This window comes from Amia ocellicauda, chromosome 13 (genome assembly GCF_036373705.1).
Source record: "Amia ocellicauda isolate fAmiCal2 chromosome 13, fAmiCal2.hap1, whole genome shotgun sequence".
NCBI lineage: Eukaryota > Metazoa > Chordata > Actinopteri > Amiiformes > Amiidae > Amia > Amia ocellicauda.
In genome coordinates, this window is record NC_089862.1 from 31,752,761 (window position 1) to 31,871,596 (window position 118,836).

At 38.0% G+C, this 118,836-nt stretch overlaps 6 protein-coding genes across 8 annotated transcripts; 4 read left to right on the forward strand and 2 right to left on the reverse strand.

The window, feature by feature from the left end:
- Positions 1–4,208: 4,208 nt before the first annotated feature.
- On the reverse strand, positions 4,209–24,943 carry commd8 (COMM domain containing 8). Its single transcript, XM_066720616.1, has 5 exons — positions 24,809–24,943; positions 17,089–17,244; positions 15,506–15,658; positions 9,719–9,874; positions 4,209–4,511 (listed from the first exon to the last, which is right to left on the reverse strand). The coding sequence occupies exons 1-5, from the start codon at positions 24,926–24,928 to the stop codon at positions 4,491–4,493; spliced, it is 606 nt and encodes a 201-aa protein (XP_066576713.1). The 5' UTR covers positions 24,929–24,943; the 3' UTR covers positions 4,209–4,490.
- Positions 24,944–26,150: 1,207 nt separating this feature from the next.
- atp10d (ATPase phospholipid transporting 10D) lies at positions 26,151–53,041 on the forward strand. Of its 2 annotated transcripts, none has more exons than XM_066720617.1 (23): positions 26,151–26,359; positions 35,282–35,615; positions 36,149–36,343; positions 38,871–39,075; positions 39,677–39,762; positions 40,984–41,090; positions 41,745–41,876; positions 42,090–42,202; positions 42,434–42,686; positions 43,022–43,245; positions 43,469–43,654; positions 44,037–44,661; positions 45,472–45,578; positions 45,781–45,907; positions 46,762–46,946; positions 47,175–47,436; positions 49,092–49,168; positions 49,362–49,487; positions 49,966–50,166; positions 50,331–50,411; positions 51,072–51,176; positions 51,297–51,484; positions 51,722–53,041. In XM_066720617.1, exons 2-23 carry the CDS (start codon positions 35,338–35,340, stop codon positions 51,930–51,932), a joined length of 4,074 nt encoding a protein of 1,357 aa, XP_066576714.1. In that variant the 5' UTR covers positions 26,151–26,359; positions 35,282–35,337; the 3' UTR covers positions 51,933–53,041. The 2 variants fall into 2 exon arrangements, with proteins under 2 accessions (XP_066576714.1, XP_066576715.1); XM_066720618.1 differs by lacking the exon at positions 26,151–26,359 and adding an exon at positions 27,124–27,268.
- Positions 53,042–57,624: 4,583 nt separating this feature from the next.
- dapp1 (dual adaptor of phosphotyrosine and 3-phosphoinositides) lies at positions 57,625–73,596 on the forward strand. Its single transcript, XM_066720619.1, has 9 exons — positions 57,625–57,830; positions 65,612–65,734; positions 66,474–66,607; positions 67,453–67,583; positions 67,990–68,037; positions 68,318–68,380; positions 69,621–69,706; positions 71,441–71,528; positions 71,938–73,596. Exons 1-9 carry the CDS (start codon positions 57,754–57,756, stop codon positions 71,959–71,961), a joined length of 774 nt encoding a protein of 257 aa, XP_066576716.1. The 5' UTR covers positions 57,625–57,753; the 3' UTR covers positions 71,962–73,596.
- Positions 73,597–73,852: 256 nt separating this feature from the next.
- Positions 73,853–77,831, reverse strand: lamtor3 (late endosomal/lysosomal adaptor, MAPK and MTOR activator 3). 2 transcript variants are annotated; one of them, XM_066720621.1, is made up of 7 exons: positions 77,730–77,831; positions 77,357–77,388; positions 76,958–76,992; positions 75,735–75,793; positions 74,944–75,108; positions 74,694–74,757; positions 73,853–74,405 (listed from the first exon to the last, which is right to left on the reverse strand). In XM_066720621.1, exons 2-7 carry the CDS (start codon positions 77,363–77,365, stop codon positions 74,387–74,389), a joined length of 351 nt encoding a protein of 116 aa, XP_066576718.1. In that variant the 5' UTR covers positions 77,366–77,388; positions 77,730–77,831; the 3' UTR covers positions 73,853–74,386. The 2 variants fall into 2 exon arrangements, with proteins under 2 accessions (XP_066576718.1, XP_066576717.1); XM_066720620.1 differs by having other exon boundaries at positions 74,944–75,077; positions 77,730–77,829.
- A 516-nt stretch (positions 77,832–78,347) lies between these two features.
- gar1 (GAR1 homolog, ribonucleoprotein) lies at positions 78,348–82,908 on the forward strand. The gene is made up of 7 exons (XM_066720623.1): positions 78,348–78,513; positions 79,619–79,859; positions 80,154–80,308; positions 80,552–80,611; positions 80,980–81,103; positions 81,409–81,510; positions 82,176–82,908. The coding sequence occupies exons 2-7, from the start codon at positions 79,634–79,636 to the stop codon at positions 82,184–82,186; spliced, it is 678 nt and encodes a 225-aa protein (XP_066576720.1). The 5' UTR covers positions 78,348–78,513; positions 79,619–79,633; the 3' UTR covers positions 82,187–82,908.
- A 93-nt stretch (positions 82,909–83,001) lies between these two features.
- rrh (retinal pigment epithelium-derived rhodopsin homolog) lies at positions 83,002–93,681 on the forward strand. Its single transcript, XM_066720622.1, has 7 exons — positions 83,002–85,383; positions 86,117–86,307; positions 86,954–87,053; positions 87,264–87,417; positions 90,444–90,612; positions 90,884–91,062; positions 91,192–93,681. The coding sequence occupies exons 1-7, from the start codon at positions 85,245–85,247 to the stop codon at positions 91,295–91,297; spliced, it is 1,038 nt and encodes a 345-aa protein (XP_066576719.1). The 5' UTR covers positions 83,002–85,244; the 3' UTR covers positions 91,298–93,681.
- Positions 93,682–118,836: the final 25,155 nt, after the last annotated feature.

Sequence of the window (118,836 nt, forward strand, 5' to 3'; positions counted from 1 at the left end):
TCACCCATCTGTATGTCTAAGGTGCTACATAATATAATCAATATTGGTTGAAAAGAAATAGCGATCAGAGGACGCGTATCTATTTGAAGTTGTTATTTTTAGATTAGGGTGATTTGAGGTCCAGGTATATTTAAACCATTGCTGGGACATTTATTAAAATTGGAAATAGATTTTATTTATCTGTTTGTAAACACTTTTATAAACAAATCATGACAGAATTCAACATTACACAAAGTAATGTCAATGTTATAAATATTAGGAATGGTAGGTGTGGCAGGTGAACCTTTTTTTTGCTTTGCTTCTGATTAATGAAAAAATACTGCATGGAATGAGAACTGACCTTTATGAGTGGAAAAAAATTAATAAACACACATTTCGTACAATTCAGACATTGCTATCGAACAGGTGCACTCAGCGGGACAGATGTGTCAGTCTTAGATCTTCACGGTGTTTAAAAGTTTAGGCAGTGAAAGTAGTTTAAGTGGACTTGAATCACTGAGAAAAGGTCAGATCAAAGTAAATGTATATTAACAAAAAGAATAAATGATCACAGCTTTTGAGCCACTTAAAAGGTAGCAGTCTAGGTAGGTATATATTTTAAAAAGCAATTATCATCGCAAAGCACAGAGCTAGGATTCCAATTATTTTTCTGCTGAGCACCAATACATAAATTGCTCTTCCCTTTGCCAATAAACCATGGTAGAACTTGTGGGCTTTCTGTGCCTTACTATTGATTTCCCATGACTCTAATTTCTGAAATACAGTAGTTCCATGTTACACATCATGACCACATTAATCAGAATAAATAGTGAAGGCTTATATATTGGAAATCAGTGCACACCTCAAGCATAGGAAACATAGAGAGCTTTCTGATATGTGAAGCTTCTGGTTTTAAACTTCACATTTATATAATTGTTTCTATTTATCGTTATATTTCTGTTTTTCTTTGAGCTAAACTACAGAAACGAATGACCATGATACTGTTTAATGCCCTGCTTAGACCATGATGTACTATGCACATCCATTGCTGTTCTTCTAAATACTTTACACCCAACCCAGCGAGGAACTGAAGTGAATATCAATGATTTTGCAATATAACACATGTCCAGATACTCTGTTAAGTAGCCATGATTGGGAACAGTTTTGAAACCAATTTTCTGCCTAGGCCGAACCGGGAATCAACGTGAAGGAGTAATAAGTGCCGGTCGGAAAGCTGATTGTATTTGGCACCACAATATGACCAGCACTGCGTGTGATATTTCACTGTTAAATCAGAGCTGGCAAGCAGAATATCAAGACAGCTGGCTGTGTCAAGCAAAATGTCAGTAAGGTCTAAATAAGATAAAGGAGTCAAAGCAGATCTCTTCCATTTATTGGGATAAGAAAACACACGCTACTTTAAACACAAAACAAAGGGAATTCAGGACTCGCTGTTTTGTGGCACTGGGGAGCAATTCAATATGAGTTATAGGAGATATACTTTGAACTCCACCATTAATATAATCAGATTGCTTTGTTCAAGACTTCCGACGGTCCTATACATTATGATGTATAGTACTGTGCCAAAGTTTTCGGCAGGTGTGAAAAAATGCTGTAAAGTAAGAATGCTTTCAAAAATAGACATGTTAATAGATTATATTTATAAATTAACTAAATGCAAAGTGAAAGAACAGAAGAAAAATCTACATCAAATCATATTTGGTGTGACCACCCTTTGCCTTCAAAACAGCATCAATTCTTCTTGTACAAAGTCAGGGATTTTGTAGGCATATAGTCGGGTGTATGATTAAACAATTATACCAAACAGGTGCTAATGATCATCAATTCAATATGTAGGTTGAAACACAATCATGAACTGAAACAGACACAGCTGTGTAGGAGGAATAAAACTGGGTGAGGAACAGCCAAACTCAGCTAACAAGGTGAGGTTGCTGAAGACAGTTTACTGTCAAAAGTCATACACCATGGTAAGACTGAGCACAGCAACAAGATACAAGGTAGTTCTACTGCATCAGCAAGGTCTCTCCCAGGCAGACAGGGGTTTCCAGATGTGCTGCCCAAGCTCTTTTGAAGAAACACAAAGAAACGGACAACATTGAGGACCATAGATGCAGTGGTCGGCCAAGGAAATCCCTTCGCAATCTGAAGATGTCCCGCAGTGCCATCAGCTTGGAATTGGCAGAAAACAGTGGGACCCTGGTACACCCATCTACTGTCCGGAGAAGTCTGGTCAGAAGTGGCCTTCATGGAAGACTTGCGGGCAAAAAGCCATATCTCTGACATGGAAACAAGGCCAAGCGACTCAACTATGCACAAAAACACAGGAACTGGGGTGCAGAAAAATGGCAGCAGGTGCTCTGGACTGATGAGGCAAAATTTGAAAAAGTCAATTTGTGCATGACAACGACCCCAAACACAGCAAAAGTCGTTAAGAACTATCTTCAGCGTAAAGAAGAAGAAGAAGTCCTGGAAGTGATGGTATGGCCCCCACAGAGCCCTGATCTCAGCACCATCGAGTCCATCTGGGATTACATGAAGAGAGAGAAAGAGAGAAAGATGTTTGGGCCAACCTACCTGCCGGGTTCCTTCAAAAACTGTGTGCAAGTGAACTTAGAAGAATTGATGCGGTTTTGAAGGCAGAGTGGAAGAGTGGTCACACCAAATATGGATTTGATGTAGATTTTTCTTCTGTTCACTCACTTTGCATTTAGTTAATTGATAAATATAATCTATTAACATGTCTATTTTTGAAAACATTTACAGCATTTTTTCACACCTGCCTAAAACTTTTGGACAGTACTGTACCTACAGATGTATGTATGGACTCATTTTTGAGGGGATAATGAGGAAGCAGCAAGTAATACATGAAAGATGCTGACAACCATGTGTCACACTCATATTTGAGATCAATCTCTCAATAAATAAATAAAACCTAGTACTCTTGGTAAAATTGTTTCATGTGAGATGGTTCCAGATGAGACTATTACAGTCATATTGTACTTTAAAGCAAAATGCTTCATTTCCAGAGGATTGATATACTCTTGGAAATCTCAGAAAAAGTAATCGGATCAATTAATATTGAATATTAACTAACAAAAACATCATAAAATAATCAGTCTGTTAGTATTTTGACACCAGATCCACAGGGTTAACCACTGCAGTTCCGACACATTGCAATGACAACTAAACACAAATCAACATAAATTAATATAAACCATACACAACGTGGAACTGTTTTTTATTGTTTTTAATTATACATTTTGATAACTAATACTCGAATCCTACATAAAACATGCTTAACATTAATTTAAAGGAAATAACTATTTGTCAAAAAACGTCTTTGCTTTTCAGAGAATACTGCATTTAACGATTTAAAATAAACTAACATATCCAGAATAATGTTTAATCTAATTTAAGATTTCAATTAATGACAGTAACCGGATATTTCAGTATGATTAGAGTAATAACAAAAAATCTAAACCGTTCAAGAACCTCAACCTTCTTTTAACTTTAACCCCATATGTGCTTTGTCATAATTCGAGAAATCATGGATGATATTCACTGGCCAATAGTTCTGCTTTATGAAGCTCTTATTTGGTCTTCGTGCAGTATTTGTCTTGACGTACACGTTGTATACACGCAAGAACGGAGGTGGAGAATAAACACACCTCGCGCCTGATCTCTGCTCACTGAAGTTCCTGCTACAGTCCTTTGGCTCCAGCGATACCCACTACAGTGAGATGTATCGAATGTACTATTCACTCCGATGTCTCACACCTCTGCAGTCAGTCACTGCACCCCAGAGATACAGAAGCAGGGTAAGAGAATAGAGAAGCAGAAAAACTATTCAGTCCGAGAGGCCCTCGTATTGTTTTCAGATCTGAACCCAAGTCATCTGTACTCACTTACTTTTCTTAGCACTAGTGACATTTGATTCTCCTTTATTGGTGTAACTCACTAATCTATGGATGTGAACTTGATTATTTTTTATTTGATGATTACCTGACTGTTCTTTGTGTGTTACTTAATTTTTTTTTTTATATTATCAATTCTGTTAAATATATATATTCATGAGAGAAATAATAATAATAATAATAATTTATATTTCAAAATATACTATCATAAGAAATGTTTATAACCAAGTTTTATTCTTAAAAATGAAATACAATTCATCTATATATGCAAGTAAGTAAAGGAATACCAAAGGCTGAGTAAAATGTTAAGTTTATTTATAAAAAAAAAAAAAAAGTATGATTAAATTTAGCACATGCCCAGAGTATCCAGTCCAAAGTGTTGTTTTTGTCTATAGATGGCTCTTCACCAGCCCACTGGGTCTGTGGGTCTCAGTTGACCGTCTCTAGCTCATTCAGAGCCCAATGGTGTCATCACTCTCCGCTTGGGCTGGGCTGTCAGCGTGGGTCTTTATTCTGCTTACAGTCTCTATTTGAAATGTCATAGAGATAGATGCGGTTGATTACCTTGATCTCCACTCATTTCAGCTGTAGGACAACCTGTCAGGATTCAAAGAGAAATCAGTTTAAGGAAGGGGGAAAAAAGTAGTACAAAAATAAAGCCAATGAGACAAGGGTGGGTGCTATACACACGCCGGTGGACGCAGATCTAGCGGCTGTATATGTGTAACAAACGTCCTGAGCAAAATCGCTGTCCATGCATCAGTCCCCTTCCAGTTTAATTTAGCAAGAATCGAAAACCTAAAGTTGAGCAAACTACAAAGAGTGAGAAGGCTGCATTTTACAAGATAATACTCCAGTCGTGTCAGATTTATGAGAGTGGTTGAGAAATCGGTGAAATAAAATTACTCTTGGCAGTACATAGACACAAAATGATAGAAGTGGTGTTAAATATTGTGATTAATGCCAATCTGAACATCCAGACATCATCTTTTACTTATTTAAGATTCACATATTTTTCCATTTGTACAAATTAATATTTCTAATGTTTCTGTAACACCAAATACATACAAATTAACAACATCCACATAAGCCCCAGGTAGCCTAGGTGAAAACTGTATTTTTAGTAAATTAAACTGGCATTTTAGAGCAAGGGTGTGATAAATCCAGTTCTATGGCTCTGTGTGCTTTAAAAATACCGACACGATCTTCTGTACTGCAGCCCTCTGCAGCCACTTTTTTCACCTCTGCATTAATATTAACGTGAAAAGTCTTTTATACCTTCTCTGCATTTGGCACTATTCTCACTGCGTTCACATAAAAAAATGATGCAGTTACTTAGTATGAAAGATACTGAATATAATTTTGACAACAGTGGAAATCCAGGCCTAGAAACAGTCAATGCTAGAAACGTGTTAGCTGATGGGAAGTCCTGGAAGCAATCTGTTTGTTTCGATCATAAAACCTCTTTGCAGGAGTGTATCCTTGGTCTCTTTCAAGGGATGCCAAGTGTACTCCATAGCTCCATATATTCACCACCAGAAAGAGCGGGAGACTGGGCTGAATGGCACGTCGGAGGGAAAGAAAGAGGTTGAGAGAAATGTGTGGAAAGGAAGAGCTCCCGGGTGGATTGGAGAAGAATTAAATATAGATAAGAAGGCAGCCTTGAAATCCCTATCTGGATACATTTATCGGTTTTTGAACCGTGATAAATGAGCTGCCAAACCTAAATCTTTTTTTCCCCTTTCTGTTCATTATCATCACAATCATCATCATCATAAAAATAAGGAATACATGTATTTATTTATTTATACGATACTTCATTCCGTGAGGCAAATTAAGCAAACACATTTGAAGCCGGGGAACATTTAATCCATGTGAAGTTGGTCTTGTAATGATTGCATTGTTTAACTTGCTACATTACCACGGTAAAATACGGTTGGGTTAATGTTTTGTACTTAAATGTAATTACATTTGGAGATGCTAGCAAGCAAGTGCAGAAGATACAGAAAGCAAGGACACTGAGAATCGAATACTGGGGACAACAGTCTGACTGAGGCATTAACATAGAGCGCCTCTTAATCACTTGACATTTGGGAAGCTATTGCGGTACTCTCTCAATCACTGCCTCGGTTTGTGATGCTTCCAATCAGCGTTCAGGAGGTCTGGAGAGGTCAAGGAGAAGATCCCTGCTGGATATGATGCTTGGCACACCTCAAAATGAATAGTCGATTTTAACTCTGATTCTTGAAGTGTTGCGTGACCTTGTCCACTACTCTAGGGGAGAATATCATGCTGCTAATGCTGCCTAGCATCCCACCCCACCCATCAATAATCAAGTGGGAGATGTTAAACCAGCACAATCCAGTGAATACAAGGAAAATGAAATATCTGTTGCACATTTTGCCTGACAGCGAACTGTAATCCATCTTTGCAGCAACACTGCATTATCCATCAACTGCAAAAGCAACATCTGAAAGACTGGGGTGTTTCTGCCATCACAAACAACGATTTGCGAAGTGGCTCTCACTCTACGTGGTTTAGGACATTCCCCCCACAGCTCTCAGAGACTCTGCTATTGACTCCCTGCCACAGGGGAAGGATCCATTCAGAGTCCACACCTACATGGGTCTTGTAGCCAGCCATGTCTTTGTCATAAAAAAAACAAGATGAGGAGACCAATGATGTGACAAAGGCTCAAACACTTGTGTTTACAACTACAAAACACACCAGACGCATCCTACTTCGAATCAGCCACTTCCTTTCTGGAAGAGCTGATCAACATGGCGAGCGAAGTGGCTGATGGACTCAAAGAAGTTACAGCCACAGTGTTATTTTTATAGACATAGGCTTTAAATAGAATAGTGCGTTTATTCTGTGTGCATTTTTACACCCAGCACTTAACAACACCCTCTCCAGTACACCTGTAGGAAAAGCCTTCCAATCTTCCAGGAGTGCAAAATATAGCATAAAAGTTGTATGTTGATGTATATTCTACAGTAACGCACAGCTCAACATACAAAGGCACAGTGGATTATTTAGTTTACAATTCTTTCCTCTGCTTACCATCATAGACACCTAAGCAAGTTCACAAAAAAAGCTGTCCATGTTTAGTAGAGACTCCTTCAAGCAAAGCAACTGATTTTCAAACAACACAGTGATTTAGGGATTATACTACATACACTGATCAGCCATAACATTATGACCACTGACAGGTGAAGTGAATAACACTGATAATCTCGTTATCATGGCACCTGTCAGTGGGTGGGATACATTAGGCAGCAAATTCATTTTGTCCTCAAAGTTGAAGTGTTAGAAGCAGGAAAAATGGGCAAGCGTAAGGATCTGAATGACTTTGACAAGGGCCAAATGGTGATGGCTAGACGACTGGGTCAGAGCATCTCCAAAACTGCAGCTCTTGTGGGGTGTTCCCGGTCTGCAGTGGTCAGTATCTATCAAAAGTGGTCCAAGGAAGGAAAAGCGGTGAACTGGCGACAGGGTCATGGGCGGCCAAGGCTCACTGATGCACATGGGGAGCGAAGGCTGGCTCTCAAATCGAGCATCTGTGGGATGTGCTGGACAAACAAGTCTGATCCATGGAGGCCCCACCTCACAACTTACAGGACTTAAAGGATCTGCTGCTAACGTCTTGGTGCCAGATACCACAGCACACCTTCAGAGGTCTAGTGGAGTCCATGCCTCGACGGGTCAGGGCTGTTTTGGCGGCAAAAGGGGGACCTACACAATATTAGGCAGGTGTTCATAATGTTATGGCTGATCGGTATATATATATATATATATATATATATATATATATATATATTCAGTATTATTGAAGTTGAATTTATTCTGACATCCACCTACATAACACATACTCAACTCATAAGTGGAGTTACTTAACATAGCACTTCATGTTATCAACAGGGCTTATTTAAACAATATAAATAGTTTTGTTCACAAATCTATATACATGTATGTATATTTGGATATTGGTTTTTAAGGGTGATGATGGATCTTTGTTAAGTTCTCAATTTATTTTCATGAACTGAATCATTTCCTTAATTTAAGACATGCCTTATTAGGTATTTCAAAGGCAGTAGGAAAATGGAAAATGATTGATTAATTAAATCCAAAGTATACATTTATACCAGCACTTTAAAAAGAAGACTCAAAACAGAAAATAATACAGAAGAAAGTAAAAGGCTGCCCAAAAGTCATCCTTACTTCGTGTGCTGATGTTTGATGTACTTGAAGAGTAATTAGTGGTCAAGCGTGCAAATACGAATCGACCTGATCTGAATTATGGTTTGATTCTACGTTATCTGAACTATGGTTTGTAACCAGGAAATCAAGATAAATCAAGATAAACCTGGCATTTTTGTTCAGCATGTGATGTTTAGCATAAACGAGCACGACATGAGCAACTGGAGTAGAAAATTACTACATCAAGTAGTCTCACACCTTACAATTGAGTCGTGGAAATGAGCTGTAGCATACAGACATGAGAACATTTCGAACACTGACAATGTGAAAGATCTAATAAGTTGTAAAAGTCAAAAACATCTGAAACCAAACAAACAAGCCACGTTAACAATAATTGGGATATTCTCTCCATGAAGAATAAGGAGAGGAATAACATGGCTGCATGCCTTGATAGTAGTTTTGGTTAAAACACAGATTTAGCAAAATTTTCAGTCCTGTCAATTTCTAAACTTCAAACAGTAGTTAACCTCAGAAAGTTAGAAACAATTCTGAGATCGCCTAAAATCGTTTTTCTTTTTTTAGACACAGAATAATTGTTGGAGGTAACCTATTACTGTGGAATCAAGTGCTTAAATGCATTATTAACTGGCAGATTATTATATCTTTTATCTTCTGAATATCTCCTTTCAAATGATCTCCTTAACCTTGCAAGTAAATTAAATTAGCTTTACTTAAATCAGCTTCCAAAGAAGACAAATTCCAAAAGACATACATACCTCCAAATTGATTTACTACATTTATAATTTAAAATCCGGTAAAAGAAAACAGATAAAATAATTTAAAGTAAAAAAAAAAAAAAAAGGGTTACATCAAGCCGCTGACCGTGACAATTTGACGCAGTAGTGCGGAAGAGATGTTGAAAACTCGACCAAAAGAGCAGACACTCAAAGACAGCAGACAAGCAACAGATGCTGCCACACTTATGGCTCAGCGCTCTTTTAACATTCATGGCAGCGACTACCCAGCTTCCTGCGGTGACCTTTCCTGCAGTGATGCTGGAGCTGCTGTTCACTACCCTGCAATGCAATTGTTTTCCCCTGTGAAGTTCTTACATTTATTTCTCAGCTTTTTCTCCCCCCACTGTTTCTCCTCTTAGAGCGAAGGCCTTTTTGTCTATCCATCCTCACTTGTTAATCTGTTTAAACTTGTTAATCTTAACGATGCTAAAGGACTGCTTTCCTCAGCGTTCGTAGAAATTACCCATATTACATATTGGTGTCAGAATGGAAAAACTAAGCATTAACTTCTCAGCACTATATCATCATCTGTGGAGCTGTAGGACAAAGAAAATCTGAATAGACCAAAGACCTTGAAACTGTACAAACACAAGGAATTAATTATATAGGATAGTCCTGTTTTATGTGATTACTTACCCTAATGGGACAGTAAAACTAAGTTACCAAGTTAGACTTATACGGATCAATATGTTGCTGTTTTTTTGGTCATACATTTTTTTATTTTAAACGAAAAATTTGAATTTATTGTAATGAAAAATAAGCTTTCAGTAACCTGTAGTGTCTTGAATTGTGTTTAAGAAAAGATACCTTGTTTGCTGCCTCCAGCGAGTTTATTAAGGTCTGCAGCTCCTCACGATTCATCTCTATGGACACAGGCTTAAGTGCTCCATTTTCTTTGACATCCAAATCGAGGTTTAACAGCGGCGTCTGAAGCGACGAGATCTTATCGCTTGACAGGGCCAACTAGACGAGAAAAACAAAACAGGAAAAAAAAAAGACACAATCTGAACAATTACCAAGATGGTTTTCACCCGTCCTCAGTGCCATCAAGAGTACAAACTGAACCACATCCAGGACTTTTAATTAGGTTCTTAAATCAACATATATATATATTCTTTACCTCTTCTTTGCTGTTTTCATACCATTTGATATTGTAAAGCATCTGCTTCGAAATCAAGGATGTGAAATCAAACTGATAATTTAAATGCAGTGACACAAATGTTTAGCTGAATTATGATAAAAAAAGGTTTATTTGCATTTGCTATGTTTATGTTCTGACAGCATTATACCAAGCTAAATAAGCCAAAGCTTTCATTTATTCTGTATTATTATTATTATCATCATCATCATAAATTAGTTTTATATAACATTCTGAACTCTAGAAATTCATAACAAGTACATAAAAACAACCATTTGCCCTGCTTTGCATTTAAGGTCCTGTTTTTTTGTAATATAAAACACTCAGCTGGAAGTGAAAAATATAATGTAAAAATGGCTACAAAAAGGGAGATGAAAAAGAGCTCTTGCGGCGCTATTAAGTTTAATATTCTTGTCAGCAGAAAATGCAATCATCAAAATATATCTCTTCATAAGATTGTGTTATACCGCCGTCTATGGCAGATTATTTTATCTTGCCTTCCAGTAGCACCGAGATACTGCAATAGTGCAGAAATCCATTAGCCACAAGAAACTAATTTCCTCCTGTACCAAAAAGCTACATGTTCCTTTCCTGACAGTAATATGAAATGAATTATAAAGAAACACTTAGTGCACATGGGCATAATTGATGGATCTACACACGTCTTCTCCTTAATTTTGTTACTTAAAGGTCCCAAGCCTGGTTTTCACAGGTCAAGGTTCGGTTTGGTCAGAGAAAGAAAAGAAACATGAATTGCAATTGAACCACTGCCATCTCATTTCCAACATCATACACTGTGGGTTCCTTTCAAATAGTAACCCGATAAAGAGGACGTAAACAAACCTAATTTCAATGACTCTGTGGTTAGCTGCATTAAGGCGAATCAGCGGTTGATATTCCTTATCATGTTTATTTAACGGATTTTAAAAGAGCTCCACTACATGCACATTTATTCCCAGCTGACTCAGTTACACAGGTTAAGACATTATTTTATCACACCTATAGCTATACCACAAATCTTGTTTCTCCGAAATATTCTACAATTCGTGATGACCAAAGTTCAATGGAGAATGATTATTGAAAACATGTACAATATATTTTAGAATTAAACAGCCGAGCGAACAGAAAATATTTTTCCAGCTCTGTGAAACAAATTCTATAAGGCAAGGATTTACACACACACACACACACACACACACACACACACACACACACACACACACACACACACACACACACTCTATGGCAAGCCAAATTATCATTGAGATATCTTTAAATGATTTAGATATCTGCAAATCATTTAGAGATATCTAAATAAGGCGCTTTTTAAAGATCTCAAAATGATTTGCAGATCTCGAAATGATTTGAAGATATCTTTAAATGATTTAGAGATATCTGCAAATCATTTAGAGATATCTTCAAATGACTTCCTGTATTTTGGGTGACATTATCACTTCCTGTTTCCTCATTCAGATACATTGAAATTAATTAACAAGTTAACGGGAACTGATAATCTTGGGTTACATACAGGAAGTGATTTGAACATCTCAATGATTTAGAGATATCTCCAAATAAACAGGAAGTCATTTGCAGATCTCTAAAGGATTTCAAGATATCTGCAAATCATTTAGAGAGCTCTATTAAATTAGATATATTTAAATATCTTGAAATATTTGAACTTATCTTTAAATTAATTAAAGATATTTCTAAATGATCATTTGGCACACACACACTTTCAGTCATTTCTATACCTAAATCAATAAATGCATCTCCAAGCCATCTGAAACCTCCTGGCTTATCCTTCAAATTCAATATGCTGGTAATGCTTGGAGGTGTTGCTCTGAATGTCATTAGGGTAATACTGTTCATCCATTTCTGAAGCTCCTTTTGGACAGCATAAAGTTTCCCCTAACATAGAAAAAAAAAGGAATCTTAGCACCTCTGCTGATGCAGAAAGACAATTATTTTCTTTTGGATCTTGTCCAGGTGTATGGAAACTGGTTTCGTGAAAAAAGTACATTTCAGGTTGCACTGCAAAGCAAAATATCCCCAAAAGACTGAACTCAGTCAACATGTCTGGCTACAATCCCTGCTGCTATTTTTCCTATTAATCCAGGATCTGACTGTAATTGTATTTTTCATTAATTCAGCTCTGTCAGAATGCTCAATAAATATTCATAAAGTAGTCCTCTCTCTCAAGAAAAAATAAAGAAAGGTGGCAATTGTAATGATGGGGGGGTATGCATTCACAAAACACATACATAACAGTATTGTGACAACAGTAAACACAATACACAAATGTTTGCAATCTATTACGGATGCAGGCCCACTTTTATCCTTCCGGTCTGCTCCTGTCCTTCCGCCACTCCTCTTGCAGTGCTGAGGACAGTTCAGCGAGAGATGCTGGCGTAGTCGTCTCTTCCAGCTCAGTCCAGAGATGTTCTACAGCTCGATGGGACTGAGGTCAGACCTCTGAGCAGCCCACGGAATCATTTAAATGCTTTTTTTCTTGACCATCTGTTTTCGTCCAGCACGCTCACATTGTGCGATATCGTCTACTTTATAGTCGCGCTGGACACCGCAGCACTGAAGTTTAATTTGATACATTGATAAGATTAGATTCTTAAAGTATAAGTATGAGAAATTGTTATACTTGTTGAGAATTAAAAAAAATAATCTGTTAAATCACTCACTTGCACATCATATTTTATCAATGTAAAATTTCCTCGATTACTTTAGTGTTTGACAGTATTCACAGTTCCACTATACAGTGTCCCGTATCTAATTAATACATATCAATGATTTGTAGTAAGAGAAAAAAAAAAAATCATTCAATGAGGAACGCTCATGAATCTATAGCGGTCATCGTCTTACATAATCCTGTTGGAAACCACACACTACGAACCCACTGAATAGCTGTTGAAATTCAGCTCAGGTTTCTCTTAAAGCGAATCTGTACTCTGGGTCGTGCTGATGGACCAGGGCCTATAGACTCCATCGTGAGCGATAGCTGTGGGCTCTGCCCCAAGCCATGCTATTCCTAAAGAAGCATCATTTAAGAAATGCAGAAAGAATATACCTTTCCCTCTGGAAGGAAAAGACATTGACAACGCTGTCACACTGATGTGCAGCCTCAATGTGACACCCTAAATGTCAATGTGGCAAATGAGTCGTGAGCTGAAACTAAATGTCTCTGTGCCAATCAGCATCAGGTTAGTCTATTTCCTTTTTTGACCCTAAAGCACATTAATTGAACACCATTTTAATCTCCTTTGAACAGGCTAAGCATCATACTTCAGTTTTTTATCTCACCTATCTTCATATCTAATTTCCCCCCAACAAAGCTATTTGGACCCTTCAGGTATGAAACAGAACTCGTGAGAGTATCCCGAAACATAAAAATGAATTAGAACAAAAATTGCAAAGCTTCGCTTGAGTGTATTACTGTATGTCCATTATATCGTGAGCTGTACAGCAATTTTCTACAGAAATGCTACTGCATTCACATGCCTCCGATTGGTGCCATTTTCAAGGCACAAAAGACAAAGAAAGGAAAATCTTTACCAAAGATATAAAGAGTGTCGTTTTCAAACCTACTTTTCACTTACTGCTTGGCAGAATCGATAGAAGATAATGTACTTGCATTGCCATTAGGTCTGAAAGGCTATCCATTCAGAAATCGTCAAGTTCAGCTATGAATGTAGGTCTAAGCTTCAGGCACCCACTTCATGCTTTGACAAATATATACATATTGGCACTTAATAACAGCATACATGACTACATGTTAGCCCCTCATTATTGCTAACATTTGCCTAATTTGTAATCATCACAAACCCAACTATGACCAAGAAAAATCACACTTTTTACTTAGTATCAATAATTTAGGTTATTTAATTCTGTTGAACATAATTGGAATTGTTTAAGAGTTTAATTGTGTGCGATGTTTCAGGAATATGCAGCGTAAACTGGGCAGCTGTGGTAAACTGTGTTTGATGATGTTCTGGCCCTCTGTGGTCCCCTTGAACTTTTGAGAGACGTTAAATGGAAGTAAAATACAACAGAAAACTACGCTAAAAACAGCTCAAACACTGCAGTGAACAGCTTTTCCTATTGGAGACATCGGCCCGCTACACTAGATGGTTAAAAACATTGTAAAGGTAAGCAGAGTGGATCCAATAGCCAGAAGGAATAGCGTGTGCTTCTCCACAGTATATAATGTCCAACGCATCCTGTGATTAATAAGATGGTCACTTTGAATAAACCACCTCCAAATATGACAGTATCACTCAGGCAAAGATAATTAAACGGCACCGGTGTCAGGAGGTGACATAATATGGCACAGAATACATTTCCATTGGGTCTTTAAGATCACAAATAGCTTTTTGATATCCCTCAGCCATACAGTGGCTAATAAACATCTAAAACCCATCCAGTTTAACCCTTTGTTCATCGAGAACTGGCATTACACAAAAATTAAAATAACGTTTCTTTAGTTGGAGATTTCAAATGAAAGGCACAAGCCAGGGTTTTTATAAGGATAAGAGATGCACCTCGTCTTACAGACAACCAACCATCAGCAATTAGCAAAGACGCCGCAATTAAAATTGTCCAAATAAACAGCATCTGACACTAGTGAATGCTCCACATTGCCTGAATCCTTAATTAGAGCTATACTTGTAATTCTGTGACAGCACAATGCACACCAGTGGCTCCCTAAAGAGTGAGGTTGTCAGGGCAAGATCATAAATATAATCAGGACCGACCCTGAACTATAAATAAGGTCTCCCATGCATAATAATGTTTGCAGCTGGTGTAAAATCCTTTTAGATTCTTGAACACTAAAGATAATGGGAAATAAATGCAAAAGCAAAACTGCAGCATTGACTTAAAAGGCAATTTTATTACTGACTCACCTACAGGTAGACAATCTACATAATGCTAAGTTTGGAAGTACAACACTGCATACCAAACAGCACTGAAGGAGCAGCACCATAATATCCACTTAACATCCGTTACCAGTGAATGCTCCGACATTCTTTTTCCCCTAAACATTAATCTATGAGGAGTATAATTTCCTGACAAGTGCATCTACGGCCAAGACATCTTCAGGGTCATCTTCAGACATCGTTTTTATCCCCAGCACTTGATACGAAGACCTTTACTTCGGTCGAGAAATCGATACTTCAATTCAGAAAGGTGAATACAACCTTATAAACAGGGTTATCTTTTTATCCATCTGTCTATTTATTTATTTATTTATTTTTAAAGTCATCCCCCAGCATTGTCTGCTTTCCACTTATTACCTTTCGGTGCAGAAAAACACAAAGGCTTTGACCAATCTCCTGCAGTTCCGTACGGCCGGGTTTCTCATCGTCAATAAAGTTTACCTTAAACGCCCGACACGTAAACACTCTCCATTTCAAACACTGATGAATGAATCAAAGTGCGATTCCTACCTTTAACTGCCAGTCAAAATTCTGCAGCTGCGTCGATGAAACTGCGTTTGTCTTCTCAATCAGTGCTTGTCGGATTTCCTCCCTCCTGCCCTTCAGACACTTCAGTAGCCCTTCTTGATAGCTGGGGTCAAGTTCGCTTATGGATTGCTGCACCTAAACAAATAATTTGGTTTTCATCTACTGTGGCAAAACTGCATATACAAATAAACTATACATTTAAGACATTAGTAACACAATGTACACATCTCAGTATATAAAGTTACTTGATTGTATTTTGAAAACCACTGACAAAGACCATAGTCATATTTATTTTATGCTAAGAAACTAACACTAATTTTGTGTTATATAAGATAAGTTTAAAATGTACAATTTTCCTTATCATAGGATTTTTTCTTACAGTGCTGAACTGCTGTAGTAATTACATCTCCTCCACTTGACTTTTACCATGATTAAAAATGTATACTGTCTATTTTTAATTCCATGGTGCTCGTTTCAGGATCTTATCTCTTAATATAACGTGGTGCATGAGCGCATACCAGGCTCAATAAGTAAAGTGCTACACACTGGAAACTATAAAAACAATAAATCTTCATTGTGTTTAGAAATATCGATCAATCAATGTTTCAGCCGTGATTTTATACATATTGATGCCTTAATGTGGTTTACTGGATTGAGATAAAAGCTCATATTTGATCCGGTCAGCCTGCAGCAACAGCAATCGATTCCAGTTAATATTTTGGAATAGTGAGCTACTGTTTCTCTGATCTCCAAATACTGAAGAAGTCTCAGATATGATTATGGAAAATCCTTGTGTGTTTTCATGAGAGAAGCCACATATTTGCCAAAGCGAAGACTGTGGACGAGGGGAGGGGAGGAATCATTTCAAAGATAGTCCGATCATGAAGAAATCATGACAATGTGACTAACTATAGACAAAAACAAACATGAGACATAAGAGACTGTTCAAAATAACTGCACTAATCTGGGAGCAGGTGTTATATATTGTTTTTAATTATCATTATTTGCCAGCAAAAACAATATGAATACTTCCTGAAATCAGAAAATCAAAGTACAAGGCATCATTTCATTTGATCTTAGCTTTGTATACATCTTTACTGTCACAATGCAGTGGCTGTGGCTGCACTTGGAGAGCCACCGGAGTTGTTTCTTTCAGGTTTAGTGATCACACAGCGATTGCTTCACCTCCGAGCCAGGAACAGAGCCCCTGCTGGAAATGATTTAGTCTGCTAGTGCAGTGGTTAATGTGAGCACGCACCTGCCTTTATGGCCGCAATAAAGTTGCGCTGCCAGACTTCTAATCACTGCATTTTAAAACCTTTCCCTCAGTATTTCCCACACCTCCAGGACCTCACCTCTGATTTGCCATTATGTGCAATAGCTCCTTTTATCACCTTACCTTTAAAACTATTTTAACACGGGGCACAGGGAGTTTCAACGATCAAAATAAATTATCAAAGCATACTGTGCATGGGTTGCTTTTTTCTGAAATTCAAAGTATTATTTTAAGTTGAAAGGGCTTTTTTTCCCCTCTCTCTCTGTCAGAAAACTACTTTCATTCTCACCTCTTCATCAGACATCTTCTTTCCTACAGCCGCTCTGAATACAGATGAAAGCACCTCGATTAACTCAAGCCACTCTGCCAGGTCCCAGACGCCGCTGTAGTCATGAAACCGCAGAGGATCTCGCCCACAGACGCGATCGATTACTCGGTGGAGAAACTGCCGGGGGGAGAAAAACAAAAAAGTATTCACTTAGTCACATTCCAGCTGTGTCAATCCTGAAAGTTGCACTATTTTCACCCATCAGTTATTAGTCAAGGTTGTATTAATTCATACAAGTTGAATCTCCATCACAAACTGCAGTTTTGTCTTTTTGGGACACTGTAAAGTTGATCACATTCAATAAATAACCAATTTCTTCAACTTTACTAGCAATTAATTGAATTTGTTTCCAACTATTGAGAAGGAGATCAGAGCGTTTAGTATAGCGATACAGAGAGGCAGGCAGGTATTAAATCTGAAATCACACTGGGGGTTGTGTGAGCGAAGAATCTTCCCCAAACCGGAAAGAACTGAATGTCTAACAACAGTGACACAAGGTATAAGAGACATTTTATTGCAAAGGCTGATAGCAGTCGTCTCCCACCAGAGCCCCAGCACAAGGCAAACTCATTTACAGCTCTGGCAACAAGTGCTCAGTGTGAAGAGCCGAGTAAACAAGCTTTCTGTTATTACAGTCTCATTATTAGCTTTCTGAACTGTTCATTAGTTAAGCATGCTGTTCTGAGGTTTAAACAGCAGCTTCAAATGATCATTCATCAACCGATATGTGAAAATCGTCCTGGTTGAAAATCTCGATCCTCAGATTGTCAAGGCCGAACAGTCACAGTTATTTTGTCAAACCACTCTAAGATTAGGTTGTATATAATCAGTGAGGGTGTACATTAGGATTACAAAGAAAAGTACTATGACTTCAAGTTGTCCGCACATCTTTATTCAATGCTGCATCATGACTGTCCGAGTAGTAACGAACAAGTCAACCGATCCAGAAACCGACTGTATTTTTTGGTTTGCCTTGGGAATGTGATGAACTACTATAATATATATAAGATTTTCTAAAACATTTCTCATTTAAGAAGAGGTGTCAAAAATTCCTTTTACATCGAATTGTACGATCCGTTTACAAATGCGTATCAAAGAGAAACCGCTTTCCGAAACACTGAGGAGTTGCTTTTGAAACTATATTGTAAGATGCATTGCACTGCTGGCAATCACTGAACTTCAGTTCGTGTGTAGATGTGAAATATTTCACCTCGTATTCTGTACAGACTGTATTATTGCATTTCATGTTTGCTCATTCCACTGAAATATATATTCTTTATAGGGGAAAGCACATTTTTCTGTGTGAGGACATTTTTAAGACCTGCAAATCTGCAAAACTATTATGCCCAAATAGCCCTTATGATTAAACATTTATACCTTTCAATACTACCATTTTGAATACAGTAAATCATTTCCTGGGAATGCTAATATTATCAATATTTCTTGTTGGTTTTTTGGACGGCAATAACAATTTTTATTCAAGTGCCGGGAACACTCCTTTTTATATTCTGCAGATTTGACATTTTCAAAGGTCCCTTGCTCCCCCTTGTGTTTCAAACACAGTGCTATAGCTCCTGTTGCAACCCATACAAATATGTCATTAGAGTTCACTACCACAAAAGACCAAACAATCACTCTCTCTCTAACGGAATTAGATCTATCACAATGATCCCTTTTTAAATCAAATCACAGCATATCTAAAACAAATTCTTGATTTTTGTTTGGTTTAGTATGGTGCCATTTTTGCTTGAGGACAAAAATAACCAAAAGGCTTAACATTTTATCAATATAACCTATGCATTTCCATGGTACTGTTCTAAATAAAATTTATTTCAGTGCTAGATCCATGCATGACAACATCCATGATTGGGGTCTCTCAACCTGAATGTTGATCATGCTAAGAAGGAGATTGCTCCGTGTGATTGGCCTGTTCAATATGGATATCACGACTATTTCTGCCTGCCAATCCACAACAGCATGATCATGTTTGTGCCTGGGACATTTCTAAGAACGGCAGCACACAATTTCTCCTTAAAAGAGAATGCTGCATAACAATAAACTGAGATGTACAGAAGAGTTGTAGAATAATACAATGTATATTTTATTTAGAGTGTCTCTGAAACTTCTCTGGGAAGTGAAACAATATCATATATTTAGAATATATTCTGTATTTTTTCCAAGTGCAGAGGAGTTGACCCCGAACCATGCCTAAACACACAGGATTCACTTGACTTACACAGTGACTCAAAACTTACTGGATAGATAGTGCTTCAAGGAATGTGTAACTACCAAGACATCCCACTTACATTTAAGTTATTTATAGATGGGCAACTTAAAAAATGCATGACCATATGCCACAGATTTGTTCTGCAATACTGACCAAATGAAAATAATTCCTACTGCGTGACCTGCAAAACTTCTTTACAGTAGGTGGAGATGCACAGATCGATATGTTTTATTAGTTTAAGAATACACTATCTGACTTGTAGTGACATCCATGATCAATCAGTTTTCCCAGTATTCCATTTAATCTGTAAAACGGTTTCTTACAGGAATTAAAGAGGCCGAGGTAATTGAGTTTCAGAAAGCAATAACTGGACAGAAAGGGGATTTCTGGAAGTCTTCCAAGACACTACTTATCAAAATCACACAAGCAATATTGGATGTATTGTGATTCAGTTACTGAAGATGGGAGCACTTGCAGAACATGGAGGTATTGTGTGATTAAAAGCAGATCTGTCACTTAACCACACGATGGCGCTCCTGCAATGCAGCCTTTGTGTTCTGAGTAGCAAAGCCGGGCAATTGTGTAGAAACTTTTTTAATTATAATGTAACAATAGTCACACACTCTCACTCACACACACACACACACACACACACACACACACACACCACTTTAATATATGATCAATGTATACTAGCAGTGCTCACTTATTGCTCTGAAACTAATTTTCTTTGGACACTGTCAAGAACAAACACAGAAGTAAAACAGTTTGGTAGGATATGTAGACCATACAACAGTAAAGTGCATTTGACACGCTCTGTTCTCTTCTGGTTAGAACATCGGGGAAGGTTGACATGAGGGCAGCAAGTAAGCAAGGCATCAGATAGGAAGAACTAATTAAATGACTAACTCACCCTACAACATGACACTTGAGAGAAGGTTTTTAAATGGAGGCATTTCAATTATTGAAAAGAATAATTAAGGTTCACCGAGCAGTGCTTTCAACCCCAGTTCATCATCCTGCTGCATGAGATGTATGAAAAATGTAATATAGATGCAATACATGGAAACCCATTTCCCCTCGGAGGGGTTTGCTGGCAGTAAGTCGTCAAGTGGTGTTTAACACTGCGTTCTATCAGGAACATATCAACCTCATTCTGTCTGGAAATACAATTAATTAATGGTGGTCCGATCTCAAAACATATATTAGGCCAGTTGGATGTATGATTCTGAATATAATTGTTCGATAAAGGGATGAAAAATGTCCACAGCCTGAGTGGAGTCAATTACTCCACTTCCATCTCATATCCATTGGTTAATTGTATTTTAATTTAATACAGTTAAAATGTTTTAATGTTTTCATGTCCCCCCTGAAAGCTTACTGCACCACAGGTACGTAATGACCTGGAAGAAAATGGGTATTTTTTTGTTTTGTTTTTAAATTGGCAAACATATATTTGGAGTCGGACCCTCTGAAATTAATGGGTCAAAAGAAGACGATGACTGGAAATAACTTTAGAACTTTGTTCCATGCACACTGTAAACAAATCAAACAAAACCGATTTAATTTTATACTTGATAGATTAGAATCACTTGTAGATTAAACTGATTTTCATCTTGGCATGTATTAGAATCATTTAATTGAAACTTGAAATACTAACATTGATATACATGCATATACACTCACCTAAAGGATTATTAGGAACACCATACTAATACTGTGTTTGACCCCCTTTCGCCTTCAGAACTGCCTTAATTCTACGTGGCATTGATTCAACAAGGTCCTGAAAGCATTCTTTAGAAATGTTGGCCAATATTGATAGGATAGCATCTTGCAGTTGATGGAGATTTGTGGGATGCACATCCAGGGCACAAAGCTCCCGTTCCACCACATCCCAAAGATGCTCTATTGGGTTGAGATCTGGTGACTGTGGGGGCCAGTTTAGTACAGTGAACTCATTGTCATGTTCAAGAAACCAATTTGAAATGATTCGACCTTTGTGACATGGTGCATTATCCTGCTGGAAGTAGCCATCAGAGGATGGGTACATGGTGGTCATAAAGGGATGGACATGGTCACAAACAATGCTCAGGTAGGCCGTGGCATTGAAACGATGCCCAATTGGCACTAAGGGGCCTAAAGTGTGCCAAGAAAACATCCCCCACACCATTACACCACCACCACCAGCCTGCACAGTGGTAACAAGGCATGATGGATCCATGTTCTCATTCTGTTTACGCCAAATTCTGACTCTACCATCTGAATGTCTCAACAGAAATCGAGACTCATCAGACCAGGCAACGTTTTTCCAGTCTTCAACTGTCCGATTTTGGTGAGCTTGTGCAAATTGTAGCCACTTTTTCCTATTTGTAGTGGAGATGAGTGGTACCCGGTGGGGTCTTCTGCTGTTGTAGCCCATCCGCCTCAAGGTTGTACGTGTTGTGGCTTCACAAATGCTTTGCTGCATACCTCGGTTGTAACGAGTGGTTATTTCAGTCAAAGTTGCTCTTCTATCAGCTTGAATCAGTCGGCCCATTCTCCTCTGACCTCTAGCATCAACAAGGCATTTTCGCCCACAGGACTGCCGCATACTGGATGTTTTTCCCTTTTCACACCATTCTTTGTAAACCCTAGAAATGGTTGTGCGTGAAAATCCCAGTAACTGAGCAGATTGTGAAATACTCAGACCGGCCCGTCTGGCACCAACAACCATGCCACGCTCAAAATTGCTTAAATCACCTTTCTTTCCCATTCAGACATTCAGTTTGGAGTTCAGGAGATTGTCTTGACCAGGACCACACCCCTAAATGCATTGAAGCAACTGCCATGTGATTGGTTGGTTAGATAATTGCATTAATGAGAAATTGAACAGGTGTTCCTAATAATCCTTTAGGTGAGTGTATTATTAAGTTGAATTCTGCCTATCCTGCTCTGCTAAAACGAGGGTTTTTCAAGCAAACACCTACATTGCAAATATATAACCCCACCTGAGGCTGTGGCAATGAATGGTGCACCAGTCCTTGAGTAAATGCTTGTGTATGGCAAACGCTTTATAACCTGCTCCTATTGATATTATGCAATGTTTCAAATCAAAGCAGACTGTAATATTATTTGAAACTATGCAAGCTTCAGAAAACAATGCTAAGGTAGGCTATACTGAGTGAGTCTGGAGAAAAGCAGATTGTTTGTATTGATCCTTTTAGATCAATTGTGAGAAGCAGTATAACTTTGAATTGTGAGCGTTAAAAGGAGTGCCTGAATTAAACTTTTACCCTATTCTGTACTGAACTTGTTACATTTTACACTGTTGATTATGGCACTGGGCTGTCATGGTCCCAATACTTACAGCAATCAAGGTAAATGTATTCCTGTCCCCATTTGCTGCACGGTGAGCACTACCATACAACAGTACCAAAAACACACACAATGATCGCAAGTACCTTGATTTTAATAGTTAAATAATGGTCATGCACAGCACATCTGTAAATATTCTCCCCAAACCGGCCTCATACTTTCCTTGACTCCATCTCCTGCTTTGCAAAGCAGAACTTGACACATGCACACACACTGACGGACAAACACAGTGACAGTGACAAACGCGCACACACAGACCAGTGGAATCATGGGGAAATAAATGAGTATAGTATGCCAAAGACGAGGCTGCTACATTTAATCTCCCATGATAGTAAAGTACAGCGTAAGCACTCTGGTTGGATATGGGATCTCCTACAAAGTCTTAGAGCAGACACCGGGAGAGGTTCATGCACATTTGCAAAAAATAACTAATGACACAAACACAGACACAGACATTACTGGAAAAATTGTGTCCTTGGGTTTGTCTGTAATAATATGATCAGAATTGTAGTTTTATCTGCAGTTTCAGTCCACTATGACACTGTTTTGCCCTGCAGGCATTTTTGCCCTCCTTTACGGCAATGTCTTCCCCCTATAGGCCTAACACTTGTCCTGTACCCCACTTTGTCTTGCATTTCCTTATTGAGCTTGTATTTGCCTACTAAAGTGGTTATGCTGAAATAATTATTATTATGTCTTTGCCCTCTTTTCCCCCCTCCTCTAAGATGTTATTATCATATTGGGTTGTGCACAGAGCTTTAAAATCTGGTTCTATTGACATTCTGCAATTGAAAATGTAAGTAGATTGTAAGATTATATAAAGCTCTGTGAGCTCCTAGTATTGCTCGTCTTGCTATCTGTTAGTGTGTGCACTACAGTACTGGGCTGAGGTAGTCTGACTTCATGCAGGAATTACGTTTAATCTATCACTCCTGGTTTTGTGCATCAAAACCCCAGACAGTCAGAGCAGTTGGGAGGGATGGGGGTAATATATACTGGTGAGGTAATACTTCTTCTGACATACATATATGTGCATTTATACAATCATGGATATCTTACATTAGCTGGTCTTCCACTACTGCTTCAAACCTATTTACTGTCACAAATTATAACTGTGCATAATACACATTAACTAAACTGTAATACAACTGATAAGACTAACCTACAAACTTTAACTGATGCAAACGTGCTAACTACCACACATTACAATATATACTCAATAACAATTTATGCAAAAAGTAAAAGATACTACAGCAACTTTAAATTCTAGTCATTGTGTTATTGTTGCCAAATTGATTTGTTTTGCAGAAGTTAAATGTTTAATGAAACAAACTTTGTATTCTATTAGACGACCCGTAGACACTGGATGAATTTGCAAGATCTGGCTAGTATTTAGCAGCATGTTACAGGAATTACGGGTTAAAGATGCATAATTACTCTTAGGGAATATTCCCATTGCATGATCATTTCGGCTGCATAAAGTAAACGTCTACTTGTATCAGATCACAGACTTTTTGATTGAAAGCAATGATTACATACTTTGTGTCCTTTGACCCTCCCACCACCTGCCTAATGTGTACATGTAGATGGTCAACAGTCTTTAAAATGCAGGTGGTGGATTTATATTATATTGTCCATGATGACTGCATTAAGAAAAAGCAGTTAGAAGGAAAGCCTTTATAGTTTTATTTAACAAGTTAATAGTTGTAAAAACATGTCGCGTCTACTAAATGTACAGTTATATTATTATTATGAATATTATTTTTATTATTATTATTATTAATAATAATAATGATGACAGCTCTTGATAATAATAATAATAATAATAATAATAATAATAATAATAATAATAAGAGCTGTCATCACTCGTTTGTGGTATTTAGCAGTACTGTGCACATTTAACAGCTGAAGTGTTGAACGCCACTTCTGCTTAATAATAAATCCACTGCATTTAACATAAAAGTATTACTAAATATGCCTAAATACTGCAACAATACTGAATTCTCACATAGCGTTATTTTGGCTTTTTTTCATTTCTACTAATATCTAAGAAAAAGAGGAAGAAGAAGAAACGACACTCAGTGTGCCTTTGTTACTTACTTTGAGGCATTCCGTCCCAGGCAATTTTTCAAGCAATTTTATCATAATTCTTGTAACTTCTGCGGTCCTTCCTGTGCAATAAGCGACGTGCGAGGCAGTCAGCTGACATCCTCGGGTCATGTGACGACGCGCACATATGACGTCATGTGTGCTGCAAGAGAGGCGTGCTGCAGCGACAGCTCTGTCCAGTAATTCAAGCAGCCGCGTAGATGAAGCTGTCCGAGCCCATTTTAATAATACAGATAACGCAGTTTGTTTTGACAATAATTGGTTTTCATTGCTCTGAATATGTTACAGTTTATTTGTATGATTAGTTGTCGTTGTCCCTTAATTTCACCTGACGGTTAGGATGAAATGCACATTTTCTGAAATCTGCCCCCACTCCTGCATTGCTTTTGAAAAAGGGGGATTCCATACATTCATTGTAACTGGAAGCTTTGTGTTCCCTTCTTGGTTCCTCAAATGACATGTGAAGGCTCACTAAGATACACTATTTCCCCTTTAACTTTAACTGTTGCACATGTTTGGGTTTATACGAATTGTATGTTACAATTTAGCCCTTCAACATTAGTTCACAAAAAGTGTGTGTGAAATGTAACATGATACAACTTGTTTATAAATTATTAAATTTTTAGTTTCAAAAGTACTAATTAATCACAGCAATAAAATATGAGGACTGTACAACAACAATGTCTTGGTGAAGTGATGTTTCCAATTCATTGAAGTGTGTCTCACTTCATGAGGAGCTTAAATTGATTGTTCTATTATGTACAAAGATATATAATAATAATAATAATAATAATAATAATAATAATAACAATGCACTTAAAGTATATGTGTGTGGATCTGGTCTACCTTTCTGGGGTACTTTAATAGTAGAATATAATGATGACCTTTATTACTGTGATTAGATTAAGTTTCTGAAAGCAGAAACTGTTCTCCTGGGTTGTGTGCGCTTTGTCTTTTGTTCCTCAGAGGCCGTGGCATGGCGCCAGCCGCGTCTATCCCTCAGTCTCATCCTACAGGATAATTCAGCATTTTGCTAGGGGGGCCTTTTCTTTGATATTTGTACCAAACCCAAATAAAACTGCCGATCTCTACATCACTTTCGAGATGAACCCTTCAGCGCCGCTGCAGCCCGGCCCGCACATGTGCAGACCCGGCACTCATCCCCGCAGCGCTGCGCAGCGGAGGGAAGGTCACGGTCTTGCAGCGCAGATGTGCGCAGGCCTGCACAATCGCGCCGATCCCATTGGTGGAGCCGCGCAGGACTGCGGAAATGTGCGCAGTGCGTTTGGTGAGAGCCCCTCAGCGGCGGAGATCGCAGCTCAGCGTTTGATTCAGACGCCTGGGTGCGCACAGTGTCCGAGATCACGGTTTGGCAGGGGTGTTGTGGGAGTATGAGTGAGCTCGGATGAGGTGCCCTCGGTCTGCGTCAATGAAGCGCTTTATTTGGCAGCACCGTGTGTGGAGATCAGCGGTTCCGAAACAAGCAGAGACTCCGCTGAGCCGGCCGCTGGTAACGTCCCCGCAGGCGCTTATGGACCCCAGGTAAATTCTGAGCTCTGCATCACCTTTACAAATACCTCTGTCATTGTCACTGTTTTTCTTTTACTCTACTTAACCCGAAAAGGGATGAATAAATAACGGAAACGCGGGTGTTTCCGGTTTGATCGAGATATTAAACGACACACAAGTAATGTCTGCCTGTGTCTGCTCAGAAGTGACTTGTTCGCTAGAAAATAAACTCCTGCTGCTGAAGGAGGTTTTCGCACATGTGACGAGTCAGACTGAACTGCTCCTGGATTTACAAAGATGCAATTGTGCTGCAGCAGCGCTGAGACGTGGCAACATTGTTACTGATAACTCTCTGCTGTCGGATCAATGAATGTTTCTGCCAATAGCAACACTTTCACCTATGTAGTATTAGGAAACTCCTAAATAAGTGTTGATATTTTGTTTGCTTATTTAATGCACAACACTGCTTAATTGTGGAACTTGCAAGTGCAAAACCTTGAAAAACTATGCAACTTGAAAACTTGTTCTTTAATCTTTATAAATAGCCCATGAGAAAGCTTTTGATATAACTTGAAAGTTTATTTCTTCAGTCAAACTTTGTGTAAAGCTTTAAGTAGAAAAGGAAGGGACATTGTGTATTATATGGTTCGTTATCTTGGTTTTTATTTATACTAAGACATGTAATACTTATAATGTTATAATCAGAGTCGACTTAGATTCAGTGAGTAATAATAGTATTTATCACAGGACCAGGAAGATCAACACTTGTGTTCTTAACACTGCAAACATTCTTGAGATTGTGGACATAGTGAAATGCCATGCAGTTAACGGACTCAAGGCGACTTGCAAAGGGATTGGAGTTACACAGACATGCTTTTTTTGAAGGATTTGATTTGGTCCTCAGCCTGCTGGAGAAGTAAAACGATGTATGCTACAGTAGACGTGAGTTGGACCAGATCAAGCATTGTATCAGGATCGTGAGACATTATTACTAGAAAGAGATGTCTACAGGTTCAAGGATTGGCTATGCTTGGGAATGTGAGGCATCAAAGAACTAGGATCCATCTTAATCAAATGTATGTAAAGAAGTCAACGTGTGTTCGTAATGTCCAAAGTTATTCACATCTCCAAAATGAGTGGCACCCTTGATAAAGTTGAGCAAAGACTGTATACAATAAATAACACAGGTAATGGGCTATATTATAATGTTCCAACATGTGGAATATATTGTGCTTCATTAATGATTCAAGGGAATCAACCACAATTACACATTTCTCAAATTATACATTTATTTCCCGTTTAAATTAAGTGTCACAATTATTGGCACACTTGTTTTCAGTTCTTTTATGCACTCTCCCCTTGCAAGGATAATGACACTGAACTTTTTCTATATATATTTGTTTTTATAAGATTGGAGAACACATTAGATGGGATCTTAGACCATTCCTCTATACCAGGGGTTTTCAAACGGGTCCTGGAGTACCCCCTACCCTGCTGGTTTTTGTTCCAACCTAGGTCTTAATTACTTAATTGAATGGTATATTGCTTTGTTAGGTCAATTAAGGATTCAATAAAGCAATTAGGACCTTAGTTGGAACAAAAACCAGCAGGGCAGGGGGTACTCCAGCACCGGTTTGAAAACCACTGCTCTATACAATATCTTAATTGAGGATCATTGAGATCCTTCGGTCTGCACTTACGGACTCTTCAATTCTCTCTTCAATGGATTCAAGTCCAGGGGCTGAGTTGGCCATTGCAACATGTCGATTTATTTGGTCAATTAACCATTTATTTGTACATGTTGATGTGTGCTTGGAGTCACTGTCTTGCTGGAAGATTCACTCCATTACTGTTACACTTTATAACTCATCATTGTTCTGCCTCAATGAATAATCAGTATTAGGTTCTGTTTAGGAAGGCCAGCATGTCTAAGGTTTATAAGTAAAAATCAAGAATGTGCTTTAATATTAGTAACCTTAGAAAGAGCTCAGTGAAAGGCAATTTAGGACAAAATGCAAACAGTGAATGAGAGCTACCATTTTAATATGGACTTGTTTTTGGCCAGTGAAAGTACAGTGATCCCTTGTTCAACGCGATACCCACCTGATGTTCCAGATAAAGAGGATGTGAGCAGGATGATAAACGTCACCTCTGCAGCTGTTCTGAAGCTTTGCCATTTAGTGCTGCGCTCAGGTCACTGTACTGCGGAGGGTTGGTCAGGGTTCGATTCTCTTAGTGGCCATTCTATGAGCAAGTGCTGTGAGAATAAAGTGTCGTTCTTAGATTCCTCATAGCTTAGTAAACAGGAAATTACATTATGGCATTTTTTCCCCTATTATAGTCATCGATTTTGTAAGAATTGTGGGCTAATTTTGATGTTGTTTCAGTATGTAGTATTGTTATGCTAGGAAGTGTGTTTGCATACATAGCTCTGAAGTCACATGCATTGAGGCTGCACCTCACCCCCCTTTCAAAAAGATCTTGCATTTTTAACAAACTATGCTAAGCCCCCCCATCCCTCTAAACAAACTACACACACTTCATCCCTCAACAAATATGCACACCCCCCACCCCCGCTCAGGCTGACCGGTTTCTGTCTATTTTTCCAGGTGACGAACCTCACGCATTGTCCTTTTGAAAACGTGAGAGCTATGTGAGTGTGACAAATCACTTCAGTCATTTTGCATAGAATCTGTGGAAAGTCTGAACATTCATTGGCTCAGTGGTCATATTCTGTGCAGAATTACGAAAGTCTGGGCCCCGTGAATGCACCCCAGGTAAACACCCCAACAGAGTGATGCATGGCAGTTGGCAGTTTTCTGTAGGAAGTCTGCTTACAGGCATGTAACTGGAGTTATCGATAAAAAGGGGTGAGATTAAAGAGTTGAAAAGTCTACAACTGTCGTGGATAACTGTAGGATTTAATTCAAGGCTGTTTTTGAATCGTTGTAGGACACGAAGAAGTATTCCATCTCAATCAAATGAGAGAGTAAGTGATCAGGTTTTATTTATGTGGTTACCGAATTGAGTACGTTCTGTATCTATTGTGATTTATTAATAGCTCTATTGGGTTTTATTTATGTCATTTGTAAGTGAATATGTACTGTATCGGTTTATAATTTTTTTATATTGCCGTTTGTTTTTAGCACAGCTTAAGTAGTGATTTCGAACAGAAAACTTGTTGATCACAATCCTTTGTTGGTGACCTTGGTGGTCGTTGATCGTTGGTGGTGAATTGTGGCTGGTGATTAAAGCACGCGATGAAAAGTGCATGACAAATGAATGGGATACCTTAGGCTCCATTTAAGGATTGTTTTAAAATCAATTAGTGAACATTGCAGCTCTGATGTGATAATCATTAAAGTCAGACAAAGTCAATGTGTTGGTATTTGTGGCAGGGAACCACACTCAAAGCAGGCGTTTGTAACCTTTAAAAACAACAACAACATTGAAACGGATCATTAACGTATAGTTATTTTAAGTATTCATTTGAATCTAAAAAGTGTACTTCAAATGCTGCTGTTGAGTGCAGGTATGTCGTGGACAATATCTATGTCAACATTACAATGCTAGGCCTTGTCACTGACCGCCGTCGAAACTGTCTGCGATAGGCATCAGTTAAATCGTCAACTCGCTCCATTACACTTTCCACATTGGTGTCCACAAATCATAATCATAAAGGACACATATTTTCAGGGATATGAGATTTGTGTGTGTGTTTTTGTATATTTACTCCAGAAAATACAGTAATCCCTTGTACAGTAAGGACCTACTTTACTGGTTCCCCCACATGCTGGTAGGTTTTCGATAGAAACGACCCACTATATTTGAAAATTCTCCAACCCCACCTTTAAAAAAGAAAAAAGAAAATAAAAAGAGGTATGAGGTTGTTTTGCGTATTTTTGTTTACCTCTACCCCCTATTTATAAAACAAAAAACTCTTTAAAGCAAGTGGGTGTATTGGTTTTGAGTTTTTCCATGGTTACATTGTCATCTGAGTATGAAGCCAGCTTTAACTGTGCAGGTTGAATCTCCTCAGCAAATTAACTCTCAGCAGATTTCCTTTCCTTCTGACAAGGTGTAGTATTTCTCAGGCGGCCCCTAATGAACTCCGAGCAGCAGGCATTTTATGGGTAGAAGAATGAGATGTGCAACAACACAATGACTTTACTGTGTAGCTACTCTAAACTACTTTGCAGCTCAGAAAGGTCTGCACTTCAGTTTGAATGTAGTACAAATGTTGGCAGTGCTGTACAAGAGGGCGTTGATTATGGTATTGAAAGTGATTATTTAATGATCTTCTGTACAGCCTGGCAAAATAATTAATAAAGGTGCACCATGACCCTGAGTCTAAACTACAACTTTTGAGCTTATGATCATTACCTGCTCTTGGTTTTGTAGTCCTTGAATATCTTTTTAATACCTTGAATACTTTTTTAAGTAATTAGTACAATTATAACTCTATCTCTAGGTTTAATGTTTTCATATTTAATACATGTTTCCTTCATCATGGCTTACATGATTAAGTATAATATGTATCCCACTATCCTTTCTTTCTGTGTGTGTACAAGTTGCAGTTTGTATTTTAGGTTTGTGGTGTTCTCATTTATATTGAATAACCAGTTGTTGTTTTTTTTATTATTTTAAAGCTGATTTAGTTTCAGGAATTAACTAAGATTTGTTTTTTTCCTTAACCAATGATAAATATATTAATAAACTTAAAACACTTTTGTCCTTGGCCACATTTAGCACTTTAGCAGGAGCATAAGCATAGTTTAATGCATAACAGCCAGAGTGCTGAGCAGTTCAGGACATTAGGTTGCTGAATTACGGGTACAGCCTGAACAGTCTTCAGTAATCGCCAGAAGCTGGTCAGGGACTTTTCTGGTCGGTGGTCGTTTCACCACTTTCTATCCTCAGGGGTGAGGATAGATAAGGAGTGAGATCTGGAGGAAGGGGAGTAGAGAGGATGTGTCTGGAAGAGAGGAGATCTGAGAGTCTGTAGCTGGGTACAGTCTGGGCAGGACAGTGGGAGGTAAGAGTCAATCTCTTGAACTATGAGCAGGAGTCAGTGGAGGGAGCAGGGTAGTGAGGCAGCGAGAACACCTGATGAGTTCTGGATGAACTGGAGTGGACAGGGAGCAGATAGAAGCAGGAGAAGTGAGAGTGTATGAGAGGGTCAGAAGAGGGGAAAGACAGATAAATCAGGGCATCATCTGCATATAGGTGGTAAGAGAACCCATGGGATGCGATGGAGGGGCCCAGAGGGTGGGTGTAGAGAGAGAACAGGAGGGGGCCCAGTACCGATCCGGGCAGTACACCTGTTGAGAGAGGTTGTGTGGATGAAGATCTGCGCCATGTCACCTGGTAGGCGCGACCGGTGAGGCAGGAGGAGGACCGGGGGTGAGAGCAGTGCCAGAGATTCCAAGAATGGAAAGGGAGGAGAGGTGAATGGAGGGATTGACAGTGTCAGAGGCTGCAGGGAGATCAAGGAGGATTAGGGCAGAAGACACAAGTTAAGAGATGGTGACAGATAGGAGAGTGATTTCAGGGGAGTGAGCATTCTTTAGAGAAGAAGGGAGAAGTGGTTATTTTACTTTTTTTTATAATTATAGTGATATGCTTGTGTAAGCCTGCATTTCATGCTAAATCTATAAAAAAAATTGTTTTCACTATGATTAGAAAACTTGGCACCAACAACCAAAGACAATGTGTTGTGTGTTGTCATAGTATTCTGCTAGTTAAAAAATGTGAAAACCTGTGTGTTCTAAAACTCTCTTTTCAACACTTGAACCAGTGTTTGGTCTGCAGTGATATTACCCCAGATAATGCCGAGTGACTGGTGCAGCTCACATCTCTTCTGAGGTTGCTGTGTGGTGCAAGTGTTGCAGGATGTGGTCATCCTTTCACATAACTATCACTTGAATTATAAACATTATGCATACATTGTGTAAGCAAGACCTAGCATGAACCTTTCAAAGGTTGTATGGAAAAGATGCACTTATGGTAAAATTAACTAAGTACAAACTTAAAAATTGTCCTTTTGCTTTTTATCTCCACGGCCCTAAGTGGGGGAAGGTTTGGTTGATTTTGCTGAAAGCTTAGCTGGTCTGAGTCCTTTTGTATATAGGTCTGGCTGAAGAATTGTGGAATGAAAATATGACCGTGACACAACAGGTTTTAGAAATGATGTATTGGTTCCACTACTCTGGCTATAACCTCTTTTAAATGTTATCAAATTATCTTAAAAGGAAAGTGTGACAGAAGAATGAAAGCAGCATGAATTGGCTCTCAAAAGTGATTTAAAAATGAACAGATGAAAGGAAGTTGGTGATATAAATCTGTCAGGATTGAGTTTGTAAAGGTTGGTTTAAATTCCTGTCTCTTTTATGTAGTGTTGCTTTTTCTCAATGAACGCACAATATGTGTCATATCAATGAAATGTTTTGCTGACCTACCAAAGTCGGTTTACTAGCTGTTCTGTATTTTGTAGGTTGTAGTAATTATTATTTATGACAGCCTCTAACTAAACCTCTGTCAGACCAGGGATGTCAACAGTTGTATATTAATCTACTGAGTCTGAAAAGGGAAAAAATATCCATAATTTTGGAATGATTCTATAACGATTGGATTGAGACAAAAAATATTAAAAAATTGATTTGGTTTGGGAATTTATTTTATTAGTATCATTATATGTTTATATATTGAAACTTTCATTATTGTATTACTTAGTATGTGTCTAGTGGTGCACATTTGTTGTTTAGGTTGTTAGATGTTCTCTTCAGATAAAATAAAGATAGTGGTTGAGTCACGAGAGGAAATGTTTAAATAAGTCGCCTTCTTTCTAATTAACTAGGACTAATGCATTAAATCCAGCTGTTTATTGTTAACAAATTGGATGAATTTAAATTATTGACAGCGAGGGAAAAAAGTATTTGATCCCCTGCTGATTTTGTACGTTTGCCCACTGACAAAGAAATGATCAGTCTATCATTTTAATGGTAGGTGTATTTTAACAGTGAGAGACAGAATAACAGCAAAAAAATCCAGAAAAACGCATTTCAAAAAAGTTATAAATTGATTTGCATGTTAATGAGGGAAATAAGTATTTGATCCCCTATCAATCAGCAAGATTTCTGGCTCCCAGGTGTCTTTTATACAGGTAACGAGCTGAGATTAGAAGCACTCTCTTAAAGGGAGAGCTCCTAATCTCAGCTCATTACCTGTATAAAAGACACCAGTCCACAGAAGCAATCAATCAATCAGATTCCAAACTCTCCACCATGGCCAAGACCAAAGAGCTGTCCAAGGATGTCAGGGACAAGATTGTAGACCTACACAAGGCTGGAATGGGCTACAAGACCATCGCCAAGCAGCTTGGTGAGAAGGTGACAACAGTTGGTGCGATTATTCGCAAATGGAAGAAACACAAAATAACTGTCAGTCTCCCTCGGTCTGGGGCTCCATGCAAGATCTCACCTCGTAGAGTTTCAATGATCATGAGAACGGTGAGGAATCAGCCCAGAACTACACGGGAGGATCTTGTTCATGATCTCAAGGCAGCTGGGACCATAGTCACCAAGAAAACCAATTTATACTTTCTTGAAATGCATTTTTCTGGATTTTTGTTGTTAAAATTAAAATTATAGACTGATCATTTCTTTGTCAGTGGGCAAAAGTACAAAATCAGCAGGGGATCAAATACTTTTTTCCCCCACTGTAAGATCGCAATAGTATTTTTAATTTGTCGCTTTCTATCTGCAGTGTCTAAAGGTGAGCTTTCAACAGCTTTGATAAAGTTGTAAATTATGCTAAAATGCCCACTTTAATTTATTCTGGAGACTAATGTGACTTGATATTGACTGCAGTCCTGTAGGTGTTTTTCCAACATAAATTGTTTCCCTTTCAAATTGTTCCCATTTTCAGTTTCCCTTCCCCTTTAATCTGTTCCAGTTGCACGTTGAATTTCAGTAAAGACTTGTAAAACACATTAATTGTAATCGATTCAAAGTGAATGGCCATTGGAGCTGGGAATAGATTTTAGTAAAAGAAACTGGAATTACCAGCCTTGGTCCTTTAGTACATTTTTGTTTCATTCGCAAGGTCCACTGTCCAGTCCAGTGCTCTTGGTGGGTGTGGGTGTGCAAGCAATTGAAATATAAAACAAATATTGACAGAACTTTGCACTCAATCAATTCCTTTTTTTGTGGCTGTAAGATTTACTGATGTTTCTATCATCCCGTTTTATTCCATTTTCAGATCTAGCATATGCTCTCTAAATGTACTGGTAGTAATGTGTAGATGAATAGTGATGGCATAATCCTTGTAATATGTGTTACATTGGATGTTGGTGATGGTTAATTAAATTATGTGGATACTATTTAAACAGTCTGACTATTGGAAGAAAACTGATACCAATGGGCGTTAACTGGATATAATGTTAAGTTTGTCCTTAACTACCTCGCTCTGGGCCCTTTAAGAAAATAGTAAAACATTTAAATTGTAAATAGTAACATAAAGTATGGATGGTGTTGTGTCGTGACTGGCACCATTCCAGAAGCAGAGAAACAGTGCACCCTGCTTCGACACACAATGAACTGCATTTTACGAAATCCTGTGTTCCTAGTAGCACATAAGACCCAGATTTGTAACCCATAGGATTGTTTCTTTACTTTTCTTTTCTGAAATACGGTTTAACTGTTAATCCCAATAATGTCTCACTGCATTCCTGACTGCTGAATGCCTAAAAGTCACACTGTATGATTTGATGCGGAGTTAGGCAACCATGAGGTTTGACGCTCAACCTCACTCATGTGTGGGTGTTTAAGGTGACAACAATGGAAACCTTTACATTTCTTAAACAAATGTTAGCCTTTCCTTCTGTAGCCCCTACATATTTGATTTTGAACAGTCAAACTTTGTGGAATAAAAGTGCTTTTCCCACTCCTCTTGCAGCTGACGCCGTGTGATTGCGTTCCTGAGAGCAGCCTGCTGGACGGGTGAGTGGCGCCATGGAGGAGCACATACAACGGGTCCGGACCCGCTGGCAGCGCCTGGTTTCCGGTGAGTCGAGCCACCATTTAGATGGTCCTCCGGCTCCCTCCAAGACCCCTTCATTCAGCTGTTCCCCGAAGAGTGCAAGAAAGCACAGGACGGTCATCCCCCACCTGAACCGCTTCAAGGAAGAGTACGAAAGTGTTGCAAAGTTGTACATGGACAACAGCATACGCACAACTAAGTACACTCTGCTCAGCTTCATCCCTATGAACCTGTTTGAGCAGTTTCACCGGTGAGTTTGTTTTCTTTTTCCTCCCCCTTAATGTTTTCATTCATTTAGGTCTACGATGACACGATTGAAATTTCAGTGGCAATTCCCCAGATATTGTACATGATGACGGGGGAACAAGACATTGAACGTGTGGGGCTGATAATAAAAGTACAATGTATGAGACAGGAGGTCTGATTGAGGGGAATGCTATAAAGACCGCTATTAACAACATGTAGGTGAATAAGTAGACTTTTAAGGTGAAAGGTTTCTGTTTTGAACATTAGATAGTCAATTAAGATGTATTTGCCTTTTATTTTCACAATGACGTGGATTGCCTGAATATGAAAAAAATAAAATATTCAACAAAAGGCCGTGGAATGTGTAGTGCAAGTGTTACTGCTAATGACAATTTGTTCATGAATAATTAGTCATGATTTCTGCATGTGGAGAAATCCCACAATTCCACATCCTAGTTTGATTTCTGATGCAAGTGTTATTTTTGCATCTTAAAATATCAGTCCCCTTATGTAAGTATTGTACTGATTTCTTTCCAGAGCTGCCAATCTCTACTTTCTCTTCATTGTTGTCCTGAACTGGGTGCCTGTGGTCGAAGCCTTTCAAAAGGAAATTACAATGATTCCCTTACTTGTTGTCCTGATTGTAATTGCCTTTAAAGACGCCCTGGAAGACTACAGGAGATACACATTCGATAAGAGGATAAACAACAACATAACCAAAGTGTATAGCAGGTAAATGGTTTAATTGTCATTTGCAGTTGAACATTATTCACCAGCTTTTCTTGAACATTTTAGGACAGAAATCTGAAGTGCATATAGTATTCTTAAGGTTAAAAACTGCAAAATTAATGTAAAGTAAGTAAAGTAATCTGAGCATAGAATCTGGTGTCATCTCCCCCAAATGGCAATACTGCTTTCCAATCCTGTCCTAGGAAGTAAAGGTCTAGTGTGTGTTTGTCAGACTGCAAAAGTGGAGTGAATATCTTTACATGCCCCGCTGTAATTAAGATTAAACCCAATGAACATTTACAGTAATCCTGATTTAAAATCGAAAATTAATATGTTAACAGATTATATCACTTATAAATGTAAAATATATGCCTTTGTCTGCCTTGGACTCTGTTTTTCATTGAAACAAATTATATGAAGAAGCAAAAAATGAAACGAAAACAAAAAAAGGTTACATAGGTTAACAGTTAATGATTAGAGAAACGTTATCTTTGAAAATTGCCTACAGTTGCCTATCGTTACAATCTCTGCGTGAGGGCGTTGCCTAATGATGCACAAGTTGTGTCTGTAAACCATTGCAGGGCCGAATCTTGAGCAGGCTGTACGTAATGTCATGTTTTCACTGCCATAGAGACGTCCTAAAAGCGGATAGTGTCAATGCAGTAACAGTGACTTCAATTTGTCTTCTATATTTCATATCAGGAAAGTGTGACACTATAGATATAATGTATAGATAAGATAAACTGAGGTATAGGACATCTGCCATTCACACAGGTGAGTTTCCCAACTCCTATTATAGCAGTTAGCCTATACAACACATTGTTAAATGAAGAGGAACTAGGTATCTTGTGTAGAAGTCAGAGAATCATGATGAGAAACCACGCCCAGTGCTTCAGGAACTTAAGAAATTGAATATTAGGATTCGTTGAAGCTGATCGATTGTTTTATGGCGATGCGTAAAATAGGACAAATGTGCCTCTTGGATTTTTGATGACAAAAGCATCCAGTGAAATCTGTTGTGAAGATGTCAGTGGCAGAATCTGAAACCCACGCAGAAGAAAGAAAAGTGCCAAAGTGAAAAATGTGTGAGAAGAAAATAATTGTGGTTGTGGGACTTACGCTGGGAATAAAATCTGCACCAGCAAATACACCGTTTGGTCATTTATTCCCAAGAATCAGTTTGAACAGCTGCACAAATCACTATTTCATATTCATTTCGGCTTTGAATTGTGTGCCTGTAGTGAATGCCTTCCAGCCTGAAAAAGGAGTAATTCCCGTATTGGTTATTCTTGTGAACACTGCTATGAAGGACCTTTGGGAAGATTACAGGAAATGCAAGTGAGATAAGATGATCAATAACCTTGTCTGTGCGGTGTGTAGCAGGTAAATTGCAAAATGTAAAGTAAACTGTTGCCTGGTAATACAAATTAACTATGGTGGCCCTTGAGGGACTATAAATCCACTTGCTTTGAAAAGGAACATTAAACAATTTGCGCTTTGTTTTCTGGAATGCCCCATGATAACTCACTATTGGACTGTCAAAGGCTTTTAGTTGGAGATGAAGCCCAGTGTTTAATATTATTATTGTGCATACATTTACATCAGGACTTGCAAGAAGGATATTTTGTGTATTTCAATGTAGTACTGCACTGTCAAGTAGTAAATATCGCTGCTCTAGAGGCAGTTCAGAGGAGAGCAACCAGACTTATTCCAGGTCTGAACGGAATGTCCTACTGAGAGACTGAGGACCTGAACCTTTTCACCCTGGAACAGAGGAGACTATGTGGGGACTTGATCCAAGTCTTCAAAATCATGAAAGGCATCGACCATATCAAACCAGAGGAGCTTTTCCAGATCAGCAGGGACACAGGCAACCAGGGACACAAATGGAAATTGGGCTTCAAGGCATTCGAGACAGAAAACAGGAGACACTTCACACAGAGAGGCGTTACAATCTGAACAAACTCCCCAGCGATGTGGCTGAAGAGACAATTTGGGAACATTCAACAACAGACTGGATAGGGTCCTAGGGGGGAATGGCCTCCTCTCGATTGGACACTTTCTTATGTTCTTATGCAGTTTGTAGGCCTTCAACTAAGCTCCAAGGCTGGGCATTTCCTTTGCGTTTGCGTATGTCACTTCCACAGTTGTGTTCGCTGCTTGGAGCGGTAAACCAGTATACGTTTAATGTCACATTGCACAAAGTGGCGGAGCAATGTTGCAAACTCCGGTCTGTTTGTTAGCGAACTAGGTAAATCTCTCCTTTCTAGTGGTCTTGGTCCGTTTAGTTGATACACATCCTGGTTACGTCTTCATCATAGGTTCCACATAAAGTGCCAAACAAACTGAACCGCATGAATCAAACCGTATGTGACATTGTAAAGCCTATATTAATAACAATTTACTTAATACAATTCTGAATTATTCAAAATGTCCTTGCTCTGTTTTATCCTTCTGTTTGCTAATTGCACAGGCTTGTTCAGCTGTTATTGGTGATTATAAACTATTGAAATATATTCTGTTGTTCCAGGAAACATCAGAAATACACTGACCAAAGCTGGAAGGATGTCCGTGTTGGAGACTTCATTCGTCTCTCGTGTAATGAGATCATTCCTGCAGATATGGTACTTCTGTACTCTTCTGACAATGACAGGATCTGTCACATAGAGACCAGCAACTTGGATGGGGAAACGAACCTAAAGCAGCGGCAGGTTGTTCGAGGGATCTCGGAGCAGGTATGCATTGCAGCACACTGCAACAGAATGGAGAGTTCATCAGCAATTAGGGCTATATGAAATCCGTTTTCTTATTTAGAATTTTCGGATTTATTTTTTACTGATTCCGTATTTTTCCGTTTGTTGTTTTTAAATTGGGGGCTGTGAGTGGGTTGGTGGTAACTTGTTTTTCAAGTTCGTACTTTGTTTTTGACTTTCAAGCACCCATTTTTATTAATATAGCTGAGGGGAACCCTGAATCATTAAGATATGACATTATGATGGACCTCATTTCCCCACCGAACAGGATTATAAATCCCCCTTTCAAAGCCCAAAACCCTCGTATTTTTAAAGACTAACTATATATCAATAAACTTCATAATAATACTATTCGAATAGGATACCGGAGCTGCAGTAGCGAGAGTGAAGTTGCATGAGAAGCAGGCGGCGCTTTTCTGTTTTTATTTGTGTTTACAGGTGGTGTATGGTGGCTGAAAGGTGCTAAAAAAATGTTTTTTCATGGGTTCCAATGATGTGCGTTTCTCGAAGCATCTTATTATAGATACTGTTTCACCTTGTTTTAATATATATATATGGTGTGGTATTGTTTTGTCTATTCCAGGGCTTTGAAGTTAATCCCGAGCTATATGATAGACGCATTGAGTGTGAAAGTCCAAATAATGACCTGAATCGCTTTCGAGGAGTCATGTAAGTCATCAGAAGGTTTATTAGAAATCTAATTCATCTGTGAAGCAACAGGTGTTTTTTCTAAAACTCAAAATGCGGCTTGTCTCTTCCCCGTCTCAGTAAAAACTCAGCAATGGTTGTATTGCAGTGAAATGTTCTTGCCTATACATTTTTTGGATTAGTTTATATATTCGTTTTTTTACAGAATTTGGTTTAAGTAACAGATTTGTCATATTACTCTTTCCATCAGTGTTTGATTTGTGAATTGCTATGTAATGAATCATGATGTAATTCCTTTGTTTTGTGTGTGTTTAACTACCATACAGAATAGCTCAGTTGTGAGTTGTCTATAGAAAGGAGCCATTCTTTAGACCTAATGAGAGAGAGAGAAACAAACTGCAGATCAGTGAAGATACACAGGATGTATGGCAAACCAAATTATCATTTAGAGATATCTTTAATTAATTTAAAGATACCTTCAAATATTTTGAGACATCTCTAAATAATTCCAGATATCTTCCAATATTTCAAGATATCTCTAAATCATTTCAAGATATCTGCAAATCATTTCAAAGATATCTAATTTAAAAGTACATTTAGAGAGATCTCAATGATTTGCAGATATCTTTCAATGATTTAGAGAATCTTTAAATGATTTTTAGATCTTGGAAATTTAGAGAGATCTGCAAATCATTTAGAGAGATCTGCAAATGACTTCCTGTTTATTTAGAGAGATCTGTAAATCATTTCAGGGTATCTTCAAATCACTTCCTGTATGTAGCCCAAGATCAGCCAAAATACAGGAAGTCATTTGAAGATATCCTGAAATGATTTGCAGATATCTCTAAATGATAATTTGGCTTGCCATAAGGACAGGGTGCCAGCCAGTTCGGAAAGCAGATGTCATGGGAGGACCCTAGAGGATTACAAAAGTACTGCAAGAGAACATTATGATTTATTGGCACAAAGGTCTATTTTTGTTGTGTTTATTAAAATTTTATTTTGAATACAATGGCAGCATTCATGCTATTGGCTAACTTTTTTTGTAAGGCAGTGTACACAAGACCTGCCTATAAAGATGATCTATTGTGCCTATTAGAGACTCCCTGTGTTAGGTTTTTGTTGTACAGCAAAATAATATGCAGGGCAAAAAAAAAAAAAAAAATCAATAAGGCTTAAGATATAATTTGTCTCAAATCACATTTGTAGGTCATCAATAAACAAAATACTTTTTTATTTTAGGGAGTATGCCAGTAAAGATCGTGTGAGTTTGAGTAAGGAGAATCTTCTTCTAAGAAGTTGTGTAATTCGAAATACAGAGGCTGTCATTGGTATCGTTGTTTATGCAGGTAAGCATACATTTGCCCCTCTAAAGTACTGTGAAGCCAAGAGCATCAAGCTGGGACGATCTATAGCAGTCGCTTTATAGCAATTCAGATTTATAACACATTCATATTTATCTACTATCACATGATTATTAATGTAAATCACTCTCCCGTGAAAGTACATGGGTATTTAATGGGGAATTTAAAACCTAACCGATTTCTTAAATTGTCAAATATGTTTAAATAATCTTTAAAAATAAATACATTGCATTGCTCTGTGGTTAATGGCTGTTGCCATCAGAGCTTATGTTAGCACTGGAGGGGACAGACACCCTGTGCCGGAGATTAAACCCTGATCTCCCATTCCCTCGCCAGACATGTTACCCTTCAACAATATGCCTGGATTAGCAAGGCAGGAATCCGTGGCTATGTGTTCCTTAGACCTGCCCCAAGGCTGTGTGTGTTATAATCAACTCAGTGCTGCTCTGCGTGGTGCTCACCCCGCAACATTAAAACCTGAAATGGCTAGAAATGAAAAGATTTTTCTATTTTGACCCATGGACTTGAGTTATATGAATTCTTCCACAATATAAATTGTTAGTGACACTTATTGTTCCCAATGCAAAGTTGATCTCCAGTAGATTTGTCATTTCTGTATTTGTGTTTTTATTTGTTAAGGGCATGAGACCAAAGCTATGAAAAACAACAGTGGACCTCGGTACAAACGCAGCAAATTGGAGAGGAGGCTGAATATCGATGTCTTCTGGAGTGTCGTTCTGCTGTTCCTCATGTGCCTGACTACAGCTATAGGTACCCTAAAGCTGCAGCCATTGAATCGTCCAGTTAATTCATTTAACTAGCCGTGTTTTAGAAGATGGATAATACTGATAGGATTAAATGTAAAAAGAAAAGTAAAGATGAATAAAGATACATTGTACATTAGGAAAGATTAGTTCGCATTGTAGCATTAGTGGTTAGTTTTTTTTTTTTTTGTGTTCAAGTTTTTTTGTTTCTTTCCTTAAGGTCATGGGATCTGGCTGAATGGTTTTAAGGATCCCCCGTTTATGATTCCAGATGGGATAACCCCTGTTCTGGGTGGATTCTACATGTTTTGGACGATGATAATTGTCTTACAGGTAATTTTTTTTTTTTTTATAATAAAAACGGGTGTAGCTACAACCGCAAAAGTTGAACATTGCATCATTGGTAATGGTGTAAAACTCAAATGTATTGGTAGTTTAAGTAAGTGGTGGTCAAACAAATACCATATAAATGGGAATTGTACCCAATCAATTTCTATCGTTTTGGTATTTTAGAGACTTTTCTTTTGCATCACCTGTGACCTTCACTTTTTTTTTTTTTTTCAGGTGCTGATTCCAGTTTCTCTCTACGTGTCCATTGAGATTGTCAAGCTTGGGCAGGTCTATTTCCTTCAGAATGACGTTGATTTCTACAATGAAAAGCTAGACTCAAACATCCAATGTCGCGCGCTGAACATAACGGAGGATCTGGGCCAGATCCAGTACATTTTCTCGGACAAAACGGGAACTCTGACCGAGAATAAAATGGTGTTCCGTCGGTGCAGCATTGCTGGTGTGGAATATCCCCACGAGGACAATGGTAGGCTGGAAAAGATCTTTAGTTCCCCTTTTTTTAAGCAGTGTGTCCTGGTAGACTGACTGAATCCTTGAGATGCTATATGAAATGATAGGAACATGTGTAATTCATGAGCCATGGTTTGAGGCAGAAACATTGATGCAGAATCTATCTAAAAAAGAAGATATAATGTGTGATATTGGGCATTCTTGTGTTTTAAGTTATTTTCACTTACCTCCATTTAGATTTTTTTGATCCACACATAGATTGACCAACGAAGGGTAACTTTTTAATCTACCACAGTCATGTTCAAAAATGTGCAATTGATTATTTAAAAAAAAAAAAAATGTCCTCTACAGCGAGAAGACTGGAGTTATATAAGGACCTGGACTCTGAAGATGAGGAAAACCACACTATGACTGTAAAATCCAAGTCCAGCTCGAAGACCCAGAGTTGCAAGTCTTTAAGCTGCAACCGGAGCTCTGCGTCTCTCCAGACTCTCAATTCGAGCAGCTCGGACGTCTCTGAGGACGAGCAGGAGGAGGTGCACAGTCCTCGCCACGTCGCCTTCAGCAGTCGGATGGTAAGCCTTTTCTTCCGCTCTCAACCCCCTTTCCAGTTAATGCACAGCTCGTCTTTAAGGAAATGATAGGTAACCCATTTGCCATAGACGCTGAGTACATTAAGGGTGTCCTCATCTCTCAAAGACATTACACTTTCCTTCAGATGTTTGTACCGCAGCGTGTGTAAGAAAAGATCCGTCAAAGTCACGTGTGAATCAATTATACAATGTTCTTCCTCACCAGGAGCGTGATGTGGTGCCTGACCCTAAGCTCCTGCAGAAGTTCAACCAGATCTCTTCTCCCTCGGTCATGCTGGAGGGAGCTCCTGGAGATGGATCCCTGGAAATGACCTACATTGTGGACTTCTTTCTCGCTCTTGCCATTTGTAACACTGTTGTGGTGTCATCATCTAATCAACCTAGATATTTGGTAGGTACCAATTGTCAGCAATCTGTGTTTCACAACAGCATTAGAACATAAGAGAGTTTACAATCCAGAGGAGCCCATTCGCCCCATCGTGCTTGTTTGGTGTCCATTAATAACTAAGTGATCCAAGGATCTTATCCAGTATATTTTTGAATGTTCCCAAGAGTTTTCAGCTTCAGCCACATCGCTGGGGAGTTTGTTCCAGATTGTGACATCTGTGTGAAGAAGTGTCTCCTGTTTTCAGTCTTGAATGCCTTTAAGCCCAATTTCCATGTTGAAGCAGTTTTTCTTTTTTCCACCATTATAGTTCCTTTAATGCCAAGAAGGTACTTGACTGGCTGCAGAAACTGTCAATTGAATAGTCAATCTGTCGTCTTTTTCCAAGGCCCAGATGCCTGATGTTCCCCGAACCCCCCTGAAGTCCCTGGAGGAGATCAAGCAGCTGTTTCAGAGGTTCTCTGTTCCTCGCTTTAGCTCTTTTTCCCCCTCTAGTGCCAAAGGGTCTCTCTCAGATAGTCCTGCCGGTTTCACCGGCAGGCTCCGGTACTTCAATAAAATGAAGCCTTCGTCACCAAGTGCTGTCACCGAAGATGAGCAGGAGGCTGTGGAACTGAATCGGAAAGACTCGCCCAACCACAGCCAGACACCGAGTGACTTTGCAGACCAGCCACGGGTTGAGAGAGCTGCTGGCAGCCTTCTCTCCGAGCCTCTGTCTGGGCAGCTCAGTGTCGATGAACTGAATTACGAGGCGGAGAGCCCCGATGAAGCAGCCTTGGTTCACGCTGCACGAGCCTTCAGGTGCACTTTACGGTCAAGGACTTCTGACCAGCTCACTGTGGAGCTGCCTGCTGTTGGAAACTTGGACTTTCAGCTCCTGCACATCCTGCCTTTCGATTCGGTCAGGAAAAGGATGTCCGTAGTGATCCGACACCCGCTCACCAATGAAGTCGTCGTCTTTACAAAAGGGGCTGATTCAGTTATCATGGATCTACTTGCCAGCTCCTCTAAAGGTGAATTATCCTTTGTTTTAGGGACATTTTAATGGAGTAAACAGTCATTCTGTATTGTATATAATGGGTGGTCTTCCTGTTAGGAGTCCCCAAGTAGCTGGAAGCAGTTTATTTCACATAAGTTTAACACAAAACAAGGAAATGATTATTGTGATTTTCTTTAAACTGGCGTTCTCTCAGTTTTAAGATGTCATGTTCCTGAGACAGTCTGAGGGCAGTGTGCATCATCATAAAATCTGGCCTCGTGTTACTATAACTACACACTTCTGCAGAATTTCATACCAAGAACTAAACCGCAAGACATGAAGTTGCAAGTGTGAAGAGAATAGAAAATTGAAAGCTGTGTATTGATAGTAGAGAACATTAACAATGACCATTTGTAGAGTTTCCTTTTTTCTCCAATGTTACCTTCATGGAATAAATGCTCATAGTCTGAAATGTGTTGTCTTAAAAAAGCTCCCCAAATCTAGGCAGTCTAGAATATATATTTTTAAGTATGCTCAACATAACATGCACCAGTAATGGTCTACTGTAGATGTTGTTCACTTGCATTTGTCCCTCTAGAATGAGATCTAGTCCTATAATTCTTTCTTAGAGCTTTTTTTCCCCTCTAATTCTCCTGTTTCTGATCTGAGAGCTTCAGGTCGCTTTTACTTTAACTTTGTTGTGCTGTGATTCCATTTCCTGTGAGTAATTACCGTGGAAAAGCCACTTCATTACAGTTGGTCCTCTTGACCGGTTTGTGGCTCTTGGGAATGTAATGTCCTTACACGCTCTAATTTTTCCTGCATTGGTTTAATTTACTTTCAGATAACATTCAGTTCGAAAAGATGCTGAGTGAAATGAAAGAACGAACACAGAAACATTTAGATGCCTACGCGAGAGAAGGCCTTCGCACTTTATGTATTGCTAAAAAGGTACTTTGCGTATCCATTTGTTTTATCTTTATTTTCTTTCAGTTCTATATGTTGTTTTAGGAATCTCATACTACTGTGCAAGACAAAGAGATCAAAGTCATGTAAAATTGATCAAAATGATTGTGATTTTGTGATTAATAAAATTGTGAATTTACTTACTGAATAAATACAAAATAAAATGTATATATTTGATATTCAACAGGTTTTTAGTGAAGCGGAATATGAAGACTGGTTGAAGAATCATCTTCTGGCAGAGACGAGTATAGAAAACAGGGATAAGCTTTTGATGGACTCTGCACTGGAACTGGAAACTAACTTAACGCTGCTTGGTAAGTGTTGATTTGTTTTACTGTTGTTGTTATTACTACCAGTAATATTTAATAATAACAATACTAATAATAATGAACATTGCTTACTTTGCATTGATTGTAAACTCGGTGCAGATGTGTGCTTTCATCTTCGCTGAGAGATCAGCCAGTCAGGTTTGCTGTGTTGAATACATCTCGGACTATTACTTCTGTGTATTTGTTAATCTTAGCGATTTTCTTTTGTCAGTTCTGTAATTTGGGTTGAAAAGGGGATTCTGGCATAATAAACTGAAAGCCGAAATAAACTAGAATCGTATTAATCTGTACCTTCACGCAATAAACTTCTGCCCCCTCCCCCCCCCAAATCGCTGTCATAACTGTCTACAATACTGAACAATGTGCCAAATTAAAATTTACAATACAAAAATAAAATTGCTTAATTAAGTTTGATTGTGACACAAAATAACAATTGATATTTCCTGTTTAGTCTTCTAAAAATCGAAAAATACAATTTTACAAATTTAGCCACAATTAATCACCCATGTGTATGAGTAATGTATGCTTACTGAAACAAAATATTTTCTGAAAATAGTATGTGCAACATGATTGTTTTTGTGATCGGCTGTTTTGGTTTTTTGATATTCTAGTAGATGTCCAACATTTATATTTAGTCCTTTTTTATTTAATATAACATAAAAGGAGGTCTAAGATGCAATTAATTATACTACAGCTCTGAAAAAAATTAACATTTGATTTCTGAACTTGGAGTGGTCTCTTAATTTTTTCCAGAGCTGTATGTGAATTTGTTGAGAATATACTGCTTTAATCTGCCTTTTTTACCATTTTTTTTTTTTCTTGAAATGCTCTCTGTCAAGGTGCCACTGGGATCGTGGATCGACTACAGGAGGATGTCCCAGAGACCATTGAAGCTTTACAGAAAGCAGGGATAAACATCTGGGTCCTAACTGGGGATAAACAAGAGACTGCTGTCAATATCGCCTGTTCTTGCAGACTGCTGAGGCCTGACGATCACGTTTTAACTGCAAATTGTGACAGTAAGGTTAGTAGATATCCCTTCACTACTTTTTGATTTCATAATGGAAACAATTCTGCTTTGGAAGACAATCTATTGAGTTAGTAGTGCTCATGCAAACGAAGTGTAAATGGTAAAGAAAACAAATCCTGGAAATATTGCTGGTTCTAAAAAATGTCTTTATGATTAATCAATACTTCTATAGATAACGGTCAAACATCTATTTATCTGTTGTTTTTCCCCTGCCTGTGCCAGGAGGCATGTGAACCCTTGATGTCTGGTCTCCTTAAAACAGTCCTTGACCGAAAGGAAGAGGGAGGAAAAGCAGCCGTCAGTTTCACTCTGGTGATTGACGGCAGGACTCTGGAGTTTGCTCTGCACGAGGGCTTGGAGGAGTTGTTTCTGGATCTCACCAAGCACTGCCGGGCTGTGGTCTGCTGCCGGTCCACCCCGCTGCAGAAAAGCCAAGTGGTCAAACTTATCCGTGACAAACTTAAAGTCATGACGTTGGCCGTAGGTAGGTTTTGTGAACCAAACTCTGGGCTGTGATATAGATTGCAAATCACAGCAGAGCGGTGAAATGGATTTAGAGCGATCTCAGCTTTCAGGCAGAAGTTGTAGAACGCAATGAGTAAGAGGGAGACTAGAAGTTCCAGATTTAGCTAGCAGGCCAGTGAGCAATCTGCATTCATTAACAATGGGGTTACAGTGCCTTGCAAAAGTATTCACCCCCCTTGGCATTTTTCCTATGTTGTTGCACTACAACCTGTAATTTAAATGGATTTTTATTTGGTTTTCATGTAATGGACATACACAAAATAGTCCAAATTGGTGAAGTGAAATGAAAAAAATAATCTGTTTTAAAGAATTCTAAAAAATAAAAAAGGGAAAAGTGGTGTGTGCATATGTATTCACCCCCTTTGTTATGAAGCCCCTAAATAAGATCTGGTGCAACCAATTACCTTCAGAAGTCACATAATTAGTTAAAATCCACCTGTGTGCAATTTAAGTGTCACATGAACTGTCACATGATCTCAGTATATATACACCTGCTCTGAAAGGCCCCAGAGTCTGCAACGCCACCGAGCAGAAGAAGACCATGAAGACCAAGGAGTGCCCCAAACAGGTCAGGGACAAAGTTGTGGAGAAGTATAGATAAGGGTTGGTTTATAAAAAAATATCAGAAACGGAGCACCATTATCCTTTATTAAAAAATGGAAAGAATTTGGCACCACAACAAACCTGCCAAGAGAGGGCCGCCCACCAAACCTCATGGACCAGGCAAGGAGGGCATTAATCAGAGAGGCACCAAAGAGACCAAAGATAACCCTGAAGGATCTGCAAAGCTCCACAGCGGAGATTGGAGTATCTGTCCATAGGACCTCTTTAAGCCATTAAACGCCACAGAGCTGGGCTTTATGGAAGAGTGGCCAGAAAAAAGCCATTGCTTAAAGAAAAAAATTAAGCAAACGTTTGCTATCGCCAAATGGCATGTGGTAGACTCCCCAAACATATGGAAGAAGGTACTCTGGCCAGATGAGACTAAAATTTAGCTTTTTGGCCATCAAGGAAAATCCTATCTGGCACAAACCCAACACCTCTCATCACCCCAAGAAGCATGGTGGTGGCAGCATCATGCTGTGGGGATGTTTTTCATCCACAGGGACTGGGAAACTGGTCAGAATTGAAGGAATGATGGATTGTGCTAAATACAGGGAAATTCTTTAGGGAAACCTGTTTCAGTCTTCTAGAGGTTCATGACGGAGGTTCATCTTCCAGCAGGACAATGACCCTAAGCATACTGCTAAAGCGACACTCAAGTGATTTAAGGGGAAACATTTAAATGTCTTGGAATGGCCTAGTCAAAGCCCAGACTTCAATCCAATTGAGAATCTGTGGAATGACTTAAAGATTGCTGTACACCAGCGGAACCCATCCAACTTGAAGGAGCTGGAGCAGTTTTGCAGTGGTAGGCATCAAATCAAATGATACAAACCAAAAAATCTATTTTAATTCCAGGTTGTAAGGCAACAAAATAGGACAAATGCCAAGGGGGTGAATACTTCGCAAGGCACTGTAGTTCTATGTATTCACTTATAACATCATCAAATGTAAATAGATAATAAGAAAAACAAAGCAGTAAAGACGTTCTATTAAATGTTGCCCTGTCAGGTGATGGTGCTAACGATGTCAGCATGATCCAAGTTGCAGATGTTGGAATAGGAATTTCTGGTCAGGAAGGCATGCAGGTACTTCTTCAAATTGATCACATTGTGTCTTTCAATCTGTGTAGATGCACTTAATATGTTTAAAAATAATGTTGGATATATTGACATAGTCTGCATACTGTTAACAGACATGGTTTATTTTGTAGAAGGGTGAACTTTGTGACCATTTGTAAAGCATAATGAATTCACCTTACCTGTTTCTTCCCCCCCACAGGCTGTGATGTCAAGCGACTTTGCCATTTCCAGATTTAAACACTTAAGCAAGCTGTTGCTAGTCCATGGACACTGGTGTTACACTCGATTAGCAAACATGATTCTATATTTCTTCTATAAAAACGTTGTAAGTACCAAAAACTAGGTAGTATTTGCTATTCTTAGTCAGCAGCTCAGTCTGTAACCTTGGAAGCATTTTGTTTTGTGATGGGTCAAGTTTCATTATTGGAATGAAACCAAAAAGAACATTCTGGACATACTTTCTAATTTGGTAATTATATACATTGTGTATGATATTTGATTTGTTATTGTATTTGCTATTACAGTAGTTTATTAATAACTAAGGAAGAAAGGTTACAGATTAAAGTGCTCTTTGACTTTTTTTATTGTTTGATTGCTATTCTCAATTATTGAACCATGAATTTGATCAAGTTGCTGCTTAAAGTGTCTAAAACACAGTTAGGCTGATTATTTTCAAACATCCAAAGCTATTGACCTGAACAAGTTTGTCCTCATGATACAAACGAATGATTTCTTATGTTTGCATGTGAATATGATTACTCTTCAGTGTTGTAATGGTGGTTCGTGTTTTTCTCGGTGCCTAGGCCTATGTGAACCTCCTGTTCTGGTATCAGTTCTACTGTGGCTTCTCGGGCAGCACAATGACTGATTACTGGATCCTGATTTTCTTCAACCTGCTCTTCACTTCGGCCCCTCCGATCATCTATGGCGTCCTAGACAAGGATGTCTCTGCAGAGACTCTCCAACAGATACCCGGGCTCTACAAAAGTGGCCAAAACTCAGAGGTAGTCAGTCGCTGGAATGAGGACTCTTCTCCAGTGACCGCCAATCCTGTTTTTATTTACACCTTCTCTTGTCATGTTAGGAGATCTCTCTTCTGTGTTGATTCTTGGTTGTGGTTTTTGTCCGTGTGCTGTATGTGGTAAATGTTCCATTGTTTCTTTCACAGGCTTACCTGCCCTCTACATTTTGGTTTACCATGTTCGACGCATTGTATCAGAGCCTCGTCTGCTTCTTTGTTCCATACTTTGTGAGTACAGCACTTTATTATTTCAAGTAAATACAGAACAGGGTTTGTGGCGGTTCAGTACTACTTTCTTCAAATCTCTGGTCTATTAAGGACACCTTTATACAATGTAATCAGCTCTGACGTTAGTTGCACAATCATCGGGTGATGGTGTACTGAACATAAATCACATATTTGTGTTGTTTTTGTACACCTATATAAATTGGTATGTTGTAAATGTTGTAATATATACTTCTCTTTTTAAATGCATCTGTCAGAGGGCTATTAAGCTTTCGGCAGTTTTGCATTTTTTAAATTCCTTAACGAGGAAGTCATTTGAGATTTAAAATGATTTTCATTCCTCAAGAGGGATAGCATGACTAACACTAAAAAAAAACAATGTTTTTGTAATGACTGAATTCCAAAGTGTTCAAATCCTATCGTGTCCTATAGTAAAATCATACAATATTTCATAGTTAAGTAAATGCTGAAGATTGAGCAAGAATTTCAAGCATTTTGTGGTTCTGCTTGTAGGATGGTAAACTAGGCCTAATCATGTCAATATGAGTGCCATCTCGCAGGTTGGATTCTATTGCCGTGTTGAACGTTGAAACTATACAGATCATTCCTGGTGTTATTGTTGTTCTGTAATGTAGTTTGAAGCCGACACCCCTCTTCTTGCAGGCATACGCTGATTCCGACATCAGCGTCTTCTCTTTCGGGACACCAATTAACACATCTGCCCTGTTTATTATTCTGCTGCACCTCGTTATAGAGAGCAAAACATTGGTAAGTAAATAATACAAATTAGGACAGGCACTCTGAAACCACACGGTTGCCCGTTTCTTCAATTCCTTGATCTCTGTATGCCTTGCTTTTACATTACCAATTTTTGTTTTGTTTTTGTAGACCTGGATACACATTATTGTGTTGGTTGGGAGTACGTTGTTTTACTTCGCGTTTACACTAATCTTCAGTGCCACTTGTGTTACCTGCAACTCGCCAGCCAGCCCCCTGTGGATCATGACGAAACACATGTCAGATCCCATCTTCTACCTCGTCTGTGTCCTGACTACAGTCCTGGCTCTGCTCCCCAGGTAAATGTGGGGGTTTTAATCATAAAGCTCCTTCTTTCTAATTAGTACACTTTCATTACCTTCCCTACGTGGGTAACCAATTGGAAAAAATAATGTATAATAGTTCATATTTTTAGCGCTGGTACATTAACTGACCAAAAATGAAATGATATATTTTTGCACAAACAAATAGTGATAAAAGTGGCAAAAGTACAAGAAAACATGCAGGGTAATAACAACGTTTTTATTTTTGCCCAGGTTCCTGTATCGCAGTATTCAGAACACTGTTTTCCCAGCAGCGACCATAAAGGCGGCCAAACTTGATAAGCTCAGCCCAGAGGAACGCAGCCGCAAAATGGAGTCCAGAGAAACGCAAAGAGTCAAAGACTTGCTCCTCCCTGTGAACGCCCTGAACGCGAATGCGACAGAAGGAAGACCGACCGTCAAAGAGAGTAGTGTGCTGACGTGACGAGGGAAGGCAATTCAACTCTGACCACGATGCACTGGGTGGGATGAAAATGTGAGTCTGAAATTCAACAGCCTCAAATGTGGAAATGCACCAAAGAGTAAGTAGGTTGGAGGAATTCATCCTAGAACACTATCTATGCACAAAATAGCAACTCGAGCATCATCTGAAACGTCTCGAGTCGTGCTGTCTGTAAAATCAGCACCATTAATCACAGAGCCACTGAAACAAAACGTTGATCCACCTGCTAATGGAAAACTGCAAATCTGTACTCCACGGCGCTCTATTTTTTGTGAGATGCTCCTTTCCACAAAATACAGTACAGTTTTGTCGTTTGCTCTTAGTGGGGGGCCACACTGTGTCAAATTTTTCCATGAAGAATCCCACGCCCCCTTATTTAAACCGCTCTGCATATTTGTCTGCTTCAGGCACTGCAAGTACAATCTAACAGGTTCTGGTGTGTTTGTATTGGCCCTGTTGTGTTTAGTATTTTTATTGCTGAGATGCCCAGAATGACAGGGCTCTGTATGCTTCTTATGAAAGGGGATTCAACAGGTCAGTAATGTTTGTTTGTTGTTATGTTTTGCTTTACTGTACTTTTTTTTTTTTTTTTTTTTTTTTTTACACATTATTAAATTAAAATAACTGCATTGCAGTTAAGGAATGTGTTTACAAGCAATCTGCAAGATTAACTGTTTGAAAAGGTGTTTAAATGGTTAATTGATACAACTAATGCATACCATTTGTACAACTTTTATAGCTTTAAAGATGGGGGATTGTGTCCATTAATGTCCATGCAAGAGTACAAAAGTGCACTGCTATGATTCCTTAGCCTTAATTTAAAGGTTATATTCTTAAAATTTATTAAGAAGCAATTGCTCTGTAAATTACATTTTTGAACAGGAAATACAGGCAATATTTTAAAAAAAATTTTTTTACACTTAAATATTAATAATGTGAAGGACATTGTTTTTAAAAAGTGTGTTGTTATTAGCGCCTGTAGAGAATCTCAAACAATCTCACTATTGTATCACTGCTAATCATTGTATGAATCAAATCTCAGAGGGGTGTATTGGCAAATGTTGAATAAATTTCCAAATGAAAAGTAGAAATGGCTTTTGTGCTGCAATATTCTGAAGATTTAAACCATGATTAATGCTGCAGTACATCTATGGGACATCTACATCATCAAAGTTTTTTATTTCTACTGAAGAAGATGTTTAATTTTTTTAATGTGTTGAAAATGTATTTGTACAAGTCTTGTTATAACTCCTGAATACAGAAAGAACCTCAAATATTATTATTATTATTATTTATTTATTTATTTATTTCTTAGCAGACGTGCATGTCCAGGGTGACTTACAAAATATAACTGCAATACAAAGTGCAGTAATACAGTGCAATTCAAGGCATAATACATTTTACAGATTCCAATGTACACAAGTGTATACGAGATATCTGAGGTGAATATATATATATTTTTTTTAAGATCCTTTGATTAAAGTTGGCATCTCGCTGCTTGTCCGTGTAGCATGGGAGATTCCCGGCAATTACATTTCATTTGCCAGCAGACTGGGTAAATGCAACAGTGAAGAACTGGAATGTGTATCATCTTGCATTCAATCTCTAAAGTACAAAGTGTTCTCGCTTATCTGTAGAATACCATACTAGAGCTAGTTCAGATTCATGGCGCCAGATGTTTGCATTCGAAGGAAATTGCAGGATGGCAGACCCAGGCAAAGGTTCAGTCAGTGACTTTACCTGAAGGAGGTTTCGAAAATGACCCTTTTACATGCAGACTTTCTTAAGCCGATAGCATGGAGCCTTTACGAACATGTTGTTAGTTCTGTTGTGAATGTAAATTATACATACAAACAAACCAGGACTGAACTAACTGGTTCTGTTAGTTTCATCATTAATTGACTCCCAGTATACCACAGTCTAGTTTAATAAATTATGTATCAGGTTCGTATTTTTCTGTATCCCCAGGTATAGCTTCTGCACTGGCCATTTTATTGGAATCGGAAGTACTTGCTCTTCTGGCTTTTCAAGTTTGTTACTTGGAAAAAGGATGTACAGTACAGCCACATACACATAATGGTGCACAGTAGAGGAAGATGTGTTAGTTTCAATAGATTACAAATTGCATACATGCAGATTAGGGAAATCAATAATAAAGTTTCATTTTGAAATGGCTAAAATTCAATTAAGAGCAAAACAAAATGTCTGTGTGCATTGACAGCAAGTTCATCCTGTCTGCTTGGTGAACTGCAAGCGCCTGAACATTGATGGAGAAGCTTGTGTATGCATTCAAATATCTGTGCAAATTATAGTCACTTTATTCTAATGCTTTTTCATGCAAATGAATCGCTCTGTGTATTTTAAACTATTACCAGCTGAAGTAGAATATAATGTGCCCTGCAAACTATAATGGCTGAATTGATAGTGCAAACCACAAAGTACTCAATTGAACAGTCAATCCAGAAACCTCCAATATATGCTCTAGATATACGGACTGTAGGCAGAATTGCAGACGCAGACGAGGGGAAAGGGACAGACTGACTGTGGCTTGCCAGCACAGCCAGGGTGTCGGACAGAGGTACCCACAGAGGAGATTGGGAACACAAGACAAGTCCACACATTGGATACATGTTTTTGCAGGGAGCTGGGTCAGTCCAGAGCTGCGTACTGTCCAGCTCTAGTCCAGAGGGAAACTCACAATTCCCTTTTGGTTGTGAACTGCCAGCTTCAGCCGTATGGTGCTGCCATCTGCTGGCATCACAGTGTGTGTGTATATATATATATATATATATATATATATATATATATATATATATATATATATATATATATATATATACACATATATACACACGCACACGCACACAGGCAGGAACAACATGCAGACCTGAAACTGAGAACAGTTCGGGCAACCTTTTTACGGAACTGTTGTAATCCTAAATTTGAATGAATTGCAACATTTGTGTTTGGTTTACAGGTTACAAAATAGAGGAAACCCCTTCATTTCCAAGCCATGAAAGCAAGTATTTTCAATACAACAATATTTGTTCCCCTTGATCTTTATCTAGGGTTTGGATAGCTTATTAAAGTATACATACATTAATTGTAGCATATCCCATAATGAGGAAAACAAATCCATTGTAATTTTGCTTATTTAGATTGATTTATTCATATTTATTGCTCTTTTAGTTATGAGATCTTGATATCTTGTCAAATAATAGTAATGCCCATCTCTGCATGAGGGGAACTTCAATGGAAACTGAAATGTGTTGCTGCTGAGTTATGTGCTCACCAGGGTGTATTTAAATATTAAATTGAACTACTTGTCTTCCAGCTGATTTGTGTTAATGCTCAGTGTTGCTTTGTGTTCATGAGAATCATTTGGAATTATTCATAAATACTGAAGTCTCGAGAGCAGTCCTCTTCTCAATATTCGCAACCATGTTCTCAACTTTCATTCATGTAAATCCGATGTCCAACTAAAAATGCATAATAACACTTTAACATGGTGTATCACAATTCTGGACCAGCAGCACCGTAATTCAGCAAGAATCCTGGCTGAACTTTCATTACTTTTAATTTTATTACCTTTAGCAGCACTAACTTCTTTCCTGTACCTGTTGATCAATCCCGCACATCGGCTTGGAGGTGTTTTGGCCCATTCCTCTTTACGGAACTGCTTTGAGTCATTCAGTCAGATATTTTTGGGCTGTCTGGCATGAACTACTCACTTCAAGTCATGCCACAGCATGTCAGTTGGGTTAAGGTCAGTTGCGGTGAATACTTTGACTCGGCCGTTCCAAAAAGTTCAATGAATACACAAAGAAGTCAAAAGTTGTGTCTGCCATATACAATACATCAGCACAGGTGGAGATATTGTGGAATAAATAAAAAAGAAGGAAATGGGGTGGAGTCTATTTGGAAAGGAAAGGAAAGGAAATCTACCCACTTGCCTGAAGATATCACAATATTCTACCAGTGCTCACTCATGGCTGTGAAACCTGATCACTAAATGCTTAGAAATTAGAAAAAGAATGAATGGATCCAAGAACAAAAATGTGACAAAAATGAATGAGTGAAAATGTTAGAATGGCAATGGGCCGGACACACCGCAAGAAGAACAGATCAAAGATGGACAAAGGAAGCTATTGAATGGGTCCTAAGAGATGAAAAAAAACCTTGAAAAGACAACCATATAATTCCCCAACTGCAACTGCTTCAGTTCCAATGTAATAGGACTCCAATAAGACACACCATTCATTCGCTGTGGACTTGAAGCAGACCACAAAATATCAGGATGAATTCATAACTATTCTAAAAAACTTTTACTGAAGAAATAATAGTATAGGTCACCAGTACCTCTAGCCAGATATTCACTTTAAAGGATAATCTTACCAAATATTCCAGTTCATTCTAAATGTTCTTGCCTTGCTGATTGCATTTCAAACCTTTAAACCATAACATTGCCTTTCTGTTATCTTAAGCATGGGAAAGGAGCATAGCATATCGCCCAGGTTCAAATGCAACCCGTGTGTTTGTCCCAGGACAGCTGGATCACCAAACTGTATACCTTTGAACTTAAACATAATCAAGTTAAACCAGTCCAGATATTTTGCTGTGGTCTATGGGACAACTTCAAAGTGTCATAACAAACATACAATGAGGGAAAAAAGTATTTGATCTGAAGTTTACCAATGAACATCTGAATGATTCAGAGGAGAACTGGGTGAAAGTGTTGTGGTCAGATGAGACCAAAATCGAGCTCTTTGGCATCATCTCAACTCGCTGTGTTTGGAGGAGGAGGAATGACCCCAAGAACACCATCCCCACCATCAAACATGGAGGTGGAAACATTATGCTTTGGGGGTGTTTTTCTGCTAAGGGGACAGGACAACTGCACCGCATCAAAGGGACGATGGACGGGGCCATGTACCGTCAAATCTTGGGTGAGAACCTCCTTCCCTCAGCCAGGGCATTGAAAATGGGTCGTGGATGGGTATTCCACCATGACATTGACCCAAAACACACAGCCAAGGCAACAAAGGAGTTAAAAGAAGAAGCACATTAAGGTCCTGGAGTGGCCTAGCCAGTCTCCAGACCTTAATCCCATAGAAAATCTGTGGAGGGAGCTGAAGGTTCGAGTTGCCAAACGTCAGCCTCGAAACCTTAATGACTTGGAGAGGATCTGCAAAGAGGAGTGGGACAAAATCCCTCCTGAGATGTGTGCAAACCTGGTGTCCAACTACAAGAAACGTCTGACCTCTGTGATTGCCAACAAGGGTTTTGCCACCAAGTACTAAGTCGAAGGGGTCAAATACTTATTTCCCTCATTAACATGCAAATCAATGTATAACTTTTTTGAAATGCATTTTTCTGGATTTTTTTGTTGTTATTCTGTCTCTCACTGTTAAAATACACCTACCATTAAAATTATAGACTGATCATTTCTTTGTCAGTGGGCAAACGTACAAAATCAGCAGGGGATCAAATACTTTTTTCCCCCACTGTAGGTATTGACTAAATAGAATAAATAAACGTATACAGAATAGGATCCTGAGCCGCCATAGCAAACTGCAATTCCCATAACAGATAGTGTGAAAGTTTTTTTTTCTACCCTTGCTTAAGCGTGTTGTTCTTGTAGGCGTGACTTCCTCCACTTCCTCATTTCACCTGATCTTCCCCAGGCTGTGGAGAGACAGTCTGCGGTGATCTGTGTGCCGAGCAAAGCCCGAGCAGTGCGGGGGGCAGATCATTTCTCCCGGCTGTGCGGTACAGGAGGGGCAGGTGCCTTTCAGCCCTCAGCATGAATCAATCCAACACCTCTTTGCGCAGTGATTATTCCTTTGAGGGAGACCCAGCAGACGAGCTGCACTCACTGTGGTAAGAGCTGATCCTCTGCTGTTTTCAGATCAGTGATCACTGACTGTAGGATTGTGTCTGAGATCCATGCCTCGTCTGCACACTGTAAAATAATATAAATTGCCTAATCATTCTATGTATGTCGTTTATTTGTATTTGTGAATTAAAATGATCCCCGTCAGTTATCTGTGGGGTTGTAACAATTGTTTCCTAAACAATATCTTATTCAGTATATTTGCAAGATACATGAATATTCAAATCCCCAAGCTGTTGAGTTATATGTTATATGGAATAATATTTGTATTACTTTACTCAGTGGAGAATTGTTAATATGTTGTTGTAACTTTTAATTTCAGTCTGATTATCCAAAACACTACTGAGTGAAATAAACAGTCCCTGTATGACTTATTTAAGAATGGAAAACAGACAACAAAACATATATTCTGTCAATTGGATGTGTTACTCAATTGAGTAAGAAGGTTTTCTGATATTTTAGAAATGATGTGGATAGATTGATATACCTAATTAAACCCACAGAGTGGCACAATGTGACTTTGGCTAAAACAAAATGTATACACCCATGTAAATGTGGCAATATGTAACTTGTGATTGACAGGTGGGATAAAGGTTTGTTCTTTTAATTTTATTATACTTTAGTATCCGGTCAGGACAGACAGGACAAAGTATGTGAGTTTAATTGCAGATTCTGTAGTTTACACTAATATTTGTTTTCTAACTGTTCTGTTTGATCTATTAATAGCCTTGACATTTGTGCAGTTATTCAGATCCTGGTGACTTGTTAATGTCCACAGAATTATTTTACTATTAATAATATGATATAGCAATGATTCTCAAAGTGATCGGGGGACACACCTGCGGATCCCAATAAACTGTCCTAGTCCAGGTGACCCCCAAAACCTTTAGAAATATCAAACAAACAGGAGTGTCACACCACCATTCACCTGAAGATTAGTTTTTTAATCCTGTTGCTGGAATTGCCTCCTGCTAACAGTTTCAGTTTGGGGAAGCCTATTGACCTTGGTAGCTTGGAAAGGAGTCCCACAGAGAAACAATTTTGAGGACAGCCTGAGTTTCGGGAAATGCTTTTCTGTGTGAGCACTTTTCCATCTTGGAGGACAGCCAGAGATACACCAGGAGGTTCTTGCACAAAAAGAAAGCACAGCGCTACACACGAGACAGTTCTCTGATCCTTTAACACCATCACTAAATTGTAAAGATTTCACCTCCGACTGGTATCTTTGTAGTTGTGCTGCCTAATGGATATGGCAAAAATTATTTGGCCTGACAATGCAGAAAAAGAGGCTTGTGTTAATGTTAGAAAAAGAAATCTCCACTTGCTGTTCTCTCTGTGTCCTTTCAACAGCCCAAAATGTCCTTAAGTTTCACTTCCATTTTTTTGTCAGAGTTGTGCAGCGTCTGACAGCGGAAAGGCAGGTTTGGCAGTGCTCAGATGTTCGGTCTTCTAATCAAGCTGAAATATGTTAATTGACACACGTCTGTCAGCTATGTTTACTCTGTGGTGAATGTGAGTAGGGATATTAAAAGTGTCAGCCTGTTTTGGCACACAAGATTAGAATGCTTATTATTGAGTCTTCTCAGAATGTCTTTACCAAAGCATTTAAAAAGTTAAAATGCTACTCTTTCTCACCAGTTTGTTGAGAACATACAAGACAGAAATGTTTAATATAATGCCAGCTCTGTAGCCTTTTAATCAGAGGAATGTTTTGTGCATAAACTGAAGAGATATTTGGTAAAACCTATTCAACATAATCCTGACCTAAGTAGGGAAGCACACCTGTCCAATTCAAGTGTTTACTGATACTGCTTTTCAAAGCACTCTTATACAGACAGTTTAGTTGTGGAGACAGTGTAGAACATTTCTAGGATAATATTTTACATAGAGACCAAAATATGTTTCCTTTATTACTATATAACTAACGTTCCATGAAAATAAAAATGTTGTTGACCACAGCTATTTTTTTATATCTATATTCAAAATTCTACCCACAACTATATTTACAGTACGTTAGTTGACAGAGTTTCTTTACAAATAATGAAAACAGGTATATCTAATTCAATCTGTTATATGAAAGCTCTTTTAAGGTTAATATTGCCAAGAAAACAAAACGCTCAGCTCCAGAGAGTTGTATTGCCTTCACATGGCATTGCTGCACACCACTGAAAAAACACTTTGACGGCCATATAGAGAAAACATATTGTATGATGACCGTGGAAAATAATGAACAATGTCTATTTAAAAAGCATATCATAAAGTATGGCAGTATGCTCTTCTCCAACTAGACAACTGTGGTTGGTTTGTTTGATTCAGTAATGTGTAAGTCTGTGTGTTTTTAAGGTTTTTTCACAATACACTGTGAGGAATCTGAGATCTCTACCGCACAGTAGACAATTAAAACTCATAACAAGTTGCAACATTTTAATCGCAGATCAACAGGATGGGTTTGCTATTCCTGTGCTTGTTAAGTATGAGGAACATATATATTTATTTCTGTTTACAAAGTACACGTGGTATACTGGTACATCATGGGGCTTTCCACATTAACTTATTCCAGGGTAGTTGGTTATCTATCTATAACTTAAAAATGTTGACCAATAATGATACATGTGTTGTATGTCCCTCTATCCTCCAGATTTTCAGTTTTGAGTCTTGGCATGGAGTTATGTGTTACTGTTTATTTTCTGGAAGATTGTGAATGTTATTAACACATGGTTTAGTCTCTTGTGGCTTTTGATGCACCTGCTCAGTGTTATGCTCTTATTTGGGTCTTTGTCATTGCTCTGACATCTTAATTATAACTAATGGTGCTTAAGTTGAATAGAAAGACATTTATTTATGTTATTTCATTTCCGAAACTTGCTGTTTTTATCACAAGCCTCTGGGGGGTTTATGTACAACTTTTAAATTGGGATCATCTGCCAGGGTCCTGTGTTCTCATGAATAACTGTGGGTTATTTATATGATATGAGAACACACTTCAAACTGTCAATATCGTTCCAGTACAGAGTAACTTCCTCCTGCCAGGCAGTTTCACTAGGCAAATATCGGTATTTTTAACTCAGGAAATGCAGCTGTATGTTAATACCAAGGTACGGTGTCTAATAAACTTTTGTGGGTGTGTTCAGAGTGATTTTAGCACAATAACAGATTTTTTTTTTTAATGTTGTGGTTTGTTTTTTCACACTGTATTTGCTGCCCAATTAAAATGTTTAAAGGTCAGGTCGAAATCCCTAATGTTCCTTTAGCTGCAATTCAAACACTTATACTGCACCAAAGCAGAGTTTTGTTGTATGTTTATTACAAATATCAATGGATATGACTGCACACATGCAAATTAATACATATATATATTATTTTATTTTTTTAATTGAAGAGACAACACACACATACTCCTGCATCCATTGCGTGTGAGTCATACAGGATGCCAGGGAATTTGTGGTGAACTTTCGCTCTTACAGGAAGATATCACTGGAAACTCAATGTTTTGCGGAACCCTTTAAAGTTCTCAGGTTGTGACTGGCCGCCACACGAGCCTTATTAAATTAATGTTGCGAGTTCAGAGTGACTAGAAAGGAAAGGAAGCTGTGTATTAAAGATAAGAATTGATATCCCTACCAGAAGTGTAAATGGCTAATACACAACACAAGGCTCAACAGAATAATTAACACAGCTATACTACATTGAGAAAACACACAAAACATGTATAATTGCAGGAGATATCATGCCGATTACAATGCCAGATCCATAAGCTTTAGTAATGCAGACCAAAGATGAATACATGTGTGTATAAGGTCTGTTCTAATGTTATTTTCTTTGAAATTCAGATGTCCAATACAACCTGTTTCTAGTGTAAAAACTGGCAAGCACATGGGAGAAACATATTTACTTGGGCTAACAATTTCCAAGGGTTATAGCTTTATAATTATTTATGTCCAACTTTGCCCACATAGCTTTCTTTTTATTTGTCCGTTCAATTCCTTTCCAAGGTTGGGAATTTGAGTAGCCACAGCATATCATATAATATAATAATATTTTCAAATTGAAATTGATGTTCAACTTGTTTCTTCCAGCTCAGTTTGGACAATGACTTTATATAACGTGCTGGTCTGGTATGCAGCAATACGAGTTTTCTCATGTTAAAAATGAATATAGTTTCTTAAAATACAGGACAGTGCCATGTGAAAACGATGCTTGGGTGTTCTGATTGGTCACAGAACAAAAAATAATAAATACATACACTACCCGTCAAAAGTTTTAGAACACCCCCATTTTTCCAGTTTTTATTGAAATGTAAGCAGTTCAAGTCCAGTGAATAACCTGAAATGGTACAAAACACGACACTTTAAACATCCAATCCTTTGTGTAACAGTTTGGAAAGTGTCAGTCTTGTCATTAAGCCATGTTAAGCTTTTAGCATCTGCCATGGTCAGCCATGTTTGATGAGAATGGAGATCGATAGTGCGATGATCATCTAGGATGCCTGCTCTATGCGCTGTGTTTGAGTCGGTGTGAAAACAGTCAAAAAGAACTGCGAGCGTGTAGAGAGAACTGCGCATGCGCAGCGACAAATATGTAAACGATATTGAACGAGCGCAGAATTGAATTGTAAGCGTAAAATAAAAACCGTAAGTGTAGTTTTGAACGTACAAGTTGTATTTCTGTGCTCGCTAATTTTGACAGTGAATTCACTCCATGACATTGATACATTAAACTGCGTGAATTTCAATAAAAACTGGAAAAATTGAGGTGTTGTAAAACTTTTGACCTGTAGTGTACGTATATAAAAGTAAAATCCAAATACAGTAAGTATATAGTTGTGTATAGTAATTTGTCTTGCATGCAGATGGTTGGCTTCGGAAAGAATTTCTTAAAATCAGACGTCAAAAAATGTCAACAGAAATTAGATTCTATGCTTTTACACTTTTTAATTCTGCGAAAGCTGCTTTTAATAAATATGTAGCTTTTTCATAAGATATTTTACTACCTATCAAACACTTTGTATGTGTAATGAATGAGACATTGAAGTTTTATGGCATTTTAAAAGGCTTTGCACATGCATGTTTTACAGCTGGCAATTTGTTTCTTGTAATAAATATCTGCTGTTTTACAGAACTATGCTACAGACTTTGGTGAAACACAATTAACGAATGTAACCTAATATATACTTTACTTACTTTAAAGTTTACAGTAAATAAACCCATACTGCAAACAACACTTGAAAAACTGGATCAGGGCGTCTGACACAAAATAAATAAATAATGTTTCAGAAAATGCAGCTTATCTGAGCGAATGTTATTTTTATCTTTATGGTCTAAACAATGGGATGTACAGTGTGAAAACCCAATCCTGTAAGAATTCTTGCGCTGTCATCCCATTTTCTTGACACAGGAAACTGAAGCACAGAACTGCAACCAAAATAGGACTTTAACGCCATTATCACTGAACAACAAGGGATTGTATTTATAATTCCCTGATATTTGTGCATATTCATTATTCTTTTTACATTTCCTTTAAAACTGTCTAGCTTTTCATGACAATTTAAAAACCCTTTGACTCTTCCCCCCAGAGGAACAATGTAGGAGTATAATTTGACCACACTGTCACAGAAAGAGCTTTTTATATACATGCTGCATGAAGTTGTTAGCTAGTACGCACTTTGTTTCCAGTTGGATTAAGTGGCAGCAGCTACAGATATTTATCCAGTCATGCATCCCTTTATTACTGAAATGTCTTATTCCATATTAATTCTTAGAATTCATAAATAAATAATTTAAATGTTTAATTTTACTTGTAGACACATCATTTGTCAACAACAGAGTGAAAACACACCACTGCCGATGCACGTTAATAGAATAACTGAAATTATGAAAGTGGTTCTGAATGTGTAATATATATATACAGTGAGGGAAAAAAGTATTTGATCACCTGCTGATTTTGTACGTTTGCCCACTGACAAAGAAATGATCAGTCTATAATTTTATTGGTAGGTGTATTTTAACAGTGAGAGACAGAATAACAGCAAAAAAATCCAGAAAAACGCATTTCAAAAAAGTTATAAATTGATTTGCATGTTAATGAGGGAAATAAGTATTTGACCCCTTCGACTTAGTACTTGGTGGCAAAACCCTTGTTGGCAATCACAGAGGTCAGACGTTTCTTGTAGTTGGCCACCAGGTTTGCACACATCTCAGGAGGGATTTTGTCCCACTCCTCTTTGCAGATCCTCTCCAAGTCATTAAGGTTTCGAGGCTGACGTTTGGCAACTCGAACCTTCAGCTCCCTCCACAGATTTTCTATGGGATTAAGGTCTGGAGACTGGCTAGGCCACTCCAGGACCTTAATGTGCTTCTTCTTGAGCCACTCCTTTGTTGCCTTGGCTGTGTGTTTTGGGTCATTGTCATGCTGGAATATCCATCCACGACCCATTTTCAATGCCCTGGCTGAGGGAAGGAGGTTCTCACCCAAGATTTGACGGTACATGGCCCCATCCATCGTCCCTTTGATGTGGTGCAGTTGTCCTGTCCCCTTAGCAGAAAAACACCCCCAAAGCATAATGTTTCCACCCCCATGTTTGACGGTGGGGATGGTGTTCTTGGGGTCATTCCTCCTCCTCCAAACACAGCGAGTTGAGTTGATGCCAAAGAGCTCGATTTTGGTCTCATCTGACCACAACACTTTCACCCAGTTCTCCTCTGAATCATTCAGATGTTCATTGGCAAACTTCAGATGGGCCTGTACATGTGCTTTCTTGAGCAGGGGGACCTTGCGGGCGCTGCAGGATTTCAGTCCTTCACGGCATAGTGTGTTACCAATTGTTTTCTTGGTGACTATGGTCCCAGCTGCCTTGAGATCATTAACAAGATCCTCCTGTGTAGTTCTGGGCTGATTCCTCACCGTTCTCATGATCATTGAAACTCCACGAGGTGAGATCTTGCATGGAGCCCCAGACCGAGGGAGACTGACAGTTATTTTGTGTTTCTTCCATTTGCGAATAATCGCACCAACTGTTGTCACCTTCTCACCAAGCTGCTTGTTGATGGTCTTGTAGCCCATTCCAGCCTTGTGTAGGTCTACAATCTTGTCCCTGACATCCTTGGACAGCTCTTTGGTCTTGGCCATGGTGGAGAGTTTGGAATCTGATTGATTGATTGCTTCTGTGGACAGGTGTCTTTTATACAGGTAACGAGCTGAGATTAGGAGCACTCCCTTTAAGAGAGTGCTCCTAATCTCAGCTCGTTACCTGTATAAAAGACACCTGGGAGCCAGAAATCTTGCTGATTGATAGGGGATCAAATACTTATTTCCTTCATTAACATGCAAATCAATGTATAACTTTTTTGAAATGCGTTTTTCTGGATTTTATTGTTGTTATTATGTCTCTGTTAAAATACACCTACCATTAAAATTATAGACTGATCATTTGTTTGTCAGTGGGCAAATGTACAAAATCAGCAGGGGATCAAATACTTTTTTCCCTCACTGTATATAGTCAATATACTCTAAAATATTATAAACTGTTATAGAGGCTATAACTGATAGTGGGAATGCAATAGCTGACCGTAAGATGTGTGGCACCGTGCCAAGTTATGACATGTAAATATCCATGCAAGTGGAATGTGACTCATCATTTATAGCGCAGAATACCAAGCAAAAAAAATAAGAAAAGCTTTTTATAAAGATGTGGAAGTCCGATTATGAAAGTGTAAGTGATCCAAAGAGGAAGAAAGTGTGGAGTGTGACAGTTCTCCCACGTGTTTTGCAGCTGGTATCACCATGACCTGTCCCGACACGCTACGGAGGCCTTGCTGATGTCCAACGGGACTGATGGGAGCTATCTTCTCCGGAAAAGCCATGAAGGCCCCAATTGCTATGCCCTTTCTGTCAGGTATAGTGGTTTGGAGGATTTTTGTGCACAGGTCTTAGATTGATGTGTTGACTTAAGATCATAAGAAGAACATAAGAAAGTTTACAAACGAGAGGAGGCCATTCACCCCATCGTGCTCGTTTGCTGTCCATTAATAACTAAGTGATCAAGGATCCTATCCAGTCTGTTTTTGAATGTTCCCAAATTGTCTCTTCAGCCACATCGCTGGGGAGTTTGTTCAGATTGTGACGCCTCTCTGTGTGAAGAAGTGTCTCCTGTTTTCTGTCTTGAATGCCTTGAAGCCCAATTTCCATTTGTGTCCCCGGGTGCGTGTGTCCCTGCTGATCTGGAAAAGCTCCTCTGGTTTGATGTGCTCGATGCCCTTCATGATTTTGAAGACTTGGATCAAGTCCCCACGTAGTCTCCTCTGTTCCAGGGTGAAAAGGTTCAGGTCCTCAGTCTCTCAGTAGGACATTCCCTTCAGACCTGGAATAAGTCTGGTTGCTCTCCTCTGAACTGCCTCTAGAGCAGCTATATATTTCTTGAACTGTGGAGCCCAGAACTATCCACAGTATCCAGTATCTAACTAGTGCTTCATCTCTACCGGGGTATATTTTGTGAAGTGGTTTGTTGAACAGTTACTGAATTGGTGGTCATAATTTCAGAATGAGTGCAGTTTACTGAGAGATTAAAAAGTTACTCAGGAGCAATAAAGCTTTGAATGTAATCATATTAAAACACATTCTTTCTTCTTCGACAGGGCAAAAGATTCGGTCAAACATTTCCAGGTGAACCGAAAAGGAGACGCTTACTGCTTTGGCTTCACGGAGTTTCCATCGCTTAGAGAATTTATCAGCCACTTTGCCAACCAACCTCTAATAGGAAGTGAAACAGGTCAGCAGTCTTTCTGTGTGTCTGTTAGGTGGGGTTTGTAACAGTGCAGTGCTGCTTCATTGGATATTTCAAAAGTAGAAACTTAACTGACGGTTGTTGTTTTTTTTTTATAGTCGTTGATCTTCATTCACAGAAAATAGGGATTGGGTTTCTGAAGTTTTGTGTTCCATTCTACTTTAGCTGGCAACACTTCTAATATTATGTGAAAACAGTCGCTTGTCCAGCTTAAAGTTGCATGAAGGCCTTTGTAGTGAGAACAATATTGTATTAGAGAGCGTGGTAATCCCCTTACTTTCCTCTGTAACAAATGTCCTGGGTAATAGTGGTATTCAAACAGACTTGATTTACATTTAGCAAATAAACAACCACATTGCACATGACAGTACGATTACTGAGATAGAAAGAGTTTGTTAGGTGTTGTAGGATACTAATATTGATTGTGAAAATATTCTTTCCTTTGTTTTTCATATTTCACTTGAAGGAAATAAATAATGTATATTTTCCACTGTTGCCAACATCATTGTCCCGAGACAAGAATTACATTTGTTTGTCTTTTAAATAATAAAAGATAGGCCAATTGTCTTCCTGCATCAGTAACACACTTTGAACCTAATCAATATTAGACGTGTCAAAAAATATATATGGTCAGTATTAAAACGAGCAACTTTGACATTAAGATAATATGACCTGATAAAACACAAACATTGAGCAGACACATACACCATGCTATCTGGTAATTTGCATGCAGGAGCTAAACTGGAAATGTGATGTTTTTTACTTTGGACTTTGTGTAGCTCTAGATTAGAGAGAGCGGTTCGTCAGCTCTTTCCTGTCCTCTGTTCCAGGCACTCTGATCGTGTTGAAATGTCCCTATCCTCGGCAAGTGGAGGAGCCCTCTATCTACGAATCTGTCCGAGTGCACACAGCGATGCAATCTGGCCGAACTGAGAACGACCTGATTGCAAATGCACCTTCGGTAGGTCTCAGTTTTTCCTCGTCATCTCTAAACAGCCTTGGTTAGGTCCCTTGGGACTTAGATGGATTTCCAAAAACATTAAAATGTAACACTAATTTAATTCTGTATTTTACAGAAATACAGCTACAGGTCTACCAAGTTACAAGGTCATAATAATTGGCACTCTGCTTAGTGTGTCGTTTTTTTGGGGACAAACTTAAGGATGCTCATTTTAATATGACATAGTTCCAATTTAGGAACAATTTGATCCCATTTTCATTAGTTTAAAGCTAAACAGATACAGGCTTCTGTAGTCAAAACTGAAAAAATGTATTATCTGTGATGGTTAATCAACTGTGAAGGAGGATTTCACAATACAATAAATCACTTCTAATCTTTGCGTTTGTGTTTTTGTTCTTCTTTACAGCTCGGGACGAAGGAGGGCTATCTTGTAAAACAAGGAGGAATAATTAAGGTGAAAGTGTTAATTAAGACCGGATGTTGCAAGCTCAAAAAGTGTAAAGGAGGATGCGTCTTGAAACACATTAAATCGATACAAAAAACTGATATATTTTTCAGTGCATTTCAGGATTTGGTGCAAAAGCTGCAGATATTAACTGAAAGGGTTTTGCATTAAAACCTGGGATCAAAACATAATTCTCTAACTGACAGAGCAGCCTGGAAGCTTGACTTGTAAAATCTGGCAGCAAAATGTTTTTCTTAATTTTTAACATTAATTATTGACTTTTTTTCAGAATTGGAAAACAAGGTGGTTTACCTTAAATAGGAATGAACTCAAATATTTCAAAGATAAAATGGTAAGTCGGCTGGGCGTGATAGAAACATTTCTCCTAATTTGATCAGGTAACATGATATACACTCACCTAAAGGATTATTAGGAACACCTGTTCAATTTCTCATTAATGCAATTATCTAACCAACCAATCACATGGCAGTTGCTTCAATGCATTTAGGGGTGTGGTCCTGGTCAAGACAATCTCCTGAACTCCAAACTGAATGTCTGAATGGGAAAGAAAGGTGATTTAAGCAATTTTGAGCGTGGCATGGTTGTTGGTGCCAGACGGGCCGGTCTGAGTATTTCACAATCTGCTCAGTTACTGGGATTTTCACGCACAACCATTTCTAGGGTTTACAAAGAATGGTGTGAAAAGGGAAAAACATCCAGTATGCGGCAGTCCTGTGGGCGAAAATGCCTTGTTGATGCTAGACGTCAGAGGAGAATGGGCCGACTGATTCAAGCTGATAGAAGAGCAACTTTGACTGAAATAACCACTCGTTACAACCGAGGTATGCAGCAAAGCATTTGTGAAGCCACAACACGTACAACCTTGAGGCGGATGGGCTACAACAGCAGAAGACCCCACCGGGTACCACTCATCTCCACTACAAATAGGAAAAAGAGGCTACAATTTGCACAAGCTCAACAAAATTGGACAGTTGAAGACTGGAAAAATGTTGCCTGGTCTGATGAGTCTCGATTTCTGTTGAGACATTCAGAGTCAGAATTTGGCGTAAACAGAATGAGAACATGGATCCATCATGCCTTGTTACCACTGTGCAGGCTGGTGGTGGTGGTGTAATGGTGTGGGGGATGTTTTCTTGGCACACTTTAGGCCCCTTAGTGCCAATTGGGCATCGTTTAAATGCCACGGCCTACCTGAGCATTGTTTCTGACCATATCCATCCCTTTATGACCACCATGTACCCATCCTCTGATGGCTACTTCCAGCAGGATAATGCACCATGTCACAAAGGTCGAATCATTTCAAATTGGTTTCTTGAACGTGACAATGAGTTCACTGTACTAAACTGGCCCCCACAGTCATCAGATCTCAACTGCTATCCTATCAATATTGGCCAACATTTCTAAAGAATGCTTTCAGCACCTTGTTGAATCAATGCCACGTAGAATTAAGGCAGTTCTGAAGGCGAAAGAGGGTCAAACACAGTATTAGTATGGTGTTCCTAATAATCTTTTAGGTGAGTGTATATGTCTGACTTTAAAGAGCATTCAAACGTGTTTCCTTCCCTTTGAAGTTTGAAGAGCCAATAAGAACCCTGGATTTAAAAGAGTGTTCAGCCGTGCAGTTTGATTACTCTCAAGATAAAGTCAACTGTTTCTGGTGCGTATTTACACTTTTATAATCAGTCATCGCTTTTCCAGGTTATAGAACAGGTTATATCACTGTACTTTCCAAAGTATTTGGGGAATGTATCCAAATATGTTAAATTGTTGATTATTCATGGAGGAATGCAACAATATGGCTAAACAAACAAGTCTGCTGAAAAGTGTGTTAAATGATTCTTAAACGTATTCAATCCCTTCCTTTTAAAACTGCTTTTTAGTGATTCATTTTGTTAAAAAAATATTGTTAATTAAACTTTTCTTATTTATCCATTTTGTGTTTTCAGATAAATTTCTGTCTCAAAGAGATATTCTAAACACACATCAAGTCTGGTTTGAGGTGTGGTCTCAGGACGCTTTCTGCGGCAGCCCTCTTTGTGCATTACATTGTCAGAGCCCTTAAAAAAAGCTAAAACTTGCTGCATTATTTATAGATCTGTCGAAAGCTTTTGACACAGTTGATTGTGAGCTGTTGTTAAACAGATGAAGCTCTATTGGTTTTGATCACGTCACTTGTAATTGGTCTTAACATTTTAAAAAGTGCGTAACAGAGGGAGTTACGTTTCAGTTCAGTTCAGTTACAGTTCAGTATTAGGTCCAGTATTATTCTCTGTATATAAACAATATTGGTGCTGCCATTTCTATACTGATGATACTCTGTTTGATACTGATTATTTCTCTGCACTCTCACAACTACAGTCTTGCTTTTGATTCATTACAACATTCACTCTTTGATTTAAAATGAGTGCTGAATGCTGACAAAACAAAATATTATTTTCAAGAAATCTTTACTTTTACTTTTATTAGTACATTACAAGGCACTCAATTACAGACAGAAAAGTAATTTTCGAGTCAATGTTTTTATCTGTTCTTGACTACGGCGACATTATTTATATGAATTCAGCTGTGAGTATTTTAAAATCCTTGGAAGCAGTTTACCACAGTGCCTTACGCTTTATAAGAGTTGCTATTTGACAAATTATATGAAACATTTTTTTCACTTGTGCCAGTGTGATGTTGTACTTGTTTACCCATTACAGCCCAATGTTTCTCGCTTCCTGTCTCTGTGAAACTAGACTAGGTTGGAGGCATTTTAGAATACATTAAATCTATTGAGAGTATTTTAGCTCTAAATGAAAAGAGGAACAAAGAGGCGAGAAAAAGAAGAACTTGACACCCAGTTTATATTTAACATTGTTTGATCTTTTAAAGGGCTTTTTCCAGAACCTTCCATATGTACACATTGTTCAACTTACTTTCCTTTCCAATCCAAAGTCAACAAAACAAATTAAATGATCTTTATTTGTGTTCGTACATAATATTCAGACTCACCACATGCTGTGATAGTTCAAATGAAATTGTGTACAGTCAGTTAACTTTAGCATAACAATTTTCTGTTTGTAGAATTAGTGTATATTTGTATTAGGTTTAATTTTCATTAGCTTTTCTTTTTATTTAACTTACAACTATTATTTTGGTTAGAACAATATTTGTATTCAATAAGTTCAAATAGGCCACAGAAATCCCCTTATGGTGTTTAAATACTTGGTCTCTTGGATAACTGTTTCAATAATTACTTCATTATTATTGCAGAATATGACAAATTATAAAGATTTTCTGCCGATGAAACCAAAACTGACACTCATTAGATAAACTTCTTACCCACAGTGTCGGACCACATTCCCCATTTGAGAATATGGGCGATGGAGTCATTTCTCTTTTTGTCTTGCAGTCTAGTATTTCCTGAAAGAACGTTTTATTTGTGTGCCAAGTCTGGAGTCGAAGCTGATGAATGGATCAAGATTCTGCAGTGGAAACTGGTCAGTATTCAACTGTGTCTGAAAAAGGAAAAGATGTTAACGATGGACAAAAGCGACCTGTATATTTTGTAATGCATTTCAAAGATGTGATATACATGTCACACATAGAGCAACCACTGAATGGAGATTTAAACTAAAATTCATGAGGAGGACAGACAACTCTCAATCTCATCCCTCTTGCTCCAAGCACAACCAATCAGCACCATTATCTTCCACCTGCTTCTAGAGAGGGACTGTATGTCCACATGTTTATCCAGGAAAAAGTTTGATTATTCCGAAATGGGGATTGATGATCTTATTTAGAGACTCCTACTAATCCCTCTGCTCTCTGTATTTGTACTGTAGCAGCAATCAGGCTAATAATAATAATACTAAAGAATACAAAGTGAATTTCTTTTTCTTTTTCCAGTCACAGATTAGAAAGGGCAGATGATCGGACGGAGAGGAAGTGACAGCTTCTCTGCTACGAAGACAAAAACACTGAGGACTTTTTCGACATGTGACACGCCTGTTTACGAGCCTTTTAAATACCACACAGCCGATATTTAGCGACACTGTGGACGTGATTTTCACTTTCACCAAGGAAACTGAAATGTATTAATTATATCATTCAAACACGAGAACCTGTATGTTTCATTACCCTCAGACGTTTTCAGGAACAATCGGCTAACCTAAATCTTTAACAGCTGAGAATACCAACGAATTACCTTCACACGGCGAGGGATTTTTGGCAAAACGGGCCTTTGCTGCGCGAAACGGTTGTCGCAATCTCCTGTCTGGCATAAAAACCGCAACGTTTGCTTGAAAGTGCTTCCTCTCAGAAAGATTGATACACGTGTGGATTTGTAACACTCGGGCGCTTCAGATGTTTCTAAAAACAAATATCTGGGAATACTCTTGTGTTTCTCAGCTCTATTAGTCGAGGTTGTCACTCAAAGGCATTTGTGCTATCTGGAGGAGTACAATTTGAGTAGTTGAATCAAAACGGCGTGCTCAGAAGGACAGTCCTGATTTCTCACTCTGTATACCATCCGACACGGGGTTAAGATTTATTCATATAATCGAATAGATATCCAATGAGCCGTCATATTTTTTTATTTCATTTAAAACCTGTATTTGTTTTCCATGTTTTAATAACGCGGTCTAATATGTATTTATATATTTAACTTCGAAGGCCAGCATCTCTGCAGCATTTAGTTTGAGTGAAGGAAAATGTCTTACAGGCGCAATGGAAAAGCAGTATTGCACCTAGCAGAAAACCAAGTAAGAAAACTGTCTACAACTGCTCCAAAGTGTTACAATGAAAGAAGCATATACTTAAGCCTCTTCTGCATTTATTTATGTATAGATTTCATTTCTTAACATGTTTATATGTGTGTATTTTAGTATATGTGCTGCAGAAGCATTGGAAATATGAAGAATGTAAGCGTGTAAACACCACAGCTCTCAATGTGCTGTATGGACTACACACTACACAGTGGGAATTCAAATGAAAACGTTTATATGGTTGAAGGAGAAATAAACTTCTCTGTGCTCTTCTTTAGACTACCATACAAAATGAGTGTAATAGAGTCATTAGCAGTGTATACATAAGTAGTACAAATTCTGTCCTACATTAATGTATCATTTACCTAGTCCTGGAAAGTACATCTATTGTTTAACTAATTAGAGATCATTCTGAATTTGTACAACTAAGAGATGGGAATAAGAAAGAAAGAAAGAAAGCAAGCCATTTTTAAAGTTTTCGAGATCATACCGAGAGATTTCATGCACATTGTCCGGTCATTCAGTGTGAGGTGTAATACCAAATGACACTCAATTCCAGTTCATCACATCATGATATTCAGGGGCGTACGAAGGTCCTGTTGAAGTGGTTTTGAATTGTACTGTTTTTAACGGTTTCTATGGACATGTATGTTTTTGTTTGTTATTTTGCTTCTGTTGACTGAACTGAAGATGCTTAGAAGCGTTGCAGTGTTCTATAGAAAAGGAGAGCACTCAAGCTCTCTATCATGGGCTGTAGTATTGAAATATTGTGAAATGGAAAACAATAAAAGTTGGTCTAGTATGAAGTGTATATGTTTGTTTCTTAATTCACTGATCATTTCAACTATAACATGGCATTTCATGGTTTGGTTTTCTCTGTTTGAATGGGAGCCTTTAGTAGTTATGTAGTATTTCATTTTCTTAAATATTATTGAAATTACTCAGCCAAGATTAAACTGAAACTAGCACAAACTGAACAATTAAAAAAAATAAATGAAATAGCAACATTTGTGGGTTACAATGTGGGGTCTTTTCAAAGAGTCAAACAACAAACGGTTGATCCGATATATTTATTTATTTAGATTTTAACTATTAATGTAAACAGATAGGTATCCAATGTCTTTCTAAACAACTGTAAAAACACTGATATGTCCCTTTACTGCAAGTCCCTACCATTTTACATGAAAGATTAAGTTTACTTTACTTTAATGTAGCCAATATCTACACAACAAAAACATAAAACATATTATATTTTTAATATTTTGCTGGAATGAGTTCAAACAGCAGGTAGCCTGTGACCTTGGGCCAATAAAGTTATAACAAAACACGTTTATATACAGTATACAAACAACTGAAAATAAAGTTGGGATAATTTCTATGCTTTTCCCACACACACACACACACGGCAACGCATTTCAGTTCATCACAGACGTGTGTGTGTGTGTGACGTGTTGAACCAGCGCTGTATTTGTGATTGCAAGTCTGCCCGAACTCATGTGAGGAGAACATCAGATCCCCAGATATCCTGGATGCATTCCTATGCGATCTCCACAACTTGCCGCAGCTCCTCAAACAAGGGAACGAGATCTTTCTCAAGATTGATGATCAAACCTGCACACAAAAGAGGAATGGGATACGTTTTAGATTTTTCTTCCTGCACAAATCATCTGAAATAGATCACATCACATTGCCTGAATGCTTTGGAACAGTAGATAAGGTTGTAGGACATCTCCTTCCTAAAACTGCGTAATATGATGCTAACATTTCCATCCAGTTAGATTGATTTAGATTACATTCTTAATTGTATACTTCTGTGGTTGAGGACACAGTTGTTAATTAAGCATGCTGGTAAACATTTCTTGTTCAGGGACAATGGGCTCTGAAGCCGAAAAGGCATACCTGTGTTGGCACTGCTGCTTGCGATGAAGCTGATTACCAAAGGCAAGCGATTGAACTGCACAATCTAAGAGGAAAAACACAGCAACACACGTCATGGACAGATCTAATCTAAACATTATCTAAGAAACCTCAAGGATTCCAGATTCATTATTTCTCTCTCTCCTATTTTGTATATTTGAAATCACTTAAAGTATTGTACCATCAGTTGTTACGTGTAATAAATGGTTAGAGTTGTGCGGCCCACGCTCACCTGATATGTGTTGTAGTAGCAGATGATGCTCTTGTTTTTGGAGAGCCCCAGCTTGCTGCCTTGATCCGTTGCCAGCGCCGAGGTGGACAGGAATCCTGGTCGGAGCGCGTACTCTGGAGCATTGTCGTTCGCAACTGTGCGGAAACAACACAACCTCCGTCAAGCCTGTCCAGAAGCAGTGGGCCGAGGCCGTGAATGCATTAGAATTCAGTGCCAGCGTCGATGAACCGTGGCTACTCGGCAGAACTGTTTGGGCCACATCTGTATTTTCTGCCTTAATCATATGCAACACATTTTAAATACTCCTGCAATAACAATGCATGTTTTTTTGTTTTTTTTATCAAAATGTCACGCATGGTATACATGATGAATAACTGCGCCAAAAAATGGGGAAGTCCTGCCAGCTCATGTGGAAGATACATACGATCCCCAACATGCTTTTAACTGGCTTAATAAATAACACAGATTAGACTGTTTAACCATGTCATTTCTGATGGATTTTCGACAGCAACATCATATATTTCTGTTCAAGCTTTTCTCTGTATTAGTTCATTTAAGAGAAACAAAGCCTTTTTTTCTTGTTTTTCTCATTTGTTTGAGGTCATTTCAAGCCACAGTGGCAACCACCGAAGAGGAAGTATTTTCTTCTCTCAAACAAGAAGTGCTTGTCATGCAAAAAAAATCCAGATCAGTATGAAGTGACCTGATTTCCTAATGTTCTTGGTTTCAATGACTGTAAACTCCATAGCTTGTTTTAGTTGATCTTACAAAGCATTTTGCAATGTTTTTACCTTTTATAACCGGTACCCCATCTCGATCAGTAACTACGATTGCATGAAGGCCTTCAACACTGTTCAAACAAACAAAGACAATATTAGAAGATGGAATTCAAATAATTATATTAACTTAGTGATTTGATTTTATTGATTTGTTTACCTTATTTACTAAAAAGAAGTAAGGTAAAGTGTTTATTCTGGAATTAGAGGAATACATCTGCAGTTCAGTATAGTTCTATTGCAATGTTTCTTGTGATATTATTCATTTTCTTGTGTTTTTGTTGTTGTTTGCAAAAAACAGTGCAAATTAATCTTTAAATACAAATTCAAATACAAATGTCTACCTGTTATTACCTCTTCTGGTGGAGGTGTGATGTAATATGTACTGCAGTATTTGAAATTACAGCACTTAACATTGATTTCTGAACTTGGAGTGGTCTCAATTTTTTCCAGAGCTGTATATCATGACAGACCAACACTACCAACTACAGTCTCTTATTTGAAGTGAATCACTCAAAACTGTTCAATGACAAAAATAAAAAAGAAGAAACTACATCGAAGTTCTTGGAAATAATTTCCAACATATGGCATCCTGAATAATTGAAAGTAATAAGCTGTGAACCACAAGTAACATTTTCCTCAATCCTTTTTCAACTAATTTAATCTTGCTAATGTTTAAATACTAGCTCAAATAAAAAATGCAACCCATCTGCCAACAGTAAATTAACATATCAGCTCTACTGTAACATAACCGTGACACAATGCATACCTACATTATACAATGCAGAAATCCATGTTATAATTTTGATTCCCAAAGGGCATTGTGACAAAAGGTATTCATGTTTAGATAGTGCTGTAAAAAACGACATCTTCACATTGTTAACCGTCAATAAAGAAGAAAAGGTAACCATTACAGGGCATCCAAATAATAATTTAAAGACAAAATGTTGTCGAATTCAAGAATATAGCAGTTGTATCACCGCAGGTCAACTATTTCCACAATGTGCCACCTGGAGAAACAATTGATCATCACATCATGGATTGAAGAAAAGGATTTCTCTAGAAACTGACTAATAGCAGCCTGAAGGACACCAGTCAGTCATTTCAAAATGGGAAGTAAAATCACAGGCCCGTTATTTCCCAGCTGAAACAACGTATTGTGATATATAATGCCATATTTACATTAGCACTTGCTAGTAAACCTGGCATCTTCTTAATAAACCTGAAAAATGACAAACCTTGGCAACTGCTTATAGAGAAACCTCTTCAGGTCCTGTGAAAAAGAATCGGACAACAGGTGAGTTTGTTGCTCATGGAAAGACTGTTTATGGGAATTTAGTATTGCATACTAAATAAATAACTAATAATAAATAAATAAATAAGTTACAGGAATCCATCTGAAACAATGAAACTCCAGTGACTGGGGATGAGATCACTAGAAAGGCCTGTTAGAAACCTGGTCATGTAATACTATGATGCTTAGGTGAGCACAAATTAGTACATAATATGGAAACAGAAACTTGCCTGAAAACTAAATACATGCAACTAATAAGTATTTGCAAATGCACTGTGCATTGATGAAGACAACAAGCCTATTCAACTGTCAAGTCTAACCAGCATGCAATACACATACTTACATCTGCCATTGTTTTTGTTCAACTGAAACAACCTAGAACATTAAAAACAGAGGACGATCAGTAATATGATCAGCAGACAGAAACGTGTTGTAAACTCTTCAGTATAGTATAGCTCATTCTAAACGCTGTTTTGTGTTTGGTACTGTAGTACAGTTTTCTTTGTGACAAATAAGTTTTAGACAGAATATCTTAGACTGGTCAGCTGAATAATGAGGACAAATGATTGGTTAATGAGACTTCCTAGAAACAGATTACATCTGTGGTGATTAGTTTCTCTGTTGTGCTCTTTCCTCGGTTTTTAGACGCACATTATCATGTACCGCAATCCACGTAATACAGCTCGTCTGTAGTATAAAAGGAAAACGAGTCTCACCTGATCAAAATGCGTCTGTGTTTCTTTGCAGATTTGACAGCCTGTTCAGCTTCAGTTTTGTGTCACATGATATTTACACATTAGCGGAAGTGACGTCACTGTCGCTCCTTTCACCTTCTCCGACAACTTCCGGTACTCGAAGACGTAAAGCAGTTTCTCTTGTTGTGCCGTATTAAGCGGTACGACACAGCACGGCATTGCAGTGGTACTTTACTGACTGTGTTGTTTATGCTGGACAACCATAATGGATATAGTTTCCCATGTATAACAGAGAAAGTGTAAAGCTTTGGAATTAGTGAATAAATAGTCAAGACTAAGACCATATTTGATATTCGCCCTTTCCTGCTAAAATTAAATATGTATTTATTATAGTACACGATGATAGTCGAATACTTCCGAACAATAAAGTACATCAAAACGTTGCTTTTAATCGTGCATTATTTTATACAAGTAGCTTGTGATCTAATCTTCACTTTCAGCAATACTGTTCAAGCATCTATGTGTGTATACGGTAGTCAGACACTACCATAAAGTGTACTGCAATGGACATTGATACATATGAATTAAGCCATGTGGAATAGAGGCACTTTAATATAATCAATATACAGTGGATCCATTTAATAACCTTTGATTGGTATGTTCTGTTCATGCTTTGAGACACTATTTTACGACAGTCGGAAGTACACTAATCTGGGTGATTTACGGCACAGACGAGCACATGTGCGCGGAGGTCCTGGCGGCGTGGAGCCAGTGCGGGTAACGAGGCGGTTGTGTGCAAATAAAGGTAAAAACAATCGGAAATATGTACATTTTGTTCAGTGTGTTTGTATGAGATTGTTGTAGTACATTGTGTTGACGTTGCTTCGGCTTAATCGCAGGGAGTTTACAGGAGCTTCTTGTCTTTTAAAGTTGGGAAACGCATTCATTGAGCCGAACACGTAGAAACCTTTAAACATCATTACAGTTGCCCGATTGTTCCTGATATCCGTTCACAATTCAGTTTTGTATGATTTCTGCTTGTAAGTTGCGTGTTATACACAGGCAGTAGTCTCAATACCCATTTCCGCAGCGGGTACAGTACAGGAGCAATAGAGAACTGTGCAATGTGTACGACTCTGCAATATCAATCGTAATGAGTGCTGTAGGCCTATACAAAACCTAGAAATAAAAACACTAAAATATGCACTTTACTATGCTCTACTTATTTAAGATTTTCTTAAACCCACCGAGACACATGTATGCATGTATTGAATGTATTTGTTAGTTACCTTCAGTGCTGTACTTTGCTCGTTTTTGCTAGACATATCAGTTATTTCTCCTCCTTTATATTTGTTTTTTGTCTGAATTTTAAGATATTTTTTTTAGAAAGACTCGTGTTGATTTGATACTAAGCAAAGTTATTGTAAACATTAGAAAGCTAACAAAATATAACAACCCATGTTGTGTGACGTGATGTGTGACGTCTATATCATGGGCCAACGTGTGAATAACAACCCAAGAAATGCTAAAAGATCAGACTTGTAAAACCATGTGGGTAAGCAAAGCAAGGTGATAAACGTGCTTTCTTGTATTTATTTCTCCAAATGCTCAAATCTTCATATGATACTTTGAACATCTGCATCAGACTGTTGAAGATAATTGCACACAGAACAAGATAATGACAGCAGATGATGTGTACTAACATTGTATTTGATTATCAATGTGTTCATCCTTGAATCTCCACATAACACACCAGTTTGTATACCGTGTCATGCTGCAAAGTATTGAAAACTCACACTGTCCAGTAATCAGTGTCAGTGTGGCAAATTGTTCTGCTGCCTTGACAGTCAATGACTATTGTGCTCCTCAAACACTGTGTGTGAACTGATGAGATGTTGTGTTTTCCTCAGGCCCGAGATCCAGAGATGTCTTACAGAGGTGGTGGCGGTCGAGGAGGCGGTGGTTTTAACCGAGGCGGCGGAGGGGGCAGAGGCGGCGGTGGCTTTGGGGGCCGAGGGGGAGGCGGCGGCTACGGAGGCCGAGGCGGTGGAGGAGGGGGCTACGGAGGCCGAGGTGGTGGAGGAGGATTTCGAGGGGGCGGCCGTGGGGGCTTCCAGAGACAAGACTACGGGCCTCCGGAATATGTTGTCGGTAAGGAGACCGTTCACCCGTATCCCTGAGCCAGACTTTCTGCGCCTTAACTTCTGGTGTACTGTGTATAAACATAAGAAGATGCATTCAATACCAGCGGTTTATCCTATCAGAACCTACCTCTTAGTTAATACGTGCAAATGGTTATCATACAGGACCTTTCATGAACTTTTTAAAAAGTGGTTATATCACACAGAAAACGGGGAGCCCCGATGATGTGTTTATGCACAAATTCATCTAACTTTGTACCAGTGAGTGCCTTTCCAATCCAACGTGTTTCCCTTGTATCTTCAGCTCTGGGAGAGTTCATGCACCCCTGTGAAGATGAGATCGTGTGCAAGTGCACCACGGAAGAGAACAAAGTCCCGTACTTCAATGCTCCCGTTTACTTGGAGAACAAAGAACAAATCGGGAAAGTGGACGAAATATTCGGTCAGCTCCGCGACTTTGTATCCTTTACACTTGGTCTGATGATCAACAAAAAGGAAGAATGTTTCGCAGACATCAACTATAATAAGTGCTACTTCCTTGTATATTTGACTTTCTATATTTCTGTAGTATATTGAATGTTTGCCTCCCATTTTAAATGTGTGTTTTATTTTACATTAAGTCTGCATAATGAGATAAGGACGTAAACATTGAGTACTCATTCTCTCCATGTTGAGGAAAATGATCCTTCACTGATGTTATAGTATTTCTCTGTGAAGCTCTCAGAAAATATGAAGGCGTCCTCATTCAAGAAATTGCAGAAGGTATGTTAAACAGATCTCCTCTTGTTATCCTAGCATTCACCAAACATGTGCCAAAGGTGACACACCAGCTATTGAGCCTTTAATTTTCTTTATTTAATAAAAAAATGAACAGTTCTGGAAGCTAGTATGAAACCTCACAAGTGGGAAATGAAGGGTGTGTATATCGTTGTTATTTTTTTGGTTAAAGACGGAACTTGAATTCTGTTTTCTCGTGCAAGACTGTTTCTTCATGTGTCAAGTTATTTAGAATTTTTCTAAGCGAGTCGTTGTAAATAGTTTACTCAGTAGTGGCACCTCTCAAAACCTGGCGATAGAGCCGGTCCTCGAGGCTGGCTAGATGTTAAGTCGTTTTCTGCATCTCTTCCAAGTTCTACGTCGACCCCGCCAAGCTGCTTCCCCTGCAGCGGTTCCTGCCCAGACCCCCCGGAGAAAAGGGACCCCCGAGAGGAGGCCGGGGTGGGGGGAGAGGCGGAGGACGAGGGGGAAGGGGAGGTAAGAAACCTTGTGGAAAGTATAATGTACACTGGGGTCATAAATCTCCCCGAGTGTCGTTCACAGAGTTCAACCTACATTAAAGGGAATGTATTTAGCTTCTCTTCACCCTAGGACTGGTCAAATGAAGTTTTACCTCGTGATTCGATTATTCTGATTATAAATGACTTGCTTTCCATGCAGAGATCTAACCTAAAGAGGTGTCTCGTGTTTGATGTATGACAAACGCTTTAGTGTCCGATTTCTGTGATCTCTGCACGCGTGTAACGCCCCCCTGAGTCACATCCACGCTGCTTCTTTTGCAGGAGGGTTTAGAGGCGGTCGAGGCGGCGGAGGCTTCGGCGGAGGAAGAGGAGGAGGAGGGTTCAGAGGAGGACGAGGAGGTGGTGGGGGACGAGGATTCAGAGGTGAGCGACCTGCCTTGAAGCCTCTCTGGTTTCCCCCGACGAGAACATTGTTTAACTTGTTTAATGATGAATCTCCCGTAAAACACCGGTTTCAGCTTTCACAACCCGATGGCTTTGATGTACACCGAAACGCTGCTCTCGGATTTGCACATCAGAGGGAACTGAGGGGGTTAATGGATGGCAGTGTTTGTTGCATTCGTGAAACTGAAGGATTTTAAAAGATTAGTTCTGCCTCCTTTTTTTTAAGGATTTAATTAGGCATGCCAATAATCTCTTTAACGCATTTTTAAGGCCTTAGGAATGAAAATTAAATAGTTGCAGTTCGCATGTATTAATTTCTGCAGTTTTGTCACCAGGCATACTTCAGTATTAGGCTTAGATATGTTATGGGTAGTCATTTAATGATATTCCAACCTCACCTCAGTTTCTGGTTAATGCACAAACTGCAGTTAATGTATAGCACTCTTGACTTCGATACATTTTGCATGACATGAAATGGGAATGGTTTACAATCTGGCCTGGACTGTAAACAAATGAGAAATGCCTCATCAGTTCTGAATTACTTGATTTTTAACACGGAATACATAACTCACCCTTGCTTTGTCTTAAATCCCGTTTTAGTTTTATACAGGGTCTCTCATATTATATTGTTTCTCTCCCGACAGGTGGAAGATGATGAAAACCGAAGTGTGTTGAGGGTGTCATTTTTACGGCGTTGGCTGCGGATTGCTCAAAATGGATCGGAGGCTCCGCTGAGTTCTTAATGTGCTTCATTGTGAAAGACTGACCATTGCACCCCCAGCAGCAGCTGCCATGTCCGATTGTTTTGTTACTGTACAGTTCAGCGTAGCACGACGAGAGAGCTCGATAAAAATTGCCAAACAAATCGTAATTGTATAGTTTATAGTAAGACATCTTAGTTAGTGTTTCCAAAATCTGTTGGGCCCAGCTGTAAGTCTAGGTTTTTAATGCAGCCACTGGATTGTAGATTGGAGATGTAAAGACAGTTCACATTATTTAGCAGGTTTTATTAAATGTTACTTTGAATTTACATTTAAACAGGAAAGTATTTATTTTTTTCTGTGTAGCCTTTCTCAAATAAAATAACGAGCAAACAAACGACTGGTATTGGCTGATATACAGCTTGCAAATTGTCTGGGATGGCTCAGACAGCAGCGATGGTCTTATTTCCATCCCTATTTTCAATAGATCTAAATTGCGTCCAACACCAATGCTGTGCAATGCGATTTAGAGCTTTGTATATTTTTGTAATGTTTCTTGTAGTGGTTGAATGCAAAACGTGGACCAGGGTGTCGGTGGGTCAGTAAACACTTTTAAGGCACATGTTTTAATTTTTATAACCCTTGTCCTGAATAAATCATGTTTTTAATCTCTGAATTTAATACCAAATATTATTTCTTCATTTATCATTGTTACAATTTCATCAATGTTGCTGTTAATTATATAATGAAAATTTGCATTATATATTGAATTAAGAATCTTGTCTGGATGAGAGTTTTATTTGGCTATTCTCTACAGCATTTCTCATCTGGGCTGTGTGGAAGTGTTAGTTTAATTCAAAGAATATGATAAAAAAAAAATGTATAGAATTTGACATCAAATGGCAAAGCATTGTGCATATTCCCTGCAAATATGTGGTTTTATTGTATGCATTTTGTGAAAATACCACCTAGAAACAATGTCCTTTACATTGCAACTTGCATTCCAGGTGCTGAAAGTTGCTTTTCACGTCATCTTCTTCCATTTACCTTATGGATATGATGGAGATTTGATAAATCTATTTTTATTAGCTAAGTTTATTTTGGAGTGTGATGTCTTGCGAAAAATATTTGAGACGCGTTCACCCCAAATTGCTTTTCCAACTCAATACACACCTTTCACGCAGATCATGCAAATCAAAATCGTGCAGATTATGCCATGGCAGTACCGAGTTGACTCCTGCAGTAGTCTCTGTTCATTGCCTGTTAGTGTACCCTGTTTTAGTTTACTTCTGATTCCTTCATCTTACCGAATGTCTGTGGATGCAGTGACATTGTAAACTTTTCTAAGCAGAAGATAAGTGAGGGAGAAAATGTATCTTGTGACGCTCCTGATTAGTTTTAAATGCGTTTGGAAAAGCTGCTTCAGATAAACACGTGTATTACCTCCTCAAAGCTTTCGTGTAAGAAGGGTTAGATCTCTCTATTAGTCATACTTTCAAAATTCAATGAATAGGCCTGGGTGTCCTTCTCTTGATGTTGACATTGGCATTCATGTATTTTTTATTTATTGGTCAACAAGTGAAGATTTCTCCCATTTCATCTCTCCTCCATCAAATCTCAGGTTCCTTGTCTACCAAAGCATTCCCTCAATCAGAAGGCTTAGTACAAGCTTTAAAGCAGTTCAATAAGCTACAGATACAGCTCTTTTAAATGCTAAAAAATGCATTTAATCGGTCCAAAGTGAATGCAAAGAAATACAAAAATGCTAAATAGCGCATTGAAAGTTTCCAAAAGAATGCAAAGCAATGTCTTTAAACAATTCTAAGTGAATGATTTGACGTTGGGTTGTCATGAAATAATAAGCAGTGATTGACAGAATCAGAATGTAATATACTTTTTGTGTAATGTCACCTTTAAAAAAATATATCAATACATTTGTATAGTTTATATTGATTCAATTAAATCCATACTAATGGGATTAAACGTGCTTGGGGATAACTTCCTATAGGACATTTAAATCGGATTATGATATGTAGGGTTGATGTGAGACATTCACAATCTGCTTACTGGCACCAGTTCGACAGGATATAACGGAGATCAATTTAATCCTTGCTTAGGTTGTTTAGGGGCTCCCATGCGTGTTCTTTAAAGAGAATGACCACAGACATTCATCGTGTTAGTCCAAAGCGCAGAGACATCAAGGCAATACTGTTGTGTAATGTACAATACATACACAGGATCAAGTATGAGAGAGAATTGGACTCAGACACAGGTCTTTGCTGCTCTCCTTGTGCTTTCAATTATTATTTAAATATCGTTTACAGTGTTGTTTTAAAATCCGTGTGGATTCAAAGTATTCATCCAGTTAATCATCTAAGCTGACTATTTCAGTTCGCCCATGCTTATCTTGCATATAAAGCTGAATTGCAAAGCAGTCTGAATGAAGTAAAAGAAGGGAGTTATGTAAGGATATAACTGAGAAGGAATAAAAACTTGGAGAATGTAAAATTGGTTGCGAGGGTTTAGCGTCAGTAACCGCTGCATCTATATTCGCGCAGGTCTTAAGGACTGCCCAGCTGAAAGCTTTGTCGAGCTTTTTCTAGTTTTTGATGTCCCACTCTCATGTCCCCGTGCAGGAGAGGAAAAAAGAGCCACTGTTTTTCTTAACCGCTTTTATATGCATTTTGTTTCGTAATTAGGCACACAAGGGCTCTTGCAGCGCAATGAAAGGATTCCATGTGACATGTAATCCCTTCTTGTGATCTTTCCCAGGGGTAAGCAGGCTTGTTCCACCAACAACAGCTTCAGTTTTCTTACAATTAGAGAAGGGAAAAAAAAAAAAAACTTAAATCCCCTTCCTCCACTTTTTTTTTCTTCTCCTTTTTCCATCATTGAATCTTTTCTAGAAGGTGGCATTTCCCACAGGCTTGGTGCTCTATGCTGCTGGTACCATTTCTGCATGGATTGTTTCCTCATAGGAATACAGCATTAATACCCTAAAATCTGACTAAAATGGATAATTTATCTCGGGTTCTCATGAGCAAGGTCACCGATAATGGGCTGTCAAACTCCTCAGAAGATGCAAATGAGGGACATTCGTTTTTTTCACAGACCGAGCACAACATAGTTGCAGTTTACTTGATCACAGCAGGTAAATTTGTGTGTTTTTGCATTTGTGAGCAAATTTAATTTATTTTATGTAAAGCTGTGGATTTTCTACATTGTATATCTCAAAAACAGGAGTATTGTCAGTTGCCAACAGAGTCTATAGAGTCAATAGACAAAGTGCTCAGATTGTGGCTGAATTGCTAATTTAACCTTCTCAAAATGACTATAACAATGTACTGGAAGCTACCAAAATTATTGCTATACTGTGTCATCTAAGGTAAACTATATATATATATATATATATATATATATATATACCATATACTCTTTTAAGAAAATCAATACTTGTTTCCCTTAAGAATATTCATTGATTTTACTTCAAAACCTTTAACTATTGTTTATAATAACTTACTTAAATCTGATCTTTTGTCATGTTTTATCTTTTTATTTTGAAGTTATTTACAGACATTTCAATAAATCTCCAGTCTTTGAAGATTAGCACAAAAGTGAGCTCAAACTTTTGTATCATCTTCACAACTGACTGAGCTCTTTATCCGATTGATTGTATTCTACTAATTCAATAATAAATAAAACATATCTGTGTGTATATATCTAGCTATCTCTCTTTCCCTTCATCTCTCTCTATATGTGTATCATATATACCTATAATCTGTGTAATAATTGTAAGGATAACTGGAAATGGGAACCAAATGTCTGTTTCTATTGCTTTTTCTGGTTTCTCTATTTTCATGGTATGTACTTTACTTTGCACTCAGGGGTTATTAGCCTGCTGAGCAACATTGTTGTGCTAGCCATGTTTGTCAAGTTTAAGGAACTGCGAACAGCAACCAACGCCATCATTATCAACCTTGCTTTCACCGACGTCGGTGTCAGTGGCATTGGTTACCCAATGTCTGCGGCCTCGGACATCCACGGAAGCTGGAAGTTTGGATATAACGGTTGTCAGGTTGGTAGCACAGTCTATATGATGAATATGAGCGACGCCAGGTCCATGAATAGGATTGAAACCAGGTCAGCTCTAGAGGAAAGTATATTTCCAAAACCGCTTTAATCCGGTAACTGCTAAGCTACTTAAACTCTGATACTGTGTGTTATTGATGCGGTGGAGAAGGTTAAACTATGGAGATCCCACTGTTTTCCATGAAGACACCATGGACAGCTCCTCAAAAGTCAGGAAAAGACAGATGTGAATGAAGCAGAAATGATATGGAAGCAGGAGAGAACTAATTACAAAAAATATGAACGTATTTGTGACATTTGCTGCCCAGTCATTATGGCTTCATTGATGGTTTGGTGGCTGATTGATGGACCGATCGGCCTGCAGAAGAATGTATTCACCATTCATTCAATGGTCAATAAGTTAACTATTTCACAGATGTCTCAACTTGAATTTCATGAAAACAAGTGTGTTAATACCACATTAATAATAAAGTTGAATAGCTTCCTTTAGGTTTGGTAGTTTGTTAGTATTTTATGCTTTCCGTAATTGTTGTTAAGCAAAATGCTTTGTGATTCCTTGCAATTTTGATGATCATTTGTCATTTCTCGTGTACACATTATTTGTTAAAATAACCATGCATTTCTTCCACTAGATATATGCGGCATTAAATATCTTCTTTGGGATGGCAAGCATTGGTTTGCTGACTGTGGTTGCCCTTGACCGCTATTTCACCATATGCAGACCTGATATAGGTATGTCTGTCATTCACTTCACCTCTGTATTTCGCTGGTATTACACTTCCTAAATTATACCCTACTTTATGCTTAAATTTATTACTTCTGCTTCACAACCACCCACACTTGAATTTCACTTCAATGGAAATATTGAATTTACTATAATTATTATACTATTAATCATTAACTGGGATTCATTAACTGTTCATATTTTTTGTTATTCCAAAGGACAGAAAATGACCAATCGTACGTACTCTCTCCTGATTAGTGCTGCCTGGATCAATGCACTATTTTGGTCTGCCATGCCTGTTGTAGGTTGGGCTAGTTATGCCCCAGATCCAACAGGAGCAACGTGCACAGTGAACTGGAGAAACAACGACGCGTAAGTAATCCTTTAAAATTTTTAATATACACTCGCCTAAAGGATTATTAGGAACACCTGTTCAATTTCTCATTAATGCAATTATCTAACCAACCAATCACATGGCAGTTGCTTCAATGCATTTAGGGGTGTGGTCCTGGTCAAGACAATCTCCTGAACTCCAAACTGAATGTCTGAATGGGAAAGAAAGGTGATTTAAGCAATTTTGAGCGTGGCATGGTTGTTGGTGCCAGACGGGCCGGTCTGAGTATTTCACAATCTGCTCAGTTACTGGGATTTTCACGCACAACCATTTCTAGGGTTTACAAAGAATGGTGTGAAAAGGGAAAAACATCCAGTATGCGGCAGTCCTGTGGGCGAAAATGCCTTGTTGATGCTAGAGGTCAGAGGAGAATGGGCCGACTGATTCAAGCTGATAGAAGAGCAACTTTGACTGAAATAACCACTCGTTACAACCGAGGTATGCAGCAAAGCATTTGTGAAGCCACAACACGTACAACCTTGAGGCGGATGGGCTACAACAGCAGAAGACCCCACCGGGTACCACTCATCTCCACTACAAATAGGAAAAAGAGGCTACAATTTGCACAAGCTCACCAAAATTGGACAGTTGAAGACTGGAAAAATGTTGCCTGGTCTGATGAGTCTCGATTTCTGTTGAGACATTCAGATGGTGGAGTCAGAATTTGGCGTAAACAGAATGAGAACATGGATCCATCATGCCTTGTTACCACTGTGCAGGCTGGTGGTGGTGGTGTAATGGTGTGGGGGATGTTTTCTTGGCACACTTTAGGCCCCTTAGTGCCAATTGGGCATCGTTTAAATGCCACGGCCTACCTGAGCATTGTTTCTGACCATGTCCATCCCTTTATGACCACCATGTACCCATCCTCTGATGGCTACTTCCAGCAGGATAATGCACCATGTCACAAAGGTCGAATCATTTCAAATTGGTTTCTTGAACATGACAATGAGTTCACTGTACTAAACTGGCCCCCACAGTCACCAGATCTCAACCCAATAGAGCATCTTTGGGATGTGGTGGAACGGGAGCTTCGTGCCCTGGATGTGCATCCCACAAATCTCCATCAACTGCAAGATGCTATCCTATCAATATGGGCCAACATTTCTAAAAAATGCTTTCAGCACCTTGTTGAATCAATGCCACGTAGAATTAAGGCAGTTCTGAAGGCGAAAGGGGGTCAAACACAGTATTAGTATGGTGTTCCTAATAATCCTTTAGGTGAGTGTATATTTCTATATGTGAAGGAGTTTCAAACTATTAATACCAGATTATCAAGGAACTAAAACAAGCTGGGGACATAGAACATAACAAAACATAAGTACAGTGGGGGAAAAAAGTATTTGATCCCCTACTGATTTTGTGCGTTTGCCCACTGACAAAAAAATGATCAGTCTATAATTTTAATGGTAGGTGTATTTTAACAGTGAGAGACAGAATAACAACAAAAAAATCCAGAAAAACGCATTTCAAAAAAGTTATACATTGATTTGCATGTTAATGAGGGAAATAAGTATTTGATCCCCTATCAATCAGTGAGATTTCTGGCTCCCAGGTGTCTTTCATACAGGTAACGAGCTGAGATTAGAAGCACTCTCTTAAAGGGAGTGCTCCTAATCTCAGCTCGTTACCTGTATAAAAGACAACTGTCCACAGAAGCAATCAATCAATCAGATTCCAAACTCTCCACCATGGCCAAGACCAAAGAGCTGTCCAAGGATGTCAGGGACAAGATTGTAGACCTACACAAGGCTGGAATGAGCTACAAGACCATCACCAAGCAGCTTGGTGAGAAGGTGACAACAGTTGGTGCGATTATTCGCAAATGGAAGAAACACAAAATAACTGTCAGTCTCCCTCGGTCTGGGGCTCCATGCAAGATCTCAGCTCGTGGAGTTTCAATGATCATGAGAACGGTGAGGAATCAGCCCAGAACTACATGGGAGGATCTTGTTAATGATCTCAAGGCAGCTGGGACCATAGTCACCAAGAAAACAATTGGTCACACACTACGCTGTGAAGGACTGAAATCCTTCAGCGCCCGCAAGGTCCCCCTACTCAAGAAAGCACATGTACAGGCCCGTCTGAAGTTTGCCAATGAAAATCTGAATGATTCAGAGGAGAACTGGGTGAAAGTGTTGTGGTCAGATGAGACCAAAATCGAGCTCTTTGGCATCAACCCAACTCGCCGTGTTTGGAGGAGGAGGAATGACCCCAAGAACACCATCCCCACCGTCAAACATGGAGGTGGAAACATTATGCTTTGGGGGTGTTTTTCTTCTAAGGGGACAGGACAACTGCACCGCATCAAAGGGACAATGGACGGGGCCATGTACCGTCAAATCTTGGGTGAGAACCTCCTTCCCTCAGCCAGGGCATTTAAAATGGGTCGTGGATGGGTATTCCAGCATGACAATGACCCAAAACACACAGCCAAGGCAACAAAGGAGTGGCTCAAGAAGAAGCACATTAAGGTCCTGGAGTGGCCTAGCCAGTCTCCAGACCTTAATCCCATAGAAAATCTGTGGAGGGAGCTGAAGGTTCGAGTTGCCAAACGTCAGCCTCGAAACCTTAATGACTTGGAGAGGATCTGCAAAGAGGAGTGGGACAAAATCCCTTCTGAGATGTGTGCAAACCTGGTGGCCAACTACAAGAAACGTCTGACCTCTGTGATTGCCAACAAGGGTTTTGCAACCAAGTACTAAGTCGAAGGGGTCAAATACTTATTTCCCTCATTAACATGCAAATCAATGTATAACTTTTTTGAAATGCGTTTTTCTGGATTTTATTGTTGTTATTCTGTCTCTCACTGTTAAAATACACCTACCATTAAAATTATAGACTGATCATTTCTTTGTCAGTGGGCAAACGTACAAAATCAGCAGGGGATCAATTACATTTTTCACCCACTGTATATATACTTTTATTACTGTATATATGTTTTTAATATTGTCATCTGCCTCACTGTGGCAGTAATCTGTCTCCTACTTGTGTTTATTTGCAGGTCTTTTGTTTCTTACACCATGTCAGAGATTACTGTGAATTTCATGATCCCCCTGGCAGTCATGTTTTACTGCTACTACAATGTCTCTGAGACAATGAAACGGTACACTAATAGCAGTTGTCTGGATAACATAAACATGGATTGGTCCGATCAAGTAGATGTGACAAAGGTAATGTTTTTTTTGGGTGTGTTTATTTATTTATTTATTTGCATTTGACCTATATTTCAAAAATTCAACAAAAGAGTAATATTTAATGTGTTATATACTATGTCACACACATCTGTATCTGTATCTAGAGAGAGAGAGAGAGAGAGAGAGAGAGAGAGAGGGGGGGGGGAGGAGAGGATTTTCTTATAATAAAACATTAAAACTATTTATTTATGTATTATTTTGAAGAATGGTGTTTCCGTCATCATTATTATTCTTGCTTGATTTGCAGATGTCAGTAGTGATGATTGTCATGTTTCTCGTGGCTTGGTCACCATATTCAATTGTGTGTCTCTGGGCATCTTTTGGAGATCCAAGGCTTATTCCTGCTCCAATGGCCATCATTGCTCCTCTATTTGCCAAATCATCCACCTTCTATAACCCTTGCATATATGTGATTGCAAATAAGAAGTAAGTACTGAATCCCTCTGAGTTTATCTCACTGGAATCAAATATGTTGTGTGATTTAGAAAGTGAATAAAATGTAATACTTCCGGGTACATTCATAATTTGTAACTAACATTGTTTTTGGTGTTTTAGATTCAGAAGATCAATCATGGTCATGTTACGCTGCCAAACCCGGCAGGAGATAACCATCAACAACTTGATGCCAATGGCAACTTCACAAATGCCCTTAACACAATAAATCAAAGTATGAAGCACCAACATCATAATCTGAATGTCCAATCTGCAGCTACTCGGATTTACAGCGATCGGACCCCATACGTGTGAAAATGGATTGTCCTTCACATTTGCATTATCACTGTGAAAAACAAGAACAAAAACAGCTGGCTACACATATTCCTTATTACATTACAAACATCCTGAATTATAAAGTGAAATGTAACATGTTTATAATTAGTTCTGTTTTCTGCTAGTGATAGCCATAGATTATGTTTATATATTAGTATTATTACACTATTGTATACACATTGTACTGCATATTACAAAACATGAAATTTCACTGTTATGCAACAGAATTGCTCTTTTTCATTAATAGTTTTTTGTCAACATGCATTTGTCACTATAACAGTCTCTACTGTACAGATGTGAACAGGTTTGAAGTTAAAATACTTTTAGCTATTTTGTCAAAAGAAATCGGGTAATGGTACATTCCTTGAATAATATATTTTTCATTATGTATTTGCACAACAATGGTGCAGCTTATTTTAGGGTTATCTCCATTCTTTAGCTGATTAACTGGAATTTGGGATACATTAGAATTTACTGTGTAAATTCTGGATGTTTTTGTCTTCTCAAATGTATACATGGTCTTACTGTTTATAATGACCTTAATATGTCAAAATATATACAATAATGAGTTCTAGTATACAAATGCATAAGTAACATGATTATTTGAATTTCGGAGTCTTTCTGTATCATGGTATTGTTTTTGTTTAGGTTTGTTTTTGTTCATATACGTGCTGTGAAATTTACTTTCCTAGAAGGGTGTATGACTTTAGACAATCTGTAAGTGGGGATACTCTTTATTGTTGGGACACTCACATACATATACACCGATCAGCCATAACATTATGACCACCTGCCTAATATTGTGTAGGTCCCCATTTTGCCGCCAAAACAGCCCTGACCCGTCGAGGCACGGACTCCACTAGACCTCTGAAGGTGTGCTGTGGTATCTGGCACCAAGACGTTAGCAGCAGGTCCTTTAAGTCCTGTAAGTTGCGAGGTGGGGCCTCCATGGATCAGACTTGTTTGTCCAGCACATCCCACAGATGCTCGATTGGATTGAGATCTGGGGAATTTGGAGGCCTTTCTATCAGAACCAGCATGAACTTTTTCAGCAATTTGAGCTACAGTAGCTCGTCGGTTGGATCGGACCACACGGGCCAGTCTTCGCTCCCCATGTGCATCAATGAGCCATGGCCGCCCATGACCCTGTCGCCGGTTAACCGCATTTCCTTCCTTGGACCACTTTTGATAGGTACTGACCACTGCAGACCGGGAACACCCCACAAGAGCTGCAGTTTTGGAGATGCTCTGACCCAGTCGTCTAGCCATCACAATTTGGCCCTTGTCAAAGTCGCTCAGATCCTTACGTTTGCCCATTTTTCCTGCTTCTAACACATCAACTTTGAGGACAAAATGTTCACTTTGCTGCCTAATATATCCCACCCACTGACAGGTGCCATTATAATGAGATTATCAGTGTTACTCACTTCACCTGTCAGTGGTCATAATGTTATGGCTGATCGGTGTATATGTTAACATTCTATTACAATGTGAGGTCTCCTCTTGGTGGAGATGTTTGGCCCCCTTGCCTTTAGGGGGCAGTATTGTCAACTCACCTCTGATATATCTGTGCTCCTTTTCCTTGAAATTCCATCTCCATTGCTTTGTACGTTCCATTCTCACACCGAATGTGACAGAAACGCACTCAAAGGAACAAGGAGAACCAAAATCTGTGAAGCAAGCTTGAGTTGCCAATACAGATCCCTGAAGCTCTAGAGGCTGAACATCCCAAGACAGACAAGCCTTTATCATATCACCCATAAGACTTATAGGATTGAGCATCATTAGGGTTTCACAATCTTAGATGACAGGGGAGAGTGGGGACAGTGTGGAAAATAAAGAGTAGCTGATGATTCAGTGAGAATTTTTAGAAATCTGTTCCTCTTCTTTGCCAATAGATGGAGCTTTAATTCCACTGAAAGAATCTGACAGTCTCCAATCTGTGACACAGTACTCCTTAATTATGATAAAAGCATCTTTCTGAGAAACTATCTTAGATGTTAGCTACATTTTCCTTACACTGGGGAAACTTGCTTAGTATAATATTGTGCATGAAAAATAATGTTTTTACAAATAAATAATACCAAAAAATTAAGAATATATGCGTTAGTTGAGACTTTTGCTGATTTACTTTGACATTAAGGACTTAATCTATAGTAGCTTCCAGATTAATTAAAACCCTGGCTAAAGTGCAAATAAAGTTTTACAGATATGCACTGTGAAAATATGTATCAATAGCATTTCTGTGATAAATGTGTAGCCTCGACAGATTATTAAATACACAATGTTTGAATGTATTAATTAGTACTTTGTGAGTCTTCCTTTGACATATCATGGCGGAGACAATTCCTCTAGCCTTTTAAAAGGTTAATCAGCTTCTCAGGAGGCACATACAACCACTCTTCCATGCAGAACCTCTTCAACTTGTACCTTGCATTTGTGAACTGAGTATTGTTTTCCAGTTTGCACCACGAATTGTATGTTGGATTGAGTATGTTGGATGGCCAATCAAGAACACCAATTTTATGCTCCCTTACCTATTTCGTTGTAGACATAGATATCTACTTCAGAGTGTCATTGTGCCAGAAAGTGTATTTGCCCATCAGCTTCTCGTCAAAGCGTGGTTTTGGGTTAAAATATCTTGATATATTTTGGAATCCATCTGTCCCTCAGTTCTACCAAGGACAGTCTCAAAGCAAACAGATTTGCTTCCAGGCTTCACAGTATGTATGACATTCTTAACATAAGCTTCACATCTCTGCACCAGATATGGTCTTTGTACATCAAGAATCGAGGATTGAATTTGTCATAAAGCCTCTGAATTACTCTTCGATTGCCACCAAGTTTTCTGGTCCGATCAGACAATCATTTTACATTTTGGACATGCTAACCAGTGGTATATTTGGTGCAAAGTGACACTTATGTGGAGAAGAATGTCATACCCTCTCTGAATCATGGAGGAGGAACACGAAGAGGAATTCATAATTTGTCATTATGAGACAAATGGTCTGTGTCAATAAGGTCAAGAATTATATAGCATGAGCAATGGGGTACGTTTCGACCTTGGTAATATTATATATTGATCTAATCTAGAATGCTCTCGAAGGGAAAAATAACAGTTGTGTGCTGTCAAGATTAATGACAAAAGGTTGGTATGGGAATGCATCGCAATGGTGAACTGAAATAGCCGTCTAGGAATTTACTTTATTGAAGTTCCATTCAGATCAAATAAATACCTGTGGCAGTTTGTTTTAATTTCTGTGGTTATTTAAAATGGAAAATGAGCCGTTGCTTTATTTTGGCTGTTGTCTCCCACAAGGTAATCAATCATTGATCCATGGTGCTGGTATTTTCCATCAAAATAAGGCAGCCAAAGAAGGCTGAGAAAGTACAAAAAAATGAAGAAAATAAAGATATGATGGGACAGGTGCACATATAACATGGCATTTTTGGGTATCAGTTTTTACGGATTCCAAGGGAACAAGTTTATGCTGCCAGTAAAGTAATGTAACCCTTTAATTTGCACTTGTGCAGTCAGCATTCAGAAAGACAGTGAAGTTACTATTCATAATATGTCAAAAGATGTAAAGCAATAACATTATAAGTTGTTTTCATGTTGTTCATGTTCATGTCATGTTGTTAACATTTTAGCTAACATTGTTCATCTACCAAACATGACTTTTACTGGTGATTTAAAGCTTAAAGAGATTGTATCAAAAGCAATTTATTTTCTTTACACTTATCTATGAGCTACAGAATTATTATTATTATTATTATTATTATTATTATTATTATTATTATTATTATTAATAATAATAATAATAATAATAATAATACTATGGTATACGATTATATATATATATCTTCTCTGAGGTTTTTGAGAATACATACTCAGAGAATGTGACCTTTTCAGTAAAGCAGGCAAATTGACTTTCAAATCAATAGATAACTTTTTAATGAAATTCCCATGATCCCAGGAATATTTAGTTCGCAGAATATACCAACTTATAGGGGCAGAACAAAATATTATGAACAAATAATAATTGTAATAGCAATAATAATACATTGATTATTATTATTGCTATTACAATTATTATTTTAATACGTTATTTTAAAAACAGTCAGAAGCTTGATTAGGCAATTGTTGAATTTTGTATTTTATGCTACTAAAAGCCATGGAAATATGATTAAGATTATGTCAATGTTTTACCATAAATCAAAAATAACTTTAAATATGTTGTGTGGCTTCCAGCTGTTCTTATTTCCACTGGAGTAAAATTACAGTCAGTCATGGTATGAATTCCTTAATTTAAAAATCCTGTTTTGAAAACAATGGTGATAGTTGACAGATGTAAATCTTAGCTACAGCTTCTCTGTCAAGGCATTCACCCACAATGCAAGTGAACAATGTGAAATATTCCAGATGCACGGCCCAGAACATCCTTAAAATGTTTAAAGTGGTTAAATCCAATATAAGCAAGCATTGCACTGGTCAGAAAAGACTCCAAACAATCTGTGCCGTGTGGTACATACAATGTCTTGTCTATAAAAGAAAGACTGCAGAGATATATAATCTGCATTCTCTAGAGATTTGCACAAAGTTACTGGAACTGTCTAGTCAGATCAAACAGTTAGACAATTACTGAAGAAGGTGGGTTTAAGGGGATATAGAGTATGAACAAAATTGGTTGTCTAGAGAGAGTAACTTCAAAAAGCATGGCCAATTTTGAAAAAAAAATGGGTTTGGGCTGGGAAGATCATTCAGTCAGACAAAAACAGTAATGGTGTAATGAATAATACAAAAAAAAAGAAAATACAAATAACCAGCAGATGAAAAATGAAAATGAAATGATTCCTCACAGCTTCTGCTGTTAAAGGTTTTCATTGGAGGATATTTGGTGAGAAATGTAATCTGTCCCATCTATCGAGTGTGGCAAATTGAAACATTTATGGTCCAGAATTGAATGTCATCAGCATGGGGTGGAAACTGGACTTATGTGAGGGCCTGTCCAAACACTTTGGACAATGTGTCACTGATAAATTATTTCCTAATTCCATAATTGTCAAACCCTGTGTCACACATATGCCACATGAAACATTGTTAGATAGAATGAAACACACAACTCTCAGGCATTGTAATCCCAAATGAACACAACACAGCTTTGAAGGCAACAACAGTGAGTGCTGTCAATTGCCTGGTGTCTGACACTGCTGGGAGCAGGAGCTTCATTAGTCCTCCCTACAGATGGGAATGGTCTGTTTATGTTGACATGAAGTGTGAAAAGAAGGAATTGCACACTTTATACTATATATCATGAAAGGGTTGTTCAACGAGTTTGATTAAATACATTTTTACTGAGTGGGAAATCAGGGCATTTTAAGGTGAACCGAATGGGAGATAGACAGATTGCAGATTCAGAATGGACCCGTCACGAATGGAGACTCGTGCCCCTTGTCCTCTCATTAAGTGGTAGAAGCAGATCTTTAAAAATCCTTTTGGTGCCGAAAGAGGCGTATCAGAACGCACAACCTGACGTACCACAGATGGGGTGTGGAGGTCAACGACTTAACTGAGTTCCACTCCTGTCAGAGAAAAACAAGAAACTAGAGTTGCAGTGGGCAGAGGAACACAAACACTGGACACTGGAGGATTAGAAAAACATGGCTTGGACTGATGAATCCTGGTTCCTGCTATGTCACATTGAACATGAGTGCATGTATCCATCCCGCCGGGTGTCAACAGTGCAGGCTGGTGGTGGTGGTGTGATGGCGCAGGGTGTGTTTTCATGGCACACACTGGGTGACTTGATACGAGTGGAGCAACGTTTGAATGTCACAGGATATCTGGACATCATTGCCAGTCAGGTGCATCCCTTCATGGCAGCAGTGTATCCATCTGCGAATGGATGTTTGAGCAGGATAATGCCCCATGCCAGGCTAGGATTGTCCAGGAATGCTTCCACAAACAAGACAGTGAATTCAGCGCACTGCAGTGTCCTGCCCAGTCATGAGACCTCAATCCAATTGAGCATCTGTGGGATGAGAGGGAATGAGCTATTCGGAGTAGAGATCCACCACCAGCCAATTTGCAACAACTATGGGAAGCAATGGAGTTGACATAGACCAGCATCTCTGTGAACTTTCAACCCTTTGTTGAGTCCATGTTCCAATTAATTCAGGCTGTTCTGAAGGCAAAAGGGGGAGAAACTCGGTCGGTGTACCTAATAAAGTGGTCATTCGGTGTGTATATAAATTGAAATAAATATATAGATAGATAGAGATAACTAACTGAAAAAGTCACATAAATGACAAAGGTTTTCATCAATTATATTTTTCACTTTGCACACAGAAGCACACTTTTCTGTGTTTTTGAAAAAGCGTAAATATCAGATAAATTTAGCATGCCAATATTGTTGGCAATGTTTGTATTATTTCTGAAAGACGTGCTTGATTCATAAAGATAATTGACAAACTAAATAAATGCCAATATGAGTAAATAGTGCTGAGCAAATATAGCCTATCAGAAAAAATGTCAAAGGAGTTCTTTGTCTTCCACAATATTTAGATCAGGATCAAAGGATTTTGCTTTAATTATTATTATTATTTGCACTGATGTAACACAGTCCAGTAGATGGCATACTAACATAAGTATGAACTTTCTTTCAGCATAAAGCATGTGTACATTCAGTATTTATTACCTTTCCACATACACAGTTAATTATATAATGTTAAAATGTAAATGGCAATGGAATTTAATTGAATAAGGAGTAGCTTTATATCAATGCATTATCATGAAACATTTTTCTTTTTCTTGTTCAATAGATTCCAGAATTTCAGACTCCCCAGATTCCATAAGCAATTAATTAACACTATTTATAGTACAAGAAATACATACCATAATAAAAGCATTAAAATGAAGAGAAATCAGTTTTGTTGTCTTTATTCACATATGATAAAATAACCACAGATTTTCATGAACACTAATATAGATATAGATTTGTATTGACATGCATGAAATTTGAGATTTGAGATTCAATTTGTTAATTGCATTGGATAGTTTCATTTATTCCCATTGTAATGTCTTTATTACCTAGCGATCCCACATGTTAATTTGTAGAATGGAGTAAACACTCAAACCATCAAGTTTAAGTTGCACTTACATTTGAACACTTTTAAAATATGTATATTTAAATGTAAATAATTAATCTGCAGTGAATCATTACTAACACAAGGTAATGCAAGAAATATTGAATTTGAGGACAGAACTGAACTTAAGGACAGAAACTTCTTGCGGTTAGACAGAGGAATACAGCAATTTGTACATGACAGTCCTTATAGAGGAGACAAAATAGGAATATCATACAATTGACTGTCTGCCCTTTGGACTAACCCTTTGGACTAACGGCTAACCTTTGGTCTAAAATACATTAAAATATCAAGGTGATCAGACCAAGAAAAGGTGTTGTCTTGCAGTCCAGTCATTTCCTCTGCAGTGAATGTCTTACTAATGTCATGATGCAGGTGGCCAGAGTGCACAGAAGCTGGTTTCAGACAAAACCGTGTCTAGTAAATATACCTGCAGTGTCTCCTAGGCCCTCCATCTGGCGGCTGAATGAAGCAGGGCAGCAGGGTCTTAATATCTTGTGATTCACACATGGATGTGCTGCCTTCATGAGCGATGATGCCTGTGTCCCCTGGTATAGCCCAGCTCTCCATAAAGGGAGTCTAATGTGGATAACACCTCCTCCTCAAATGTTATATAAAATTCTTTCTATAACTTTGCACTAACAAAACACAATTTCAATAAACCCTGCATTAACATTCCCCAAATGCATATTTAAGTTAACTTTTAATAAAGCAACTATATTATTATTATTATTATTATTATTATTATTAGAAACACACATTTTGTGACAGTGGAGATATATATATATATATATATATATATATATAATTTTACTTAAAGAGTGTACAACTGTGGAAAGGTGTCATGCTGTTATGGAAAATAAATACATTATTTGCGATTCATATTATTTATATTATATGATTATAAATTGTGATGAGAAGCAGATTTACACATTCATGATGAGATGAATGAAACCAAAAATAAAATGATGAATGTTCATGGAAATCACCCCCATTTCACTTCACAGCAGTGCAGGCACAGAGTTTTTGCTTTTCATATCTCCTGCCTCACCTTTGCTCAAGTTATATGTGCACATTTGCATGTACGATCACTAAAGAAATAAAAACAAAATGTTATTAAATATTACTTTTTAAATGGTTACCATTTAATTTAAATCCACAGGTTCTCCTTACTTCTGTGATCAAACGTTTTGCTTTAGTCAAATCTATAACAAAAACTGACTCAATGACAAGTGCGTGACACTGCCACATTTAAAGACTGCATTTAATGTAACCGCTGTTGACAGGGATGGCTTTCATGCTCTTAATTAAGTAAGTAAGTATGTCACATCAGAGCCCAGACTACTTGACCTGAGCAATTTCAAATAAACATACGCAATGTTTTCATAACTAGGGATTTCCACTAAAATCGGTCTCTTAAAGTCAATTTACAGTCAATTTACTGCCACATTCCAGAAAAGCACATTTCTTTACAATAGAAAAAGGATGAAAGATCATATATCATCAGACAGTGTTTACTTTGGTGCGTGCATTATTGCATTCAAGCATGCGAATTAAAGTAGTTTCAACCTCATCCGTGATTACACTGCGGCCCGGTGTGTACACTCACAAAAAACGTCTTGGTTTGTTTCTGTCTGCCTTTTTTTTCTGCTCCTTTACACGGTAATAAGTCAATTTAGATCAAAACATCGGTACGCCTGACAGTTATTTGTCATGTAATTAATGTATTTTGAATGCTATAAATAAATTGGGATGCAGATCAAACTGGAGCTGTTCAAGACAGAACCAAGCCTGATTTCCATTCAAAAGAGTTTGACGTTCTTTTGTTCTTTTATTTGCTGCAGTATGATGCATTGTGGGAAGATATTTGATGGCAGGGGTGATACAAAACGTCTTGTGCTCTATTATAGGAAAAGACAAAATAAAAAAGAAAGCTAATAATTTTTTTTGTAAATGTGTTTCACTGGGTCGGGGTGATAAAATTATTATATGATTTGAAATTAATTGTTTTTAAAAATATGTTTCATTTTATGCAGGCTGGAATGGGTTACTCTTGTTGAGAAGTTTGCTTCCATGGTCAGGTTGGTCCCTGTTCATTTGATAGGCTTGCCCTCCTCAGTGATGATAGTCATACTGGAGGAAGATTATCTCTCCCCAGATTTAAACATTTATTCAAGTTCCACGTTTGAGAAATTCCCAATCTTTTATCTGAAATTCCAGATTCCCCGCAAAAAAACAATTCTCTGACCCATATTTTTTTAATTGTAAATATTGATCTCAAATTAAATTAAATGACAAAATGAAAATATTGTTTTTTATTTGACTCAATACTTTCTATTTTTCTTTCTATTCATTGCCTCTTTTTATGTTTTGTGGTTTAATATCCTGAAGCGCACTCCCTCTTTAATGTGTTGCTAATGTTTATGCCAAGCTCCCTCCTTTGTGCTGTTATTTTCACACTGAATATGTATTTTGTGAATGTTTTGAAATAAGTAACAGGGCATGTTGGAGCTACATTACAAACATACAGCAGTGCCTGTAGTGTCTGTAATTGCATCTCAGCCCGATTCAATGCTCTTCCGCTGCGTTCAGACTAACGGCAAGCGATTCAACACCCCTGGGCCCGGATTCATCCCCACCAGGTCAAGGTAACACATCTTCTTAGTCTTTTTAGAAATACATCAGGATAATACATCAGCTGTTTCCATTCACGGATTCTGATACTGATGTACTGAGGAAACCTAAAAGAAAAAACATTTTCATGCAGGTGACACAGAACTGGATAACTTTATATTTTATCTTCCAGTGGTGTATGAATGATGTATTCAGATCACTTTAAGGAATATAGAAATTCATTGGGAAGATAATGTGTAACAAGTGAATCCAAAGTAAAAAACATTTTAGGAAACACAGATGTATATGAAACATGAAAACTGGTTATTTTAGTTTGTTGTCTCAAAATGTAGCAAATTAAAAGATCTTTAGCACAGCAAGAAAATTACAATATATCCCGATCCAATCAGCTGTGATTTCAAAGATAAGCATAGTTTCTTCTGGTTGCCTTCCTTAGATATACACATATATTTTGTCCTTTACTTTAAGACACAATAATTGTCAAAACTAAGCAGCAAAGAAGTGGTGGGGAGTTCTAAAGCCGTCACTTATCTGCATCTGCTACGGAAGAATGCACTGCCTAAGTCATCAAAGGCTCCTGTCTCATGCAGTGTTTTATTAACAAATCCTCACCATTACTACTAATGCCATGTATTACATGTGACATCCAGAGCTACACTCTGACATTCACGGTTTTAGCAGTTGTGTTTTCTTGGGGAAACACTGGGCTTTGTCGTCGGTTATGTGTTCTCAATCCTAAGTGCTTAGCAATTTCCATGTTTTAGTTTTTGTCAAAGCGCTCTGCTGCTGTTCGGAGAGAGTGGTGCTTCTGATTACTTAAGCGGGCCATGTTTAGAAGGTGACAGCTTTAATTACTTAATAAAATGTCCGACACAGAAAAAAAACATAAAATAACATGTACTTTGTATTCTGATTTATTTCATAATTGTATGAGATGTCCTAATTATGAAGACAGAAACTTGCTAGGGATGTATCCTCTGGGGAAAAATATATATAATTCACCTGCATTATGTGGATATAGCTACTAATGTTCTTCAGAAACAAATCATATCCTAATTTACTTTTTAAAAATGATATTCATGGCATATTCTTACTTTATAAAAGTGTTCACCAACAAATAATAAATCTTGCACCATTTATATGATTTCTCATTCAAACAGTAAATGTGCAGATTATCTGATCATTTAGGCTTATTATCCATGCTTTACAGAATTACTAGAGCAATATCTATACCGATCACCTTGAGTACATCTGTATGTGGAGATTAAATACAAGTCTCCTATAAAAGGAAACACACAGAATACAAAATGGTGGAGTTTTATCATGTGCACGAACACATTTAAATACAGTTTAAATGTTTAAATACATCTTCCAAATTGAAACTCAACCACAGATTCCTTGAGGAGGTTCTGAATATACCCAGTCGTGGATTCACAGACGTCGACTGCCGAAATTTACAAACACACACACAGGGCTGTCATTGTCTCGTCATAAATCCAATCCACACATATACTGAGGGAGGAGTTGCAGGGTTGACCGAACTCAACAATGTCGATATAGAGATCGGGCACAATAAGATTATGTCCGTTAAGAAGTGTGCTAACACATTCTGTACGCATGCCGCATTTTTCTCTCTGTGTTGCCTACTGTATAATGACTGGCTAATGCAAGTGCATTTACGGTGCATCACACTTAACTCTCAGTGCTAGCTGTTAATCTCTGAGATTCAGCCGCAGAGGCCCAGACAGGCCTACGAAATCCAGTGGTGATTATTACCTTGTATGGTTTCTATACAAAAGGAGATGAAAGTACTAGTTATATTGTGCATAAAATTATAATCTGCAGTCTTAACTGTCAACACCATTAAAGTAATAATTCTATAATTACTACATTCTTCACCCCACCTCTGTCTGACATCTACTTCACCTTAAGTTTTCAAACTGGGTTGGTTGTTTAGATATTAATATATTTTATGCTGTCATTTAAGAGAAAAAGAGAAACAGGATGAAGTAAAAAGGCTTCTATCCCATCCTATATATACATACATAAATATATCAGTCATGCTTAAAGTGTCATACGATTGTCTATCCCTATTGTCTCTCAGATAGCCCTGTCATAAATTGACTATTACAGCATATAAACTATAGACTATGTACCTCTTGACTTTGTTATAAATTACATTTTTACACCCATGCAAAGTGAAGTTTTGCAGATAAATATTTTAGTACTAGCACTGGGAAGTGCTCTGCAGCCATTTTGCTTTCTATTTTATTTAGCTATCATTTCTGTTAATGAAATAAAGAAAAATGGCTTATTAAAATACAAAATGTTGTGGTGAATGCATGCTGTAACATCACACAATTATCAAATTAACTTCTGCTATGCCCCATTTCAACAAATTGTTTTCAGGTTAATCTTCATATATTTGTAAGGTTTATTATTAATAGCAAATTGGCAGCAGAACATGAAAGATTAATCTCAAAATGTTGCTAAAGGTTGTAGTTGGGTACTTGTTTTGGTGTTGATATTGAGCCACTAAATCTTAACTTTAAAGATCGGTGAAAACTTGCACTTTTGCGTAGGTTTCCGGATAGAATATAACGGTTTATTTTAAGTATCTGTCTTTTTAATTTCAGTTTAACTAAACACAGATTGATTGAAAAGACTTCTTGAAAGGACAATCCACATATTTATTTTCTTGTGGTGCACTAAAATGAAACCTAATTCTCAAATGGAAATTTGAGGTATGGGTAATTAAAAAAAACAACAGAAAAACAAAAGCTTATAGTTATCGAACAATGGGACAGATGAAAGAGTGATTCTCCAAACTTGATGAAAGCCCCTTTTTTAAGAATCATATTTTTAGTTTTAAAAACAAGACAGACTTATTGAAGGTGCCACTCCTTCATTAATGCCACATCTGTCAATACAAGACAGCTCTCATACAGTGCAACCACACCTGGTAAAGACCACAAAACCTTCATGCCGTAACTAGAATTAAATTCAACGTCCAGCCCCCTTCTTTCTGTTTGGTAGCTTTAATGGCTGTTAAGAAACTTCAAAGATTCTTCGGCTGTGTTGTTTTCCTCTCTGTGTCAAACACTAATCTCTGTTTGTATGAATGAACGCCAGAAAACAAAAAGCCCTTGTTATTTACCTGAACTCTGGTGTATAAGTGATACAAAAAGATTTGTCTACTGTTGTGTTAGAATGTGTGGAATCGTAGACACGCACATCTTCTTATTAGGTTTATTCGAAATTAGTAAGAAAGGACCTAAAATTACACATATCAAAGGCACATCAGTGCAAGTAAAATAATATCACACTGTAGGTCAGAAAGCAATTCTGTGCACATTACACTTTAAAATGTAGTGTAAACCACATACATGAATCGAGTGTCAGTCAAATGTTTCACACCGATTGTCTGAATTCAATCAACTGGAAACTTTACAGTTTTCTCTATGCTAAGGCTGGGATTAAATCAATATTTTGACACACCCACTAAAAGAAATCTACAATACTGTGCTCATTCATTTTTGGTAGGATGCTACTTTCTTCTACTCTAATCTATGGTACAGGTTTGCTGTTTTCTATTAGTTGGTGCGTCAAAGTTTTGATTTAATCTGAACCAGAATCAGTGTTTAGCAACTCTTATTAATGGTATTTATTCAACTAAATGTTTGACCAAATAGATTTCAGATCGAGGGTGGGAACACTTTCAACTATGACTGCATATGGCTTTTCTTGGCGAACACTGCTGTATTTGTATCTGATTAGGTGTAGTCCCAGTCTAGGCCTTAACTATTGCTGCAATCTTCGAAACACTTTCTCTCCGATTTTTGCGCCACTGCTCCGCAGACTCTTTGTTTCAAAGCATCAAAAGGCTCTGCTTCAAAATGTGTGCTGTCGCAAGCAGTTCCCCATATCAATCAATGTTCCAGACTGCAATCCAGGCCTGACCATGCATGAAGTGTGATGGTGCAACATTGGGAACTCCACTGCAATCCATGATGTGATTTTGCTTCAAATACCGAAAACTGTTGGGCAAAGTGCCCCACCCTTCTCTCTGTTTCTGTACAGCTGCCTTACTCCTAATCCTGCTCATCCCATTGTGTTTTTCCAGACATCAGTTTTGGATTGATTAGCCGATGTCTGCGTTTGCCATCCTCTGACGTTGGGTGTGTTCTCATTTGTGTTTGCGCCTTTCAAAATGTGATGCAAGCATATTTTATTATTGTGTATTGTCTTGTTCCAGTTACAGATACAGTCCATTTTTAATTGCTGTGTTATCTGTCTATCTATCTATCTATTGTTGGATTAGTGTTATTTATGTAACACCTTACTATGACAAATAATAATGCAGTTAATAATGGGCTAATGCAGTTCTCTCTCTTGAAAAACCCTAAGCGCAGCATCTGCTATCCTCGGTGACAAACAATGACGACTGTTACCCAATTATAATTTATTTAATGTTTTATTGACACTAGCTGATTCCCTGTAACACCAGCCATAAATCCAGTCACACTATATTAAAAAAATGAAAAACAAGACGTTAATATAGTTGCAAAATTTTACAAAATAAATGAAAGAATTAAAGAAAATGTATAAAAAGCAGAATGCTCTTTTTTAGTGAAATTTCCACCAATAATACATGTTCACACATTCCCTTTGATCTTGATGGAAAATCTCTTAGCTGCTGAGATTTCTTCAAGTCACTATGGGTTCCCAACATCCTGGTACTTATTAAGCTGCTGGTCCCCATCTTTTATTAAAAATCAGGTCAAGCTATCATTTTAATATACACTGATAACAATGAACACTGAACAATGAACAAAAAAGATAAATATGTTTTCATCATTTTCCTTAATCTGTCAGATAACTAAATATTGGTTGCACTATAGAATAAAAATGACTCGTGTAACTATTGTATTATTCTCCTGAAAACACTGGTAGGTGTAAATATTTGACCCCTCTTCATTTACACAGCCAGGTTTTGGACAAATAATAGTATATACAAATTTCACGCTTTTTTTAATGTGGAAATAAATAAATAACAGCAATATAAATTGTTACAATTGATTGCTTTCCAGTGTATATGTTACCTTCCAAAATATATTTTTTAATATCTAAAACTTTGAAAGGTATGTCCTTAGTATTATTGGTCACTTTTTGTGAAAAAGATCCCTACATTTAGGAATTTGCTAAATAAATGTATGCGGGAATTTCTCAAACATAAAAGCCGACGTCACATTTTTGACTTTTGCTTCATTTTAGAGAAACCGGTTTGTTTTCTGCTTTCATTTCAGTTAGAAAAACAATGTTTGCATAAGGAAACCTGTGCCAGAAGGCAAAACCATCTTTGATAAAAATGACAGCACTGTCAAAACACAGCCTTTAAAAAAGAAAAAAAAATCTTCACTTTTGTGTAGCTCTCACCTTAGCATAACACCCTTTGCAATGAATAAAACCACATTTGCAATGTGGGCATATTTAAGTGCAACTAGGATGCAAAAAAGGCTTTATTCTTCATAGTCTGCCACCCACAGACACAATTATATGCAGCCAGACAGACACCAAACAGGAAAATTACAGAACTCAACTGTCAATATCATTCAAGTGTGTGTGCCCATAGGCTACCCAATGGCTTAGCCTTTAAGACCTGTGAGAAGTATTTAAATTGTTTTGAGGATTTCCCTTTGTTGCAGGAATTTCTTTTCACAGAATTATACCCCCAATTATAGAATATAAAGTTATTGTGCCTTGAAAAGTACCAGGCAAGCAAGTTTTTTGTAAAATCACAAAATAGAATCTAGTTGGCTCTGACATAGAGTTTAAACTGATTCCCTTGATTTGTTTCAAACTATTGTGCTATACAGTGCGCTGAATGTTCCCTTTACCCTGTAGGATACGATGTGGGATGTTTGGGTTTGGGTTCAGTCTAGGACAATAGATAAAAGCCTGGATGAAAACAAAACAACAATCTCCCCAATTAGCCAACGACACTGCATTTACTAAAAAATAACAAATAATTTCAACATAATCATTTCAACACACAATTATTTCAACATTTTGAAGGCTCGTGCTTCACAGACTTTTACTCCTTTTAAAAAATGTTTGATATCTTTTGTAAATTGTTTTGTCAGCGGAAAAATCTCTCCACAACATAATACTTTATTTTGTTCTGAACACATAATCACTGAAGCACAGCCGACACATCTCTACCCAAATAATTCAGTATTTTCTTCTTAGACATATCACAATCTGCAGGGCACGTGTGGCACTATTGCGGCTCTCATCCTGGGGCACTAAGCAGAGATAATTCGAATATAATTGTCTAAGAAAACAGTGCCTCTGTGCAGTCAAGAGTGGGTTGAACTGGTGAGCTGTCATATCTCCAACTACTATAATTGTTTATAATTAGTTTTAATTACCATATACATATTTAAGGAAAAATAAGAAGAAAAATGGCAGGACAATGAAACTCAAAAGTGAGATGAGTTTAGCAGGTTGGTGAACTTCAGGAAAGTCAAGGAGGAACAGGAGAAAACAATCTTTGGTTTCTGAGAGGGGAACTGGAATTAGACACACACAAGCTGTGTTGCATAACGTTGCTGCATGGCTCCTGTCAATAAACGCATAATGTATCTTTTGTCTAAAAAGGTTACCATGGAAGAAAATAAAGATAAATAAACAATACAGCTTTCTTGCCCCTCCTCCTTAGCTTACCTAGAAATAAATACCCAACACAAACTAAAACCATTAAGGCTGTATTTTGTAGTGAATTAATTGCAGTATATATGTGTTGTAAATTAATCAGTGCTGGCGTGTTTCAAATAAATCCAACCAAACATCCCCATTAAAGTCAATATGCAGGTATATGCATGTTTGCTTAAAAATAATAGGGATTCTTCTGGGAAATACAGAGCGAACCATGGGAAAACAGTACGGTGGACCTGCACCTAGTATTTAAAACCCCATTAATTACTAGCTTCAACAGACTGTTAATTACGCTGTGTGCTGATTTATAGGCTATTTTTTAAGAGAGAAATAATTTTTCCCATTGTTCAATTTATAACCTTTTCTTAAATATCATTACACGGATCAAGCCAAGGATGGGAACAGATGTATAATATTATTTGGAAAAAACTGTACATTTAGCTTAGGAGATAATCTGTATGGTAATGTGGCTTATCGCAAACATAAATCAAAAGATATATCAAAGAAAGCTGGTTTTCTGTAGTGTAGCAAGAAAGAACAGTACAATAAGTCAGTAAATAAATAGACAGATAGATAGATAGATTGTTACAAAACAAAAAGAGTTTGGACAACCCCAGCAGATTAAGGTAAATACAGTATTTTGGCTGACAGAGAGAATAAGGATATGGCCAACTTAACCCTACAACTAAGACACTAAGAAGTAAGATGTTTGGTGATGACATCCCATAATTGCTGGGTGTCATGCATGCCATTTTATTATTCTATCCCCTAATCCCAGAAACTAATCAATTAATAGATTGAATGTGTTTAATGAACAACTCATTCTTTTCTTTTCACACGGCTGTATTGGTCCCATTGTCTCTCATGCTACAACTTGCTATCCCATATCCTCTTTAGTTCGCAAACGGTTAGTGCTCACAGCCACATCCGTGAGGCTGACCAGAACAGAAAGCACATTAAAGTGCTAAAGCTTATCATGATCAAATTGCAGAAGACAAACACGCTGAGTCATTCACACACAGTGTATTAATAGCATGAGGAAAGTTCCCTTTATTATGAAATAAATCCACAATTAAATGACGAGTATTGTATTTCTCACGGTAGTCACTGTATTCTTCACACACACTTTTATAGGTTCTATTTCAAATTCCCTAAGTTAGAAAAATTTGCATAATCAGATTGGTCCATATTGTCTCGTACACAAGACATACAAAGCAAATGTCAACCTGTTCCCCCATTACTGAAACAAAACAAAAAAGAAAACTAGCAGTATCCGGTTATCTATTTAACTTCTAACTGAGAATATGCATGTTTTCTTTTAGTTTCTTGTGGATTACGTTATATCAAAGCTCCCTTGTAAACCCCTTCATTTGTTTAATTAATAATATTTAAGGTTAACCAAAATTACAGCCCCCTTTGTGAATGGCATATCTAATGAGTTGTTAAAAGAAAGTTGTTCAGAGGGTCACTAATAAGCAGCACCCAGTTAATCCTTTAAATAAACCTCTGCTCACAATGTGTCCCTTTGAAGTCATAAATAATGTATATATATATATTTTTTTCCTTCTTGTTCTTTTGACTTTTAATATGCCAGCGGAGTTCAATCCCGTCTCCAAACACATATATTTTATTATGCCCCTCTGCAGTTTACTTTAATTAGTGTGTCTGAATGCTGAGGGAGTCTGTCTTACTTTGAAAACAAACACTGTCTTAGTAGCTGTAAAACACTGGCTCTCCTTGGTTAATACTGACACAGCCACAGCTCAGAGAGGAACACATGGTGTAAGTAAACATTCATAATTGCATTAGGGTCCCCTGGTGAATCAGTAATTCTGCTGCTGTCTTATGATTTTGTTAGAAAAGGTTTTTACAGAGACGGACCCACTGGGACAGCCTAGGCTCCCTCGATGATACCCGCATCACAGAATCATGTGCAGGAAAAAGATCCATTAAGACAAAGAGCTGAGCGTTTTTAAAAGCAGCTGGTCTTGTATAGTATTTCATCCTTGACTTTAAAACCCAAGAGCAAAATCTTCACTTAAGACATTCTGGGAACAAATGTTTAATTATTTGCCTCTTTTAGTCTTATAGGCAAGTGATAAGTAAGTACTCTGTGTGTAACACCTGTTAAAATACTGTCTTTAATTGTTCTTCACATTTGGGCTTCATTGGTATTTGTATATTTATTTTCCCATTTGCAATGTATGGAGTTGCATTGATGTACATTAAAAAAATTATGAATGTAAACAATCAATTCTGAAATAGGAAAGTTAGATCTACAAGGTCTGAAATAATGAAAACATGTAATAGATTAAATACACAAAGGCCTGCCCTGCTGCGAACATATTGTATTTAAATCATTTTGTGCAGCACTAGGCAATGGGTGGAACTTCAAATATACTTTAGGATGAACAGCTTTTTATTTAGTTTGGTCTCAGGGTAAATGTCAAGGATTAGAAATAAACCAGTGATCCTTGAAGTGATTAGAATTTTATTAAGCAAAGCAACGGCAGCTCTCAGATTATCTGTATGTTTGTGCCTGCAAAAGGATTTAAAACATTTTCAAAACATATTTGCTATATTATGTATATACCACATGCATTAAAATAAATATAGAAATAAAAATAATTCAATTATCTGACTATATATATATATATATATATATATATATATATATATATATATATACACACACACACACTGTGTATTGCCCACGTATTTAGACCTTTCTTATGGTGTCCCATTTTGTGAAGTAACAAAATGATGTATACAAATTATTTTATGTAATTTTATTCATAATTTGTATGCTAAAACCGAAGACTTTCAAGGGTAAATGTCAGCAAGAATTAAAGAGACAAAATGTTGTTGATTGCACAATTATTCAGACCCCTCATCTCAATGTTTGGTGGAAGCACCTTTGGCAGCAATAACAGCATAAAGCCTTTTGGGGGCTCAACCAACTTTTCACACCAGCTTGGTGCAATTTCTGCCCATTCTTCTTGTCGGAATTGCTCGAGCTCTCTCCAGTTGCTTGGGGATCACTTATGGAGAGCAGTTTTCAAGTCTTTCCTAGGATGCAAGTCAGGACTTTAATTGGGCCACTCAGGAACATTCACAGGAACAAACTCCCCAGCAATGTGGTTGAAATTTGGGAACATTTCAGAATTGACTGGATAGGATCATTGGATCACTTAATTATTAATGGACACTAAATGAGGACAATGGATCAAATGGCCTCCTCTCGATTGGACACTTTCTTATGTTCTTTCTTATTCTTCAGCTCCTCTGGTTTGATGTGGTCGATGCCTTTCATGATTTTGAAGACTTGAATCAAGTCCCCACGTAGTCTCCTCTGTTCCAGGGTGAAAAGGTTCAGGTCCTCAGTCTCTCAGTAGGACATTCCCTTCAGACCTGGAATAAGTCTGGTTGCTCTCCTCTGAACTGCCTCTAGAGCAGCGATATCTTTCTTGAAGTGTGGAGCCCAGAACTGTCCACAGTATCCAGATGAGCTCTAACTAGTGCATTGTACAGTCTGAACATCACTGCCCTTGTTCCCAATTCTACACTTTTGACAATATACCCTAGCATTGTGTTTGCCTTTTTTATTGCTTCCCAACATTGTTTGCATGGAGAAAGTGAGGAGTCCACGTAGACTCCTAGGTCTTTCTCATGTGTTACTTCATCTAGTTCTGTTCCTCCCATAGTGTAATTATAGTTGACATTTTTGTTACCTGCATGTAATACCTTGCACTTGTCCACATTGAATTTCATCTGCCAGGTGTCGGCCCACAGCTGAATATTATCTAAGTCCCTTTGAATAGCCTGAGCTGCCGAGATTGTATCTGCTGAGCCACCTATTTTAGTATCATCTGCAAATTTGACATGTTTGCTAACTATCTCAGAGTCCGTATGATTAATATAGATTAGAAAAAGCACAGGCCCTAATACTGATCCCTGTGGAACTCCACTAACAACCTCACTCCAGTTAGAAGCAACTCCTCTATTCGACACCCTCTGTTTCCTAGACATCAACCAGTTCATAATCCATCTACTTTCATTACCCTGAATGCCTACAGCTTCCAATCTGAGGATCAGTCTTTGGTGTGGAACCTTATCAAAAGCTTTTTCCTCTAGTATTTGCCTGGACTTTGCTCCATCCATTTTTCCTTTAATCCTAAAAAAGCTGTCCTGTTCCTGCTGAGGAGAAGCTTCTCCATTGCAAGATTCCAATTTCCAACATACCAATTTGGTCTTGTTGAACCACAACACCTTTTCCCACATTTTGGCAGGATTCCTGACTTGCTTTGAAAGCTCCTTTGTCTTCATGGTTGAGTCTTCACTTGAACTTCACTGCCACACCATGGAACCTCACAGAGACAGGTGTTTTTATTCTGAAATCATGAGAAACACTATTACTACACACAGACAGAGGCCATCCAACTAATTGTGTGGCTCATTACGGTCATTTTGTGCACCTGAATTAATTTAGGTTTGCCATACCAGAGGGTTTGAATCCAAGTCCAAGTTCAATTGTCAAGTTCAGTACCGTAATTTGGAATGTGGTTCATCTTGGTTTGTCACAGGTTCTCCTGCTTCTCCTCAACTTCTCTCCACTCTTATTGTTGTCTGTTCCCCCCTTTCTCTCTTCACATTCTGTTCTCACCTTTGGACGTGCAATTTAACTGACTGATTTCTGAACTTGGAGTGGTCTCTTAATTCTTTCCAGAGCTGTATATATATATATATATATATATATATATACACACTCACCTAAAGGATTATTAGGAACACCATACTAATACTGTGTTTGACCCCCTTTCGCCTTCAGAACTGCCTTAATTCTACGTGGCATTGATTCAACAAGGTGCTGAAAGCATTCTTTAGAAATGTTGGCCAATATTGATAGGATAGCATCTTGCAGTTGATGGAGATTTGTGGGATGCACATCCAGGGCATGAAGCTCCCGTTCCACCACATCCCAAAGATGCTCTATTGGGTTGAGATCTGGTGACTGTGGGGGCCAGTTTAGTACAGTGAACGCATTGTCATGTTCAAGAAACCAATTTGAAATGATTCGACCTTTGTGACATGGTGCATTATCCTGCTGGAAGTAGCCATCAGAGGATGGGTACATGGTGGTCATAAAGGGATGGACATGGTCAGAAACAATGCTCAGGTAGGCCGTGGCATTTAAACGATGCCCAATTGGCACTAAGGGGCCTAAAGTGTGCCAAGAAAACATCCCCCACACCATTACACCACCACCACCAGCCTGCACAGTGGTAACAAGGCATGATGGATCCATGTTCTCATTCTGTTTACGCCAAATTCTGACCCTACCATCTGAATGTCTCAACAGAAATCGAGACTCATCAGACCAGGCAACATTTTTCCAGTCTTCAACTGTCCAATTTTGGTGAGCTTGTGCAAATTGTAGCCTCTTTTTCCTATTTGTAGTGGAGATTGGTACCCGGTGGGGTCTTCTGCTGTTGTAGCCCATCCGCCTCAAGGTTGTACGTGTTGTGGCTTCACAAATGCTTTGCTGCATACCTCGGTTGTAACGAGTGGTTATTTCAGTCAAAGTTGCTCTTCTATCAGCTTGAATCAGTCGGCCCATTCTCCTCTGACCTCTAGCATCAACAAGGCATTTTCGCCCACAGGACTGCCGCATACTGGATGTTTTTCCCTTTTCACACCATTCTTTGTAAACCCTAGAAATGGTTGTGCGTGAAAATCCCAGTAACTGAGCAGATTGTGAAATACTCAGACCGGCCCGTCTGGCACCAACAACCATGCCATGCTCAAAATTGCTTAAATCACCTTTCTTTCCCATTCAGACATTCAGTTTGGAGTTCAGGAGATTTTCTTGACCAGGACCACACCCCTAAATGCATTGAAGCAACTGCCATGTGATTGGTTGGTTAGATAATTGCATTAATGAGAAATTGAACAGGTGTTCCTAATAATCCTTTAGGTGAGTGTATATATATATATATATATATATATATATATATATATATATATTTAATGATTCTTGCACTTTAACTCACCTTACTAATTATTCCTGCTTAGACCCCACTGAGGTTTACTAAACTACTCCCCGGCAGAATCTTTATTTTGTACATGATCATAATTCATTAACTTAATTAGCTGATCATCTAAGATCATTTTGAGATGCCTTTTGGCAAGCCAGTCCTTCAGATCAGCAGTATATTTGGAAAGGTAGATACTGTCTATTGTATAAGTGTGTGTTGTAGGAAACGCTAAAGTAATGTTTTTGTAAGTTCAAATTGAAAAGTGAAAGCTTGTTTATTGTTACACAATGTTATGTGAAGAGAACAAGTGAGGAAGTCATAAAGTGAACTTGAAAGCAGCTGATTTTATGGACAGCAGTAAAAAGCTCTAATTAAATGTCTTAGTTTATTACACTATTTACATGTTTTACAGGGCCATTAAACATGATTTCCCCGTGGTTACCTTCAGGCCCTGTACTAATTTGATTTACAGTTTCTAATTACTTGTTGAATGAAAACAATAACTTGTCATAGCTCAAAATAATTTGTTTGCGGTTTAAAAAAGATACATTCACTTTATATGTATGACAGCATTCTTTCCTGAATATGTAACTCTTTCATGGGACTTTCGCATTTGAATATAAAATGCAGGAAATAATCCACTGGAGAACAAAGACATCCCTGCTAAATACACTCTAGTGAATTAAAGGACATATATAAAAACTGAAAAAACTAAAACAAACACAAAGTTCTGTTGACGCTATCTTTTTTCTGCCTAATAATGTCTATTGTCCAAATCTGGTCTGGTCAGCCTCCTATTGGTGTAATTGCTTTCCACAGGGACCTTAACTCCACCCACTCCATCTCCTTGCATCTTCTTTCTGGACTCACTTTTCTACCCTTCCTTTTTGTCCTCTCTTCCCGTCTCATCCCCGAACAGGGCATGTAGTCTGGTTCATGTATGACTACACCGCATTTTTGTTTGCTCTTTCCTTTGACCAACTTGTAATTACTGTCCTCGGTTACTTGAGTTAACCACTGCCCATGGAATTCACGTGAGACTGGCAACAGCCCATCTTATCTCATGTAACATGTATGCACTGGAGTTTCCCCAGACAAAGACAGATTTTCCAGACTAGAACCGGTGCAGTAGGTGTATGTGTTCTTGCATGAGTGACAAGCTGACATTTTTCACCCCTAGCTCTCCCTAGGTTGTCAACGGAATTTGCTTTGAACACAAAAAAACTAAAAGCAAAGGTAGAAATCCATGAATCCACTGAGAAACGTCATGTCTTGATCCAGAGACTAAAGCTTCACCTGACCTATACCTGTTCTTACAGATTATTTCTTACTGAACATAATAAGAGAAACACCCAACACGTTTCCAACAGCGAGTTTCTTTAGAACCGAGTTTCAGGCCATGCCTCTTAAACACCTACTAAGACTAAAAGGAGCTGCAACATAATTGCCATTTACATTGCAAGCATGCAAGTGCAATTGTTAAAGACACCACTAATCCCTTTGCCTCTGGCCTCAGAAATGAAGCCAAAGAAGTCGATGCCTTGACAGGTACAGCCCCACAGGGGAGAGGGAACACCCACGACCACCAAAGAAGGAAGCCAGGTACACAACGGGACAATCTAGCATCCCACTTGGCCAATGAACGGCGTCTGCATCTGTGGTTAGCAGGAGAGTGTGTAATATGTGGGTGGTAAAGAGAGCTCCGGACTCGCTCTGTGGCAAACTTTAATGGCATCCTTCCAGGGATTCCTCATCCTTCAGCTGTGTGTTGGCCCACCAAAACGAGAATGAGTAATTTCTCACATCATTAAGAAGAAAGGTTTAATAGCTATTGAATGGGGGATCAGGACTATAACCACTAATTGAGCTATTTGGCATAAACCAAAAATGAATGACTCAAAAATTGTTGCTCAAGCTTTGCCTAATAATGAGTCTGTTGTGTTGTATTGACACTGAGGGAGAAAAGAAAAAAGACGGAAATTAATTATAACTCGTAACGATTGAAAGCCTTTAATTGATATTTGGAAGTCAGGGAACCAAACTTGGCACTAATCATTATGAGCTGTACAGTTGACACTAATATAATTATGCGCAAATATTTGGTTGTAGATTTAGAGCAAAATGAATGGAACTTTATGCAGAAAATAAGGGGAAAACAGAAGTTGTTTTATGTGGAATTGAACTTAAGGACACTCAAGAACAAATTGATTTAAGGTTGAGAATCTGATTAATAATCTAGTTTGATCAAATTTTGAAACGGATTGAAACAACAGACCTTTTGCCTTACAGAAACACAGGGGACAATGTCTCTAATTATTACTGGAACGAGCGCTATCCCTGTGGAATCTCATATTTGTATGGAGTGTGTTATGTTTGAAATAGGTTTAAAACGTAAGACGTTTGCCCTTGCTCTTGTGAGGATAAGCCAAGATTTACCTTGATTATCATGGTTGAGCATTACAGAGAAATCAGCAACACACACTATGATCAACTAATGATTTTTTATATATATTTTAGTGTGTTTTTGACAAATCATCGTCTCGGAAAGTATAAGGTAATGCATAGGAAGGCAAAGTTAAACAACACAAAAACAGAATAATACATTAGCAGGATCCTCAACCCACTTTCCTATGATTTTCAATGTAAATAAATGCAGTGAATACTATCAGTTCCATGTTTAAATAGGAAATGAATGCTTAACATAAGTTAACAAACTTGAATTAACTTAATATATGGTGGTCTTTTTTTTGTGCCCTCAGTGAAAGTGGTTATTTTACATTATTCAAGTAATGAAGCAAAATAAATAAAAGGAAACAATATTAAATTCCACACTACTAATGCCATTCAAGTTCTATTATCAATGTCTTGAAAATTACATATTCTAAAACATCACATTAATGATTTAAGTGCAATTAAATGTATTGGTTTTGATTAGTACTGTATTGATACCTAAAGTGCAGGTGGTGTTGTAAATAATTCCCTGCAGTGAGAGAAAAGTATGTTTCCTTTGCATTGGCTATCTTGGGGGAAGCTGTTTGCGTAAGACTCACAATGACAGACTACTCCAATCAAGGGTCTATACTGCACAGGACCATTTATCTGCATATCTGTGTAAATCTATGTCTCTCCGATTGTAGATTTACGCATATCTGGTGGCTGCACACATACCTTTCTTGCTGAGCTAAACCATATGTACAGAAACATAAACAGTGGACTCAGAAATTCAGTACAGGTACAAGACAATACAAATGTACTACCAGCAGGTGGTGCAAGGAACTAATACCTACTGAGAACAGAGGGGGGGAAATACATATTTAATATCCACAGTTGCACAGAAGTGAAAAATAAAAACAAAAGTACCAGCAATAATGTTTAATTTTCTGCTTATTTCACTAAGACCTTTAGAGATTCAGACTGAAGTATAGAAAGACAGGCTGAGGGGTTATTTTGTTTCTGATTAGTTTTAAAAATGAAATTCTATATAGATTCCCATAAAAGGCAACTTTTCAAAAACAGTTTTTGAGAAATTAAGAAAAAGCAAAACAAATACTATCCAATTAAAGGTAAAGCTCTATGAAATTGCTGAAGCAATTAATCCTTCACAAAAATACTTGTGTAACACTAATAGAATTGTCTTTGAATGTTAATAAAAATGCATCCCTACATCAGTCTCAAATGACAATATAAAGAAAAAACCTAACAAATCAAAAAGCGGTCAAGCAATTATAAAAGAAACATTAATTTGTTCTCATGGGGCTTTTTTCACACCTTTATTTGGATGTATAAAGCTTTAAAATATGATTTAATCCTTGGTGTTAGCATCATCATTTTGTATGTTTTCATCACCACAAGGACAAAATTTCAAATGGGAAATGTGCAGAATGTCTATGTGAAATTTAAGTACGGTGTAATACATGTAACCAACACAGATATATCAAATCATATTCAAAGGGTTATTCCGAATTATTTTGGTAGCCTTCATTATTTATGATTGGGGGTATTTGTTGGGAGCTACATGCATTCTTGCCTCCAACCCCATACATCTTAAGAGTCTGACAATCTGCAATGATCCTGTGCTTATTTTATTTGGCTTATTAGACATAACCATAACACATTCCTAGATAAAGATGGATTCCAGGTCAGCCCACAATAAGTACTGGTGTTGCAGAGTTATTTTAGCCCTGACAAATGTTACAAAAAAAAAAAAATGTGGAAAAGAAAAATGTGAATGTGCTCCAGCAAGGCTACAGCATTTCTGATATATTCCAAATGGCAAATAGTCAAGTTCCTCTTCAATACAAGTACATACATACATGTGTAATAAAATTGTGGTTATAATTCCAGTTCTGCTGTGTGAAAGGAATGCCAGTATAAGATTTGGGATGCTTGGGTGGTAGATTCTGGTTTCTGAGTCAAGGGGCATTGTATATATTGCTTATTAAAGATCAATTAAGAGGTAATCACTACTATTATTTATAAACACATGTTGATAAAATAAATTCTGTACTTTAGTGAACATGAGATGCACACACGGCTGACTTTGTTAGTCATGATTTGTAATAGTGATTGATTTTCTTTATATTAGGGCGAGTTTGATTTATATTTTGTCAATCTGTCACATCACGTCCTGTAACGAACACAGATACATAAAGCAAAATAAACTAGTGGGAGCATGGTGCTTATGTTACAGAAAATGTAGTAAGCTAAAGAGCTGTAAATTTAATAGAAATGTAATACAAATTAATGTGCACTCTTAACTAGAAATTAAAATAAAATACAACCAATAGCTTGTCAATAAGTCAATCAGTTGCTTGTGCAACTTTAAATATAAATTATTCATTTAAAGTATTCTGCAGTCACAAAAGTAATTGTTTAAGTGTAGTTTATGCTTTTCTGTATT

What these genes read in the sequence shown, in the direction of transcription:
- atp10d (XM_066720617.1), top strand. Translation starts at nt 35,338, where the DNA reads ATGGAGGAGCACATACAACGGGTCCGGACCCGCTGGCAGCGCCTGGTT. An exon ending in TTCGAGGGATCTCGGAGCAG is followed by an intron (nt 39,076 to 39,676) that starts GTATGCATTGCA and finishes TGTCTATTCCAG; the next exon opens with GGCTTTGAAGTTAATCCCGA. An exon ending in ACTTGCCAGCTCCTCTAAAG is followed by an intron (nt 44,662 to 45,471) that starts GTGAATTATCCT and finishes ATTTACTTTCAG; the next exon opens with ATAACATTCAGTTCGAAAAG.
- gar1 (XM_066720623.1), top strand. Translation starts at nt 79,634, where the DNA reads ATGTCTTACAGAGGTGGTGGCGGTCGAGGAGGCGGTGGTTTTAACCGA. An exon ending in GCCTCCGGAATATGTTGTCG is followed by an intron (nt 79,860 to 80,153) that starts GTAAGGAGACCG and finishes TTGTATCTTCAG; the next exon opens with CTCTGGGAGAGTTCATGCAC. An exon ending in CATTCAAGAAATTGCAGAAG is followed by an intron (nt 80,612 to 80,979) that starts GTATGTTAAACA and finishes ATCTCTTCCAAG; the next exon opens with TTCTACGTCGACCCCGCCAA.
- lamtor3 (XM_066720620.1), bottom strand. An exon ending in GCTACTACAACACATATCAG is followed by an intron (nt 74,758 to 74,943) that starts GTGAGCGTGGGC and finishes TTTTCCTCTTAG; the next exon opens with ATTGTGCAGTTCAATCGCTT. An exon ending in AAGCAGCAGTGCCAACACAG is followed by an intron (nt 74,406 to 74,693) that starts GTATGCCTTTTC and finishes TTTTGTGTGCAG; the next exon opens with GTTTGATCATCAATCTTGAG.
- commd8 (XM_066720616.1), bottom strand. Translation starts at nt 24,928, where the DNA reads ATGACCCGAGGATGTCAGCTGACTGCCTCGCACGTCGCTTATTGCACA. An exon ending in AGAAGATGTCTGATGAAGAG is followed by an intron (nt 15,659 to 17,088) that starts GTGAGAATGAAA and finishes TTATTTGTTTAG; the next exon opens with GTGCAGCAATCCATAAGCGA. An exon ending in CGCTGGAGGCAGCAAACAAG is followed by an intron (nt 4,512 to 9,718) that starts GTATCTTTTCTT and finishes GAATCCTGACAG; the next exon opens with GTTGTCCTACAGCTGAAATG.
- rrh (XM_066720622.1), top strand. Translation starts at nt 85,245, where the DNA reads ATGGATAATTTATCTCGGGTTCTCATGAGCAAGGTCACCGATAATGGG. An exon ending in AGTTTACTTGATCACAGCAG is followed by an intron (nt 85,384 to 86,116) that starts GTAAATTTGTGT and finishes CTTTGCACTCAG; the next exon opens with GGGTTATTAGCCTGCTGAGC. An exon ending in TATGTGATTGCAAATAAGAA is followed by an intron (nt 91,063 to 91,191) that starts GTAAGTACTGAA and finishes TTGGTGTTTTAG; the next exon opens with ATTCAGAAGATCAATCATGG.
- dapp1 (XM_066720619.1), top strand. Translation starts at nt 57,754, where the DNA reads ATGAATCAATCCAACACCTCTTTGCGCAGTGATTATTCCTTTGAGGGA. An exon ending in GACGAGCTGCACTCACTGTG is followed by an intron (nt 57,831 to 65,611) that starts GTAAGAGCTGAT and finishes CGTGTTTTGCAG; the next exon opens with CTGGTATCACCATGACCTGT. An exon ending in TCTAATAGGAAGTGAAACAG is followed by an intron (nt 66,608 to 67,452) that starts GTCAGCAGTCTT and finishes CCTCTGTTCCAG; the next exon opens with GCACTCTGATCGTGTTGAAA.